Source organism: Malania oleifera, chromosome 6, assembly GCF_029873635.1.
Source record: "Malania oleifera isolate guangnan ecotype guangnan chromosome 6, ASM2987363v1, whole genome shotgun sequence".
Classification (NCBI taxonomy): Eukaryota; Viridiplantae; Streptophyta; class Magnoliopsida; order Santalales; family Ximeniaceae; genus Malania; species Malania oleifera.
Window position 1 is genome coordinate 74,086,945 of NC_080422.1, and position 144,179 is coordinate 74,231,123.

Sequence of the window (144,179 nt, forward strand, 5' to 3'; positions counted from 1 at the left end):
CTCGGGTTTTTGAATAAAGGTTCGAGTGAGCATCGCAGGTATCGTTTCGGGGTTCCTACGGGTATAGTTCAGGAAACCAGGTAAGGGGAATATATTAAATCAGGATTTTTGAGGAATTAACTGGTGAAAAATGGAAACTTTATGTATATATGTATATGATGTTCACGTGGGTTCTGAAAAGCCGATCATTTATATTGTAAATTTCTGAGCCTAGGGTTGTGCTATTAGATATTATTTGTGAAAATGGAAAGTTAAAATGGCATATTTTATAGTTAATTATGTAAGATATTAAATGTATATTTTCAATATATTAATGATGAATGTGGGCTGGCTTATTTTAAAGAAAACGTATGAAATATGTTGTCAAATTGTGTGGCATGAGTAAAATGAAGTTTTTGTGTTAAACTATGATATATGTATGAGATGTAGGAAATACTAGAAATGCATTGAGAATTTAAATGTGATATGATTTATTTTGCATGTGTTTGATAATGTTAAATTACAATGTATGGTTTGAGAATTCCGATGGACCAGAAAAGGGCACAATACTGTTGTGGATATGTATGGTAATGCTAGTGCACCTAGACGTCTTAGATAAAGTGTGGAGACAGGATAGTCAATTGTGCTAAGAAGGATAGGGTCCCCCTGGAGTCTAGACCAGTATGGGAATTTCCATTCGGACCTACAAACTGTAGAATGTGGTTGATTTAATTCTGGATGGCCGATCAGGGTAAAGTCCAGCCTTCGGGTCGTACAACCCGTCATGGGGCGAAAGCATGACTATGATTTTTTACCGATATAGAGAGTTCTAAATGCATAATTGTTATTTTAACCATTGATAATATGAGAACAACAGATATGGAATAGCATATATGGAAACAACAGATATAAGAATAGCAGATGGGAATGATATGAAAACAGAATATAAGAAAGCAAACATGAATATAGAAATAAGAAATGTAGAATATGAATGTAATGAATAACACAGAGATAATAGCATATAGAGTAATGTAGTAAAGTATTATTAGTATTAAATATAGTAGTATTATATGTATTTGGAGCGAGGTATACTCTTCGCTCGAGGGCTTGCTGAGGAAGGTGAGTGTCCTGATAGGTATCAAATGTAACAGTGGGCTACATAACGTATTAGAGCAGAGAGAAGCTACTTGTATAGGCGGGTAAACTTTCTTATTCTCGGGAGCCTTCGCTATTGAACCTTTGTGTGAATGTGTGTGTACAAGATAAACTAACCACCTGAGGGTTTATTAAGTAAGGTAAGTGCCCCGATATGCTTCAGTTGTGACCATAGGTTACTCAAGGTATTAGAGTAGAGGGGTACTACTTGTATGGGTGGGTAATCACCCCAATCCTTGAGAACTCTCGTTGGTAAAATACCTTACATGTGTTTGAGTAGGAATAGAGAATGATTTCATAATTATGGTTTCATTTGAAAATAATGAATAACTATATATTGTACACAAACCTCATGTTAGCCACACACTGATTTAATGTATTCCATCCTTACTAAGATGTGTCTAACCCGATATAAATTCTATCTTTTCAGGACCTTCGCGTGATTGAGCTTAGTGAGCTCGAGGCTGGTATAGCATTTTTGATAGAGAGAGAGGGGGTATAATCCTTGGTTATAATTTTTTGGTGTTGTAATATAATTATGTTTTCAAAGCTGTGAATATTTGTGAATACTGGATGTTGGTTTATACTTTTAAGGTTGTATAGATGTAGAAACTCTGGTATATTATTGAGGAGTTGTTATTATTTCCATTGCATAACTAATATAGAGTCAGGTATAAGGCGTCACAAGGTGGTATCAGAGATATATTTCAAATAACACTCCGGACCCTAGTTTCAGGTTCGGGGTGTTACATTTTTTGTATTAGAGCATTAGGTTTTAGGTTCTACGGAATTAGGGATGATTAGTACGAGAGTATAGGAACAAATGACAATGAGGATAAGAGATGGGTAGACTAGGGATTGAGAAGTATAAGATTTTGTCTTATAACCTGGAGGTGAAAATACGTCGATGATTTCCTGTGATTTTTTTTAAGTAGTCGACGACCTCAAAAAAGCTATGGTAAACCTTAGATGATTTCGTTTCTCAGCTGTGAGACTGGTGCTAAATTGAAAATTTGGGCGTATGTTGAAATGTAGATTAATGATTGTGTTGATAGGGTTATGATAATGGATTTCTTATCTCTTTTCTGTTCTATTTTTCAGGATGGATCCTAGGGATGAGGATGTAGAGGCTGAAGGAAGGGATGATTCAGAGACTTCTAGTGAAGAGGACATTGATACCTCGATGATGCTAAGGGGTATAGCCCGAGGTATAGCCCGACAGGTCAAGGTAGAAATAAGGAAGGATCCTAGAGGGCAGAACTGTGCAGTGGTAGATCAAGAATGTAGCATCAAGGAGTTTATGAGGTTGAATGCTCCTACTTTTGAGGGAGGACTTGATCTAGTGACTGCAGGTTGAATATTGGGCTCGCTAAGAATTTTTCGGCCGAGGCGGTGAGTATGACTTGTTTCTTGGTTAACAGATCACCAAGGTATCACAAGATGGGAAAGTTTCTGAGAAGGTATGGACAAGTAACGAGGTAGACCACTCCGGTTTGAGAGTGAAATGAGGAATAGCTTCCCAAGAGAGGGGGTGAATTGGATTCTTTTTAAATTTTAATGATTTTTAAGCTATTGATTTTAATTACCCATAAAACAAGATATATAAACGATAACTACACTTAAAAATACTAAAATTTAAATTCACAAGTCAACTAATGAAATCAACGTAATTCAATCACTTAACCAAAAATATTAGAGCTTTAGTTGATTTTTCTGTAAACTCTTAGTATGCACTTTACTTGATCAAGATTTCCGCAGATTATACAACGTACTCCCTTTTTGGGTTTCCGCAAATGATTAATCAAAACGTACTTTCTAAATATCAAGTACCTTTGTTTCTTTCTCACTTAAGAATCTGTAACCTGCACATTTAAATCATACCACAATAGCAAGTAAATAATATAAAGTAAAGCAGAGAGAAAGACACAAGATTTTTATGAGATTCAGCTTCAACACAACCTACGTCCTCACTTTTGGCAAAACACCAAAGGATTCCACTATATCAGTTCCGTTACCTGGTGGAACAATACCAATTTACAACTACTCCTTCTGTCAGGCTAGACCCCACCTCTCCAAACAATAACCCCTTGTTTGGTCGAACGATTCAACAACTCTGAATCGTTTAAGAATGATGATAAAGAAATTTGTGTACAAAAAGAGAACTCTCACAATAGAGTAGATTAGTACAATGATCATCTCACTTATACTCCAAAGTAATTCAAATATAATAAATTTGAAGCTCAACGCTTAGTATGAATTACCAAATGATTTTTCAAAGAAAATGAAAGATTCTGATTTTTTAAAGCTTTGCTTCAAAAATATAAATCAATATCAGATTAGAAAGTCTAAGCACAAGAAAATTTTAGATCCTTTGAGAAATTTGAATATTTGAAAATCACTTGATCTAAAAACCTTCGAAAAGTAGCTTGATCTAAAAACCTTGAAGGTTGCTTGATCTTAAACTTTGAAGATTTCTAGATCTTAAACTTTTGAAGATTTCTGGATCTGAAACTTTTGAGAATTTCTTAATTTCAAAAACCTTTCAATATTGCCTCTATGATCATTATTTTAAACCTTTGAAACTTTTGACTATTTATAGATATTTTTAGAAGCCATCCATTACTCCCAAAGATTCCTAAAATTCATTTTCCAATATTTTGAAATAAATATGTTTAAAAACATGGTTTAAAAAATCTTCCCTTCTTAAGCCTTTTTTATTTATTAAAAAAAAAAAAAACTTTTTAGAGTATATATGTTTTTAAAAAATGGTTTAAAAAATCTTCCCTTCTTAAGCCCTTTTTATTTATTAAAAAAAAAAAATACTTTTTAGAGTAACCTTTGAAGTACTTACATTAAGAACATCCTAAAATATAATTCTTTAATCTTCAATCTTGTTCTTCCATCATCTTTGTTGTTTCAATCTTTTATTTGAGCTTTTCACCAGTATAATTTTATTCCTCATGCTCTTTGTAATCCATAAGTCTTTCTTTGTGTTCTTCAAGGATTCTTTGTAATCCATAAACTATACTTGTGTTCTTCAAGAATTCTTTGTAATCCATAGGCTTCTTTATGCACTTGGGCTATGTCACTTTCCTGAAAAAATTTTACTTGAAACATATTAAACATATCATTGATTTGTTATCATAAAAATAAGAATTGTAAGCCTTATTAGGCCAACAATCTCCCCTTTTTTGATGATGACAAATTGAAAGCAAAAATAATAAGATTTTAATATTCATGGCTCCCCCTTTCAATAAGCATGATACAATTCATGTATGTAAGTCCGAAAGATAATCCATGAATAAATCATACATACACGTAAAAGATTCATCCATCCATTTAAAAGGTATTTAAAAGGTTTTACAAACCATTATATATCATATTTTTGCACTCACTTCTCTTAAACATTTCTCTCCCTTTGGACATCAATCAAAAAGGAAAAAAAGAGACAAAAACAAAGAAATGCTGCAAGTCAAAGTACTAGTTTTAGAAAACCAAAGATAGCCTATCCGATAAAACTAGAATTACATAAAAACACATAAAAGTGATAGGTAAAGGAACATCAGTCAGAGGCTTCCATATTTTCACTTTCATCATCTTCTTCTTCTTGTTCTTCAGATTTATGATTTCCTTCCTCTTGTTCACTATCATCTTCTCCTTCTTCTTGTTCACTTTCATCTTCTCCTTCTTCTTGTTCTCCAAATTCATCCTCACTGGATGTAGCAGAACTGATACTCATAGGAGATTTTCCTTTAAAGGAACTGGCCAACTGTTGCTCAATCTTTTCAACTCGCTTATCAATTTGTGAACAATAAGTTTCTATGGATTTAACCTTCTCTTGCACAGTACTGAGGCCAGATTTCATACCATCACTAAATGTCATGTAATGGTTAAAAAATGGAACAAACCATGGCGGAGTATCTAGATCAGGCTGAACTAAAGATGTGTGGATAGATGATGAAGAAGGTGGTGGTGCAGATGAGACATTCCTATGTCCTTTATGGAACCACCCTTGAGGAGAATTTTTATAGCCCATCCGTTTTAGTACGGTGTTAGAAAAGATATCATAGTACGTCTGGCTAGTAAAGTTGAATGATGGAGTTAAAACATTAAAATGAGCGAAAACCATATTCAACATTCCCGCATATGGTAGGACAACACGGGGAGCATCAACTTTCATGATAATCCACTGAATGATCAAACTTGGAAGATCCATCTTCTTCCCTTTGAGGATGCACCACATTACAAAACCATCTAGAAACGAAATGTGATCGTGAGAACCAGATCTTGGTAAAATGTTGTTTGTAATAAGTTTGTGCAAAATGAGGGCTTTCAAACTAAGCTGCTTATAAAGTGGAGGATGACCAAAGTTTACTGGAGTGTCAGTCATAACCAGTGGCAAAAACTCTTGTGGTGTAAAACCTTGAGCCATAATCCATTGCTTCTCAATAATATGAATCTCAAAATCCCCTGGCTTAATTCTAAGAATCTTTCCCAAAGATATGGGATTTAGATGGATGTCTTTCCCAAGCAAATTTGTTTTGATTCCATTATCGCATCGCTCCATGTTTGCATAAAAAATAAGCACAACATTGGGATAATAGCCTTTAGCTTGGTAGGTGATAAATTTATCCCATCCAATGTTCTTGAAAAGTTCCAAGATTTCGGGAAAATCAAAATTGAAGAATGTTACGTCGAGTACCTTACCTAATATCGGTTCAACTGAAGCAATTTGATTTCGGTAAAGGTGCTTGGCGTGTGGAGTGACCAACCATTTCTCCACCTCATCGTTATTTATTCTTGTGGAAGAGAAAGATCCTTTAACACCACGAATTTTGATCTAGGCATGTTTGGATGAAGAATAAAATCAAAGAAACTCTAAGTTAAGCTCGGTGTTTGTGTGGAGGAAGGATTTGATACTAGGTTGCAAGATGATTTAAGCAAGATTTGTGTATGGAAAGTGATGGAGACGAAGGGTTTCAGAGAGAAAAAATGAATGGCCAAGCGCCTAGTGGGTTTTAAAATGACCTAAAATAGGGTTTTAAACCCTACCCACCGCAAGGTAGTCGCCTGCCAGAATATGGCAGGCGCCTGTCTATGTGTAATTTTAAAAGATAGTAGCTTGGCAGTCGCCTGCCAACCAGAACAGTGTTTAAAGTACTTCTCAACTATGAAGCATACCCAATTCTCTTCTTATAAATATGAATCTTTCTTCTAACAAAGGTTTTGTAAAAATATCTGCTAATTGATCATGTGTATTTACAAATTATAGTACTATATCTTCGTTTTGTACATGATCTCTCAAGAAATGATGTCTTATATCAATGTGTTTTGTTCTTGAGTGAGATACTGGATTTTTTGAAATATTAATAGCACTTGTATTATCACATTTGATAGGGATAGTTTGATATTGTATTTGAAAATCTTTTAACTGTTGTTTCATATATAATGTTTGAGCACAACAACTTATTGCAGCAATGTATTCTGCTTCTGCTGTGGATAATGCTACAGAATTTTGTTTCTTTGAAGACCATGAAACTAGAGAATGTCCTAGAAAATGACACATTCCACTTGTGCTTTTTCCATCTATTTTACATCCAGCAAAGTCTGCGTCTGAATAACTAATCATTTCAAATCCAGATTCCTTTGGATACCATAAACCTAGTTCAAGTGTACCTAGGAGATACCTAAGAATTCTTTTGACTGCTGTTTGATGTGATTCCTTTGGGGCTAACTGAAATCTTACACACATATATACACTAAACATAATATCTGGCCTACTTGCTGTTAAATAGAGTAGGCTTCCTATCATTCCTCGATAATGCTTAGTATCAACTTGTTTCCCTTTTTCATCTTTGTCAAGACTAGTTGAAGTACTCATAGGAGTTCCTATGGGTTTACTTTCTTCCATATCAAACTTTTTTAACATGCCTTTAATATATTTAGTTTGATTTATAAAGATTCCATTTTTTGCTTGTTTGATTTGTAATCCAAGAAAGTAATTTAATTCTCTCATCATACTCATCTCAAACTCTTTTTGCATACATGTGGCAAATTCTTTACATAGATCTTTATTTGTAGCTCCAAATATAATATCATCCACATATATTTGAACTAATAACAAATCTTTGTTTTTAGTTTTAATGAATAAGGTACTATCAACTTTTCCTCTTGTAAATTCATTTTTAAGTAAGAATTTACTTAATCTCTCATACCAAGCTCTTGGAGCTTGTTTCAAACCATAAAGAGCTTTTGTCAATTTGAATACATGGTTTGGATTTTTAGAATTTTCAAACCCTGGAGGTTGTTTGACATATACTTCTTCATTTATATATCCATTCAAAAATGCACTCTTCACATCCATTTGATATAGCTTAAAATCCTTATGGGTTGCATAGGCTAAAAGCATCCTAATGGCTTCCATCCTTGCCACAGGTGCAAAAGTTTCATCATAATCAATTCCTTCTTCTTGATTATATCCTTGTGCCACTAACCTAGCTTTATTTCTCACAACAACTCCGTTTTCATCCTTCTTTTTTCTAAACACCCATTTAGTTCCTATAATTGATTTATCTTTGGGTTTTGGTATTAGTTCCCATACTGACTTCTTTTGAATTGATTTAATTCCTCTTGCATAGTTATAATCCAAGAGTCATCATTTAAGGCATCTTCAATATTTTTTGGTTCATGTTGGGATAAGAAAGCATAATGATTGCAAATATTTTTTAGTGAGGCTCTAGTAGTTATTCCTTATGATGTTTCACCAAGAATTTGTTCTTTTGGGTGATTTTTGTCATATTTCTGCTCTTTAGGAAGTTTCAGTTTCTCTGAAAGGTTTTCATTTAATGCATCATTGTTCTTTTCTTCTTTTATTTCAAGAACATCTTCCTTTTGTGAAGTGACTTCTTTTTCATCATTCATATCTTTAATGTTATAATGATTTGATTCATCAAAAGTTATATGAATTGATTCCATAATTGTTGAAATTCTTTTATTATAAATCCTATAAGCTTTACTATTTGTAGAATAACCTAAGAAAATACCTTCATCCAACTTTGCATCAAATTTTCCTAGGTCATCTTTAGTATTTAATATAAAACATTTGCAACCGAATACATGAAAGTAGGATATATTTGGTTTTCTATCTTTCCAAAGTTCATATGGTGTTTTATCTATTTTTGATCTTATTGATACCCTATTTACAATATTACATGTTGTATTTACAGCTTCTGCCCAAAAATATTTAGGTAAACTATTTTCATTGAGCATTGTTCTTGCCATTTCTTGCAAAGTTTTCTTTTTCCTTTCAACAACTTCATTTTGCTGTGGAGTTCTAGGTGCTGAAAAATTGTGAGTTATTCCATGTTCATTACAAAATTTATCCACTTTCTTATTTTTAAACTCTCTTCCTTGGTCACTTCTAAAGCTTGTTATATTATAACCTTTCTCATTTTGTAGTTTCTTGCATAAGGTTATTAATTGATTGCAAGCTTCATTTTGTTTACTAAAAATATTACCCAAGTAAATCTTGAAAAATCATCTACTATTACAAAAGCATATTGTTTTCCACCTAAGCTTAAGGTTCTAGTTGGACCAAATAAGTCTAAGTGTAGGAGTTCTAGGGGTCTTTTGGTGGATATGAATTTTTTCTTTTTAAAACTTGTTTTTACTTGTTTTCCCTTTTGACAAGCATCACATATCTTGTCTTTTACATACTTAATATTTGGTAATCCTTTTACAATATTTTTCTTAGATAATTTAGATAGTAGGTCCATGCTAGCATGTCCTAATTTCCTATGTCATAACCAACTTGCTTCATTCATGGCTGTTAAACAAGTTATGTTTTGATTTGTTATTTTCTCAAGATTTATACAGTAAACATTATTTATTCTATGGGCCATAAACAAGGTTATTTTTGGGATGCTGGATGATACATTTTTCTTTCATGAATATTACTTCGAACCCTTTATCACTTAATTGACTGATACTTAAAAGATTATGTTTTAGTCCTTCTACTAATAGCACATTATCTATAGTGAGTGAAGGTTCTTTACCAATTTTACCTATACCAACAATTTTACCTTTGGCATTGTCGCCGAAGGTGACGTATCCCCCATCTTTTTGTTTTAAGGTAGTGAACTTGTTCTTGTCACCGGTCATATGTCTTGAGCATCCGCTATCCAAGTACTATTTTTCCGTTGTCGTTGTTGTCCTAAGGCAAACCTATAATGAGGGACACTATGTGTTAGTTTTTGGAACCCAAATTCTTTTGACTTTCATTGTTTTACTGTTAGTTCCACTATTTGTTTTCCATTCTCCTTGGACTTTAACATATTTTTTCTTTAATGGACAATTAAACATTATATGACCTTTAGTCTTGCACATATAGCAAGTGGTGTGTTCATGTTTGTTATTTGATGAAGTGCTAGCATAAAACCTAGCTTCCTTATTAAAGTATCCCATGTATAGATTTTTATTCTTTTTATTTGTTTTACCATTGTAGCCTATTCCTTCTTTGTTTCCATGAAGCCTTTGCTATCTAATCATCTTTTCAAAGTTCTCTTTACCTTTAGTAAAGTTATAGATAATCTTTTCCTTATCCTTAACTATCTTTTTGAGTTCATTTATTTCTAAATCTTTCTTATTCAAACCATCTATATGAGTTTTATCTAATTCTTGTTTTATTTCTTCTTCCAGCTTCTTAATATAAGTATTTCTTTCTTCTTCAATAACTTTGAATGATTCTAGTTGCTTTACTAGTTCTTGATTCTGATCTTTTAAAGTTATATTTCTTTTAGACACTTTTATAAATCTTTTATGTAGTGAAAATAATTCAGTTTGTAATTCCTTGTAAGAAGGCAAACTGTCACATGACTCATTACAAGACACATTTTGAGATTCTATTGAAGAGTAATAAGAATTTACCTCTTCATCATTTGCCTTGAAGCATATATTTGTCATCTCTTGTTCACTTGATTCAGTTTCAGTTTCGTTGGAACTTGAATCATCCCAAGTAGCTTTCATTGCTTCCTTCTTTTTCTTCTTATCGTTCTTGAACAATGGACACTCTGGTTTAATATGTCCTGGTTTTTTGCAGTGATAACAGATTGGTAATTCATTCTTACCTTTATTTTCTTTCCTGCTTGTATCTCCTTTTTCAGTTTTCTTTTTTTAGAATTTTCTAGGAAACCTTTTATTTCTTCTATAGAATTTTTCTAGTCTCTTAGTAATGAATGCCAATTCATCTTAATCTAGGTCACTTGTTTCGCTTTCTTCTTCACTAGAGCTATGGCTAGATGCTTTTAGAGTTATGGATTTTTTATGCTTTGGTTCGGGGTTTCTTTCTTTCAGTGTCATTTCATATGTAAGAAGTGAACCTATAAGTTCATCCAAAGACATAGTCTTAAAGTTTCTACCTTCCATGACAGCTGTGGCTTTTGGTTCCCAAATAGAGGGTAGACCTCTTAGAATTTTCCTAATCATTTCATATGTAGTATAGGTTTTTCCTAAGGCACTTAAAGATTTTATTATGTGGGTAAATCTGGTGTACATGCTTGATATTATTTCTTCAGAATTCATTTTGAAGGCTTCGTATTCACTTGTTAGCATATCTATCCTATTATCTCTAACATCGACGGTTCCTTCATAAGTTACTTCTAACTTATCCCAAATTTCCTTAACTGTTTTACAAGTCATGACTCGATTAAACTCATTAGCATCTAATGCACAATATAACGCATTTATAGCACTTGCGTTTATCTGAAGCATTTTATAGTCTAAGTCTGTCATGTCTTTCTTTTCTTTTGGAATGTGTTTTCCATCAACTAACTTAGTGGGAATAAGATTTCCATCCATAACAACTTCCCAAGCTTTCCAATCCATGTGTTGGAGATATATTTCCATTCTCTTTTTCCAAAAAGTGTAATTGTGTCCACAAAAGATTGGTGGACGGGTTGAGGATTATGCTTCACCAAAGGGTGCTACTCCAATGTTTGCCATTAGATCTTTTTATAGTTTCTTGTTAGGAATTTCTATAACTAGTCTCTGATACCAATTGAAATGAGGAATAGCTTCCCAAAAGGGGGAGTGAATTGGATTCTTTTTAAATTTTAATGATTTTTAAGCTATTGATTTTAATTACCCATAAAACAAGATATATAAACGATAACTACACTTAAAAATACGGAAATTTAAATTCACAAGTCAATTATTGAAATCAACGTAATTCAATCACTCAACCAAAAATATTATAACTTTAGTTGATTTTTCTGTAAACTCTTAGTATGCACTTTACTTGATCAGATTTCCGCAAATTAACCAACGTACTCCCTTTTTGGGTTTCCGAAAATGATTAATCAAAACGTACTTTCTAAATATTAAGTACCTTTGTTTCTTTCTCACTTAAGAATTTGCAACCTACACATTTAAATCATACCACAATAGCAAGTAAATAATATAAAGTAAAGCAGAGAGAAAGACACAAGATTTTTACGAGGTTCGGCTTCAACACAACCTACGTCCTCGCCTTTGGCAAAACACCAAAGGATTCCACTATATCAGTTCTGTTACCTAGTGGAACAATACCAATTTACAACCACTCCTTTTGTCAGGCTAGAGCCCGCCTCTCCAAACAATAACCCCTTGTTTGGTCCAACGATTCAATAACTATAAATCATTTAAGAATGATGATAAAGAAATTTGTGTACAAAAAGAGAACTCTCACAATAGAGTAGATTAGTACAATGATCAGCTCACTTATACTCCAAAGTAATTCAAATATAAGAAATTTGAAGCTCAACGCTTAGTATGAATTACCAAATGATTTTTCAAAGATAAATGAAAGATTCTGATTTTTTAAAGCTTTTCTTCAAAAATATAAATCAATATCAGATCAAAAAGTTTAAGCACAAGAAAATTTTAGATCCTTTGAGAAATTTGAATATTTGAAAATCACTTGATCTAAAAACCTTTGAAAAGTAGCTTGATCTAAAAACCTTGAAGGTTGTTTGATCTTAAACTTTGAAGATTGCTGGATCTGAAACTTTGAAGATTTCTGGATCTGGAACTTTTGAAGATTTCTGGATCTGGAACTTTTGAGAATTGCTTAATTTCAAAAACCTTTCAATATTGCTTCTATGATCATTATTTTAAACCTTTGAGGCTTTTGACTATTTATGGATGTTTTTAGAAGCCATCCATTACTCCCAAAGATTCCTAAAATTCATTTCCAAATATTTTGAAATAAATATGTTTAAAAACATGGTTTAAAAAATCTTCCCTTCTTAAGCCCTTTTTATTTATTAAAAAAAAAAAAAAAAACTTTTTAGAGTATATATGTTTTTAAAAAATGGTTTAAAACATCTTCCCTTCTTAAGCCCTTTTTATTTATTAAAAAAAAAATACTTTTTAGAGTATATATGTTTAAAAAAATATTTTTGATTTTCTATGAGCTTCAAACCACTTTATATTTGAGTTTAACCTTTGAAGTACTTACATTAAGAACATCCTAAAATATAATTCTTTAATCTTCAATCTTGTTCTTCCATCATCATTGTTGTTTCAATCTTTTATTTGAGCTTTTTACCAGTATAATTTTATTTCTCATGCTCTTTGTAATCCATAAGCTTTTCTTTGTGTTCTTCAAGGATTCTTTGTAATCCATAAACTATAGTTGTGTTCTTCAAGAATTATTTGTAATCCATAGGTTTCTTTATGCACTTGGCCTTTGTCACTTTCCGGAAAGAATTTTACTTGAAACATATTAAACATATCATTGATTTGTTATCATCAAAATAAGAATTGTAAGCCTTATTAGGCCAACAGAGAGTATTTGGGTGTCCAGCCTATGTGCACATTCCTGGTGAGGAGAGATCAAAGCTTAAGGTGAAGTCTAGATGGTGCATCTTTCTAGGATATCAGAAAGGGATGAAAGAGTTCAAGTTGTGGGATCTAATGGAAAACAAGTTGTTGATGAGTGGAGATGTGGTTTTCGATGAGAAAGTCATCTTGCGGCGTACTTTGGAAGAAGAAGAGAAACAGATGCCAAAAAACTACAGCAGCAACGAGCATGTTGTGCAGGTGGAGTTGGAGACGCAGGGAAGAAATGCAGGGAGTTCTAGCTCGAGAGATCAGTACGCGATGCAGGTGGAGTTGAAAACTCAAGGCAGGGATGAAAGTGCAAGGAGCTTTAGCTCGGGAGACTAGCAGCATCATAGTATAGTTGTAGACAGACCCAGACGCATCGTCAGGTCACCGCCTAGGTACGATTTTGATGATCTAGTGTCTTATACACTTATCACTAGTATTGGGGATCCTACTACATTTTAGGAGGCGGTGCATAGCCAAGAGAAAAATAGTTAGATGGGTGCTATAGTGGAGGAGATGGAATTTACTGCATAAGAACTAGACGTGGGATTTGGTGGAGCTTCCAGTTGAAAAGAGGACGATAGATTGCAAGTGGGTGTATAGGAAGAAAGAAGCGGTTTCAAAAAAATAAAGAGAATTTCAAGGCTCAGTTGGTAGAAAAGGGATACTTGTAGAGGAAAGGATTTGATTATGATGAAATATTCTCCTTTGTGGTCAAACACACTTCCATCAGGGTAGTATTGGGACTGGTGGCGTGATACGACATGCATGTGGATCAGGTGGACATAAAGACAATGTTCCTCCATGGTGATTTGGAGGAGTTGATTTACATGACACAGCCAGATTGCCAACTTGGACAAGAGCACTTGGTTTTTAAACTGAAAAAGTCACTTTACGAGTTGAAGCAATCTCCAAGGTAGTGGTACAAATGGTTTGATGCCTGTATAATCCATATTGGCTATAGGAGGTGTGAGTATGATTGTTGCGTCTATGTGAGGAGTATTGAGGACAATTCACTCATATTTCTGTTGCTTTATGTCGATGACATGCTCATTCTTGCGAAGGAAATGACTAAGGTGAATCAATTGAAGACTCTGCTGAGTAAAGAGTTTGACATGAAAGACTTGGGTGCGGTCAAGAGAATACTTGGGATGAAGATTCATAGGCACAGAGTTGCAAGGAGATTGTGGTTAGCTCAGGGCGGCTATATAAAGAAGGTGTTGGAAAGGTTTAGCATGGCTAATGCTAAACTGGTGAGTACACCATTAGCGAGTTATTTTAGGCTGTCTACCTCCCATTGCTCAAAGACGAATAATGACGTTCGTGACATGTCAAAGGTCCCCTATGCCAGTACAGTGGGTGTCTGATGTATGCTATGGTATGTACAAGGTCGGACCTGGTACAAGCTATTAGTGTGATGAGCAAGTTCTTTTTAAATCTGAGTTGACAACATTGGGATGCAATCAAGTGGATTCTTAGGTACTTGAGGGGTACAACTAGATGTGGCATTATGTTCAGCAGACAATAGAGTGATCCATCAATGGTAGGGTATGTGGACGTTGACTACGCAAGAGACTTGGATGACAAGAGGTCTACTACAGGGTACGTATTCACCCTTGTGGGAGGACCTATTTGTTAAAGGTCTATAATGCACTCGCTCATTGCTTTATCTACTACTAAATCGAAGTACATGGTAGTGGATAAGGCTGCCAAAGAAGCGTTATGGCCTATAGGATTGGTCAAGGAGCTGGGTATCCAGTAAGGTGGAGTTTGGTTGTAGTGTGATAGTAAGAGTGTCTATTCGGCGAAGAATTAGGTGTATCATGTAAGGACAAAGCACATTGATGTGCAGTTTCATAGGATCAGGGAACTAATTGCTTCAGGTGAACTTCTTCTTAAGCAAGTTCACACATCTGACAATGCAGCAAATATGTTGACGAAGTCTGTCACAATGGACAAGTTCAAGCATTGATTCGACTTGATTAATGTCTCCAGATGCTAGACGGCAAGCGGTCCCAGTCTATTGTCCCAAGTGGAGCAACGGGTTATGCTTTCATATTTCTCTTAAATGGTGAATATTCGCCAAGGTGGATATTGTTAGATATGTGGCTCATATTGAGTGGAACGCATGTGCTTGGAAAGCATGGTAAAGCAAAGAACAAGGAAGTTGAGCTACAAGAAGAAACCATTGACTGTTTGGTTGACGGTATGATCGACAGTTTTGGTCTTGGGAGATATCCATTAAAATTTTTAGTCTACAAGGGAACAACTCTCAGTATTAAATCGTCGATGGTTTGCTGAAACTATCAACGGTTTCGTTCGGTGTAGATCACAGATTTTGAATTAGGAGATCAATAGATTGGGAGATTTGGAGGATTTTCCTTCGGGATTTTCTACAAAAGTGTTTTAGATTTATTCTAAGTCTTCTGTATGCATAGGGTTAGAATAAAAAAAATATTTTGTAACCCTTGATATAAGTTTTGACGATTTGATAGTGAAATCAGCCGCTTACTCCCATGGATGTAGACACATTGCCGAACCTCGTAATTTTTTGTTTCATATGTTCTTATTGCTTTATTTTATTCTCTTTGTGATTGATTCTTTCCATATTCATTCATCGTTGGTTGCTACATTGCTCGTTCTAGATTCAATTTGTGTTGCGCATTGGTATACTACCATTCTGCACAACAAAAGGAGAGGATCATAAGTGTTAATTTGTTTGGCATATATTGAGTGAGAGCATAATACATGACAAAGTTTTATCATCATTAAAAGGAGGGGGGGATATTAGATTGAGATTTTAAAGTGTTACAAAACTTATTAGTTGCAAGTGATTGAATATATTCCAATATAGATGCAATCACAGATGCAAGTATAGATGCAATAACAGATGTATTTACAGATGCAAATGTAGATGCACTTATATTAAGAAAGTTAAGCAAAGAGATTATTATTTATTTTGATTATTCATGCATTTATTTAATCATGGTTAATCTTATAAATCCTAGATCAAATTATATGTGCTGGAATGCTTTAACGTCTTATCTTGTCAAATTAATTTTAAGTTTTAGTATATTTGCTTGGAAATCAAATTATCAAAAGAAATTTATTAGGAAGCTTTATGCTTTGATAGCTCATGTCTCAACAAAATTTGACTGTTGGACAAGTATTTCAAAAATAGATGTTGATGACAACTGTTGTTCGAATGTACCTTGCTAAAGTTATATATAATGTCTTCGCCCAACTTGAACAAACAGATTGAAAATACAAACATTCAAAGAGCTTATATTATTATCTTTTTGAAAGAAAAAAATTTATTGTATTTCTTATCAAAGTGAGCTTATTATAAAATCTTTTGACTAGGTTGAAACTTAGTTAAGTTTCTTTAGTTACAATGATCCTAAACAAGAATGTTATTAAGTGAGTTAGAAAAGAACTTGGAGACAATCTTTTCTATGTTTCTATAATTGAGGTATATCCCTATGAGGACTGAGTGTCCCAAATGTTTATACAATTTGGGTCTATTCGGTGGCGGCTGTGTCTCTTGAATGTTGTTGCAACATTATCAACAGTGCAAAGAGAGTGTGTGAGAGAAAGGAACGTAGTCCAGACTAAGTGATATTAGGTGTATTTAGAATCCAATTATAGTGAAAAACTCAAGCTAGTTTGCTTGGGAGAGTGGACGCAAGTCTGGTTATCGAACCACTATAAATCTATTGTTCTTCTCTCTCATTTGTGGTTTGATTATTATCTTATCTTGCGAGTATTGTGTGATTGTGTTTGAATTGTATCTCATTTACTTGTATTGATTGTGTTTGTCTTAATATTCATTTTGATTGAAAAAGAATTCAAACAAGTATTAAATTTTAAAATCACCCAATTCACCCTTCTTTAGGTGCTAAACGGACTAACAACATCAAACTTCGAGGAAGTTAGCGAATGAAAAAATAAAATTTAGATGTCCATGAAAAATAAAAATGTGTTTTTAAAAAGAGTAAGCTAGGATTAAAATGTTTTAAGAGATTGAATAAATGTATAAATTTATTTACAAAATTGTCCCAAACATGGATTTGTTTAACTTACAAATTTCAAAATTTAAGTAGGAAGTAAGAAATGGTATTGTTCCTCATAAAGAGTCGTGCAATTATCATTTGAATTTTGGGTGGCTAAGTGATTGATTAATATTGTTTAATGCTAATGAAATAGTTTTCGCAACTAATATGCATTGTGCATTCATTACGCTAATAATTATATACGCTTCTTGATTCCACAACGGAATGAATTTGGAGGGAGTAATTGTTATTTTTGAGTAACGACTAATTGTTTGAGTACTTATATTAGTGTTAATTTAATGATAATAGTGTCTTGAGTTTTAAAATTGTTTAGTATGGGTTATGATTAAATTGTTTGTCTTATTATTGTGGGGAGAGGGGGTGGGAATTGGGTCTAAATTAAAATTTTAAGGTATGGTTTGTATTTTCTTTTTTCTTTTCTTTTTTTTTGTTTCTCCATAATAAATAATTAAATACATTTTTTTTATGTTACTAATTTTCTTTTTGTGTTATTAGTTTTCAATTGTTTGAAAAAAAGTTAAAAATTAAATTTTATAATTTTTAGTTGCTTTGACAACTTGTTACTAAAATATTTTAATATCTAAAATCAACTTTTTAAAATTAAATCCTTTGTTTTATTCATACTTTTAATTAAAATGAAAACAAATTATCATATGAATTTAAAATATAATAAAAACAAAAATGTCAGTCAAATTTTTTTAAAAAAAATAATAAAACCCATTTACAAAAAATTTACTATTTTTTAATTTCATGCGCACTAAAGTTGTTATTTTACAATGATTTTTAAAATAATAATTAAATAAAATAAATTTCATAAATTTCATTTTTAAACATATTTTTTAAATTATTATTTGATTGAGCGATAAAAATAAGTAATTGTTTAAACAAGTTTTTAATTTGTATAATATTAACCAAATAAGTTACTAATTTTTTTTTTTATTTCTAGTTTTTAATTTTCTTTCCTAATTTTTGTTTTAGGACCCCTTAGCCGTTGATCAAGAATTTGAAGCATACCAACAAAAATGCACACGCACATGCGTGCACACAAGCAAATCCATAAGCATAAAAGCAATTAAAGAGAGGAAGAATAAGACAAACTCTTTTATAATAGTTCAGCCATCCCAAGCCTAATCTTTTGTGTTTTCCAAATCAATAGGTTGATTGTTTCGGTCCTATATCTTCCAAAAGGAAAAAAGATCTCTGAGAGTTGTTTCCTAAATCCGAAAGAGAGTATTTGGATTCTCCCAATAACTAAAAAGTGTATCATGTCTAAATCTAACTGGGGTTTCGCTGTGATGGAGTGACTCTAGTTGTAAGATATCTAATGAAACTGTCGCTGAAATTAAGATCTCATTCAAATAGACGCTCAATTTTAAACATCTTGAGGTTCACTATCATTAATGAGAAATACAATTCCAACACCAAATACAACACCTTATTTTGACGAAGATAAGGACACTAATTGCTTAATGACTAGTTTGAATAAAGGATTTTGCTTGAGAAAATGAAAGGAAAGGAAAATAAGAAAGAATTTTTCACTATATTTTCTCTCTATATTAAATACCATTTTAAATAAATTAATTAAAATTATTGTAATATGACTAAAAATTAAGATAAAAAAACTAGATGTCAAGGATGTGTAAAATTAAAATTTTATTTATTGATTTGGTAATTTTTTTTTCTCATTTTTTGGTAACCAAACATGAAAAAAGTAGAATCTTTCTTATTTTCCTTTCCTTTCCTCAATATTTTCCAAGTTCCAAATGGATCAAAAATGAAACGGAACAAAAATCCTCACAAAGATTGATTTAAAATATAAAGAGCAACTAAAATTACAAAAAATATAGCAAGAATATCAAACTACACCACAAGTTCTTGATTTTTTTCCCTATTTGAATCAAATGAATAGAATTGGACGGGATTGAGAGTAAGATTTTTAGCATATATGGTACCTAAATATTCTATCCTATATTCCTTTGGATATGAAGAGCACATTTACGGAGCATGGGGCCAAATGTGACTCAGCGACTGTTTGTCTATTCACATTAGTATGTGTGACACTCAAAAACAATCAACATATCCATAACAATATGCATAATGTGGAAAACAAACTTCTGAGATAAAAGTAAGCTTTTGGTCAGAACTTTATCTTTCTCAAGAAGAGTTGTGAAATGCTCACTGAAACAGTCTTAATGATTGTTTGGACCACTTGTAAGGAAGTACTTTTCTAGAAATAAAAAAGTACTTATTTTAAAAAGTAATTATCTAAAATAGTCTAAGACTTTATTATTAAATTTTTTTTCCAAATAAGTACTTTCTAAATTTTCAAAAAATACTTATTTTCCTTTAAAAAATATTTTGAAAATACTTTTTTTTAATAAATACTTATTTAAGTGTAAATCAAACACTATTTATTGAAATAAATACTTATAAAAAGCACTTTTTTGAAAAAATACTTATTTGTAAAGTTCCAAATGGAGGCTAAATTGACAAGCACCCAAATAACATGCCCTCAATTATAGATTTTTATTTATCAAAACAATAATAATGGTATCATCTCATTTGCCTCTTACAACTACCTACACACTTGACAAGCACCCAAATAACATAAACTCTATGATGGATTTTATTTATCAAAAACAACATGACCTCGACGAGTTCTATTCCACCCCAGGGGAGAAAGGGTAAGATGCTAGCTGCGTGCTTGCAAGGAAGGATTTCCCCTCTCTCCTCATCTCATCGACGGTTGAAGCAGCCAAGGATTTTCAAAGACCGCCACAACAGAGCCCATTTGTGCAATTTCACTTCACATTTAAGAAAACAAAAATAAACCAAATCAGTAAACAAAATATGTAACCAAATATGAACAGGAATGGGCTATTTCTTTGGCATGCTAAATGGTTAAAAACAGCCAATATTCTGAAACTGAATGCAACAGGAAAAAAATCCTGAGGTGCATGACGTGCATGTGGATATCTAAGTTTAATTAAAATAATCGCATAAAAACTAAACTTTTTTGCATATGGTTTGCATTGCTGGATCCATAAGCAAATAACACGTAGATGTAGTAAATTTGCAAAGGCAAGACACAATCAGATCTGCTGCTTGCTAACGATGAACATGTTGCAGGAACAGATGGTTTTTCCCCCAAAAGAATTTTCATGGAAAAACCCTGAATTTGATGGATGCTTCCTGGATCATAATGATCCATGGATTACATTAGCGCTGTTTTTTTGACAATGACTCATTAGTTTGCATTAAGACCTGGTCCCTGGACCTTGAAAGTGCAGCTAGCAATATAATAGAGGAGGTCCTGAATATCAGCCAGTCTTTTGGAAGGGAGTTTCACTGGATGCTCACATCGTCTACTGAAAGAACTGGTCTTCTGGCAAGAAGGCTTACCAACATTTCAAATATCATTTCTATCCTCCTTGATTTGTTGAATTAGCCACAGGCCCATGGCATCCCCAACCCATTGTTCTACGCAACTATTCCTCAGCTTTGATGATTAAGATGCTTTGCCCTTTTTCTGCCTGTTCTACAGAGTGATACTAAGTTTTCTTCAATGCCTTACAAGAGGCATCTCATCCTACATATCTTTTGCTCCTTCAGCTAAATTAAATTTCTCCTCAGAAATAGGGAAAAATCATTTATTCCTCATTTTCCCTTCTGAAAAATTGGAATCGTGAATCCATGGCATATATACCACAGACACAACTATGGAACAATTTAAACCTTCTGGAAAAATTTAAACCTTCTGACATGGACAAAAGGTGGTGTTGGATGCAGCAACTCCCTTAAGTTAGGAGCCTAGATTCACGAGCAAAAGCATTTTTTATGCTTGTCAAATTTAATAAAACAAAAAAGAATGATTCGATTTACAGTAGAGCCAAAGCAAGTAAATGAAGAAGTCAATGAATATTTAATCAGATGAACTAACATTAACTTGTGTATGTAAATGAATTGAGTGTATGAATAATTAGGTTTAAAGCCTGGCCCAGTTATAAAGCCATAACTTCATAATATAAAATGCAAATCAGCAAGAATATATTTCATTCATGTTTTAAGTAAATAAAGCTGCACTCTAAATTTTGGCATAAATGAACAATTATTTCTGTAATTGTCAATATACCGTCTCTGCAACTATCATGTCCACCAAAGGACAAAATAGCATATATGAACAAGTGATCCACAAATCATAGGTATGATCATTATGGTTTCTAGGACATGCGCCTCTTATTGGGGTGTGCAAGATTTTGAATGCAACTATGGCTGCCAGTGAAGTTGTGAGTGAAGCCAGAAGAGAGAAGATAGGTAATTGTTTGTTTTAAGCTTACAAGAGTCTGAAAAGGCATATGATTGAATTTGTTAGGAGTTTCTTGGTGAGGCATTGGAATTCAAGGGTTTCCAAAGTAGTCACAAGGCGAAGGATGAGGATTAGTGGGTCTCTGAAATGCAGTTTTTGTGATTATTGCGGCAGGGAAACCAAATCTTGTTTTGACGCTAGGCATTTTAAGCAAGATGATTGGCAAAGAGAAGGATAAGAGAAGGGATTAGAGCAAGACCAAAGAATATTTTTGCCCATCACAGTTCGCAGCTAACACTTTTGTGTGTGGATGATGTTACGTATAGTTTTTCAAATGTTTTAACCATTAATAGGATTTCCTACTTAAATATTAATGTCTCTAAGAGTGATTATTTGTGTAAATTATTCGTGAGGATTGAAGATTTTTGTGCTGGTTTTGGACTCTTTGGGTGATTATGCGTGTAAGTTTTCTTTTTTCTTACTTATCAAGTCTGATGTGTCTTTCCCTCTTCATTGGCACAACTTTGGGTGGTTATGCATGTAAACCTTTTTTTTTTCTCACCCTTGTCAACTTTGCTGCATCTCTCTGTCTTCATCAGTGCATTTAGAAGGCTGAAGTCCTTTCCAAAATAAAGGCATTTGTTTGGAGGCAGCCCTTAGTAGAGCAAACACCAACAATCTGTGGCAAAGGAGGCTTTCTGAGGCTCTCTGGATGTGTGCTTTCTGTGTCAGAGTGGTTCAGAGAACATTCCCCATTTGTTTTTGCACTGTACATTTTCTTGGGATTTGTGGCGTAGATAATTTGGAGTATTTGGTGAAGTTTGAATGCATCAGGACTCAGTGGAACAGCTTTTGGGTATTATTTTGTTGCTTTTGGGAAAGCCATGATCATAAATTTCCACACAATTGTCAAAATTTTGATTGAAATTTCTACATTCCATCACCTCAAAATCAAAATGGCAGTTGATTTCTGTCTTATAAAATTTCGATCTAAATTTCAATGGATCATACCAAATTTATCAAAATTTCAAAATTTTAGCGAAATTTGTCAAAATTTTGACTATAAAGTGAAATTTCCTTGGAATTCAAATGTGATTTAAACATAAAGTGAAATTTATGTCTTATTGAAACCAAAGATTATTACAAGGGCTTTTGAGGCTATATGAAAAATTAAAGTTCGATATTAGCAACAACATTTTATTTAGTCATTTAGGTCTAAATTATCTTTGTTTGTATAATAATTAATATTTAACTAATTTATGAAATTCAGTTATATTAACTGAATATATTTAATGCAAATACTTTATTGGAGCACCTCATACAGAAAATAGTTGACATATATGTATTTAATTTTAAATATATGTAGTTCTAAAATTTGCATTATTACGTCTATTGGTCATTTCTAAAGTTTCAAAAAAGGACTTCCGTGCTTTCCTACAAATTTCCATTATTTTTTTAAATCAAAATCGAAATTTCCATTGAAATTTCAGTACTTTTGAAGCTTTGAAATTTTAGTTGAAATCGAAATCTAAGATCTTGGGGAAGGGTAAGGGTGCTGGAAGGTAGGTTGTGGAGGTGTGCTCTTTTGGCTGTTTTGTGGGGGATTTAGTTGGAACAGAATGGTATCTTTTCAGACGAGATTTTCTCCATCTTTACTTTGGGACAGGTGGTATTTGGCATCTCTTTGCACTTTTAGCATGGGTTATTTCAAGGGCTATTGCTTTGAGGATACAAACCATGATTGGTCGCATTATTGAGCTGATTCTATTGTATTTTTTTCTTTCTACATTCAGTTTGAGGATTCCTTGTTCTCTTCTTTGTGTTTTTTTTCTCCTCGCTGTTCTAATAAAGTTTCTTTTTCTACCAAAAAAACATGTCTCTAGGAGGCACAGAGCTTTGTATTCTTTCTTAATTTTTCTATAACAAGGCTTTGTATCGTACATTGGCCCCTCACTTATTTAGCTAGTTCAGGGGTCAAAAGGCCCACACTTGAATATAGATATGGGTGTTGAAATGAGGAAAAGGTTTGAAGAAAAGCAAGTTACTTCTGCTGAGGTAACAATAGAAATTCTGGGAAGAGTTGCAGGATGTACTTTAAGTAAATTGAAAGAATCACTTGTCCAGAAGGGTGGGACTAACAACAGGGTGAATAGCTTGCAAGGTCAAAAAAAATTGGGGGAGATTTTCAAATAATTGACAGCATTGACATCAGTGATTTTGATTTTGATTTTGATGGGGGTCTGCTTATGGACGAGATTCAAGAATAGTATGGGTATGTTTCTGATTCATCTCATATGCTTGGGGATATAAAGGAATATGCCACCTTACCCATTGGAAGGAATGGAGGGAATTTGTTTTTCTGAAAATGATTGTGTGGATGACAAGAAATTGGCTGAGGATGGAATTTGTCCTCCCTGTAGAGGAGTTTTCTGGGAAGAATCTTCAAGCTCAGCATTTGTTGGATGAATTGGGTTTAGACATGTTAGATGTGGAAGGAATGACATTCGGATAGATGGTGGTAAATCTAAGGCTAAGAAGGGTTAGAAGAATTCGGAAATTTAAAGTGCAAGGGTTTAAAGAAGGGTTTTCTTGCTTAATTTTTGTGTAACTCTGTTTTATTTTTATTCTCATTTTTATTTATTATTATTTTTTTGGCATTATTATTCTTATTATTATTTTGAGGATTTTCATCTTCTCGTCTATGTTGCAATTTATCTCTCTTAATATATCTTATTTTATTATTTAAAAAAAAAAAACAAACAAACAGTAGTTCTTCTTTGCGTGCTGCATCACTTGGTTCATGTTTTATTGAATAATACAACAAAACCACTCTTGAAGATCTTACCTTAAAATTGTTTAATCTATAGGCATTCTCTGTGCCAGCTCTGATTAGAACCTATGATATTTCAGACACGTACTCTGCATTGAAAAGAATGCATTGGATGAAGAGATGTCTGATTTCAATTTTGTAAATCCCACTGGGTGGGGCCAAGTATATTAATCGTTTTTTGCTATTTTTTTTACAAACAAAGAAATTTATCAGAAAAAAAAAGAAGAATAAAACAAGAAAAAAGAACAAGGAAAAGAGGGAGTTATAAGATATCCTCACAATATAACAGAAAAAAGAGCCAACTCGAAAACCAGAGCGCAAGGATTACAAAACAGCTCTACTTGAGCACAGCAAACCAGTCCTGTGTAGATCTACCAGAGGTTAATGCTGAAAGAAACCATTCACCACAACCCACAGCAATAATAAAATATACTCTATTCCAAAGCAAGTTAAGAGAGTATCCAAGTTCTTAAAGGTTCTGGCATTTCTCCAACCAAATGCACCAGAAGATAGCCCACTGCTATAAAGCTTCTCTCTCCTTCCCTTTCCAAACCCCCTGGATGACAAAGTTCAAAATGCCTCCAAGGAAGGGCACGCCAAATTCTCTCAAAAAATGCCAAACAATTTACTCTGGGTCCAAGAGAAATGACAATGTAAGAACAATGAACAAGTCTCTCTGCTCTTAAAACAGAGAATACACACATCACGCAATACAAACTTATTAGGATCGTTTGTACCAATTTTTTCCAAGATTTCTGTCTACATAAAGGTCCTAACCTTAAGGAGCTTTGGTTTTCCAAATGAGAGACTTGAGGGGCAATAAGTAGCATTAGGAGCATGAGTTAAATAGGAAAAGAAGGATTTACAAAAAAAAAATTCCCCAAAAGAATCTAAACCCCAAACTGATGTGTTTACTCAGAATGAAGCACATTGAGCAAAGGGGCAAGCCCACTGGTCTCTTTCTCATTAAGGTTCCTTGCAGAATGAAAATCCTAGAATTGTCCACTCTCTTGCAACAGAAAGCAGACATATGGGAATCATGAAAAGAAGATAAATGATAGAGATGAATCAGACAATGATACTCATTAGCCAAAAGAGCCTCACCTAACTAGGATTCTCACCCCATTACCAACACTATACCAAACATGAGGGGGGAAAAATGATAAATATAAACACAAATTCCCAAGGACTCAAATAGGTCATGTTAAACCCAGTTTCAGTGTCCTATCGACTTTGAAGAAGTACAAATTTACTGCAAATGATCCAAAAGTCGGGTTCTAAAGGGAAGCGCCGCAACCACTTCCCCACCAAGGAAATGTCTTTGGACCCCAAATTACCTAGATCTAGACCTCCCTCCCTTCAGATCTAACAAGAGTCCCAGCTAACAAGATGATCTCTGATTCTCTATCATGCTCACCAACTCTTGACTGCAAGAAGAATCCCCTCACCAACTTATCTAATCTATGAGCCACTCTTGCACAAATTTTGAAAAGAAGTAAGTCGTACATGGGGAGAGAGGAAAGACAGGCATGAATAAGAGTAATGCAACACCCCCCCCCCCAAAGGAGTTGCATGGTCGAGCTCCTATTGTCCTTGCTAGATATTCAGCTGGAGCCTCCAAAATTGATCAAGTTGACAAGCAGTTAGATGATCGAGACAAAGTGCCTTAGCTCTGTAAGGGAAATCTTGTTGCAGCTCAAGCTTGTCTGAAACAGCAAGCTGATAAGCATTGTAGTGATAGGGAATTCTCAATGGGAAATTGGGTTTTTCTTAGGCTACAACCCTATAGACAAATATTTCCTACTGTGCTTCAATGAAGTTATCTCTTTGATCCAATGGGCCTTATAAGATCGTGGAACGTATAGGCCCTGTTGCTTATTGTCTTCACTTACCATCAATCTCTAGAGTACATCGAGTTTTCACATCTCTTGCCTTAAAGAAAATAGGGGAGCTAGTTACTCCGCAGCTCCACTTGCCTGATACTGCACCTATTAGTGAGATTTAAGTGCAACCACAAGCAATTTTGGATCACCAAGTGGTCAAATGTAGAAAAGGCATCACAGAAGTTTTAATTTACTGGTATCAGTTACCAGCTGAAAAAGCAACTTGGGAAACTTATCAATCCTGGGAGGATAGGATCCAGGAGTTTATTTGTTGTTCAGCCTTGAGGACAAGGCTGGTTTGAAGGAAGCAAGAATGCTAGGATTCCCAAATCAATTCGGGTTTCTATCTAATGTGCTAGGATTCCAAAAAATCAATTAGGAATTCTATTCAAGTATTAGAATTCTGATGGAGAGCCACCAATGAACTTTAGATGTTTATATTGTAGCTAAGTTTTCTTCTTCTTTTTCTATCTCTGTTATGTTCTATTCTTGCCCTTTTTGTCATCTCTCTCTCTCTCTCTCTCTCTCTCTCTCTCTCTCTCTTGCCTACTTCAATTCTCTCCCCTAACTATTTCAATTCTCTCTCTCTATTTCTGACTTCCATTGTTTGTCCTACATGAAATTGGTATCAGAACCCAACCACAATTACCATGCCATAAGCAAACCACACCTTGTAGCCTTCAAAATCAAAGAACAGAGCACTGCAATTGTCGTCACAGACCAGAAGAGTTTACAATTAAATTGATTCAATTTCAATTGTCGTAAGCATTTCTTGCACAACTACAAGTCCTATAAGCTATAAAGCATTCAAGAATCAAAAATTGCAGGAAGTCCCCAAAAAACCGAAGCACTGTTCATATGGAAACTTCCTCAGAAAATTACAATCCTGCCCCTTATATCAAAACCCTAATTTCAAGGCATTAATTCACAACACCTCCTTCACCATCACACACAAACACCACCGAAGCCCCCCTCCCTGCAATTTCACCTTCACCCACCAAGGGGGTAGCCCCACGCACATCCGAAAGGTGTTTGCGACGCCCTTCTCAACTCTTAAATCTGCCAATATTTTCTTGACACACCACCCCCATCACTGAAACCACCACCCTTCAATATGGCGCTAGCCAAAGAACCATCACAGGAGACACCTTGCTGGTGGTGCACACACCCAACGCACCAGAGACCTGCAAGTGAAAGTTCCAGACTGTTATCCTGCTTCCAAATTCGCAAGAAATTGCCTCCAGCCACGACAAATTGTGTTTTTCCTTGAGATTTTGAAGCAAAATTGAGGAAAATTCAAGTTCTAGTGCAAGTTACATGTTTGGAGGATAATTCAGCAACAACACTGAATTCAGTCTTCATTTGCTGCATTTTGCAGGTTTTTATTTTGTGGGGACTTGAGAAATTTGGAAGTTAGTCTGATCTTGGACTGCCAACTCAAATATCTGAGTTTTGAAGGCCTGCCAGATTTCAGCTTGAGGCCCAAATGCTAAACTTTGAGATTTACAGAGGTGAATTAGTTTTCCTTCATGAGATTTTGAGGTTGGTCTAAAGAAATCCAACTTTGATAGTTTGATAATGTTTTTGGAAGGGAAAATTCCGTGCGCCACCTTCATTGTTCAAGTGGAGCATCAACAAGCATCTAAGGGCCTTTAGTAAGGTTGCATAGACTCACACTTGGACTCCAAAGAAATTGAATTAATGTTCTTTACCTATTTGGTACTTGTTTGAATTTGCATTGGTCTATATTTATTCTCCATTTTTTAAAAAAGAAAAATGAAATTAATTATTACCTAAAATTTAAAGATTTGATTTATCAGTGTGCTCTTAATAAGAAACCTAGAATAGTACTTTTGTTCAAGAAAGAGTTGAGGGATGAAATTAGAAGATATACAAAAGTTTGAAAACGTCCAACTACTCTATCTGATGCTTACCATATGGCTTCAGAAGCAGAGAGATTTCTCCAGCTACCAACCCATAATCCCACTACATATTTTAAAGAGTTTCATCAGTCTACATCAATTCCTCCATGGTCACAAGGTGTTCCTAGATCTTCCCAAAGTGTTCAAGAGAAAACTCAAATTGTCGTGTAATTGAGTATCATGACTACATAAAATATTTGCATATTAATAATGCACAATTTTTTGATTATTCTGCAGGCATAAGTCATGAATTTTCTCAATATGAGATTGTAGAATTGTCTTTAGTGACACAAAATACTGTTGGAGCCTTTAGGCCAGAGATGGACCTTAACTTGTCAACAAACTTGGTTGTTGAGACTTGCAATGAACATCAAGATGAGTTGCCAACTACTAAGACACATATATTTGTCAATGATCTTGCTCTTCACTCAATTTTCCATTTCTAACCAAAAGTGTGAGGAACAATTGGTTGCTGTAGAGTTGTTGAAAATTCTTCAGTCATGGAACCTATTTTTGAAAATCCTCTTGAGATTATTTCTCCCCAATCCAATAAACTTGTGCGTCCATCCCTTTCATCTTCTCCCTCTATATTTTAACTAACCAAACCTAGTTAAACATTGTCCATCATCTTAGAATATGGATGAAATGCATATTTGCTTGATCTGCCAATAGATTTGGATATTAAATTGATTTCTCGTTTGGAGGACTTGGTATTTTATTAGAGGACATTGCAGCCTTCTATGGTACTTGCAGTTGGAGGATCTTCTAGACACTCTCCAATGGTGATTGATGATAAAATGTAGATTGTGCCTCCCCTTGATTTGCCTACATGTTTGACTTTGTTCCCTCACATGGAGTTAAACCTACTATGCCATTACAAAACTAAAGGTCAAGTTTTCTCTAACAAGGGGAGTTTGATGGAAAACTTTAGAAGTTTATATTGTAGCTAGGTTTTTTATATTTTAGTTTGGTTAAACTCTGGTTATTTTAGAAGTTCAGTTAATTTAGGTTTATTTTGTTTATTAAAGTACTTTGGGGTTGTTTTGAAATTTCTTATTTTATTGAGGATTTTATTTGAATGTGTTTTAGATAGTAATGGGTATAAGTGCTGGACATGTAAATTATTGTACAGCTATCATTTTGAAATCAGAATTACTTCAGTTTCCCTCCCTCCCTCCCTCCCTCCCTCTCTCTCTCTCTCTCTCTCTCTCTCTCTCTCTCTCTAACAGATTCTCTTTCTGCCCCTCTCTCTCCTGCAAGTTCTTCTTCTTCTTCTTCTTCTTCTTCTTCTTCTCATCTTCTAATTCTCTACCCTAATTCTTTCGATGCTCTCTCTGTTTATGAATTCCATTGTTTGTCCTACATCAGATTTCCAAATTAATTAGGATTTCTATTTTATCTAGACTTTTCCTTATTTTCCTTGTTATTTGAGGAGTAGTTATTGGACTCCATCAAGGACTTGGATTGGGATTGTAATGTTTTTGCACTCCTACTAGGAATAAGATTCCCTGCCCTATATATATATATATATATATATATATATATATATATATATATATATATATGTATGTATGTATGTATGTATATATAAATATGTATGTATGTATGTATGTATATATAAATATGTATGTATATATATATATATGTATGTAAGTATGTATGTAAGTATGTATGTATGTATGTATGTATGTATGTATCCCTATAGGGCTTTTCCATTCTAGCAACAATACAATTTAGAGCCGTTGGCTAATTTGGAGGCCTCAAAGTGATCAACCCTATTTTCTCTTTCTATTTTCCATCCTTTCAATTTCCCCAATTTTCGTATGACAAAAACCTAGGGTCTTATCAGATGGTAGTAGCATATTTCCTTGTCAAGGGTATCCCTTCATTCAATCAAGATTATGGATTGTCATTGACAATTTTCTCACACAATCTATTTGATTTCTATATCCAGATCCATTAACTTCCAATACTTTTTGCAAGCTCTCACATGCCAGTGAATGCTTTTCTTTAGTGGCTTGGCATGGTGATTCCTGCATTTGAGTTATATTTCCAATATCCATGCACAAAGATTGTAACGCCCCGAACCCGAAAATGGGGTCCGGAGAGTTAATTTAAATAAATCTCTGATACCAAGGAATTATATAGCAAAAGATTTCCATAACAAATACCAGAGTACTAAAAATCATCCTTAATTACAATAAAAATCCCAATATCACAATAATAGATCTAAACTCATTAAAACATAAATAAGATATTAACAACAATATCTTCAATATCAATTTAATACATCCTTAGGAATTTCAGAATAACCCAAAATAACAAGATTAACATTTAATCTAAATCTCTCTATCTAGTCTCACCCACGCTTCCACTACACTACTCTCATTACTGTCATACTCCACAGGGCATCTGAAAAATGATATATAATGATGGGGAATAATCATCAGTGTGTGGCCAATGAGTTCTAGTGTATCATTTATATAAATAACATTCAATGCGTATATCTTATAATTAACTCTGTATACTATAGGTCATGTAGACATATAAAGCAATCTATCCTTTGGTGACCACATCCGATGCATACCCAGGCACACATTGACATTGGGCCCTCTTTTAGCACCCTACCCCGTACGGTAGGCCTACTCAGCAATTCTTCCCAATCCAGCAAGCCCTCAGGCTAAATCCCAAGGATCAGAGCGTTATGTATCGCCGTCCTCCTCTGCCTTGATATCACCAAACATATCCCTCAGATATGCAATTGGACAATACTATAGTACCATACTCATCTAACCTTATTTATCCATTTATTCTCAGGCTGGCCTGCATAAGGGAGGAATAACCCCATGCTGACCTGTATGCCCAATCATACCATTTATCATTTCAATATCCATGGATTATGTTTAACAGTTGTAATCTCAACAGGTTTAATTTAAACAATAACTGAAATATTCTCATGCCACACATTTAAATGATAAATCATACTTTGATAATATTCATATAATCATATACCTCATATTATAATCATACATTCAGATTTGAAACCACGTAATATTCATACACTCATATTTCATACTTTAATCGGTTAATTTTTTAAAAGAGCTGACATAATTTATTCCCCTTACCTGTTCCTGAAGATCTGCCTATCACTTTCCTGAAAAGGTGCCTGCAACTTTGAAGAACCAAAACCCTAGCTTCACTGGACCTTGCCGCGGAGAAAGACAACCGGCAAGTCACAAGAAGAAGGAGAGAAAACCGACCGGAGGCCATGCCAGAGACCCAGGAGGCCCTAGAAGAGTGAGAAACATGAAGGGGTAAGCGAAACACACTGGAGGGTCGAAACCCAAGCAGAGAAAGAAGGGACAGGAAGAAAATGAAATAAAAACGACTTGAAACCTATTTATAGAGATGCTAGCCCGCGGGAAACCGTCGACAGTTTTTTTGAGTTTTACGAAACCGTCAACGGTTTGGCACTTAAATTGCTCTCGGTAGTTGTAATCGTCGACGGTTTTTTTGAGACTTCCTGAACCTGTCGATGGTTTGATCCTATGTCAAACCAATTTCCTTCTTTCCTTTTCTTTTATTTAATTTCTTTTATTTTCCGGGTTCGGGTTCTTACAATCTCCCCCCCTCATAAAAATTTAGTTCTTGAAATTTGTTAAATATGACCTCGAACAACGATATCAATCATGAATCCAACAACTTGAAGCTAAACCCGTAAACAATCCTATCCTCCTCATAAGTCAAACCTATACTCTGGTATTAATCATTCCTAGAGTCCACAAAATCTATATCCTAAGCTCTGATACCACTATACAACACCCTAAACCCGAAAAAGGGGTCAGGAGGGTTATTTTAAATAAATCTCTGATACCAAGTAATTACATAACGGAAGATTTACATAACAAATACTAGAGTACTAAAAACCATCATTTGTTACAATAAAAATCTCAGTATCACAATAATAGATCTGAACTCATTAAAACATAAATAAGATATCAACAACAATATCATCAATATCAATTTAATACATCCTTAGGAATTTCAGAGTAACCCAAAATAACAAGATTAACATTTAATCTAAACCTCTCTATCTAGTCCCACCCACGCTTCCACTGCACTACTCTCATTACTGTCATACTCCACACGGCATCTGAAAAATGATATATAATGATGGGGTGAGACACCTCTCAGTAAGAAGGAATAAATTATCATCAATGTGTGGCCAATGAGTTTTAGTGTATCATTTATATAAATAACATTCAATGCGTATATCTTATAATTAACTCTGTATACTGTAGGTCATGTAGACATATAAAGCAATCTATCCTTTGCTGACCACATCTGATGCATACCGAGGCACTCACTGACATTGGGCCCTCTTCTAGCACCCTACCCCGTACGGTAGGCCTACTCAGCAAGCCTTCCCAATCCAGCAAGCCCTCGGGCTAAATTTCGAGGATCTGAGCGTTACGTATCGCCGTCCTCCTCTGCCTTGATATCACCAAACATATCCTCAGATATGCAATTTGACAATACTATAGTACCATACTCATCTAACCTTATTTATCCATTTATTCTCAGGCTGGCCTATACACGGGAGAAATAATCCCATGCTGACCCATATGCCCATTCATACCATTTATCATTTCAATATCCATGGATTCTTTTTAACAATCGTAATCTCAACAGGTTTAATTTAAACAATAACTGAAATATTCTCATGCCACATATTTAAATGATAAATCATACTTCAATAACATTCATACAATCATATACCTCATATTATAATCATCTATTCAGATTTCGAACCAACATAATATCCATACACTCATATTTCATACTTTAATCGATTAATCTTTTAAAACAATTGCCATAATTTATTCCCCTTACCTGTTCCTAAGGATCTTCCTATCACTTTCCCCAAAAGGTGCCTGCAACTTTGAAGAACCAAAACCCTAGCTTCATTGGACCTTGCTGCGGAGAAAGACAACCAGCAAGTCGCGAGGAGAAGGAGAGAAAACCGACCAGAGACTATGCCGAAGACCCGAGAGGCCCAAGAAGAGTGAGAAACACAAAAAGGTGAGGGAAACACACTGGAGGGTCGAAACCCTAGCTGAGAGAAAGAAGGGAGAGGAAGAAAATGAAATAAAAACTTGAAACCTATTTATAAAGATGCTAGCCCGCAGGAAACTGTCGACGGTTTTTCTAGGCTTTATGAAACCGTCGATGGTTTGGCACTTAAATTGCTCTCAGTGGTTGTAACCGTCGACGGTTTTTCTGAGACTCTCTGAAACAGTCGACGGTTTGATCCTGTGCCAAACCAATTTCCTTCTTTCCTTTTCTTTTATTTATTTTCCGGGTTCGGGTCCTTACAAAGATCACCTCTCTTTTGCTTTGCAGTAACCATCTAGAATACAATATCCAGTAGTAAGATTATGCTTGGAAATTTTGTATCAACTATAAAGTTCATTTGATAGTCCAATGAATTAATTAAATATTTTTTACTGGATGCACATAATTATAAGATTTGTTTTTAAAAAACCTCTTTTTCTCCTATGATGTTTTCATGGCATATACATGAGACATTGAGATTTGTCTGCCATACCCTAAGGTATTTTCAGGTATGCAGACGCATTCAGATGTGCCTTATAATGCTCCTTACCTTCTTAAAATGGAAAGAAAAAAATGACTCTTTTGCCATGCTTTTCTTGCACAAGGAGGCTCCTAATACCAACAAGTAAACTTCCTAGATAGAAGTTCCAGATCCATCTGCAGACACAGAGTTTCCTTCGAGTAAATGGGTTCATGTTGGCTGTGAGGTATGCTATAAACAATTCAAGGTATCACAACTACTGCTGTAAGATAGTTTGTCAGTTTTTTAGTAATTACTTGCTCATTATCAATTTTTTAACATTACAAGATGATCATATTTTACTTGCACTGCAGATTCTAAGAGCATGTTTGATGGGTTCCCTTCTCACATATACTTTAGAATGAGATTTTGTTTTGTTTCTTGTTTTAATTATTTAGAGGTAGTTTTATTTAAAGTCATTCAGATCAAACAAACGCCCACTTATACCACTACTAACACATATTTACATAAAAACCTCGAATAAAAGAAAGAATTACAAAATAACCCCAAAGTTATTAAATACACAAAATAAACCAAACGTCTAACACACAATAAATATCACAACCTAAAGTAAAAGTCCTGGCTACCAAATATACATCTAGAGTTCTCCATTGGTGGTTCTTGATCAATCAGCCAACCACAATCCTGCTCTATCCAAAAGATTTTGGGCAGCAACATCCTGCTGACTAATATTCTCCACATGAATAGGAAGAATCCATCCTAACACTTATTAGTCACAGGCAAATAGGTACATCTTCTAAACCTTCAAGTGGAAAAAGGAGCACATTAGAAATATCCCCAGTGCATCAAAAAAGTCAGAATGCAGAATCATAATCCAAATAGTCGCATATCTCATCCAACAATAGACCACTATCACCAGCAAACTAACTATAAACTTGCTATCTCTTTCCAAGATATCCCTCCAATATTTCTCCTTCTGATTACCTCCTTTGTCTATCTTGACTTTGAGCAATTTTGAAACACCTCAACATAAAAATTCCCAGCATCATTTATTTCTAGAAATTTGCCTCCCTGCAAGCTTGAATTCGTGCAACTGTTCACAAGCATATTTTTCTTATCTCTCCCCTTCTTTGCTGATCAACACTCATACGCCTTCATAAACATAGGAATCACATTTATTTCCATTCTGTCAACTCCCAGAAATACTTACCTCTTCACACAAACCATTGTTAAGAATCTCATCATTCTTTCCTCCATGTGATTGAATTTCCTGCTCCACCTGAGAGAATCTCCCTTTCGCCTTTGACTGGAAATTCCCTTCTCAAACCATTCCCCCCGACAAGCTTGAAGTCATCCAATTGTTCACAAGCATATTTTTCTTATCTTTCCCCTTCTTTTCTGATTGACGCTCATACACCTTCATAACCATAGGTGTCTGACATTTATTTCCATTCTGTCAACTCCCAGAAATACTTACCTCTTGCCATGTACCATTGTTAAGAATCTCATCATTCTTTCCTCCATGTGGTTGAATTCCTGCTCCACCTGAGAGAATCTACCTTTTATGTTTTTGACTCGAAATTCCCCTCTCAAACCATTCCCCCTTTCCAAAATATCCTGCTCATGATTTTCCTTTAATCCTTGATTCTTGCTATAAGAAACTTCTTGGGCCTCATCTCTGCACGAGACCCCAATAAAAGAACAAACCCCCACCCCCTGGCAAACATTAGGAAGTAAATCAGGCCCTTGGGATTTAATATCTTGAAGAACGAGCCTGGTACTTAATGAGTGGCTCATTTCAAAAGTGAATAACCCTCTGTTTTTTTTTTTTTTCAAATAACTATTTAAGTTTTGACCCTATCGCATCATGGACCTTTTCAAGAGCTTGGCCCAGCATAGATAATAAAATGGCTCTTTCTTTAACAAATAACCATGCCAAGTCTAATACAATCAACAAGCTATCCAGCCTAATCTCCATCTCCTCATCCTCCCAAGAGAAAACCAATCTCTACCACCTTCACTACTCCAGCTGAACCAAAGCTGCCTTGACTGTAGGAATCATCGTCCCTGAACGAGAAATGAGCTTCCAGCACTGAATCCTTAGTTGTGACTCACCACCACATGTTCTCTGTGATCACACTAACATCTACTTAATACATGGAAGAAGTAATTGAACAGGGGCAACAACGCGCCACTAGACCACTAGCAAAAAGCTCTCCTGTGTTGTTGAAAATTTAACAAGGACTGAACCAAAAATTGCACAGCTATCACTGGAGGAACACAAGTGTTTTCCTCCCTGATCCAGAGCCATTGGTCGTTTTACACCGACCTCTTCATGGGTCAGCTGCCCAGCTAAAATCCATTTCTACAGTCATATCCAGCTACCCATGGAGATGGGTAGTCAGATAGAAGGAGATTTTATTGGTACATGAGCAACTGCAACATGTAGTTGGCTGATCAATACCCAGTAGCAAAACAACTGAAAAAAAAACTGAAAGTTTCATTAATGTATATTACTGTTTAACTTGATTTAACCAAAAACAGTGATAGCACTCCTACTTCCATTTAGGCTCCATCTGGATCTTGAAAACATGAAGGGAAAGAAAAGAAAATATAAAGGAAATTACTTTATTATTTGATTGTCAAGGAATATAAGAAAGAAAATAAGATGTATATAGCAAAAACGAAACTTTTATTTTACATGTTATTATCATTCAATTTTCTTAATTTTCAATATATTTGAACAAGTCTTCATGGTACTTGAGATAGAGAGAATACAATGAAAAACTGATTTCCTTTTTTTTTTTTTTTCCTTCAAAAACTCATGATCCAAACAGCGCTTCAGCAATATGTAGCTGCAACAACAATGACCGAGTCTTACGTTCCACTAGGTGGGGTTGGCTACATGAATCCTCTTCCCCCGATCTATTGACTCTATCATTAACTAGCTCATTCCTTAGTCCTTACTAGTACATTATTTGACCTACATAACAAGTGCCCAAACCAACTTAACTATCTTCTACAGATAATACACATAACTTAACACAAACGTGTTCATTCCTTAATTATTCATCCATCTTGACATTTTCATTTCGAAACTATTACTTTATGGGTATGCTGCTTCTTAGTTTTCCAATCTTCTGATCCATAAAACATAGCTGATCATACAGTCGTTCTATAGAACTTCTTTCCAATTCTAAGGGTATTAATCATACAACATGCCAAAAGCACTTCTCCATTTTTTTACAGCATACTTTAACTCTGTATTACAGCTTCTTCAATTTGTCTGTCAACTTGCATGATAGATCTAAGTATCAAAATCTACTAGTGCTAGTAATTTCTTCACCATCAAGTTCTATATTCTCCCTTGCATAATAGATCCAAGTATCAAAATCACTAGTGTGATTAATTTCTTCGCCATCGAGTTCAATCTTCTCTCTAATATTTCTCCTAAAATAACTAAAATTACATTTCATATATTATGTCTTATTTTTACTTAGATTAAAATCTTAATATTCTAAAGCTTCTCTCCAAACTATTCTACTTCACCTTTAGTTCCATTTTGGATATTCCTAGTAAGTTCATCTATCGCTAATGTAAAAAGATAAAGACTCAAAGCAGACCCTTGATGTTATTATGATGGAAATTTCCTAAACCCCCCCACCTATGGTCCTAGCACTAGTCATTACTCCATTGTAAATATTCTCAATGGCATCTACATACCTACTTCATACTCCATTTTTATCTAAAACATACCATAGAACTTAATTAATTTCATTATCATGTAGGCACTTCCAAACTTCAATTGAGATGTCTTTTGGTCCTATTGCTTTTCTTTTTTCAACTTCTTTAATGCAAGCTTCACGTCATTGACTCTAATTATGAGGAAATCTCAAATTTTTAGCCTTTTTCTCATTTTTCAATTCGAGGTATAAGATTTCCACCCTGGCTTTCACAAAATAACTTATTTAAACAGTCACACAAATATTTTCCATCATTTTAACTTCAACATTGTTGACACCCTAATTTTTTCAAGGTCCATTTAGGCAAAATTTGCGAAAATATTTAATTAATTGAGCAAATATGGAGTGAAAAGTAAATTAAGAGCAATTAACTAAGGGTCTTTTATCCTTTTTAGTGTTTAGCATGCATATTGTGGGTTCAGCGCATTTTAGAGCTTCAATTCATGTTTCAAGGCCCTTTACTCACACTATCATGGAAATTGGGGGGTTATCCTTAACTCATTTAAGTTTTTACTGACAATAGGGGTTACGTAGTGCCCAACATCCATGTGGAGGATAAGAAAGGAAGCCCTTTATTTTAGGAAAAGGGGGAATTAGGCAACACCTTAGCTCCGGGGGGAAATGTTCAATTGAGAAGGGAGAGAGAGAGGCAAATAGAGTTGAAGAAGGAGGCACATGCTCAAGGTGGGGAGACATTCACATTCAATAGGAGATAGGGAGATTAGTGTAGAGAAAGAGAGGAGAAAGGTGAGAGCATACCTTCAAGCTTGAAGAGGGTATACTATTCTTGGAGTTTGCAGCACCATTGGTTCTTGTTATTCTCAATTTGGTTTTCTTCAGGTATTCTAAGTCAATCATTAGAGGAATGGTGCAAGGTAGTTCTTAAAAATCTTCGGGTTTCCTTCATGTTGATATGTTAAGAAGATACAAATCTTAATCTTTATTATATGATTGAATGTTTTCTTGATAAAAACCCTAGTCAAATAAGTCATCCATCAATTTGTTTATTTGGCACATACAAAGCATAATTTGTATGTGAATTTCAAGTCTGTCAAAGGTATGCTCTGCATTTTTGTTGCCGCTTCTGTCCGTGGTATGCTGTGTTTCTTGTCACCATTTTGATCTCCATGTCACTACAAGTTGAAACTCGAGAAGGAGAGAGAAGGCAGAAGGGATCAGCAAAACATGTTTGCTCCAGTAACCAGGATTACCAGAGGTGGCAAGGGAGTCGCACAATGGATCCAGACGAAAATAGGGTGATGGGAAACTCAAACATGCAGGACTGCAGCAGGTATTGTAGAGGAGAGAGAGAGAGAGAGAGAGAGAGAGAGAGAGAGAGAAGAGATAGAAGGGAGGGAGATATGGTCTCTGGCCCTTTCCCAGCAATGGCTGCAGCAGCAACCTTGCACAAAATCAGAGGGAAACTGTTTTCAAGCGGCAATGGAGATTTGCCAGCAATGGCAATGCCAACGATGAGCTATAGCAGCGGCAGATCTGGTGGTGGCACTGGGATGCCAGTAGAGGTGGCGAACATGGCTGCAACAGGCATGGTGGCTGAGAACTTCGTGAAATCCTAACCAGTGTAAGACAAAGAACAGAAGCTTCCCCCATTTTTAAATGGGACCAGTCAACCAGTTCAGTCAGATCAGTCGATTGGTGTGTATTTATTTTATTTAATTATTTTTTTCCTTTTCTTTTTTTCTTTCTAAAAGTCATTTAAAATAGTTTTAGATACATAAAATTATTTATAAAAAAAAAAAACATGAAAGTCATAAACATTCAAATTTTATTTAGGAATAATTTCACGTTATTTTTGTTATCATTATTATTATTTTTATTAGCATTACTATTGTTAATTTCATAACTATATTTCTCTAAATAATCCAAAAAAAAAAGTTGAAAACAGAAAATTAAAAAGGGGATATTTTATTTTGCTTCCAAATTATGTAGGTTTGAATTTATTTATTATTTTCAATAGGGCTATTATTTTATTTATTAACTTCAATTTTTTTCATAAAATGATGAAAATACATAAAATTTCACAAAAATGATAGAATTTTTTTTTAAAAAAGAATCCTAGTTATTTTCGTAGGTTTCTAGGGTTCTTAGGATGTCTTGTAGTGTGTTTTCGTCAATAATTGAAGTTTTAGATATGTTCAAAAAAACCAAAAAAATAAAAAAAGTAAAAATAGAAGATAGGGGATCTCTCATGTACATAAAATCTTACTGTCATTTATCTTTATAATTCTAAGGAACTTAGGGCTTCTTGCATATTTGAAATTGTTCACTTTAATGTTGTGATTGAATATGGATTGCTATATAGAATGTTGATTCCTGTGCGTGGCTTGTTGTCACGGTCCGCCTTTTTCACACCGTTGTGAAGGGCCGTGCGGCGCTAGTTAAAACACTCTTGCTTAACTAGCCAGCCTTTTGTTTACCAACATTCATCCACGGAACACTTTCATTAACATTCAATCAGATAGCAGCGGAAATAATAATCAATTCATGAAAGCCGTGGCAACCAAGCAGTAAATATTGAAGCAAACGTAATTCATTAATAAATCCTCCGTTGACATGTTGTACTTAGCGAGGGAGGCAAGTAGGCTAAGCACGTTGACAATTGCTAGTGAGTTTTACAATGATTGATGAACACTCACCCTCCCCTAAAGAGCTTTCTAGGCCATTCTCACTCTAGCACTAGGAAACATCAAAGTGACCGAGGAGTCATACTGCCTTATTTGGCTTACAATGAAAGAAATACTAGAAAATAACCCTACACTAGTATTTACATGATGGAAACCCATCCCAAACACACGAGATAAGCGGTCATAGGCAAGCATAATGCCCTAAACAAGCTTAGCCCGTGACATTCTCCCCCACTTATGCGGTCGACGGCCTCGTAGACTTTTGGCGATAGGTACACTTCAACTTTGTCCACGAATGGCTTCAAATCTCCCACTGAAATCCAGCTGATTTCTTTGTCATTAAGGCATTTCCACTCCACTAGGAACTTCTGCCGCTTCTTCCTTGAGGATATGAACATTCTGTCTGCAAGGATCTCTTCAACATCGTGTCTGTCAGGTTGCACTGTCTTCAACTCTGCACTGTTTAACTGACTTCTGCTCAAGTCGTTGGTGTTGGCGTTGAATGGCTTGAGGCAATTGACATGAAATTGCGGTTTTCTCTGCTGATCTGCCCACTTCTTCATCTGTTTAGAAGCATTCTCCAGATAGGCTTGGGCAAACTCTACATTCTGTCCTCCTTCACTGGTGAAGATGTACGCCCTAGGGCTCTTTCGTCTGTACGGCTCGCCCACTGTGTGAGGTAACAGCGGCAGCTGGTCTGTAACAAGCTCAATAGGGCACTTGTTGATAGTTGAGCGCCTTTGGGCGTTGCCACAGAATGGAGCCACATCAAGTAGTTGCACGCCATTCTTCTGGTTGTCGTTGACAAAATGGCACAAGTACTCATCTAGTAGCTCTCTGAATCTCTTCATCGGTTCGTCTGTTTGTCGATGATAACTCGAAGAGATGTCAAGGTGTGACCTGAATATCCTGAAAAACTCTATCAAGAAGTTGTCAGTGAGCATTAAATCTTGGTCACAAAGAATAACTTGGGGAAAACCCCAAAGTTTCACAATAGTCACAAGGAACAATTGTGTCGTCCCCTCTGCCAAACAGTACTTTGGTGCGGCCATGAAAGTACCACACTTCTTCCGCTCCCCCTTGTCTTGTTGGCAAGTGAGACAAGTTTTGGTATAATTAACCACATCATCCCGCGTGTGCGGCCAATAATACCTCCCCAGTAGTCCTGTCATTGGAGTCATTCTCCGCGAATACCCCTTAACGAACTTCCTGTAGAAACTAGTAAGGCCAAGAAAGGAACGCAGCTCCTTCACTGTTGTGGGAATCTTCCATTCTTGAATCAACCTTACCTTCTCCATACCCCTCCGGATACGAACTTGTTCAACGACTTGACCAAGGAATTTGTTGCCCCGCCGAGCGAAAGAGAAATTCTCCTTCTTCAAATTCAGACTGTTTCCCTTCAGCCTGTCGAACACCTTCCGTAGATGCTCTTCATGTTTCCTCTGAAACGACACCGATACTCCCAACGGTGTTTTGGAAGGGCGAACACATCCCGCTTCCACTTCATCAAGCTGTTTTCCCAACTCTACTATCTCTCGAGGCGCAATCCAACATGGCCTTTTAGCAGGTGGTTTCACTCCTGATAACAACTCGATCTCTTGCTCCACAGTCCGTCGTGAAGGCAAATTGTGAGGCAGCTTATCCGGCAACACCTCCTTATCCTCATCCAACACCGCTTGGATGGTCGTAGGCTCCAGCTCTTGGCCTACTTCTTTGTCTACCACCACCGTGGCTAGACATGTCTGCTCACCCTGACCCAATCCTTCATTGAGTTGTATGGCTGAAAGGGACTTCCCTTCGTCTCCTTTCGTTGCAACGACTTGCACCATGCACGAGTGATCTCCCATCAGACACAGGGAACCAGCCGAAGGCATCAGCACTGCCCTCGTCCCCATTAGGAACTCCATTCCTAGAATGACTGGATAGTCATCCAATGGCACCGCTGTGAAATTCGCATGACCTTCCCACTGTCCAAGCTTTATCACCACTTGCTTGGCTACTCCCAGAGTAGGCTGGGCTACAGAGTTAACTGCTTTCACGCGTCCTGTATCCTTCTCTAAGGATAAGTTGAGTCTTCCTGCTTCCAACTGCGAAACAAAATTATGAGTAGCTCCCGTATCCACCATAGCGCGAGTACTCTTCCCATTTATCCTCAAGTCCACAAACATTAACCCTTTTGCTTGTGTAACTTTCGGTGTTTTTGCCTGCTTTTCCAATGCGTTCACTAACCGCACTGAACCCACCCTCGGGGCGTCATCCTCTTCCCCATCGTCTTCCACTGCCTGTTCTGCAATAGAAGCCTGTAAGGCATTAAGTGATGCTTTGTGAGGGCACTCAAAAACTCGATGAGGACCTCGACACAAGAAACACTCAATTTTACTCTTCCCCTTTCCATTGGGTGTGTTGAACCCTCGAGACGACGAAGCTTCCTGTGAGGTTCATGAATTAGGGTCGGCTCCCCCACTCTTGGGTTTGCCATTCTTGAAAGACTTTCCACCGTTTCCCTCTCCGCCAAACCGTTTGGACGAAGTGGTCTCATCACCAGCGTAGTCTGTCAAGCGTTCTGCAGCCGCTTGTGCAGTTGACAAGTCTTGAACCCTTTGTCTATGAAGTTCAGTTCTTGCCCATGGTTTCATCCCCTCTAGAAAATAGAACAACTTGTCCTTCTCCGACATATCCCGAATATCCAACATTAAAGCAGAAAATTGTTTCACATATTCACTGATTGAACCCGTATGCTTGAGATCTCTCAGTTTTCTCCTTGCATTATACTCAACATTTTCAGGAAAGAATTGGGCCTTGAGCTCTCTCCTCAAGTCTGCCCAACTATCAATCACACAGCTTCCATTTTCAATTTCTCTGTACTTGGTACGCCACCACAGTTTGGCATCACCAACCAAGTACATGGTCGCAGTATCCACCTTTGCCTGTTCTGAGGCCATCCTCACAACGCGAAAGTACTGCTCCACATCAAACAAGAAGTTCTCTAACTCCTTGGCATCTCGGGCACCCCCATACGTCCTGGGTTCTGGCACCTTGGTCTTGCTAACTCCCGGAGTGTTGGAGTTCCCCATAGCAAGAACCATCACATTTACCTTTGCATCCAGATCTGCCATCCGGGCTTGCAAAGTTTCCACAGTGTGGCGAAAGTCCTCTGACATGTCGCCTATCAAACCTGCTTGATGTTTTTGTGATCCCCTCACTTCATCAACAAGTTCTTTCATCTGGGCCACCTCCGCGGCCATAGTGTTGGTTGACTCTTCAACCTATGCTTCCAGCACGCTGATCCTCTCAGCATTGTTTGGTGCCATGGTCACTTACCAAAGCTTTCCAAACCCAACAACGAAGGCAATCGAATTCACGTAGCAACTCAACCTTGGGCTCTCACCAAGTGTCACCGACTTGGGCTCTGATACCAAATGTCACGGTCCGCCTTTTTCACACCGTTGTGAAGGGCCGTGCGGCGCTAGTTAAAGCACTCTTGCTTAACTAGCCAGCCTTTTGTTTACCAACATTCATCCACGGAACACTTTCATTAACATTCAATCAGATAGCAGCGGAAATAATAATCAATTCATGAAAGCCGTGGCAACCAAGCAGTAAATATTGAAGCAAACGTAATTCATTAATAAATCCTCCGTTGACATGTTGTACTTAGCGAGGGAGGCAAGTAGGCTAAGCACGTTGACAATTGCTAGTGAGTTTTACAATGATTGATGAACACTCACCCTCCCCTAAAGAGCTTTCTAGGCCATTCTCACTCTAGCACTAGGAAACATCAAAGTGACCGAGGAGTCATACTGCCTTATTTGGCTTACAATGAAAGAAATACTAGAAAATAACCCTACACTAGTATTTACATGATGGAAACCCATCCCAAACACACGAGATAAGCGGTCATAGGCAAGCATAATGCCCTGAACAAGCTTAGCCCGTGACACTTGTCATAGCATCTTAAGTTGGTATGTTTGTTTTGTGTCAACATTGACATGAAATTTTTTGATGTTTCCTTGAATTCATGATGGTATGAATGAATCACCTTGTTAAACACTAAAAGAACCCTATTTTAATCAACCCAACAACGGATGCCATACAGGGACGCAATAACAACCTCTATCGATTTTCTTGAGGTAAGGGAAGCTTTGTGCGCCATATCATGAGGAATGCAAGGTGGAACAATATTAAATGGAAGTAAAATAAGAATTAAATAAAGGACAATTAATGGGTATTGGTAATTATACATGGCACAGTAGGTACCATACTCCCGAACTTGGCTATGGCATGTAGACTTTTGACAATCAGTTCCTTGGAACCTAGGTTTAACTTAGAGAACAATTGGTAGCATTTAGGAGAACTTAACCACACCTAGGTAAATAAAAAAGTTAGTGAGGACTCCGTAGAACTACAAAGAGCAAGTCAAGACCAACAAATCATATTTGGATCGCCATCCTCATTGAGGCGTCAGATCCCCAATCCACACATGTTGACAAACATCATCTACATTTTTATACATTGATATTGCCTAAGACTCTCCTTTTTCTTTCTCTAGAAATAGGAATTCAAATATGTCTTTTTCCCCTTTTGTAACTAATTTAGCTCTATGTTTAACTTCATTAACAACTTTCTTTTGCATCTTTTCTAACCTCTTTCTACTATTCAAACTTTTCATTGTTATACATTCTTGAAATGTCTTAAAACACATTCTTTTTCTCTTAACAGCTTTTTGGACATGTTGATCCCCCCACCAACTACTTACTAGTCAACCATCTTCCTCTAGATTCACTTTAAGTCTCTTTTACCATCTCATTAACATAACTAGCAATCAAAGTGTTGGTGTCTACATTATCTAATTTATCTTCTCTACCCAATCACTATCTTTTATTATTTTATCCTTTAAATTCTATTTTTTCCCTTTAAGTTCAACCACCTAATTCTCTTACATTGATCTATGTTTTTTTAAGATCATAGAAGAAGATATATTGAGAGAGAGAGAGAGGGAGAGAGAGAATACAAACAAGAGAGGGCAAGAAATCCTCAAAGAAAATAAACAAAAGATTACAGACAACAGAAACCACAATTCAGCACAGCCCAAATGAAAATTGCCCACCACCCAAAACACTACCTAGGAAAACCTCTTTTCAATCCCTTTCCATAGTAATTGATGGAGGACTGCAAATTAGCCAACTCCCATTGTCCTTCCTAGCCTTAATTTTACCAGCATCCAAGTGGACTTCCTTTCCCTTTAAATCAGCAAATACTATACCCTTTTTATCCAGCGAAATGTTGAAAACGAGACATAAAGGCCAGTGAAATACCTATCTCATTCTGCTTAATCTTGTCTTGTACCTTATCTATATCAGCATTCCTTGAACCAAGAACTCTCTCCAAATCATCCATTGGAGATGAAGACTGCAAGGAAGGAACACCCATACAATTAGGATAATCTAATCCATAACCAAGTAGTTCACTAACCTCATCTAAAAGTAGCCCTTTGTCACAATCAAAAACATTATCTGGATCACCATCCTCATCTAACTCATCACCCTATTTTTTTTCTTCATAGGAATTTCCTCATTAATCTTTATTAAATCTATTTTTGACCCATTCAAATCCTCAATGTAAAATCATCACTATGTCTTTTCAATAACTTAACTAGCTTCCCATTGGAGAGCCTCTCAATTGAATCATCCCTTTTTTCCCTATTTTTTTGCCACCAACAAGCGTAGACTTGTAGTATCACTGGCTTTTCGACAACCTAAGGATTTTTTGCCCCATCCATCCTACTCTTGTCACTACTAGAACTTGCATCATCTGGATTCCCGATTTTGGAAGTTGTACCATTATCCTCTATATGTACCTCCTAACAACCATTCTCCATAGAAACCCCCTCTAGTAAGCTAATTAATATTTAAGATACCGTTTACCCTATCTTCATGTGGAAAAAATCTCATGTTGCTTATAACCACTCTTGTTAGAGAGAAGGTAGCATAAATCATCCTCCACCTCCCCGCTTTGGCCAAGACCAAGTCCATTGTGCCCTTTTTGTTTACAAGCCTCTCCCATGCTTTGGGCTTGTTTGCAAGGATATTTACCTAAACACATGGCTGCCTATTGGAATTATTTAGTTACCTTTGAGATTGATTTCTAAAGAGAGAAACTTGTAGAGCTTGAGATGTGTATTAGGCTTGCTCCAAAGAAGATAAATTTGTTGAAATGGGCTGCCCATTAAAACCAGTTGGATGTAGCGCAATAGCACCATCATCTGACCCAAGTTCAAACTAATGTGCATACTTCTGAACCCACCCAACTCCAATCCCACTCCATACTTCTTGAGCTCCCAGATTTTTGGCCACCTCCCAGTCACGAAGTCTAGCTGAAGCAATATCCTCGAACCAGCTGCCACCACATCCAAAGGAGATCACACCATACCCATACAAGTACCACAACGTCACCCACCCTCAACCTTTTTGCAACAAATTTCCACTCCAAGCATCCTTCCAACTCCATTGATCATTTGGTTGTGCAAAGTGCAAACTCATTCCCAACCTTTCTCTTGGAATTAGCAACATTGTGCATACCTCCCACCAACTCCAAAGCTTCAAAACACTATGCTAACTTTCCCCTCTCAACCCCCTTAGAATGAAGAAGGAGACCCTTAAGTAGTTTGGTTGCACTCCCAATTCCAAACTTGCCTTTGTAATTTGATCTACTCATCACCCAATAATGCATTTTTTCAAATGTTTTATGAAGAGAGGAGTGCTCCAAACTATAGAAGATGGAATATAAATTGCACACCCATCTTGTGGGTGAGAGAGTGATCCTAATCCACTGACTCCAAAGTCAAGACCTCACCTACGTATGAACGAAACCTCCTTTCCTAAAATTTTCTAATCCGCAACGACTTGAGGAAATTCTCCTTTGTACCTTCCTTGAATCAAACCCATAGAAAGAGAAGAGGAAGGAACACACAAGAGAGCGAGAGAGACCTAGCCCCATTTTCTAGTCTTTTTCTTCCATTTTCTTATGCATATATGTAAAACCAGTTATTTAAAAGGCATTCTTGAGGTGCGCCTCTTGATGCATTTTGAGGGTAAAACACCCCAAGGCATAATGTAAAAGGTGAAGGTCCCAAGAGGCGCATGCGTTTTGGAGTTGGGCATATGTCTGGCATAGAAAAACTAGCATTCATGCCTCAACAGACAAGGTGTAAGCATTTCAGACCCCATTTTTTGTGCAAATTATGAAGCAGAAAAAGCTTCCACGACATCAATGAATACTCTCTTTCCATCAGTTGATGTTCCACGACTGGGATGTCTCTCTTCAGCCAATCAAGCACCACGAATCTCTCTCTCTCTCTCTCTCTCTCTCCTTCAACAGTCGACCAACCTCAAATCTTCTGCAGACATGTACCCTTGTCTACTCAGGCAATCTCTTACCCACATCAAGGACCTAATTCCAATATTCGACACTCTTTGACCCTCAACTGCTTCAATCGATACTCAGCCGCTTCGGATCTTCATGCAGAAGTCTCTCTTCTTGACACTTAACTGCTTCATGAAAAAGCAGCTCTATTCGCAAACTTATCTCACTTCAAAGAGAGCAAGAGGAGAGAGAGACTTGTGACCGAGTCGAACTATTTTAACCAAGAAAGGCAATGGGTTTGGAGTTAAATATTAAAGCTTGGATGGACACGTGACAATGGCCTAGTGATTCATGGCTGATACCCCCACTGCTAGCTTGAACTTAGACTCTTCGAGCTATTTTTAGGGGTAAATTTTAAAGAAAATTTTTTATTTTAATTAATAAATAAAATTCATAAGATTTTTAGTATGCATAATTTATTTTTATATATTTTTTAAATAAAAAATTAAATTCCCATAAGGCTTACGCAAAACACATCGCCTTACGCCTTTGCCTTTTAAAACATTGTGTAATACTAACACTCTATTGTATAGTTAAACTTTCACTCGGAATTAGTTTACAATCCTTACATGATAAAACAATTTACCCTCCAAGTTAAGAAAAAATCTATTCGACTTTCATTTTGTCCACTCTTGAACGTTATCAAATGTTCTTCTCTCTTCTTAAAGTTCATGTGCATTTTTATAAGATCATAGGAAAGTCAAAGATCATATCATCAGACTCACTTTTATTTCCATATTCAAGTCCATGTATCCTACACAACACATTGCAATTTCCAATAATCCATTCCTATAAATATTCCCATTCCTTGATGTCCCTTGTATAATAATATCCATATCTTCCCAACATTGCCTTTTAAGTTTTTCAACTAAACCTATTTGAGGAGCATAATTACTAGTGACATTTATTACCTCTTATCCTAAGACCATCTTGATTTTTATGATTCTATCTCCTACTCTTTTAACATCTACAACACTTATCTTTTAGGTCTTTTTCTACAATGATTCCCACCACATGCTCATGCTTATGTGTTTCTTTCCAAATGTACCCAGAGTTTAAATCCTGACTTTTCAACTTCTCAAGCTTTTTTCTCCAAGCCACTTAGTTTCTTTTAGGCAAGTTAATGTTAATTTTTCTTGTAATCATAGTGTCAACTTCCATTCCAAGTAACTTAAAATGAATATTAATGGTAAGAAGCTTCCATAATTGTCATGTCATAAACAGTCAATAAAATAATGGGCTTGGTTTGGTTTCGCTCTTTTGTCCCATTTTCCACAGAAAATATGCAAGAAAATTACATACCCACATACTTGCAGCATCAATTAAGGAGCTCAGGTAGCGGACTGCATCTACTTGTAAGGAGCAAACAAAATTGAAGAGTTGTGGCCACCAAACCCAAATGAATTCGATAATGCCACCTTAATGTCCAGTTTCTCTTTCTTTGGGCCCACCAGTACGTTTGTGTCCTGCTTAGTGTTTGGCAGCATTAATCACATGAAACAAATTGAAAAAGATTGAACCTAATCTTTGTTGTTGAACTGCGCCATAAAAATCAATTGATATATCATGACAGAAAAATTGACAAAGACAGACATAGAGAAGAAAACATACTACGCCCTCATGTGGGTTCTCAAGATTGATGTTTGGGTGAACCCATCCTGTCCGTATAGCCTACATGAGAAATATAATAAGAAATCAAATAGAAATCAAATATTTCCACAGAAAAGCCATCTAAGTGCCAGTTTCAGCATTTATCAGTAAATGATTGGAAACACAAAGGGCTTGAAAAAAAAATGACAAGTGTTCAGTTTGCATCAAATCAATATCAGCAATGCTTCCATCAAGCAAAACCGCTCTATTCACATAACCCTGTGTATAAGCATATGCAACCTCCTAGAAATACTGAATGCAATTGCTGGTTTCATCGAAAAAACAAAAATGAATGACAAAATGGAAAGTTCAAGCCCAAACCAGATCAAACCATCTCATGCCCTTGGAAAGTCATCTTGAAGGCACAAAGGCAGCTCAAAAAAAACAGACCAAGGAAAACAATGTATCCCTCTTGGTAATGAGAAGTACGTATTACAGAGAAACAGAAAAAGTGACTCGAAAACAAAGAATATCTGATATTAACTTTTTGCACAAAATTTCTCAAAATTTGACTATGAAAGCATCATCATTGTCCAAGAAGCTCAAGTCAAATAGAATTGTATCTGGGGTGGCAATGATGAATGCAACTTTTAAGAAACCCCATTCATGTTTTTGGTTGAAAGGCCTTTAAGATGACTGGCCCAATTCTAATAGACTAAGAAAATGTGAAATAAAGGAAATGCACCTGCCGTTTCTGGCACATAGCTAGGATTTTTGAAAGAGAGGGCCAAAAAAATCAAAATAGGAGAGATCACAACTGAATTAAGTATGATTTCTGTTGGGGTTGGGGACATGCACGCATGTGTACACCAGACACATTATTTTTATGAAATGTCTTTAATTGCCATTCAAGAAGCACTGACATGGACATGATGACAGCAAAATTTAAAAAAAAAAAACATGTAAAGGAGATGAAAACATACATTTTAAAAATTATGCAATTATAAAAATTAAAGGTAATTAAAATATGCAGAAATACATAAATATAACATGTCAAATCAATGTGAAAATAAGTAATTAACGGAAAAAAAAAAATCATGTCAATCTTCCCTAGATGAGCAGTGCAAGTTTCATGCGAAGAGAAAGGAGGAGCACTGTCGCATGCTGCTAGAGTGGAGAAGTTTCCTGAGAAGCCTCCTCCATCTAATCAATTAAATTTTAACACATCGTTTCCTATACATATTTTGAACTACTACTATAGTTGCCCCCAGCTATGTGGAAGCTGTGCCACTCATGTCCAAGCCATGTCAGACAGGTGTTGAGCCAAAATTTGTATAGTTTATTATTCAACATATGTGGACACTTGTCAAAAGTGTCAAGTGAGATATCAGTGCTTCATATGCTTTATGAGAGTGAACAGCTGAAAAAGCAAAAGTTTCCACCACTCCAAACCACACATAGTGGCTCTCATGGGACCTCCCAAAAAGATTTTGAAATTTCCAATATTTTTTTATAAATAAGTGATTTCCTAAAAGTTTAAACTAGTTTCTCCCTTGAAAAAAATAATAATAATTTTTTTTTACTCCAGCCCCACAAATTTCTAGCTCTGCCACCACTCATACATGCCTCTGCCCCAAGAAATATATATTGAAGTGGGAGGCAAACCAGATAAATTTAAACTAATCTTGTTTTAGAACAAATAATATATATATATATATATATATATATATATATATATATATTCTACCATTTATTTGATGTCCAAAAAAGTAGCTGGAATTGCTCTAACAACATCCAGCTATCAAATCCTATGATAACATTCCTCTTGTATCAATATATTGATAAAGAAACTTCAAAATTGAAGATGTAAAACAGAGTCATAGCAGAGTTTTGCACTACTTGATCATTCCAGTGACTCCTATGGTGTAACAGACCAATGACCTTCCAACATGCTAAAGCTGTCTCATCAGGCTAATATAATGCCACCTGAACATTAGAATGATAATTTTAATTTCTTCTCCTACTTGGCTTTCCCCTTGGCCCTGTTCTTCTGACACTATCATTAATATTGTCATAAATTACATAAAACAATTGCATTTATTATCATTTAAAAGTTCTCCTTCAAATTGGCAATTATTGTTCATTACAAAAAAATCCAAACTAACCCATTTACTTCAGTGGCTCATGATTTACACTGCTGACAGCATACCCAAATACCAAACCAAGATAATAAAATTGTTTAAGCAATTTTCCGAAATCAATGAAGCTAATACAAATTTAAAAAGGTTGAAGAATGATTCTGCATTCAAAATTTCATGTCAACTGACTAATACCACACATAGGTCACTGCAATTATGCTCATAGTTTTTGTTAAATGTGTTTGTTTCCATCTCTATGTGCATCTAATACGAATATCATACTTGGGCATTTCTTTCACATATAGACGAAAGATGTCATATTAGCCATCAAAGCATTGTGAGTCCTCAGTCCTGGTATTACTGGAAATTATTTTCCAAATCATAAGACCTCAGTAACATCCACCATGAGCTACACCAGAGAGTTAAGGGAAAGTTATAAGTGATTTTATACAGAAAATTTCAGATGTTTGATGCCAGTATAAAAGACAAACCATAAGGGTATGTGCAAGGGTCATAGATGATCATGATCCGAAATGCCATGATCTGCAGTCTTTCTGTTTCAGATGTAGTGCAATATGAACAGACCTTTCATTACAATTATCAATTCAAGATTTTCTAATATTTACTGGTACAAATTCCAAAAGATTGGTACCTGTACTGTAGCAACAGCTTCCACGGCTCCAGCTGCCCCAAGTAGGTGACCAATCATTGATTTCGTGGAGTTCACTTTTAACTGTACAAATTAGAAATCTCGTCATCCATGACATACAGTAATTTTTTAAAAACTTTTGGTAAAAGGGAAATATAATACACTATTGTCACCTCAGAATTCTGGCCAAAACAACGAACGAGAGCCTCATACTCTTTAATATCTCCAGCTGGTGTGGATGTAGCATGTGCATTTATGTAATTTACATCTTCCCTGCATACCCCAGATTGAGCCAAGGCCTTCTCTATGCAAAGACTGACACCAGCCCCTGTTTTAAAATGAAAACAAGGGGCATTAGCTCAATGACCCACATGTGCAGCATGTGACACATTGAAAGCAAAGAGCATGAGTACACATTTGGGATTTATAAATTACAAATTACTGGAAGTAATTTACAAGGAAAGAATACATGGGAAATCTACTGGCAATAAACTTGGAAAAGCTCTTAATTCATATAGTTGATAATTTATTGACTTCATGGCACAGGTGCAGATTCTAAAAAACTAATAATAAAATATGGGACATTCTCAAATGCTAAAAAATTTAATAACAATGTTGCAAGTCCTTGAAAACCAAAAACCATCATGTGATATGAGAAGCTCAACTAAAGATCATTTCCTTCTTATGCCCTCCCATAATGAGTAAATTCATTTAGTTATCTTTTAATTTTTTTATTGCAAAAAGAAGAGATTTCATTAATAGAACAAGAATTCATGAAGAGGAGAATAAGAAACCTCCCGTCAAAATTCTGGAACAAATCAGAAGAAAGAAAAAACTAAAAATCACTTCAAAAGATTCGTCCAGAACTTCCGTAAAGCTAACTCCCTTATGACACCCAAAACCAACACACCATGAAGAACCAAGTAGTGAATCTTTTCCCAAACCAGCTGCCAGTCCAATTTTTTCCCCGAAAAGATCCGTGCATTGTCCTCCAACCATAATCCCCACAACACAACAAAAACACAACATTTCCATAGAACAGCCCTATCCTCTCCCAAAACCCTCAAATGAAGTAGCCAATAGTTCCTCCACTGATGCCAGGAAAACCCAATTTTTCTCCCAAAACACCAATTAACTTATTCCAAATCCTCCAAGAAAAATAAGTGACACAAACATCTAGAGGTATAGCCTTCAAAGGTCTCCTGATCTACAACAAGTTATTAGTATTAATCTCATTAACCACAATCAGCCAAATAAAAGCCATAATTTTTTGGGGTACTTTGGCCTTCCAAATAAATGAATATAGAAGGTAAAAAATCAGAACAAATCAAGAACTCAAAAAAAGCATTTACAAGAATAAACCCTTGAATTATCCAAAGACCAAGACCGAACATCCCTATCTGAAGAAAGATAACAATAATTCAATAAAGACAACAAGGAAGGTAGTTCCCCTAGTTTTCTATCGTTAAGAGATATTCTAAATGAAAGTTCCAAGGGACCAAAGAGCTAACCAAATCAACTACAAAGAAGGAAATCCCATTATTCTTCCTTGAGCTCAACTGGGGGAGACGAGAAAAAGATGTAGATAAAACATCATTCCCCAACCACGGGTCTTTCCAAAAATGAAACCAAGAACACCCCCCCCCCCCCCCCCAAACCACAAATTTAGGGCAAGGAGTGAATTAAGGGATTAATCTAGGAGATAGATCTCCATATGAACTCCCCAAAGAACATCACAAACTAAAATGGGTATCCAACCATTCTAACCCAACCCAAACTTACTTCTAAGGACTTTATGCCAAAGTGAATAATCTTCTAGGGCAAAATGCCATAACCATTTAGCTAAGAGACCGATGTTTTTAACCAACTTTCCGAGACCCAGTCCTCCCTCCAATTTAGACCTGCAAACCTCCCCAACTTACTAAATGATCCCTATGACCCCCAACTCTAGATTAGAAGAAATCTCTTGAAATTTTCTCTATTTTATTAGAAATCCCCACTGGAATCTTAAAAATAGACAAATAATACAACGGGATACAAGACAAGCAAGCCTAAATAAGAGTGATTCTACCCCCAAGGGAAAAAAAGCCTTCTTCCAACCATCTAGTTGCTTGGCCACCCATTCCACTAATAGATTCCAAAACTCCGCAGATCTAGGATTAACCCCCAAAGGGCTTGCTAAATAAGTCAAAGGCCAATCCAAAAGACCACGCCCCACATCTGAAAACCACTAACTAGCTCACTAAACAAGCATATTTATATCTGCTAAACCACTTTTCCCCATGTTAATTTTAAGCCATGACATTCTCTCAAAAACTTGGAGGTTACCCAAAATCCATCTGAATGAAGAGCTACAATCATCTAAAAAGATAGTGTCATCTACAAACCAAAGATGAGAACTCACCACTCCCTTCATCCACACTGGCAACCCTTTCACCAATCCCGATCCATAGCTCTATCCATCATCCTCCTCAAAACATCAGCTATTAGGACAAACAATAAGGGGAAAAATGGATCTCCTTGTTTAATGCCTCTTGAAGCACTAAACTTAGACTGAGGTTCTCCGTTCACAATTATTGTGAGCCATGCATTAGATAAACAATGCCTTAACTATTGGCACCAATGATCACCAAAACCCCATCTCGCAAAGATTTTATCCAAGAAACTCCAAGTAACTCTATCACAGGCTTTCTCCAAACCCAATTTAAAGATGAACCCCCTTTTCTTTCTCCTACAAATATTTTCCACCACCTCAATAGCCACCAAAATGGCAGCCACTATTTATCCCCCCCCCCCCCCCTCCAATCACACTTTGAGCAGTAGATATAGTCTAATCAAGCACCATACTCAACCTATTAGCTAATAATTTAGTGATAATCTTATAGACACTAGAGATTAAATCTGGGAAAGCAACGCGCAGATTTTATTTGGAATTAAGTTGAATTAGTATTTGGTGTGGGAAAAGATCCATCTTTTGACTTCTTTATGGTGTGTCGGATTTGGAATTTTCAGGGAACCTAGCTTTCAGGATTTAAATAGGGATTGGAAGAACCAGTTGGCTTGATTTCTGATTTTTGGTTTTTTAGTTTTTTATTTTCGTTTGTTCCAGATTTTTTTGGGAGATGTCTTATTCTCCCTCCTTGTAAATTCTTTCCTTATTAATGAAATTTTTTATGCTAAAAAAAATAAAAAATATAAAAACACACTATAGATTGGACTAATAGGTCTAAGTCCTCTACCTTAATGGACCTAGATTTCTTAGGCACCAAAGTAATAAAACTGGAATAAATACTCTTGCTCAAGACCCCATTCCGATAAATTTCAGCAAAGACTTTAAGCAATTCCTCCTTCATAACATCCAAAAAGTCTTGAAAGAAAAGCTAAATTAGAAAAATCCAGATCCGGAGCTTCATCGCTCTCCATCCCAAAAACTACCCCCCTCACCTCCTCCTCATCAAAAAGCTCTGTAATTATCACATCTGCTCTCTATGAATGGGGTCCCACTCTAATCCCTCAATCATCATTCTACAAACACCATCCCCATAATATACATTATCAAAGAAATTAGTGATCTCAGAGACAATCCAACTAAGGTCATTGATAATTCTCCCTCCCCCAACATCCAACTCCCCAATCATATTCTTTCTCATCTTCCTATTAGGTAGCCTATAAAAGAAACCAGTATTACAATCACCTTATCAGACCCATTTTAGTTTTGTCTTTAGCCTCCAACTCCTCATTCCTTAACAATCACATCTTCCAATCCATTCTTTAGAGATATCCTTTTTGCTTCCTCACTCTTCAAGAGATTAATCTCCTCTTCCTATCCAAAAAATCCAACTCACCTAAGATGTTGGATAACATCACCAAACACCTCCTTATCCCAAATTTTCAATTTCTTTGTAAGAAGTTTCAACTTCCTCATAAACCTAAAACCTTCCCAACCCCTCTCCAAGTCATCTTCCCAAAAAATCCTCACTAGTGGCTTAAAAGAAGCATGATTCAGCCACATATACTCAAACCTAAAGGGACTATGACCACAAGAAACCCTAATTGATTCCAAAAAATAGGAAATGATCAAAAGTAGGTCTCGATAGAATAATTTGAGAGAGGTTAGAGAATTTGTACTCACTCACTGCAGCACAGGAATCTTCAAGTCTACTAGTCACAGCGCCCCCCCCCCCCCCCCCCCCCCCCTCCCCAAAAAAATAAAGTAAATATAAAGAGAGGTCTCTCATATCACACTCCCTAATAAGAAGATCAAAATGTTGCACACTAGCAGTTACTCCCCCACCCTTCTCCCAAAAATCTCACCACATTGAAGTCTCTGCCCACCATCCACCTAAGGGAACAAAATCGATAGACATAATAAAGCTCATCTTAGAAAGAACTCCTAAGGGTTAGTCTAGAAGGACCATACATAGAGGAGACCCACCATTAACCCCTCCCTTTCACTTCAACTAAAATAGAAAGGAAAAAAACCACCGACAAGATTATCCACTTTAGAAATAGAATGAGAATCCCACATAACTAGAACACCACTGGAAGCACCCTGAAAGAGTAAGAAATGAAAGAGTAAGAAATGCCATTCCCTACACCGTTCATGCCATTTGCTTTGGACAATCCCCCCCACCAATCATCTCCAATTTGGATCTTGAATCAGAACAATGTCCGAGCAATACCTAGACAAAACTTCCAATCAAGCTCATCTTCCTTGCCACCCCCGTAGATCTCAAACATTCCAACTGATAATCTTCATAACTAAACATGCTTACCACCCTTTCCAAACCCCTTACCACCCTTATAATTAATCGATGAGACCAAATTTCTTAATTATTTTTGGACTTTCTTCTTCTTTCTCTCATATGCACTATGGCTCATACCCAACCTCACCTCCTTGCCTAAGGAGTCTAGTAATTTCAGGTCCATGTCTTCTAGGAATTTATGCAGGTATTTATACTCTCTCACCTCCCTAAAAGCTAAACCCACAACCCTCTATCCTACAACAATCCTCCCTTTGGCATAAAGTATTAGAAACAAGAAGAGGCTGACAAGGAAGGGGAAGGATACCACTGCTAGTTATAGAAGAACACGAATTCCCGAAAGGGAAATCTATCTTACCAGACTTAACACATAACCCCCCCACCCCACCCCACCCCACCCCAAAAATACCCAAGGAAGATATAGCCAAATTGTCCACAGGGAAGAGATTAAGCTTAGGATCAAAAGACAAAGACCCCTTATCATGTAAGGCTATCAATTGTTCTACTACACTGTGATTAATAAAATTTGACCTGCCTGCGCATAATCAGAGTCCTGATGTTGACATTCTTTCTCCATTTGCTTCGAGTTTTTTACAATATATGCATTCTAACCCGAACCTATCTCATTATCATCTCCATTGATTCCTTCAAATAGCTGTATCAAACCACTCTCTTCTGCATGTTCAAACTCGACTCTCAGCTGATCGACTAGTAGTTCCTCAAACTAACAAAAGTTACTCATACTGTCCTCCAAATCGAAAGAAGACTCATAATCTGGTTCCCCTTCCAGTATAACCATGTAAGTCTCCTAGGGACTGCCAGTTAAAGAGACTCAAAATGGCCTTCTAAGTCTCCTTCTGGCTAGCTTATTAAGATCACTTAGAGAGATTGCCATCTCACTTGCTCAAAGGCCAGCTCGTGGTGACTTAACCCGTGAAATATTCCCCTAGGCAAATGGCTTTATCACATATATTTTAGACTATACAAGAAGTTTCTTTTTAGCGTTTTTCAAAATTTTAGATAAAGGAAAGCTTATTGAGGTTAGAAGCCAATCCATTTTCTAATAAGTGAAATTATTACTTGACTTTACAAGAAGCTACTTGTTAGCATTTTTTGACATTTTAGATGAAGGAAAGCTTACAAAGGCTAGAACTCAATCCATTTGCTGATAAGTGATATTAGACATTTTAGATTAAGGCAATAGAACCCAATCCATTTTTTGATAGCGAAATTACTACTTCCAAGCCTCCGACAAGATGGATGTCACAAGGATGAACAACGCGGTTGAATGGATGTCATGGGAATAACAACTCAGTTGAACCATTTCCATCCTAAACCAAACTCTATCCTTTTCAACCTTGTTTTTCTAGACTCTTATCCTTTTTGACCTTGTGTTTCTTCATCGAACTCAGCCCATCTTAAACCAATTCTTATCCCTCTCAATCTCATGTAGATTCTTTATAAACCCAGCATACTAACTATGCTTTCTCCACCTCTTAATAAATCCACGGTCAGAAGTCATCATTAACACTCCTTTAAACCATACCTTAGATCCAATAGACAATTTTGATCCTTTTCTGTCCCTTAACTTTGCTGAAGTTCACACCTCCGGCCATTTGATACATTTTCTATCAACCACGAACAATAAGATGAGCCCTTTTCATCTTGGCATTTTCCAGATCGAAAATGTAATTCCTGGTTTTGACCTTTGAAGATTTACTTTGCTTCCTGCAATTATTGGTCTCGTTTTGGTATTGACCATGTGGACTAAATAAGGGCTCAAGGGCTATGCTCTTGAGAGTGGCAGAAGGATTTTTGCAGTTAAAACTTCTAGTGAATAAATGAAGTCACTTTCTGTGCTTGGAAAGATTTATAGAAAAAAAAAAAAGCAATCCCTTTGTTTGCCAGAAGGATAAGAGGCTTTTGGGTGGTAGCAACTTTTTCTGATTGTGAAAACATGTCTAACTTCAAAGATGAGAGCAAACAGATGGCAATTGGAATGATGTTGCTAAGTGGAGAGTGTGGGTCGACTAATGTTCAAAGGATCAAAGAGGAGAAAGCCAGTGGGACTCAGTGATGCCCACAAGGATCAAGCACTGATGTTCTTCACAAAAATTCCTGGCAAAAAGAGTTACCGTTTTCCAGTGAAGTGAGGCTCCAGAACTGCAAGAATTTGTTCCGGGACAAAAAAAGGTTTCCAGTTGTCTCCAAATACAGAAAGAAAGAGGAGAATCACATCAGGTTTTGTAAGATATGGACATATTTTAAATTTCAAACAATTTGGGCAAAAGTTGTTGGGACTCGCGTGATTACTGATGAGCCTAAGGCTAATGGGCCGAAAATTCAGCAGCTACACAATCAGGCTGGCAATAAGCCTTCTCGAATGGACCTATTGATAAACAGAACTGTTAGTAGGTTGTTAAGAAGCCTTTTTTGGCTGGGTTGCTTAGAAGGAGAAGAGCACTATACAGGTTATTAGAAAAATGGCCAATGTGAGGTGGGCTCATCATCAGCAGATTCTGAAGGAGTTGCCCCTTTTCTTGACGCAACTACTGGAAGAAGGATACAGAAATTTGTTCCTCAAGCAAAATGGATAACAGGGGAACCGTTGAGCATCTCACTTGACAGAGACAAAAGATGTCTCTCTATCAAACCAACTAGCAGTTGCAAAGCACAAGGCTATTCTAGTAACTGCCTAGTCAGGAAGGAATGGGTACTCAAGTTCAGAATTGGTAGAGAACAGGTAGACTGCTATTGCCAAGGTTGATGAAGAATCAAGTCCCAAGACCAAATGATGCACCCTGAAGAATACTCAGGTCGAATTGTGATAGAGTCACAAAAAGAGATTATCTTGAGTTCTTTTTCAAGTATGGAAGAAGATACATTAGAGAATTTATATATGAAACACAGGAATAATACTTTTGATCATGACCAGGAGTTGGATAAAATATCACCCCCTTTGATAGGCTTGGCAGGATCAGAGCTCCTTGTGGATGATGTGACATGTTTAGCTAATATTGGAATGGGAAAATCAAAGCAAGAAGATCCACAACAGGGTGCAGGCTCTTAATATTTCTTCTCCCTCTGAACATCATGGCACATATTTACTAGGGATTCCAACAGATTCAGATGGCCTTGAGGTTTAAAGAACTGTAGCTGGTGGTATCCTTTTGAGTAATTCTTCTCTAATTTTGCCCTTCCTTCTATGCATGATTTCCCATGTACTCGTAGTTTATTAATTCTGAAAGAGCTTCTGCCTTTTCCTGTGAAAGTTTTTTTTTTGAAAAGCATGATTTGTTTTGCCAAAGAGAATTACGTTCTGAACTTAGACCCTAAAACCACTGAGGATGGGAGGGACAGCAGAGACCCACAGAAGATGCTAGATAAACTGGGCTGCAATTAGTTAATCCCCTAGGGCAGGAATTGAAGGTTTGCATTTCCCCTAAGAGCTATGAGCAAGAAAGGAACAGAAAAGGAATTGCAAAACTTGGTTTCTTCTATCAACTATAGGGAGAAAGGGGGGAAGAAATGTAGGGGTATTGAGGTTTATGATGAAGATGTTGAGATGGACTATTAGGGAATTAGGTCATTTTGCTACACGTTTGCAAGACTAAGAAGATTTTGGGTCAGAACTCCTAGTACGAATGCCTGCTCAATACCTTTGGGATGAGGTTCAGTCATGTGATAAGCATCGCTTGTGAAACTTCCACCCAGAAATTCTGCATAGATAGTTGCACCTCTTTTCTGCAAAATTAAAAAAAAAAAGTAAAAGAAATTATCAGTCTTCAATATAAATTTATCACAATCAAGTATGAAATAATTTAGGACCAGTACAATTCGGCATGAGAAGGTGAAGATGATAGCAATATGGTTGTAGAATCACTGAAATGTTCAATGGTGTTGATAAAGATCCCAAAAAAAGGAAAAATAAAAAACAAGTTTCTTTAATGAGCTTCAATGCAAATCAAAGATGCTACAAAGACAAGAGGAATGCTTGATATAATGTGGGGAAATACAGTAGCGAAGGTTATTTAACTGAAACATGGTGAAAAATAGAGATGAAAGTTGAATATCTGACATGTAATGAACACCAAGTAGTTGGATGGGTGAAGTATACCTTCGCATGCTCTAATTCTTCTAAAAGTAGAACACCAGCCCCTTCTCCCATAACAAATCCATCACGATTCTGTTCAAAACAAAAGCACATTTCACTATTGTAGTAGACAGAGAGCAGAACAAGAAACATAGCAGCAGTGAGTTCCAAGTGCTTGTCTTCAGTCAATATATTCACAAAAATAAATGTAATAACTTAGATAAAAGTTTGAAAATTTATGACAGCACCAAAACTCAAACCCAAACTTCTCAATTTGGAGTTGAGTACAGCACATTAAAAAAAATAAATTAGTTTTCCTCAAGTTACCTAAAATATACTGCAAGTAACACATCTACTTAACCACAAAAGAAGTCGCAAATCACACTGGGTCATTGCTATTATTTGTCAACTAAACTCTACTTTCATTGTGGCAATGCCATCTAAGATGCTAAGAAATGGTGTTAATCAGCCTATCCCGCTCGAATGGCCAGCCTTGTAGAAGAGCTTGGAGCAAGAGCTTCTTACACCATCCCTACCAGATCATTTCTGTGTTGTTTCTCTTGTTTGCGGAATGATTTGTCAATCTCTCTGTTAATTAATAAGCCAGCAAGAGAATAATCATCGACACCCACTTGTGTGTGGAATGGGAAAGGGTGCAGGATGGCAGATGAGCAACCCCTGTTCTGCAGTCCAGGCCCCCTGGGTCTCCCAATAGACATAAAAAAGCTAACTAGTAGACACAGTGATCTCTGGTGCATGGGAAATGGGACTGCCTGGCCCATTTACTAGTTTATTTTTTTCCAAAATTCTAGAAAGCATTGATATCCTAGAGACTGGAATTACAGAAGTCATGATTTGAAACCTCGTGTACATGGTATATGAAACACTCCAAAGATTTTTTGCATTTATTATTTTTTTTTCCTTTTCTTGGACAAAGCACGGGAAAAAATGTATAAAAATTTATTAAAATTAGGAGTCTAGGATGCAGTGAGTAGAAGAAAAAAGGGTCGGATAGTCATAAGCCTAATGCATATTAGAAATGCCTAGTGCCACATCATTAATCAATTAGTTTTATTGCCAGATTCAAAAAAGTAGAAAAATAACTCATTGATTCATAATTAAGTTCCAATTTTTTTATCAGGCAGGGACCGCCATCATTGCCAGGTACCCAGGATACATATTGTATAGGCATGGATTTAGGACCTTAGGCTCCATGTGATAGATCTTTTCGTTGTGTGTTTTTCTCTGTTATGTGGGTGTTAACTTGTAATTATGTGTTCTAGTTAACTGTAGAATATAAATACATTTGGTGGTTCTATGTTGTGGAGTTGGCTATCGATTTGAATTCAGAATCTGTGTTTCTGTTTTCTCTCCCTCTGCCAACAGCACTTCCATTCTTCTGCCCCTTTCGTCTTCTTCTTCCTCCCCCCACCCCCCACCTCTTCCTTTCCTCTTCCTCCTCCTCGTCTTCCTTTTCTTATTTTCTTTTTATGTTCTACATCATTATTGAATAATAAAAATCAAGTTTCAAATGATAATCTAATAGTAACTAAAAAACAAGCATTTCATGCTGGCTTAAACTTTTTACAATTAAATGATCTAAATAGGCCAATACCACTCATAAGAAAATGTGACATAGCCTGCCCTAGTTCTGCATGCAAAGCAATCTATGTGATTCCATGTAACATTGTTTTCAGAAAATTGTTACCTAATATAGAAAAAATGACCAAAAAAAAGGGCAATGGACACTAACCTCTCCTGAGATTTGATAAAAAGACAATGATCTCCCCTAAGGTTTCAAAATTTCTAGGGACCTCCCTTGATGTTTCAAAATTCCCAGGAACCTCCCCTGAGATTTGTCAAAAAGACAAAAACCTCCCCTTGTATTTTGTAAAAAGATAAGTGTTTTTAGGGGAGGTCTGTATTTTTTGGTAAACCTCAAGGGAGGTCTGTGACATTTTTGAAACCTCAGGGGAAGGTTTGTGGCATTTTTGAAACCTCCGGGGAGGTCTCTATCTTTTTGCCAAACGTCAAGGGAGGTGAATGTCTTTTACCCAAAAAAAAAAAAACAGAGGAAATTGAAGTACAAATCATAATGAAATTATTACAATATCCCAGGGGCGGGAGGCTTTGGTGGGATCACTATTTCTCTGTGACAATGCTCGGCATGCTACAAAACCACCCAAGCCTGCACCAACAGTTATCATACATAGAACATTAGAACTTCCTATTCTGTCAAATGAATGCCTGCTGTAAATAAATAAATAATTCTGAAGCAAGAAACAAATACCGATGGGTATGATTGCTGCATCCGAACCACCAGAAAGCATCACGTCCTGGAAATTTCAAAAAAAAAAATGCAGTTAACTAGCTTCACTCATTCTCTGCATCAGTAAATTAATTACTAAACAACCTAATATGACATTAACAAGAATGTAATGCACTTACAGCTTCACCTCTAATGATATGATTTGCTGCATTCAATATGCAGAAATTACTTGTAGCACAGGCAGTAGAGATTGAATAGTTAGGACCCATCCATCCCTGCAATTGCAAAGCAAATAACCTATTAACAGGTTGCCTTCAAAATTTCAATACCCATCAGGGAGCTGTATCGTAATTTTGCAGCAACATTAAATTCAGCAGACCAGATCCATTGCAAGCACCGCAGAGCCCATATTGGTAGTAGCAAAAGGCACACAGAAAGGGTTCATCTTCCTATAGGAGACCCTTAAAGCTTCTAATGCATCATTGAAAACCTGTTCATTTTACAAAACACCCCATAAAAAAGTAATCAAACTACTATACGATGCAGTATTATGCAATGCAGAATAACTACTTCCTTGTCCCATCTGCAGATCACATTCACCTTCGCACACTTGAGCCCATAATTTCTTTACTGTCAAAAATTTTCCATTATGTAGATAAGGCCATAAAAAGCCGGCACTGCCACCAGTCAGCATATAAAAAACTAGACTTTGTGCATAACATATATTGTGAGCATTGGAGGCTATTATATTGCCTTTTTTTCAACTGCACATGCAAACCACATAGCCAGCAAACAAGACAGAGCAATGCACATCTTTGTAAACATGCAATTTAAGAGCAGAATATTAAAACCACTTGTAAAGTCAATTTTTTTTTCTCTGTTCTCCACTTCATAACATATGAATTTAGAACTGCAGCAAACTTAGACGTTACCTTCATGCCACCCATTGCAGAGCCAATCAAAACACCGCATTTAGTTTTATCGAACTCATCCATCATGTTTTCTTGGAGGCCACCATCTGTCAAAGCTTTTTTGCCAGCAATGAGCATATAAAGCATAAATTTATCCATTCTTCTAGAAAGTTTTGGTGCAACCAATCCATCAGTTGAGAAAGACTTGATCTCTCCAGCAATTCTCTGCAAAATGAAAATAATAAGCAAAACCCAGGCCACGCGATTTATGACAGTTAAAAGGATCTGGAGTACTACCGTTGGGAAGTGAGAACAGTCAAAAGCCTCAATCTCACTTATGCCACTAACACCCTCAAGTAGATTGTTGTAGAAAATGTTCGGATCATCACCAATTGGTGTCACCACACCCATCCCAGTCACAACTACCCGTCTCTGGTTTGTAGGTTTCTTCTTAGTTGTGACATCATTTCCAGGTTGGACAGCTATAGCCATGGCTTCCCCTAAAATTTTTTAGTATGCATGTAAGGAGGTTAGTAGCAACTAATTGTGCAGTTATGTTTGCAAATTGCTTTGAAGATGAAAGAAACTTTGTTTTGTCAAAATCATGAATAGTGGAGCAAGAAGCCCATCGTCTGAGCATTTGAACAGGCAAAGAACAATCTATTACCAAAACAAAATAAAATAAAAATTTCTCTTCAAAGCCAAAGAAAATAGGAAGCACAGAGATACATGTCAGAGTATTTAGGGGAGAATGGAAGATTATTTATTCTATTTATTGAAAAAATATGAAAAACATGAGATTAGTTTGAAAATGAGTGGAATTTCACAAGCCAAAAATAATCATAACCAAGATAAAGATGACAATGATGGCCGTAGCTACCAGCACCACCGCAGTTGAGATAAAAAAAAAAAAAACCTATGCTTAACCAACCTGCAGCTGCCTGAGAGAGAGAGAGAGAGAGAGAGAGAATATATTGATATTGCATAACTGAAACTTTTATTTCACTGTATAGATAAAATCATAAATTAAAATATTGCATCACTCAAATTTTCTCCTCAATAATTATTCATATATGCTTAACCTAAACCATAGATGAATAAAATGGTCAAAACACAGCCATTTGTGCAACTGAAAACATCCTAGTGCGGGCTGCCTTTGCAAAGTTCAACCATATCTCACAGACTCACTCCATGTGTCTCTCAAGTCTCTAACAGAATCATACAGTGGTATTGAATAGCAGACGTCTGAGATTGTGCTGATTAGATACCTATACCCAAAAAACAAAAGAAAACACATATGACTGGAAACCAATCTCCAGCTACATAGTTTTGACTACTACTACTCACAATAATAATAATAATAATAATAATAATAATAATAATAATAATTTAGAATGAATTACCAGAAGTCCAACCACAATTCAACTGCATGCGTTTCGCAAAAGAATCACACTGCTGGCAAACATTTGAGCTTATGCTGATGAGAGTAATTTTACCTCAAAAGAAATGATCTAACTGAATAAAAATTTCCAGCTAAATAGTCTTGAATTAATAACAATGACAAAGAGCTACCACATTAACATTTAAGATACAATGAATTATCAGGAAATAAGAAGTTTCGTGTAGAAAGAAACCTAGACTACCAGTGCAATAAAGCAGAAAATCATTAAATGCAGAAAGATACCCTGATTCATAAATAAATAAAAACAGTTAACAGTAACCAAAAATCCACAACAACAACAACAACGTCATTAGTAATTACCCGACAGTACAGCTCGAATGGGGCGTCTCTGTCTGCAAGCCATTGGAGCAGAGTCGGATCCACCCAATGACGAGGAAGAAAAAGAAATCAAACCCTCCCTTAGGAATCGGAACTGTTTGCTGTATTGGTGATACGATGAAGAGCCCTTCCGCCTGCCTAATATCTTGGGAGACGAGGGCCTGATCGGCCGGTCGTTGTGGCACGAGCAGAAGGGAGAAGCAGCAACAGAAGAAGACGTCGCCATGCGAGTGAGTGAATGCTGGTGCTGTGGCGCGCGGGTTTCGTCAATCTAGGAAGAGGAAGACGCCAGCATTGAAGAGTGGGGAGGGAGAGCAACGGAGCATTTGAGATTGGAGAATTGCAGAGGGGGAAGGGAGCGGAGAAAACGAAGCAGTCTCAGAAAAGAGAAATCTGTTGAAAGCAGAGACGGTTTTCCATGGGGGGTGGATGTGGACCATGTGGTGACGACGGAGGGGCGCCAGGCTCAGGGCAATGGGAGTCGCCGCCGAGGGAAGACCGCCAAGTGCTTCCCACTCGTGCATTATTGCGACAACAATTACAATAATACAAAACCATATGCCAAGGGTCTGACATCTTCCCCCATACTAAATTTTATAAAAACTAGTCACCAGGTCGTGACCAAGCTCGACTTAAAATATTTCACACAATAAAATAAATTTTAACATTTTTCTTTTAGTGAATATGTAGGAAAAAAAAATAAAATATACAAGTTTGAGGCCAAGAGAATATTCGAGAGAGCTTTTTTTTTTTTATAACTTTTGGTGTTTAAATTATCCATTTGTATCAATTAGATCATAAAATATCATCTATTTATTAATTTTGTTAATTTTTTTTGTCTATTTTTTTCGCTTTTTATGTTTAGTTAAGAAAGAAAATAAAAAATATACCAAATCAAACGAGTAAAAAATATGATTTTATAAATTATTTATATTTTATTTTTTTTAATATTTAATCATTTTAAGAAAAATTTTCTTTTTTTATAATATTTGATGTAAAAGAAAAATATAGCAAAAATGAATTTTCTATTCTCCTTTTCCTTTTCGGCCTAAATTATTCAAACAAGTTATGCTAGTTGATTAAAAATTTAATAATTTTATTAAATTAAACGCCAACCATACTATTGTTCCATAGGGCACATGACCAAAAAACCAGAACATATTCTGCCATATAAAAGTCTGTACATCAACTTTGATGCATATTTCTAACGCGTTCTCTTAAAAGCAATTAAAAGAAACTCAACAACAATTTTTTTTCATTTGTATAGTATAATATTTATTAAGATAGAATAAATATGTAGCCAAAAAAAGTTTTGTTTTGGTTTCTAAAAATAATAGTCAGATTTTATTATGTACACTTTCAGAAAAAAAAAAAAAAAAAGGTATAAACTGGGAAGCAATGTATCTTAACACACATGTATTAGGAGATTTTGACCAAGAAAAACAAAATTAATCCTGACCTTGCAAATATAAACTACTTTAATTTTAATGGGTTACATCATCAGTCTAATATTCTACTATACTTATTTGATAAATATTATTATGAACATCATGCGCGAATGACCAAAATAAACAATTAGAGGTAACAAGGTCTTAATCAAAACTTAAGATACTTACCCTGCATTTGAAAATAAGAAATTGAAATTGAAAACTTAGAAACGTGAACAAATTTTAGAAAGTTCTATGTACTCCCTTTGGGTTCGAGCTCAGGTGATTCCCAGGTGGGATCCCTTCCTCTTTCCAGAGCGGCCTTGTTTAAAACCTGTATTGAAGAAATCCAGGAATGAACTAACTAAACTGGTGTTTCATTGGAAAAGAGTTGGAACACAAGGGGATGTTGAGCCTCCAATCCAGAGAGGATCTGAAATGGTGCTGATTTAGAGAAAACATTGAAAACAATTGCACTTTCTTCCACCACTGCCCAAATTCAAATTTAAATCCAAACACTCAAAATTATATTAATCTAAATTAGTAATGGGCACGTGTTATGTGTGTAGTCCACTACACTCTATTTTTCTAAACCTTCAAAAAAAATCAAAAAATAAACAAAAAATAAATAATATGAGTGCATTTTGAGATTTTAGAATAATTATTAGTTGTAGGAACAAATTTGATATAATTATAATGGTATTTTAGAATAGTTGCGAGTATTTAAAAGAGTATTTTGGAATAATCATTAGCAGTTGTAGGGATAAATTTAACATTTTTTAAAGAAGATATCAAAGGGAGAAGTATTAGAGATTATACAAAAAAGATAAACTTTGGCCCTTGAATTTAGATTTATATAGATTTGTACAAAAATCAATATAGAATTATATTAAATTTTACACAAATTTGTATCTAAGGCACGAAAACCATGCTCCAAAGCGCTGCCTATAGATATATGTTTTCATGGCATATCCCCAACAAATATAAGTAGACCAGTAAATCATTCATATTTTGTGCATAACTTTCTGACTCTTTGATGATCTTGTCTCGATGCCCTGCAGTCTTCATGATAAATGACCCCACTCCCCCTTCACTCCACCCACCCCATTGCTAGAAGGTAAAACAACTGTGTCATTAAAATTGCAGCTTTCATAAAACAGTGAACATAACTCATGCAGAAATCAGAAAGCTCAATGCATAGAATATATAAAGAATTCAAAAACCGTGTGTACATATACAATCATCTACCATAGACCAAAAAAAGGGATCATCAAGCTAGACAAGAGATATGGGAAGGATATTTACTTTTATCTGTGAATCGTATGAAAAAAACAAACTAATGGAAATGGAGGTGACTAATGAACCTTCACCATTTGGCAGGACTAGCAGCAGCCATGAAATATTAAGGCACAGGAGGTAGGAAGAAAACTCATGAAGGCTCCACGAAGCAACGTCTGTACAGATAGAAAATCATTCCTCCCACAGCAGCAGCACTAGAAAATCACTCCTCCCACAGCGGCAGCTCTAACAGTGATCAAATCAGTTACCACAAAAGCAGCTAAAAAGTCTAAATCTGATAACTGCTGTCTGCATCACGAAGAACATATGTACCATTTCTATTTTCATTTCATTAACTTACATATCAACCAATTATATTACATATACAAGTACAAATATTAAGTCATTTTGTGGACAGAAATAAGATAAACATACTTCAAAGATTTAAATTCTACCAAAATTAGTTAAAATTAAATTCACTATGTGCTTGTAAGCATATTTTTGGACTTTGTATTTGGATATGAATGGATTTGGTCAAATTTAAATACAATTTTATATTACATCTTATCTAAATCAAATACAAATCCAAATTCAAAGTCTCTCCCAAACATAGAGTTAGAATATTTATTTTCATGGTTTTAAATCGCGGTCACAGGCAGCATCGCGTAATGGTCGCAAGCAACATCGCATAACAGTCGCGAGCATTGCAAGACACGGGAAAAGTGGATGTTACATAATGGGAAGCGGTCGTAGCATCCATTAATTATTTTCATGCATGCACAGTCATGCCAAAATTGAAGAATAAGCATGAAATCTTTTAAAACATGACTTTTAATGAATTTTGACCACTTTTATTGAACGAACAAACACTTTTTAAAATGCAACATGATTTTTATGCTAATTTTAGTGCGCTGTTTATAGGAAGTCATTTTTTTTATACTTTCCACTATGCTAATGATTAAAAAATTTAAAAATGTAATTGATAATGAAAACCAATTAATTAGAGACATAAAAAGAGTCAATATACAATTACACATACACAATAAATTCATTAGTATCAATATGTGAAATAGTTGCATTTAATAGTTCCATATAATTTTATCATTTTCTAGAAATTTAATTTTAAATTTTACCATCCAAAATAACAATACGTCAATAACGAAGCAAGCATAAAAATTTGGGACATTAGGGGTTAGGCAGTTTAGACCCATTAAGCAATTTAAGACTAAATAGATAGTAGTTTCATTGTATTTAATACTTAATAATTAATAGTTGCATATTCTTTTGTATTTTCTAAAAATTTTAATTTTTAAATTCTAACATTCAATATATCAATAACTAAGCATAACAATTTAGGCCATTAAGGATTAGGCAATTTTGGCCCGTTAAGCAAATTAATTAGTTAAGCTATAAGCGTAGCAAATTAGCATTTAAAAGTAACCAAGTACTAAGTAATAAGTGGAAATAGTTAAGTTATAAACATTGCATATGCTTAAGCTATAAGCATTGATCAAGCTTAAGTCATAAGTAGCAAATTAACTAGTTAAGCTAACACGTTGCCCAACTAGTTTTAGCAAAAAAAAAGTGGGGTGGAATAAATTGTACATGCTGGCAATAGGCAAACCCACGAACGCAAAGTCAGGACTCAGGAACTCACGAACACAAAGCATCTCTCATTCCCAAACCCTGTTCAAAGCTCAAAGCCTTAAATCCTCTTCAGATCTACACAAATCCCAAGTTTTTCTTTGATTTCTTACTCAAATCTACCCAAATCACTTCCAAACAGCAACAAGTTTCTTCCCAAATGGATAAAATTTCACAGGGAAGGGCATGCAGTAGATCAAATTCATATGGCGATTTCAAGCACAAATTTCTGTTTTCGCAGCCATGGATCACTGGATCTAAGCTGGATGACTTTGGGGAGAGGGAGAATTGCAGCAAAACTCAAAAAAATCAAGGAACAAATGGCATATTTCAGTATATAGAGCTGTCGGTGGGGAACAATGGTGTAACGGGGTGTAACGCCCGTTATGGCCCATTACCAAAGCGTAACAGCCGTTACAGCCGTGAATTTTTTCCTCACTGCTATAGTGGCCCACATCAATATCGGGCCTTGAAATTCCACTACGAAACGGCCGTTATTTAAAACCATGTTTATTTTAGATAGATAGCTACCCCACATCAATATCGGGCCTTGAAATTCCACTACGAAACGGCCGTTATTTAAAACCATGTTTATTTTAGATAGATAGCTACACAACACAACACAAGTGGGTTCATCCTCCTCCACCATTCCAAGCAATCTAGGGAAACATCTTCCGAAAGTGTTATTAGATCCTTATTCACCTTTCCAGTTAAAGTTATTCTAGGTCTAGTCCTCCTCTTAAATCACTAACTAACTTACCCCGTGCATTATTTTGCTTATGTTGCAAGCACTCGAACCATCTCAATTGTCCTTCTAACTCATCTATCTCATATCTTGTACAAGTGTCACACCAAAGTTATCACAAGTGTTCATTCTTTAATTTTACACCACTCATCCATCTTAGCATTTTCATTTTTGCAACCTTTACCCTCTTGATATGCTGATTTTAGTTGTCAAACAATATGTATTGATAGTCTTAGACCCATCCTATAGAACTTCCCTTTATAACTTTTGAGGCTATTCTACTCACAACATGCCTGATGCACTTTCTCATTTTAATTTTTACCCAACCTCCATTTTTAAATCCATGTACTACATCTCCTCCACTTTCTCCTCCAACTTACATAATAAATCCAAGATAGTGAAATTGACCAGTGCTAAGGATTTCTTGACAATCACATTAAATATTCCCTATAATATTCCTAATAAATTCACTAAAATGCATTTCATATATTTTATGTTGCTTATATTTATCAAATTGGTGCTAGTCTGTGTTGAATAATTGGGTAAAATGGAAGACCTTACTTCAATGATAGGTCTCTCCCTCTATTTATAATATATGTCAAGTACAATACCAATGACCATAATATCCTTACTAACTCACACTAACATAACTCTTAACACATCATAATGTTAAATGACTAAATAACCATTAACACTCCCCCGTCAGTCCGAAGCACATATATCATAAGCTCCAAGCTTGTTACAAATGAATCTCACATGAGCACCTCCCAAAGCTTTAGTAAGCAAATCAACAAGCTAAAACTCAAACTTCACATGAGTGGTTGTAACGAGCTTCTACACAAGTTTCTCCCAAATAAAGTAGTAATCAACTTCAATGTACTTTTTCTACTCATGGAAGACCAGGTTGGAGGCAATATGAATAGCAACTCAATTAACACACATCAACTTCATCAACTGAGAATGTGGAAACCCTAGTTCTTTCAACATGTTCTTCAACCTAATAAGTGCATGTAGGGTGTGCCATAGGCCTATACTCTGACTCGGCACTTGATCTAGCCACCACAGTTTGTTTCTTACTTTTCCAAGACACCAAATCACCACCAACAAAGATGCAGTGCCCCGTTGTGCATTTGTATATCCCTAAACATAAGTGTGACTCCAATTCTAATATAAGAAACCTCTCCTTGGTGCACCTCTACGATATCTCAAAATGCGAATAGCTAACTCGCAACACTTGTTGTGAAGAATATATCTGGTCGAGTGATTGTGAGATAATTTAACTTTCCAACAAGTCTCCACTACCATCCTAGGTTAGGCAACAAATCACTCATATCTGACACTAACTTACCATTGGGATCCATGGGTGTATCAATAGGTTTGGATCCCAATAGCCTCGTCTGATCTAAAAGATCAAGAACATAAGACCTAGAACATACTTCCTCTATGACAAGACAGCTCCCGTACAAGATCTTGATACATCTATACCCAAGAAGTACTTCAATGGTCCCAAGCCCTTCGTCTAAAAGTTACTCTGCAAGAAAAGTTTTAGGTCCTGGATGCCTTGATCATTGTCACCAGTGATTACAATGTCATCCACATACACAATAAGCAAATCCTACCAGATGAAGTATGATGATAAAATATAGTGTGATCTACTGCACACTGTCAAAGGCCCAACTCAAGTACTACAACACTAAATCGGCCAAACCATGTTTTAGGACACTGTTTTAATCCATAATAATCCAAATCATACACTTTCGTATATCCCTTAACAACAAGGCGAACGTTCAAACAAGCCATAGAACCATCAGGATTGACTTTCATATTATATACCCAACGACAACCAACCACATACTTTCCAAGAGGAAGAAGCACCGAATCCCAAGTATCATTATCATGCAACACACGCATCCTTTCAGCCACTGCAGCCCACCCAGAATGGGATAAGGAGGGCTTTAGAAATAGATTTTGAAAGAGCAACAGAAGATAAAGTACTAACGAAACAATAATACAAGGGTGACAAGAAATCATAACAAACAAAATTAAAATTGGATGTTGCGTACAACTATACAAGTGTGTTTACCATTCCGAATAGCTATAGGTGGCTTAACATCATGGGCAATAAGATCATCTGACAAGGGAACTAGAGACACAGTAATAAAATTTGGAGGACACTCACCTCCCTTGAGTCTCCATGTGTATGCTTGCAAATTGGGATGATCCAAGCAATGAGACAATATAGGAGGATTGGGCACAAAGAGTAGGTTGAGATCTAGAAGGCAAGACAGAGGAAGAGACTCGTCAAGGTCCACAAAACTCAAGGAATCAGAGTAATATGATGTAGACTCAAAAAAGGTTACATACAAAGAATCGATGTAAAGTATGGCTATAACACCAATATCCCATTTATAGCCCAAAAAAATACATTTGATAGCACGAGGATCCAACTTATCCATTCCTGGAGTTAACTAATGGACAAAGAACACACAATTGAATACATGAGGAGGAAGGGAGAAGTAAGGAGCCTTAGGGAAGATAACTAAATATGGGATTTTATCACGAAGAACAAAGGATGGCATTTTATTGATGAGGAGCAAGCTGTAAGCACATCATTACTCAAAAAAACTTTGGGGACATTCATTTGATACAATAGGGTGCGAGTGATTTCAAGAATATATCTATTTTTTCGCTTCGTGGAGTGGGGCACGAAAGGACTAATGGATCATACTAGAATTAGTCATATAGGTAGTGAATTGAGTATTGAAGTACTCCTTAGCATTATCACTACAAACTATCCTAACTCAAATATCAAATTGAGTCTTTATTTGAGAACAAAATGCAAAAAAGATATTAAACAACTCAAAACAATCTTTCATTAAATGTAACCAAGTCATTTTGGAGTACTCATCAACAAATGTAACAAAGTACCGAAACCCTAACTTCAATGTGACATGACTAGGACCCTAAATATCATAATGAACTAGCATGAAAGGACTAACCACCCATTTGTCGACCCTGGAAGCAAAGGGGACACGATGATGTTTTCCCAATTGACAAAAGACGCACACTCAAGATTGGACAAAGAACTCAATGTAAGAACAAGTTGTTTCAATTTGTCCAAGGATGGATGACCAAGGCGACAATGGACTTGAAGTCGTGTAGCTGCAGCAGTGCAAGCAATGGGAGGAGAAAGTGGCTCAAAAGTAGTTAAGCTCATGAGACTCACGTCCTATGACAATTGTCTACCTCGTCTTTAGATCCTGAATAACCACAGAATCAGGAAAGAAAGTGAGAGAACAATTTCAAGACTTCGTAAGTTTACTAAGTGACATGAGATTGAAAGGAGATTTAGGAATGTATAAAACAAAAGGAAGAGAGATGGAAGAAGTAGGATTTACTGTTCCTATCCCCTTAACAACAATAGTGGACCCATCAGCAAAGGTAACTTGAGGTAGATTTTTAGGATACTGGAGGGCAGAAAAGAAAGTGGTTGCACCTATTATGTGATCAATGGAAGCAAAATCGATAACCCAAGGACTAGTGGGAGAGATACCAGATGCAATGTGATGAGATGCTTGTTGGGATGTTTGATATTGTAGGAAATGCTCTTCCTCCGCGATAGTAATAGACTAATAGTACGACGTTCACCTAAACAAATTCCTGACGATGGAAACACATTTTGGGATTGGAGGACACCATCCCAATACACACAAAACCTCGATACAGCAGCAAATCAGAAATACACAGCCAACAAATTTTTTCTTGGGACTCCAAAGGTGAACTTCTAGACCAGCCGAAACAACCACAAGTGAACTTCCAAACCAACCGAACCAAACACAATCGATTCAACTGCCGATTCAACCACGAATGAGTCACCAACAAATGGACATAGCACAGCCACAAACCTACAAAATCAATGTATAAATGCTGCCACTGCTCCAAGAGACTTGGACACAGCCCCAAGAAAACACCACACATATCTACCAATACCAAACAGCCTCTATACAGTAGAAAATCTGAAGTGCACAGAGAACAACATCCTCCTGAAATTCATGGACACCATCCCAAAACATTCAACAACCAGAGCAAACCACAAGCACACAATGAACAAGAAAGATAAAAATGAATCAAGAACACAGCAATACCACTGTTTCAGCCTCAATGAACTCTATAAGCATTGACCAACAGCTTCAGGCATTAGCAAGCAATCATTCCCGGAATGCCGCACGTGAGCAACTAAAAAAGGTGATCTCTTTGGACAAAAAAAATGACAAGCAACTTGGTATTATGGTGCGAGGAAGGATTCAAGACATTTGGGAGGAAATCAGAGCAAAATGGCTGCTCAAAAGTGTCACACGTGCCGGCGCGTGGGGTCGGCACTGCCGGCTTTTAGCTGGCATGTGGCAACGTGTGAAGGCTCCTCTAGCTGTGAAATTTTGAGGGCTGGCAAATCGGAAGGTTCTGAGGCTTTCTATGTGGTTAGTTTTGCAAAATATGAGGTATTTCTTGAGGTGTTGAAGAGGGCAGCAACGTCCAGGATTTTTCCAGCGACTGCAGCTTTTTCCAGCAACTGCTGAACCTGCTCCTGTTGATGATGCTATGACCCTTCTACAGCAGCAGGTTGCGTGGTATTGTGATGTTTAGAGCTTGATTTAGCGGCGGTCATGCAATTAGAGTTTAGGTCGGATCTTGCTCTAATACCATGTTGAATAATTGGGTAAAATGAAAGACTTTATTTCAATTTTAGGTTTTCCCTCTATTTATAATATATGTCAAGTACAATACCATTGACCATAACGGCCTTACTAACTCACACTTAGTAACATAACTCTTAACAAATAATAGTAATGTTAAATGACTAAATAACCATTAACAGTCTGGATACAACAAAATCATTCTATTAGATCTAAGGTACTCATGCAACCTAATAAGTACCTTGTGTCAAAATTTAGAAATTCTATGGATTGAATATTTAGTATTCTCTTATTTATTACATGTGTCTCCTATTTAAGCAGAATATCTTCACCTATCCTTAGTAAGAAAAGAAAAAATTAAGAAAATCATTTATTCAAAAGCTAGTTCTAGTTGGCCTCTAATTCGCCAATCAAGACAAATTTCATATGCAAATGACAGAAACTGGAGAAATGAATGACTGTGATGTTCTCCTCTTGGCTCCCTCGAGTCCTTGAGCATGGCGAAGATCTCCCCGACACTCTTTTCTCCTCTTCCTAGTTTTCTTCACCACCAAGAAGATCGTATACATGCAATTTCTACTCTCGAATCCGAACCCTAGCCGACTATTCTCTTATCAAAGTTGAATCTTCCTCACGAGACACCCTTCTTGTAGCTCTCTATAATCAAAGCCAAAACCAAGTCAACTGATTCAAAGTCGACTCTTCTTCGACAATCATCTTTCTTTGAGTTGTATTGCTTGACCATCAGGATTCCTGAAATCATTCATAGAGGCTTCTGCTCGACCCAGTGTTCTTTTTTATATTCCAACCATCCAAATCTGTCTTGCTCGTACTTGACACATGGATGAGTGAGTTTGCTACATTCAAAACTGAGAGAAATGTGATCTTAGTCATCTATTTGGGCTTGACAACCTACGGTATCATGGAATACATAGGAAGACACGTCTCATACATTGTGTTGGACAAGGAGGAATCTCGTATGGGTCCTTAAGATTCTAGGTGCACTTTGTGAGGCCAAACAATGAGACTACTGCTAGTTTCCATGGTGCCAAATTGACAAAGGATGGAAATAGGGCGAGTTTGAAGGTTTTTGAAAATGGCAGAGGCAGGTTTGTGTGCATGGAGAAGGACAATAGCAAGTGCCTCCTTGATGTTCGTACTCCTGAGGGTGATCAACAAATGGGTAGAGGGCCTTACTACATTGTTGGAATTCTCATCGCCCAGAGACAAGGCCTCCAAAACCTACAAGGGCCACTAGAGATGCTCAGACTCTGGATCTCTGAATGTCAGGCCATAGGAGAAAAGTAAGAGTGCTCCACAGACTTTCCTTCGCCGACATTACCAGAGGATTTTCAATGACTAGGCCTAATCCAGAAATGGCTTTCATACACAGCCAAAGGGATAAGGGGTTCTGTCCTAACAAGTATCCCAACATCATATGAGAAACTGAACAAGTCACAGGGGAAGCTTCTAAAGTTATCGAAAGGTCCTTTTTGAGGAAGAAAGGATGTGATAAGGTTGGGTTAGACACCTTAAGCCCCAAAACACATGGGAATAAAATATCAAAGTCAGTGTGGGTTATCAAAGACAAAGCTATTGTACTAACAAGGGATGGCAAGAAGAGCTCAGTATAAGATACACAGCAACTTAGACCTGTGGAAGAAGTGGCAGGGGGTAGAGTAGAGTGCGCAGGTCCGTCAGCCCTGCAGAGGGCAACAGTTTTTTGGGGAAATCAAAGGCACAGAGACAATTTGCAGCATAGCAGTGAGCCCTATGATCAGCAAGGAGCAAGAAAAAAGAAGCAATAAGTTTCTTCCTTTGTTATCAATTACAATATAGGATAATGAAGAAGAGGAGCTGAACTATTACTCAAAAGAATAGTTGAACTGACTCAGAAGAAAGAGATAGGTAACACAGCTGAGTCTGAGAAGGAACTATTGTGCCAATTAGATGAGAGCAGATCTCGAAGCTGCAAAATAGGAGGGGTTAAATCAGTTTTTTGCTGAAATTAACAGAGATTTTGTGAAGGGGGGGGGATCCTTAACTGTAAAAGTATAGTTAAGACCCCAAAAGAGTCGGAGACTGTATTCAGCTGGATCCTAAGAATGCACAAGAAATTTTATTAAACATTATTTTGATCATTTGTTAACTTTAAATAATGAGAGGCCTTGGTCTTCCTATCCCAGCCCTGGGCCAAATATTTCTCATGTGGTTAAGTCGGTTATTCCTTCTAGAGGTGTTTGGGGGGATGAGTCTGTGAAGGGTGATATTTACAAGGAGGATCCTGGTCCATCTAGAACTAGTAAAGGTATCCTCCTCCCTTCTAAACACTTTCTTTCTTCAGATACTTATGCCAAAGGGGGGTTTCTAATAGAAGAGATGACTGTGGGGTTTGCATTGAGAGTGGTCAGACAAACAACCTAGACCCACAAAACTCCTTGGGGATTTGGGTTTGCAACTATTTGACAATGCTAGAAAATTGGTGAGGGAAGGTTTAAGCCCTAGGACTTATGATAGGAGGAAAAAGAAAGTCCAGAAAGAGCTTAAAAACCTTGTTTCTTTGATTAACTATCGGGGAGGTACCGGGTTGGGGACGGGGGGTAAGCGTGTTCAGTTATGAAGATTGTTGGTTGGAATGTTAAAGGCCTATTGGGGGGGGGGGGGGGGGGGGGGAAGAGACTAGGAAAAGGAATTTGATTAAGTGTTGGTCAAGTACTCCCCAAAAATTGTCCTTGTCCAGGAAACCAAATTGGAAACCATAGACAAGGAGGAAATTAGGAGTATCTGGGATGGTCATGGTAACGATTGGATATATCTACCCTCGCGCAGTGCCTCTGGTGGTATCCTTATCATGTGGGATTCTCGGAATGTATCTAAAGTGGACACATTAGAGGGGTTTTTTTCCCTTTTAGTGTTGTTTGAAGTGAGAAGGAGGGGTCAATGGTGGGTTGCATTAGTGTATGGGCCTTTTATACCAACTCTTAGGAGGGTTTTTTGGGATGAAATTTACTTTGTTTATGGGATCTGCACTCCTAGGTGGATAGTGGAAGGGGACTTCGATGTGGTAAAATTTCCCATAGAGAAGAAAGCAGGGGCAAGGTTTCTGCAAGTATGCAGAACTTTGACTCGTTAATTAAGGCCTATGATTTGAGAGACTTCCCCTTGGGTAATGTTTCTTTTACATAGTCCATAGGGGGGACTAGAGCAGTTTCTAGTAGATTAGAAAGATTCCTATTTCTCAGGAATGGGATGACGAGTTTCAGAATCTCACTCAATGTACTCTCCCTAGACCACATCTAATCATTTTCCTCTCTTGTTAGAATTCAATAGGGGCGGCATCCCCCCCCCCCCCTCCTCCTCAGGAACTCCCTTTAGGTTCATGAACATGTGGTTGGACCATGTTACTTTCAAGCCTTTGGTCAGTGAGTCTTGGGGGAGGATATGGAAAGGGGATGGAAATATTTTAGATTCATGAAAAACAAATTGAAACGTTTGAAGGAGAAGCTAAAAGCTTGGAATAAGGAGGTTTTGGTGATGTTAGAATTAGAAAATCAAGACTATTGAGAGTGTTGGTCTTCTTGGATAGGAAGGAGAAGGAGTCTATTATCTTGAATAGAGACGAGACTAGAAGAGTTTCTTTAAAGAGAGAGTTAGAAGAGGTGATTTTTCAAGAATTAAGGAGTTGGAGGCAGAAGACTAAATTCAAATGGATTATAGAGGGTGACTGTAACTTTTCTTTTTTCACAGGTTTGCTAATGTCAAGAGGAGTAAAATTTTGACTAGAGAGTTAGATGTGGGGGGAGGGGTAGTCACCAGTGATCAAGGTCAAATTGCCTCCGCTATTACCAACTTCTTTTAGAACTTGTACTCAAAGGAGGAATATTGTAGATTGGTGTTAGAGGGTTTGGATTGGAATCCTTTTTCTATTAATCAAAAGAGTTGGTTAGAGAGGCCCTTTGAAGAGGAGGAAGTAAAGGGCGTGGCTTTTGGTATGGATAGGAATAAGGCCCAAGGCCTAGATGGATTTAACATAGATTTTTTCCAAGATTGTTGAGAAGTTGTTAAGGGTGATTTGCTGAAAGTTTTACTGAATTATTTGGGAATTGGATTTTGAGCAAAAGCATCAACTCCTCTTTTACTGCCCTGGTGCCTAAAAAGCGTATCTATTAACATTGAGGGTTTTAGGCCTGTTCGCCTTGTTCCTAATGTACATAAAATCATCACTGAAGTCTTAGCTAATAGGATGAGTGAGGTGCTTGTTGATACCATTTCTACTACCCAGAGTGTGTTTGTTGGGGGGAGGCAAATAGTGGACGCTATAATTGTGGCCAATGAGATGGTGCAGGATGTTCGTATGAAAAAGAAGAGCGGTATTGTCTTTAAATTACATTTTGAGAAAATCTATGATAGAGTGAGTAAGCTTCTCGAATAAAGTCCTTGAGAAAAAGGATTTCATCAAGCATTGGCATCCATAGATTAAGGGATGTTCATCTAAGTGTGACTAAGTGGTTAGATGGCTGGAAGGGGGCTTTTCTCTCTTTATGGAGCTTGTATTTCTAGTATTCCGTTAAATTTCTTGTCTATGTTTAAGATTCTAATGGGGACTACTAGCAAGCTTAAGAAAATCATGAGACTCTTTTTAGGGTCTGGTGGGGGTTGGGGGGTGGATCATAGGGACCACTTAGTTAGCTGGGTGAGGTTTGCAGGTCAAAAAATGAGGGAGGGTTGGGTCTAGGGACGTTGGTGTCTAAAAACATGACTCTTTTAGCTAAGTAGCTGTGGGGCTTCCCTTTAGAAGAATTGTCCCTTTGACATAGAGTAATTAGAAGTAAGTTCGAGTTAGATGAGAATGGGTGGAATACCAATGCTAGTCTAAGATGCTCTTTGGGTAGTTCATGGAGGTCCATTTCTTATATTTATCCATATTTCATCCCTCACACCAAACTTGAGGCAAGGAGGGGCTCTCAGATTCGTTTTTTGAAATACCCTTGGTTGGGTAATGCATCCTTACTCGCTTCATTACCTCGTCCTTTTCAACTGAGCTCCGAGCAAAATAGAGCCACATCTTTCTTCATTAGGGATTTGAGTAGCCCATTTGTTTCCTAGAATCTCCATTTTAGGAGACCTCTTAATGACAAGGAGTTGGTGAGCTGTTTTTTTTGTTATCTCTATTGAATGGGAGTAATCTTTCTTCGGAAAGGGATGTTCGGTCTTGGTCTTTGGATCAGTCGGGAGTGTTTTCTTGTAATCTTTTTTCGAATTCTTGACTCACTCCAATTCATCTTTCCGACTCTATCGTTTCATTTGAAAGCTAAGGCTCCTCTAAAATTAAGGCTTTCACTTGGTTGGTTGTGCTCAATAAAATTAATACGGATAACTCGTTGCAAATTAGGAGACCTTTGAAGGCTCTCTCTCTATGTATGTGCGCTCTGCTACAAAAATTCTGAGACGGATTCTCATCTTCCTTTGCACTGTAAATTTTCTTGGAGGATTAGGAATAGGCTTTTTGGTATTTCTGGAGAGAGATGGGTTAGCCCATCTTCGGTTGGTGAATTGTTAGCTATTCCTTTCACAGGATCTGGTAGGAGAAAGGATAAGGCAGTCCTATGGAAGAGTGGAATACTTGCAGTTTTATGAGGGTTATGGTTGGAGCATAATGCAAGGATATTCAATGGGAAGAAATTAAATTGGGTGCTGGCATTATATAACATTCAGAATTTGGCCTCACCGTAGTGTGCTGGCTTGGATTTTTTCAAAAGAATTAGTTTCCACAAGTTACATAGAGATTGGAGGAACATTTTGGCATGTTGATCTTTTATATTTTAGCTTTTATTTGTTGTTTTCTCTGGATTTTTCCAGGCCTTTTTTGGGAGATGTCTGATTCTCCCTTGTGTAAATTCTCTTCCAATTAATGACATATTCTTTTGCTATCAACAAAAAAAAAAAGACATATAATGAAAGTTCATTTTAGATATGCCTAGTAACTTCATCCATTACTAAAGCAAAAAGGTTAAGTAGAAAATTGGTGTACACCTATTATGACTAAAAATTTATTGAAATCTACATACCTATTACCTACTCACCCCCCCCCCCCATCTTTTTTTCTAGCACCCTCGAAGTCCCCCCATGTATCCCATCACAAGCTTTGTCTAGGTCAATAAAAAACAATGTGCAAGTTCCTCTTCTTTTTTCTAAGAATTCCTTATCTTCTTAATAGAAACATAAATTTTTGTAGTTGATCTCCCAGGCACAAAACCAAATAGATTTTCTAAAACCCTCATTTCTAGCCTTAATTTTTCTTCAATTATCCTCTCCCAAAGTTTTACCATAGGACTCATAAGTTTAATTCCGTGATAGTTATAACAATTTTGAGGATCACCTTTATTTTTATGCATGGGTATTAAAAAGTTTTTCTCAGCACATCTCACATTTTCTTAGTCCATATAATTTGGTTAAAAAACTTGTTAACAATTAAATCCTCCTAATTGCTTCCAAACTTTAATTGGGACCATTCAATCAGATTTTTTCCATTTTTCATCTTCTTTAATACACACTTAATTTTATTGGCTCTAATTCTTCATGTAGATGTCAACTTTTTAGCCTTTTCCTCATTTGTCAATTCTAAGTTTAACCCTTGTATTTAATACTTACATTAAAAACAACTTAATAAGTTGGTCATTATTCTTTCAGATCTTCTTATCTAGTTAAAACTTTATCATTCTCATTTTTTTATATATATATTTGATATTACCTAGGCCTCCACTTTTTTCTTCTCTAGCTGTAGGAAGTTTAATATGTCTTTTTTTTTTCCCTTCTTTAGAAACTTAGTTTAGTTATAAATTATTGCATGCTCTAAGTTTAACTTCATAGACAACTTTTTTGAATCATTTCTATACTTCTCAAAATTTTACATATTTCTACATCACTATACACTAAATCGTGTTCTCTTTGTCGCAAGCGCAACTACTTTTTTGACATATTAACCCCACCACCAACTCTCTCTTACTAGCCATGCATTCACATAAAACCTCTTTCACTCTAGCTTTAATCGAACTAGTAGCGATATTCCAACAAGTGTTTGTATCTTCATTATCTCCTATTATCTAATCGCCTTTTTTATATTATCTCCCATTAGGTTTAACCACAGGTTTCTTAGATTCATCTTTTACCCCTTCTCTTCCATTATTTAATGCATCTTACATTAATATACTTTATATATTTATACTTTCAACTTAAATAACTTTACAATCCTTACATTATAAATGATCTACCTCTTAGTTCAGAACAGTCCATTAGGTTTTTAATTTTATATAGGTGGCTATAAAGTGAAATTTTCATATAACAAATCATAACTTAAAAAAATGTTAAACTGTGGATTTTGCCAATGATTTTTTTTTACATTATTTAAAATATAAATGCTTGATAATCAAAGACAACTGAACAAGACATAAATGAAATTTGAATGGTTAAAATAATTAACTTCAAAGTAGAATGCCCACACAGACATGAGCAAATTTTTACATTAATATAGCAATCAAATAATTTGATTCGAGCCCATGCCATTTTGTTATGCAATTCAAACATTATTTCAATATTTTGTAGATCAAAAAGTCAAAATGTTATAGCCTGAGTTAACAAAGGAGACATAACAACACTTGCTGTGCAAAATATGCTGGAAAAGACCAAATAACAATAACACTTGTATGCAATGGAGACCAAATATAGGCAGAAAAAACATATACTACATGTTTGGTACATAGGAATGGAATGAATTGGGGGGAATTGAATCGAACTTATCACTTGATTTTGTCATGCTTCCCATTCAAATTTTTATTCCATTCCTTTCCTATTCCCATTCCATCCGCAAACCAAACACGACGTATAGCTATTGCAACAAGGATCAGACTCCAGCAACTTAACAAAGCTTAAAAACCATAACTTACACCTTTTTTGTGCAAACTTAAGCTACAATCTATAGCAAAACAGGTAGAGGCCCTCTTCTTTCAATCCAATTCTATCAAATTTCCTTAGATGAGGAAATAATATGAATTAACTAATTGCAAAATTCTTCATGGTAAAAAATAAGATCTAAAATAATAGTCAGCCCTTATTTGGCACCTACTTATAAAACTTACGGCAGAGTTGCAATACAATTTTATTTTATTATGCAACATAATAATATAATAAATCAAACCAACCAAAAATAGGAATATTCGTTCTCAGTTGGATGTGATGTGAATGGCATAGTATTTAACCTCAACCGCAAAACAAACAAAACATGTACACAAGCGAAAAAAAACCAAACTCAAACCATGTAACGGTCAGCTGTATTTCCACCTATACTATATTTGGACAAAAACACTGTCAAAGTATTTATTCTAAGAAGGTTCTTAAATTTATAATTTGTCTGGTTCTCAAGTAAATTAAAAACAAATAACAACATTTTTTTCTTGGAAAGAAAGACGCTGTATTGAAAAGTATACGAAGAAAGTACAGAAAAGTAGAACCAGAAATCCTCAAACATAACAAAAAGGAAAAACAATATTCTAAATAAGGCATTCCATTCTCTGACAACATCTTGAAAACAGAAACCCTTAACAGCCAGGCCTGTAAGCCCAAAGAGAAGCCAGGTATCAGACCCTCCCAGATAAATCCGAATGATAATCTCTTCCCTTTAAAAACTCTTAACATTTCTTTCCAACCAAATTCCCCACAAAACAGCCCCATCAGCACATTCCACAGCCTTTTAGCATCCTGAATTTTCCCAAAACCAGCAAAAGTAATAGTCAAATGACCTTTTCCACATAATTTGGACAAACACATAATTCTCCAAACACCCCAAAAGAAGAGTTCCACAAGTTCCAAGAAAAAAAAAATGAATAAACAAGTGAGGCACACCCTGCCATGAAAACAAAGCTTCAGAAGGTCTCCTACTATGCAACAGATTGTTGGTGTTAAATGCTGGTGAAACAAAAGCCTTAATCTTATGAGAACTTTAGCCTCCAAAACGCCAAGGAAAAATCGCATTAACCTTAGGAAGATGAGAAAAGAAATATTTACAAGAATACTTCCCCCAAGAATCCAAAGACCAAAACTCTACCATCACTCCAACTGGAGATATGGCAACTCTCCAGTAAAATGAGTAAAGAAAACTCCACCACTGCTTTATCATTCAAACCCCTTCTAAGGTGAAAATCCCAAGAAAATGAATCCCTCTCAAAAATAAGAAGAGAGGAAGCCACATCATTATGACGGGAAGAGAGGTCATATAACTAAGCAAAGGAAGAAGATAAAGTGGACCACCCCACCCCCTTTCGAAAAAAAAAGCCCAAAGATCTTCCCAAATTGTAATATGATTACCGTTCCCCAATTGAAATTTTGTGAATGGAAGAAAAGAAGGATAAAACTGAGAAATGAACCTCCAAGGACTCTCATAAGAATTTCTAACACCCCAATTAGCATCCCACCCAGTATTATGTAAACCTCATTTACTTTTTATTACTACGTGCCGAAAGAGAATTCACCTCTACAGAAAACCTCCACAAACACATGGCCAAAAGGGAGGTGCTTTTAGACACCACATTACCAAGACTCAACCCTCCTCTTCTTTAGACCGAAAAACCACTTTCCACCAAACCAAATTATGTCTCCCCTCCCGTATACCTGACCAAAGAAAATGCCTCATAAGCCTCTCCAACTTATTGGCTACCCTTCCCAAAATAATAAAAAGAGAAAAAAAATAAAAATAAAATATAAATAAATAAATAAATAAAATACTGCGAGATATGGCTGCTCCGAAAAATATTCATTCTACCAACCAAGGAATACAAAGTGCCTTTCCACCCATCCAACCACTTAGCTACCTTAGAGACCACCAGATCCCAAAGGCTGACAAGCAAGGCTTAGCTCCCAAAGGAACTCATAATAGACCAAATGCCACTCCGAAACCCCACACCTAGCTATGGAAGTCAACTCCAAAACCCTCGCAGGACTAACCAGACCAAGACCACACTTCCCCAGATTGATTCTAAGTCGAAATATTCTTAAAAAATCTGTTGGATAGTAACAATGTCAAGCGAAAGAATCCACATGATCATCTGAAAAAATAACAGTATCATCTGCTAATTGCGAATGAGACAGAATAACCACCTCCTTACCCACCTTTATACCTCCCACCATCCCGTACCAATAGTCCTATCTATCATTCCAGTCAACACATCCACCACAGGAATTAAAAAAAAGGGGGATAACGAACCCCTCACATAGCTCTCCTAGAAGAAAACCAATCTTTAGCTTGCCCATTAATAACCTAATCCAACTTCCCCACATAACTCAAATGTCCTTACTCCCAAGTCCCAAGGACCATAGACTGTATCCCAAAAAAATCCCAACAAATGCTATCATAAGCCTTCTCAAAGTCTAATTTAAACACAATTCCACTCTTTTTAATTATAACAAACATCCTCCACAACTTCATCAGCAACCAACACAGCACCTACAATCTGCATCACTATGCCATATCTCCATTGGAATATCTTTAAGTTTCAGAAGTCCCCCAGAAAAATAAAAAATCTTCTAATTTCTCTATAAGTTGCATAAATCAATCTTCAAGCTTTTTTTTTTTTTTTTTTTTTTTGCGTGGGGGCGTTGGAGGTGTTGCATATCTTCCAAAACTTAAAAGACATTTCAAAGGACAAGCTTTAATTTGGTGTTTTTTTTTTTTTTTTTTCTAAACTTTGTCTTGGGCCATTATTTCAAAAAATACAATAGTTTTATTATTCTCTTGATGAGAAAAATGAATCATTATTGTAAAGGTATGACAAGGATAAAACAAAGTAACTATGAGAATTATATAGAAGTTAAAATAGAAATAATGTCATCTTGACCATTAGGACTATAAATGCATCGAGCTTTGTATTGCAGCTATTCAAGCTTAGCATGATCACTCTTAAATAAAGTTTAAACAATCATGAGCTTGACCCAGCTGATTGAATCTCATTAATGAGTTTATACATGCCATCTCATTTAACTATCATGAAAATGCTTACTAAAATCCAACACTTACAGCACATAAATGGAAGAGCTTCCCTCCATTAGTAATTGTGATAAAAAAGCCAAAAATGAAATCAATTCCACATGATACCACATTTGCTTTATTATCAGAAAACCTTTCATTGGTGCTTTATATCTTAAATTAAAAAATATGTAACTATAGCCACACAATACCTACCTTAAAGATTGTACTTATTAAGCCAAGCCCTTTGTTGCCAAAGTTTTGACCTTTTTTGGAAGAAAAATAGAAAACATGCTCAAATAAGCTAAGTAATCAATAGGGATTAGGCATCATTTGGCATTACTTAATGATAATCGATAAGTACTTGTTAAAGCATGATATACATTGTTGCCCTACAACCTAATAGCTTAAGCTTTTAGGTGAAGTGGTAATCTAACATGGAATCAGAGCTATGGTTGCCAAGAGGTCCTAGGTTCTAGTCTTGTTGCCCTATTCATTATGCAGTATTGAAAAATTATTGTACTCCTTGTAATGGGTGTTATTTATTGTTGTTTCTCCAAGTGCTATCGTCAGCACATGTGGAAGTGTTAGAGGTTGATATGCATTGTTGGCTCACAACCTAATAGAGTAAGCTTTTAGGAAATGCAATAATCTAACAATAGTGACTTTGAAATGATAATTAATTTAGATGTATTAAGCCCACATTTGGAACCACTTAAAACAAGTACCTATGGTTCTTATCACTTAAAACAATTGTGAATTTGAAACCGTGATTAATTTAGAAGTACTAAGCCCATTTGAACCACCTAAAACAAGTACCTATGGTTCTTATCACTTAAAACAAGGGTGAATTTGAAACGGTAATTAATTTAGAAGTACTAAGCCCATTGGAACCACTTAAAACAAGTACCTATAGTTCTTATCACTTAAAATAAGTACTTGTGCAAAAAAGTATTGTTTGACTCGCATGAAAACAGGTACTTGCTGCAAAAAGTACTTTTTCAAAACAACTTTTTTTAGGGAAAAATAAGTACTTTTCAAGAAGTAACGGGGGATTGCTTTTTCATCCCTTATAAGTGGTTGGTATTCATAATCAGTGGCATTTTCATAATTTCTGAAGACATTGTAGCAATTTCGTAAGTTACAAAAACTTCCCTCCCCAACTCTCACTCCTGTCTCTATCGGGACTATGTGCACTGCACAAAGAGCTCTTTCTGTCAAACGCCCAATCTGCCACCTCATACCTGTTGAATGCCTCTCTTTATCTCTCCCTCAGGCCTGTGCAAGCCATTGCCAACCTCCTCCTTGCGCCATTGTCGCTGCCGCTGCTGCCGCCACCATCTTCACTGCCCTCACCAGCCTACTACTCCTAGTCGCCTCCAAAACTAGATCTAGAATGAGAAGCACATTATTTTCACATAATATTTTTTAACAATTCATCATTATTTTCTCCTCAATAATAAAGATGATGAATAATATTAATTAAATAATTAAAAAATTTTAATGAAAAATTTTAATTTAATTAATAATATTATTACTAACATGAATTAATAAATATATTATCATATCATAATATAGGAATCATATAAAAAAATTTACAATAATAGTAGTTTATTACTTTCAAATTAATGATAAATTATAAAAAATATCATAAAACTAATAATATTGCAACACAAATTAATAATATTATTAATTAAAAAAATAATCATATATTATTTTATTTTATAGAAAATATTAAAAATGGTTCACTTCAATATTTTTTTTTCCTAGTAAGAATTAAGACACTTTATTAAACAAGCTGGAAATGGAAAAAACATACAACAAGAAAAGCGAACAGCAAATAACACAAAAGCCTGCTATACAAGGAACAACTCAAATAACTGCAGAAAGCAAACAGCTACTGATTAGCTTAGAGGTCCAGGTTAATCTTCTTACCACAGGCAGCTAAGGAGCAGTAGAATCAACATTAATCTTCTTTTGCTCAAAAAATTAGCTGGTTCCTGGCACTCCATGTATGATACATAACTACAGTCCAAAAGATTTTCAAGATAATTTCCTTCTTTGCATCTCCCATGGCAGTGAGCTGATTAAAATTGACTTCCCATTTTAGAGGAGGATTCTGGAGGCCAAGATAAGTGTGGGCTTTTTGGTAGATTAAGAAAGTCACAGCGCATTCAAAAAATAAATGATTCCAGGATTCAGGGTGAGCCTTGCAAGCTTTATATGTGGGATCAGCATTTACACCACATTTAGCCACTCTGTCCATGGTGTTGAGTCTGTCATGCCAGGCGACAAAGGAATGTCTTGGTACATGAAGTTTGGTCTAAATGACTTTATGGTATGTGATGTTTGGTCCAAATGATTTTAGTCCAAGTAGCCAACGAGTAATTCTCCCTAATGTCATTCCAAGCTGTGTGGAAGGAGAAGATACCTGTTCTAGTGAGTTTCCATTTTACTTCATCTTCAGCTTCACTATACTTCAACATTTATTATCAGCACTTATTCAAGTACATTTTCAGAAAAGTACTTCCCCATAAGTGGTACCAAATGATGCCATATAAGTACCATTCACTACAAGTACGGGAAAAATATATATATACTGCCTAGTTGTGTCAAAATAAGTACTAATTTTTAAGTACTAATCAAACAGATGGTGTTCGGCTACTCATAATTATTAAATTCAACTAAATGATATCTCCTTAAAATAGGTTGACTAACAAGGGTCAAACAGGGCAAATAATATTTTTTATAAGGTAGCCAGAGCTCATAAAACTCAAACACCAACACACAATGGCCCTGCTCACATACACAGTGATATGCCACCTAGAAATTCATCCTTCTCTTTTAATTTTTTTTCTCTATTTATTTAATTACTTCCTTGCCTGCTTTGTTCTTTTATTTTCTGACCCTTCCCCATTATTCTGTCCAGAAACTTCGTTGTTTCCCCACCCCTTTCCTTAAGTTTTGTTGGCCTTACAAGGCTTAACATCTTGTTTTGATGCTAACAAACAAGAGAAACTTAACATATGTTGTTGAGTAATGATATTTCATGACTCACACGGATCAAGCATGTAAATGCAAGGCCAAGGATCCATTGCAAGCTTACACTTCAAAGAAGGATTTGAGAATGAGAATTTTAAAGATGAGTCACAAAGATGAGTCAAAGCATGGATACAAAGATGATATCTATTAAAGCTTGAAGATCATGAGAGTGTGGATGTTAAAGAGAACGTGCTAAAAGCTTAAAGCTTGAAGACAAGAGAGCCAAAGAAAAGCAAAGCAAGAGAACCAAAAAAAAAAACAAAGCAAGAAAGCTCAAAAGACAAGCATGAAGACTCAAGCGCCAAGAATGTCCAAAGTCCTAGAAGTCTTTATGTAAGTGCTTCATATTTTAAATATCTTTTGAAATATTTTTGAAGCACTTTAGGATACAAAGACTGAGAAACCAGTTCTTGAAAAAACCCTTGAAAATGATTTTAAAAAGTTATATTTGAGTCTTTCAAATAACTAGAGTTTAAAAATCAAAAATATAAATATTTGGAAAAAGAATGGACTGGTCAGCCGACTGACCATAACACACTAAGATTGGCCAGCCGACTGACAAACACCAAGAATGAATAAACCGGCTCAACTGACTGACAGTTTGAACTAGAATTAGTCAGCCGACAGACAACCTGGTCTGTCCAGCCGACTGACCATTTTGAACGTGGTTGAGTCAGCCGACTGACATTTTATAGAATTTAATTTTTGGCAAACAGAAAGGTCTCAGCCACCTGTCCAGCCGACTGACTTTACGGGAATTTGAATTTTAAAAATTAGTTTTTCAAATGAAAACGTTATAAAAACTTGGTGGACACTCCAAGTAACTTGGGAAACAAGGAAACTCATTCTTAAAATTCTATAAATAAGCCGAACCTTGTACAAAACCCGGTCTCACTCTCTTTCCCTTACTCTCTTTAATTTCAGCAAACATATAAACTGTATGGATTTTTTAAATTCCTTAATCATAAAAACTACGTGGATTGGAAATTAAATAAACCAAAGTTTAATTTTGATTTGGGATTGCAGAAACCAAAAAGGGAGTACGTTGGTTGATCAATACTTTGCGGAAACCTCAAAGAGAGTACGTTGATTGGTTAACACCCAAAGACAAATTAACTAAAAGTTTATTTAAATTCTGAGTTGTTGGGAATTTGAGTTGTGGTTTGCATTGAAGAATCAATTTCATTATCTATAGGGCTTGCATAAAATTTCATATACACAGGGCTGTTAACAAAAGCTGAAATTGCCAAAAGATTATCTTGATTGGGTAATTGTGGATTGAACACTTTGATTGTTGAATGGTTGGTTGATTGTTTAAGTTTTATTTACTTGTGTTGTATTGATTACTTTGTTGGTATATGGTTGCGGATTGAATATTGTTTTAAGTATTTAAGGATTCTTGAAAAGAATTAAAAGAAATTTTTTAAACCCAATTCACCCCCCTCTTGAGACTACACCTTAGTTTTCAATTGGTATCAGAGAGGAGTTATAACAAATCCTAACAAGTAGTTATATAAAGATCTAAATGGCACACTTAGGCGTAGCTCCCTTTGGAGAGGGACAATCCTCAACTAGGCCTCCTATATTTTGTGGTTTAAACTACACATTTTGAAAACAACGCAAGAATCTATCTACAAACCATGGATTGGAAAGCTTAGAAGGTTGTCACACATGGTGACTTAATTCCTACTAAAATCGTAGATGGCATAGAAGTACCCAAAGAAGAAAAAGAATGGACCGACCAAGACCATAAGATGTTACAAATAAATTCCAGTGCTATGAATGTTTTATATTGTACTCTAGACATAAATGAATTTAATACGGTCATGGCTTACAAATCAGCTAAGGAAATATGGGATAAATTAGAAGTAACCTGTGAGGGTACTATTGATATAAGGGAAAATCGAATCGATATGCTCACTAGAGAGTATGAAACTTTTAGAATGAACTCGGATGAATCCATCACTAGTATGTACACTAGGTTCACCCACATAATAAACTCCCTAAATGCATTAGGAAAAACATACACCACTTATGAAATGATTAGAAAAATTCTTAGAGGGCTGCCACCTATATGGGAACCAAAAGCCACTGCAATAACCGAAGGAAGAAATTTGAAAAACACCTCTCTAAATGAATTAATAGGTTCTCTCCTCACATATGAAATGGCAATGAATGAAAGAAGTAGAAAAACAAAAGCTCAAGAATCTATAGCCTTCAAAGCTTCAAAAGAAAACTCTAGTAGTGAAAATGAAGAGGATGAACTAGCCTTCATATCTAAGAAACTTGCAAGAATACTAAGAAGAAAAAATAAATTCAAAAGAAGAATCCAAAACTCCGAATCAGATGAAGAAGAAACCAATACAAAGAAGTCAAAGAATAAAATCCCCACATGTTATAATTGCAAGAAGGATGGACCCATAAAACCGGAATGTTCACTATTTAAGAAAGATTCTAAAACGAAAAAGAAAAAAGCAATGAAAGCCACTACTTGGGATAATCTAAGTAATTCAGAAAGTGAATCAAGTGACCAAGAGGTTGCTTATACTTGCTATATGGCTTGGGACGATAAAGAAAGCTCCTCATCCAAATCCTTAAATAGTTCTTGTAATGATTCAGCAGAAGAATCCAATGATGAGTGTATGTCATCTTATGAAGAACTTCAAAATGATTTATTCAAGGTGCATAAGATGTTAGTTAATGTGACTAAACGATACACATCATTGAAATACAAAAATGAATGAGTTATGAAAGAGTTAGAGTCCCTCAAACTTGCTGCAAATGAAAAAGATTCAAAAATCAAGAAAATAGAAAATAAGAATGATGCAGTGATAAAAGAGTTAGAATCTAAAATCTTACTGAAAAAGATAAAGAATTGAAAATCAAGAAATTAGAGGGCAAGAATGAAAAATTGATGAAGGAAGTAGAAGACTTGAGATCCCAATCCTCTATGGAAAATGAGAAAGATCAATATATCCCTGACTTAGAAAATAAAATCACAAAAATGTCTCAAAATCAAGAAAAGGGTAAAACATACAAAATTCAGAAATTTATGATCTCAAGAAAGAAATTGAGGATCAAGCCAAAATCATCTATAACTTCACAAAAGGAAAAGAAAATCTTGATAAAATGATTGGCTCACAAAGAATGTCCTTTAAATAAAGAAGGCATAGGATTTAATGGGGTTAAAAATAAAAAGAAAAAGAATCCCTACATGGGATATTTTACAAAAGCATCCAAAGATTACACTAGCACTTCTTCAAATGCTTACACTCACACAACATGCTACCTATGTAAGAAAAAGGGACATATAAAGTTTGAATGTCCATTAAAAAGAAAGGGTGTGAAAACTAAACAAGTATGGAAAGTAAAAAAACCATCCCCTATGAAACCATCCGGACCCAAGAAAGTATGGGTACCAAGATGAAATATTATGACTAAATCCTTCAATTGATATCAAATCTATGGAAAATCATACAAGGATACTGAACAAAATTGAAATAGACAATAAGGATAAAATTATTATTAATGCTTATCTTATTGAAACTAATTAAAATTGTTGGTCTCAATCAATGAATGAATCATACAAGGCTTAAATTAGAAAGCATTAAGATATATGAAGTTTGAATGTTTATATGAAATCAAAAGAAAAGAATATCTTAAGCAAATTGAGCTTATTGCATGAGTATTTTGATAAAGAAGAGAGCTTGGCAGAAAAATTGTGAAAGAAATAAACTTTAAAAGAAAACAAAGGTCAGCCGACTGACCATAAGCTCAGCCGATTGACTGAACAAACACTTTTAAGGAGAAAGGATAGGTCAGCCGACTGATCATAAGCTCAGCCGACTGACTAAAGGTAAAATTTTTAAAAACAAGTTTAATATAAAATACTTGAGCAACATAAGAACAATCTAAGCAAAAGTGTAGTATGACACACATGATAATGATATACTCCATGTTTATATGATATGCAATATGCTACATGTGTATATCTTGAAATTGGTATCTTGAAATCTTTAAAGACAATGAAAATATTGATGATTTATGGCTCATTATATTTTTAAATTAAAGCATAAATTTTGGTATGATATTGATATATGAATGTGAAATTAATTCTTGACCATGCATGCTAATAATAGATCACATGGATAAATTGAAAAATTTGCATCTAAATAATTTAAGTATCCATAAGTAGTGCATAATGTGACATTAGCATTAGTATCTATAAAGTATATTGGTATCCATGAATATATCAATTAATATTTGAGCATGACAAAATCCATGAGCATGTTATGATGATAATGATATGATATTGGTATTTGATATTAGTATCCATGAGCACATACATGATATGAATCAAATGTTTGAAACATGGATTTAGAAAGCATAATTGGTATCAAAACTAAATGCATTAAATTCAGGGGGAGTATTATCACTTATTGTTTGTATTATGATTTTTCCCTAATTTTTCAATTAATATCATATGAATTTTTTTTTAATTGGTATCATGAATTAATGAAATGTCCAATTAGTATTATTCTTTAATATTTTAATTGAAATCACAAATTCAAAAGTTCAATTGGTATCATGAATTAATGAAATTTTTAATTGGTATCATGACTATTTGACTATTGAAGCAAACTACACATGCCATATTGAAAAATAATAAATCGAGTGTGTACATAAGCATGATATGCATGTTTGATATTCACATGCTCAAAATATGATTCTATTTGAACTTACTCATTTTTGGTATCTTACTCTTTTTGATTGATATCAAAAGGGGAAGAAGTTTTGAGTATTTAAGGATTCTTGAAAAGAATTAAAAGAAATTTTTTAAACCCAATTCACCCCCCCTCTTGGGACTACACCTTAGTTTTCAAGTTTGGATCAGGGACTTCATCCTTCCTTTCTTCTGCCTACCACACCTTTTTTTTATTTTTCTTTTGTTCTTGTTTTGTGCCCATAATAACCTCTTCCTCTACACAACCCTTTCTCTCTTTAAGTTTTTTTTTTCTTATAAGTGAAATTTTATTGAAGAGGTATCATGGGGATGCCAGCCCATGGTACAGTAAGTCAAGCACCCTGAAGGGTGTTACACAAATCAAAGATTACATCATAATCATTATTAATAGTCCCACCATGCCAGCCCTTTCTCTCTTCAAGTTGTCTCTTAAAACTATTAGTTCACAATATTCTCACATCAAAAAGGGAACTCATTATTTCAGGCTCAATCCCCAAATCCACCATACAATTCACAATTCACAAGTGACCAAATCTAGAAATGTATCTCCACCAATTTGCTTCATTAAATCTTTTGCTAGCAGTGAAGATGGTAGCCACTACACCAAGAATATTTCGTGCAACTTTTCAATATGTGGCTGAGCAAAATAAAGCTATGTTTGGTGGGTTGCCGTAGACGACGGGCAACAGTTATTGCTAATGATGGGACAGAGGTTCAATAGCTTAGCATGTGTGGGAGGGTGTATTCTAGCCATTGCAGATTTGGGTTATTTCCACAACTTTCTACCATCAAGCTACAGTGTCCATTTCATTATGGTAGCCATAACACTTAAAATTACAAGTAGCAAAAGCAAGCTTGAATTACTTCTGAAAAAAATCTCTTAAATGAAAGAGTTCTTACAAGCACCTAACATTGCAAGTACTCTTTAGGAATTCAACCGAACTTCTTTTTTTATCACAAGTACTTATTATAAGTGATAATGCAAAAAGTACTTTTTCATAAGTGGTACCAAACAGGTACGAAATCTGTTTTCACAAGTAGATTTCACTTACCACTTGTACATTCTTTCCTAAATCATTAGCAATATAATAGCCACTCAACCATCTTGAAGGCACAATAATAAAAACTAGCATATTTTACTGATTGATTATTGGTGTAAGAATATCTGAAAGTTTTAATGTTAATATCATGAAAAATCCATGTGATGAAGAATCACCAATGGAGAACTTTAGGTGTATATTTGGTAGCTAGGACTTTCATTTTAGGTTGGGATATTTCTGTTTATTTTAGAAGTTTGGCTAATAGTTTATTTTGCATATCTAAGTACTTTGGGTTTATTTCGTAATTCCTTGTCTTATTGGGGTTTTTATGTATGTGTTAGTAGTAGTAGTGGTACCAGTGCTGGACATCAGATTGCAGTTTCCTTCCATCTCTCTCTCTCTCACCCGCAGGTTCCTGCTGTTCTTCTTCAATTCTCACTCTTATCTCTGAATTCTAATACTCTCCTAAATCAAATTGGTATCAGAGCAAGCCACAATCACCACACAGCCATTCAAAATTGCAGAAAATTGAGCAACTACTACCTGCAACAAAATTACAGTTTTTCCACTGGTTCGAAACCCCAACTTCCAGCAAGAATTTCTCAACGCCTCCAACACTACCACACACAGGCACCACTGAAAAACACCTCCCTGCAATTTTAACTCCACCCAATGAGGGATTTGAGCCCACATACCACTTGCAGGTGTTCCAGCTTACCCTTTCTGAAAGCTCAGATCTGCCAGTATTCTCTCGACCTGTGACCACCACTATTCAACTCCCCAACTCTTGATCTGCCACCAGCCAGACTTTCATTGCTGGAGGAGCTTCTCCAGCAATGCTGCCAGCGCACACACCCCACACACCTACAACCTGCGACTCAGAAACTGCCAGGGTCTTCTCCTTGTTTCATATTTGCAGGAAATTGTTTCCAATGCAATAGATTGGGTTTCCTTGAGATTTCGAAACACAATTTAGGAGAAATTCATGTGGTAGCCTGTGATACATGTTTGGAGGATAATTTCAGCACCAACACTGGATTCAGACTTCATTTGTTGCATTTTGTGAGCTTTAAATTTCTCAGAAATTTAAGAAATTGGGAAGTTATCTTGAGATATTGGACTGCCAACACAAATTTTTCAGAGTTTTGACGACTTGCCAGCATTTCAGATTGAGGCCCAACCGCTGTGTTTCGAGATTTACTGCAACAATTTGGGTGTCCTTGGCAAGATTTTGATGTTGGTTTGAAGAAATCCATCTTCCATATTAATACATAGTTTTGGAGGCTAAGTTCAGCGTGCCAGCACACTCATCCATGTTTACAAGTGGAGTTTTCATGGAGCATCAGTGAGCAATTAAAGTGAAATATTTTAAGAATATCTCGAAACTACAAAGTTAGAGCAAGAACCTTTTGGTAACATTGTAAGAACCTACACTACTTGGGCTCCATAGAAATTGATTTAATGTTGCTTATCTATTTGATGGGCTTATCTGAATTTGCATCTGTCCATATTTAATCTCCAGTTGAATTAAAAAAGAGTTAGTTCCGCATATGTGGTTTAGTTCCGCATATGAGGTTCCTACCTAGCTGGCAATTTTCAACAGTTACCAGACCGACTGTGTAGTCTTAGACAACTTTCTTCTAATGTCACCGATTATTACCTTAAAATTAGAGACCTCATTTACCAGTGTGCTCTTAATAAGGAACCTAGAGTGTTAATTTTGTCCAAGGGTTGAGAGATAAAATAGTACACACATGATACACAACGCCCCACTACTCTATCTGAGTCTCACCATATGGCTTTTGAAGCTGAGATATTTCTCCAGCTACCAACCCATAACCCCATTTCCTATTTTGAAGAATTTCATCAGTCTAAATCAGTTTCTCCATGGTTACAAGGTATTCCTAGATCCTCCCAAGATGTTCAGGAGAAAAATTGTTGAGGATAAACAATCATATATTAGAAGTGCTAATGCAAATTGTTGTGTAATTGAGTATCACGAATACATAAATGATTTGCGTATTACTAGTGCACAATTTTTTATTCTTTTGTGGACAAGAGTCACAAATCATCGCAATGGTCACAAGGTAGTCCTAGGCCCACCCAAGATGTTCAAGAGAAAGCTCAACTTGTTGAGGATATCAAAAGTTCCCATCCAAATTGTTGCATAATAGAATATCATGACTACATAAATGATTTGCATAAAACTGGTACATAATGTTTTGATTATTCTGGTGGTCGTGTGTCATAAATCTACTCAAAATGAGAACTTAGACTTGTCTTTAATGATCCTAAACATTGTTTGAGCCTCTAAGCCAGAGATGGACCTTGATTTGTCACCAAACTTGGTTGTTGAGACTTGCAATGAACAGCAAGCTGAGTTGCCAACTACTACAACAAGTATATCTGTCAATTACCTTGCTCTTCAACCTAAATTTTCCATTTCTCATCCAAAGAGTGAGGAACAACTGGCTGCTCTAAAGATTGTTAAAAACTCTTTAATGATGGAACCAATTGTTGAAAGTCCCCTAGAGATTATTTCTCCTCAATTCAGTAAAAACTTGTGCCTCCATCCTTCTCATCTTCTCCCTCTGCATTGATCAAATCTAGTGAAACATTGTCCATCATCCTAGAATGTGGCCAAATGCATATTTGTTTGAGCTGCCAATAGATCTGGTTATTAAATTATTTTTTGTTTGGTATACTTGTTACTTTATCAAAGGACATTGCAGCCTTCTATGCTACTTGCAATAGGAGGATCTTCTAGATACTCCCCAATGGTGATTGATGATGCAATGCAGATTGTGTCTCCTCAGGATTTGCCAACATGTTGTTCCCAAGCATGGAGTTAAACTGATTACGCCATTGCAAAACTTGAGGTCAAGTTTTCTCTAACAAGGGGAGTTCGATGGAGAACCACTAATGGAGAACTTTCGACATTCATTTGGTAGCCAGGACTTTTATTTTTCTGTTTACTCTCTCTCTCTCTCTCTCTCTCTCTCTCTCTTCTTCTTCTTCTTCTTCTTCTTCCACCTTTGCTCTGTTCCTTCCCCATCTCTGTTCTTCTTCTGTCCTGCTGCTGCCTCTCTTCTTCTTCTAATTCTTGCTCTTATCTCTGAATTCTAATACTTTCCTACATCATCAAGCCAAAGTGAACTCTTGAAATAAAGGTTCAATAGGCCACATGTCTTGAAGATCTAGAATTATTAGATAAACAAGTGATCAAGAAGCAGGGATTTTCAACATAGTGACACATTAAGAAGTTTCACACCAATGTTTCTGTAAAACAAAATCAATGTCTGTGTTGCTTACATCCTCAATAAATGTAAAAGTTGACAATGCAGCCAGCTTATGAAAGAAATATATAAAAATGAAAAAATAATAATAATAATTTTACAAAAAAAAAAGCAGATGCAAAGAATTAGCAAGAAAAGGTATACATCACACAATTCATGTACAAGTACCTCAATCTACAGGTTCTGATGTTTTAGAGTGTTGCTCCTCTATTAAAGTCTGAACCCTCTGCCAGTAAATATCACATATTCATCTTATAAATAAGAGAGAATACATACTCGAGCAATGTAGGAGTAGGAAGATTGAGGGGGTTAACACAGAAATAAAGAAAGAAATATTGATTTGGTCTTCTACCTTAACAGAACTTCCAACTTCCTCTAATTTTTGTAATATCATTAACTCCCCAGAGTGAGGAAGAGAATCAGTCCTCAAGGACTTTGAAGGGGACATCTGCATTAAAAAAATAAAGAAAAATAAACTCCTAGAGTCTGACTATGTCTGTGTGCATATGGGGGTGGGGGGGTGTCTGTGTCGTGTGTGCGTGTGGAGAGAGAGAGAGAGAGAAGATTCCCTTTTAAACAACACGATATAGAAGGAACCAATTCTTTATTATATGTGATACCTAGTTTGCAAGGTTTCAAAACTAAAAGAATTATTCATGCCCATCATGGAAAGAAGAAAAGTAACAGAATTCAATTTATTATAAATAAAAAGAATCATAATCAGCTGCAATGTGATGCTTTTATTAATGTTTGGGCATACCAAAGAACTTGATGAATGGCCTATCCTCCAATTAACATCATTAATTGCAGAAGCTTGCCTAGAGATGACCTCGCTTTTCACATTAGCAAGGTGTGTTAGAACAACCTGAAAAGGCATCAATGAGCATATATAAACTAACTTCATTTTGCAAATTCATGATCAAAGGGAATAATTTCATAATTGAGAGAACCTTTCTAAAAGCATGTGGATTCACAATGCCTTGGATTTGGACATCATCGCTTGGTGGTCTTCTTACACCAACATTCTCAATTCTAACAGAGTAGACACCAAAGAGAGACTGCAAATATCCTGCGAACAGCAATGTGAATTTTTATAACACATCAATAAAAAGGAGACAATAGCCAGCCTTGGATTGAAGATAGAATTTGATAGAGGGAGGAAAATATGGAGCAACGTTAGTTACATAGAGAGCAAGCAGCACCTTTTGAAAGTAGGGGGGGAAAAAAGAAGCCAAAGCTACTCTTTTCAAGTATCGATTCTAATTGTTTCTAGCAGAGCAGGACTATAGTTTGCAGGATAATTCTGAAATTGGTTTAGATGCAGTGGATTTCAACTTGAAAAAAAAAAAAATCTAAAATGTTTCACATAAGTATATCATTGTCAATTTATTGAATCAATAAAGACAGCAAATTGCATCAAATTTAATGCATAAGTTCAAGTATATCAAAGTCAAATATCTTTTTGCGTGCTTTGCACAGGTTTGTCATCTTCTTTTTCTTCCTTTTTTGTGACTTTACTCTTCTTTGTGCATAAATTCAAGCTCAAAAGCCTCAAAACAGGAAAGCGGGAAGGAGTTAAAACTTAAATCTTAATATAAGGGTCAGCTCCAACTAAAGATTCAATGCTGTAGCTAATGATTGTGAACCATGATTTGAATAATGCAAAAGAATCGTGCCAACACAGTTACCTTGTTCAACCACAATGTCAGCAACTAAAGGCAATAAAACATGCTTCTCCTTCTTCAGCACTCCAAAACAAGGGAATGGTACTGGCTTCTTAACCTGAACTAAAAAGACAAGTCATCAACTAATGCTATAAATTTGTAAATTTTGCAGGGCATTTAAAATACTATTTGCGATGCAACAAAGAAAACAATGCAAGAGATACAAAAAAGAAGTATTTAATATCATACAATTGCTGACATACAATACGCTCCCAACATTTCATAAATTAAAACAGTGTCCGGTCCAATTTGCCCAGTGCAAATATAAACAAGGTGGGGAAAAATAGGGCTTGCTGATTTGATTTACTTTGTAAACGATAGCATTTTGTGTAACGTATAGCTTTCTAGACTGAATGTCTCTGCGCAAGATATATCTCCGCACTGGCACGTAAAGCAACATAAACAGCCCAATTCCCCAAGCCAAAATCAGAAGCAACGAATAAAGAATCCACCGAGCCGTTTGGAACTTGACGTAATTATCCTCCATCTCTTTGAACGATGCGGTGTATAGAACCGTTTCATCTTCAGCTCCGTTGTCTACATAAGTACCGTCATTCGCCAAAAGCCCTCTCTCCAAGTGATCAATCTCTACAACCGCATCTTCGGACACCATCTGAAACATGCACGGAATTCAAAGACACAACAGATCAGCAAAGTTTCAGCAGAATCGTTCTAAGCCCTAAATTGCAGACAAAATCAAGTGAATTTCCGAATTCTCTAAAGCTTGGAGATTGATTGAATCTCAATGGAAAAACACGATACCTGGATCCGAGATGGTACGATTGAATTTATCAAAAAGGTAATTGAATGAATTGAGGAGAAGAAGAGCAAAGCTATTGTTCAATGAAGGGTGTTGTGGGGTCAGCGAGCTAACTGCAGCACTTGGGGAACGTCGAAGTAACAGTGGAAAATGGAGGCGGAGGTGTGGGACATTCAATTTTACGACTTGCGATTTATATGTTGCCTGTTAATTAAATTTATGTGTTAGGTACACTCCACCCGTGTGTTAAATGTCAAATTTACCCTGATCCATTTGCCTTGCAAAATAAAACTGTTGTCCATATCCCAACACCAATAAGTTCATCAATACTCCTACCTTCTTCGGTTGATTCTCCTAGCTATATTCTCTGTGATTGATTATCCTAATTGCCACTTCACCTTCCAACATTCATTGCACGCTGCTTGTCTTCTCATCGGAATCGTACCATCAAGAACTTAATCGACCGTAAAGTATTGCCAATAGCCTCGAATCGACAACTTTGCTATTGCTTCTTTCTCTTTAGATCTCCTCCATTCAATTCATATTTCTCATTGATATACCCCAAATATATCACTTATCATAAGTCTAGAGGAGACTAGAGCCCGGCATTGATGAGGGCAGTTCCCACCTAAGTCAACTACTCAGTCAGAGCAATTGACGTCAGCTCCATGATGACCAGAACAATCTATGGCAATGTTATAATAATGGGAACGATTTACACTTACGCCATAATTCGCCAATAAAAGGCACATCACTCTTGGATCAAATTTCATCATTATAAATGGGGATTTAGAGAAGAGGTTAAGGTATCTCATTCTAAACTCTATTTTACTATTGTATAAAAAATATCTCAAGTCAATCCTTGATTAGGCATTGGAGAGATCCCCCGGAGTATATCCTGGGTCCTCAAAGCCTTGCTTATTTATCTATTTTCAAGTGGTCGTGATCAGGAATCATGAAGATCATTCAATTTTTGGTTGTAACAGTTGGCGCCGTTTGTAGGAACTTCTTGAGAGGTTTTCTCTTTCAATCCTTTATCATGACTACATCAAATAATTAAACGTAGATGCATTGGCTCAATTGAGGTCGTCCGAAATGCCGCCATCCGACACCTAGATGTACTCAACGCCATCTGATCCATCGCCAATCAGGACCCTACCCAGCACAAACTCTTCATTCGCGGCCTTGGATGGGACACTACAGTCAAGAACCTCCGCAATCTCTTCTCTACCTACGGTGACCTCGAAGAAGCCGTCGCTATCCATGGCAAGGTCATTGGGAAAAGTAAAGGGTACGGGTTTATTACGTTCAAGCACGTCAATGGCTGTTTGCTCGCGTTGAAGAAGCCAAGTAAGAAAATTGACGGATGAATAACCGGGACCTAGCTTGCGATATTGGGAAATTCTAGATCTAATGCGAATCCGACTACAATTGATGTTTCTATGCACAAGATTTATATAGCAAACATGCATATTCTCAAGATATGATTTTTTCTCTATCATACAATAATAGTTCTAAAAAAAGAATAACAAATAGAGGCTATAGATTCAACGCTTAAAGAGCTTCACCTCAATGGCTAATAACAATTATTAGGATGTTCAAGTTATTTAATTGATTGAACAATGACCTATGCACCAAATGTATAGTGGGGTCATGACAGCTGCACTGCCAGTCAAATAAACAAAGTCAAACTTTGAAATTCTAATGGGTTGGTCAAATGCACCATAGGGTCGGCAATAATGACTCTTGCACATTTATGTGCACTAAACAGTGCTATGAACAGTGAATTTGAAATTGCAATTAAAAATTTGAGTTGAAATTGCAACGCACATTGAAATTGCACAATTGTAGCAACTGTAATCGGCAAAACTCCAATTAATAAAACCGAGCTCCTTAGTGATATTATGTTGAGCACCTGGAGTCCAATCAACTGAAAAATTCACACCATAATCAAAACAAATAGTAAAAAAATCACTGTCGTCAATGGTAGATTTCTTACAGATCTCAATCTCAAACTTCAATCTGCCACTACACTCATAACCCCATGCGCAAAAAATCCAACATGGGACTCACGGATTGTGATGACCCAAAAATATATATACGATTAAAGCACAATAATAATAAAATAATAAAAATGATTATTAAGTTAATATCAATACAGAAGTATTTTTCTGTAGGATCCTTGATTCCACATTTGATGCCTAAGAAAGACCTTATCTTAGCGAGTGCTCAGAGACCATTGCGGCTCAGTCACTCCCTAGAGGTCGGACTGGTCAAAATGAAATTTCATAAGATAAACAGGATAGACACTATTTGTACACGTAAATAAATACATATACATAAAATAATGTTTTGATAGACATAATTTGTAAAAATACATAGTAAGATAATAATAATATAGGTATCATATGTGGGGCCCACAAGACTATGTGGGCTCACATAAGTCCCAAAAGTCGTGTGGGATTCACATGAATCTCGGAGTTATGTAGGGCTCATAAAACCATATAAGGACTATTGGAGTTACGTATGATCCACTTGAGTCTCGAAGTTGTGTAGGGCCCACAAGATCATGTGGGGCTCATATGAGTTTTCGAAATTCAAATTTAATTTTTTAAAAAAAAATAAATAAATACTAAAACATAGCTTAAAAATAATAATAATGATAATAATGATTTTTTAAAAAATAAAAAAATAAAATAATTAATTAACTAATTAATTAAAATTTTATTTAATGGGAATGGTAGCAAGCACTCCCACATAGCCTCCATCCCCATCCCATACTCAACACATACCTAACCCATCCCATGCCTATTCTTTAATTTTAAAAAAATTATAATTTCACCCATCTCCCCACACTTTTACAAATTCCACTTCTTCCCCAAAATTTTCCTATAAATAGGAAGCTCTCAACCTTCATTTTTTACAACAATTTTTTCAAGGAAGAAAAAGATTAGTGAGTGAAAGAATTAGTAAGGGAGAGAAAATTTTCGAGTAAGTTCTCACTCACCCACTCTTTTCGATCTAATTTCTTAGAAATAGTTGTTGTGTTTGTATCACAAGATAAAAGAAAAGGTAAGTAAATTTAATTATGTTAGTTTTTTTTTATTTAAAATTCATACCCGAATTTATTTTGTAAGTAAATTTCAATTATATTAGTTAGTTCCATAAAATTTTCATAAATTTATTTTTACGCATATTTAATTATATCAATTCTATCTTTAATATACTTGCATTTATTTTTAGGTTAAAAAATGTTCTAATCCGCTTGGGTAAATTTTCAGCATTTTTTTCTATTAAAAAAAATTATATATATTTTTAACACAAAAATTGTGTGGCATGAGTTTATTTTTGCGTTGCATTTTTCATGAAAATATAAGTAAAGATGAGATTTTCACGAGATTATTTTAAATTGCATAAATTATAATAAGATGGTTTTAAAACCCCTTATGACAAAGCAAGTTCAAAGTTACAGATATTTAGTACCGCAACTTAAAGTTTAAATGGATCAGAGTGCACCCACACTGTTTATAGAGTGATTATTTATGTTAGTGGATTTCTCCTGAGTGCACACCTGGTTCCAGACCAGGACTTAATAAGGAAAATCTCACTTAATGTTTACGTACGTTGATTTAGTTTGGTCGGCCAGCCAGTTAAGTCTAGTCTTCGGACCGCACAATCCAGTCATAGGGATAAACATAACTTACGGCAAACAGGCCTAAGGGTGGTTTTTATAATATATGTTTATACATATTTAATTATGTGTACGTAGTTATTAATGATTTGAAGGAAAAATATAAGTTTATATGAAAATGGTCATTTTTGTGCCTAAATGACGATTTAAAGAAAACGTATAAGAAAAAGTATATGTATGTATATAATTAAATTTTTTTTTTTATAGTTTTAAAGTTAAAAATTTAATTTAATGATCGTAGTATACGGTTATTAAATTTTACTGTTATAGTTGATGGTAAAAGTTTTATGCAAAAATTTTTAGATTTACATTTATTTTAGAAACAGTTTTGAAGTTATAATATTAAATATTGTTTTACGAAATTTTTAAAAGCTTATTTTGGACACACACTAATAATAATCTTATTTACTTACGGAGTGTCGTCTCGCCATAATCATATTTTTACATTTAAGATAACTCTGAAGGACATATCGGAAATCAGGCATAGCAAGCATGCGGGTGGGAATAGAATAGAAAAAAATGAAGTTTGATTATAGATATTAGTATGATGTCAGATATTTAGGTTTATGTAATATTTCTTCTTTTGAAATAAATGATTGAAATATGGATAATTAGCGCTCTGATTTAATAATAATTGAGTTTATTTACTTCCACTGTAAATCAATGGTAAAAAGTAAATATCCCAGACACTTCGGGGTTGGGATATTACATTTGGTATCAGAGCAATAGGTTATAAGTTCTGTAAACTTTAAGAAATAATCTTACCAGAGCATAGGATATAGGTTCTGCATACTCTAATATATAGATTTTACCAGAACTTAGGCATAAAACATGATTTGAGTAGGATTGGGTAGTTTAAAATATTTATTTTAGTTTGTCATATTATTATATGTTAATAATAGATTTATGATTTTAAAATAATATTTGATTATTGTTTAAGAATGGATCATAAAGATAGTAGCATTTGAAGAAATGAGATTAATGTGAAGGCTCCCAAGGACAAGTAATAATCATAAATTCTCTAAGAAAATGGTAGTATTATTGAAGACACGTTAATTAATTTAAATATGTTATTTATGTTTATAGAAACACGTACCCATATTGATGATTCATAATTAATTGTTAGATGCATTAATAATTTAAAATTTTTATATATATAAATATAATAATATAATAATATCTGAGATTTATTTATTTTCACTGTTATTATTTTCACTAAATATATAAGAAATAACACATTAGACCCCACTGAGTTTAGAAGTGTTACACATACAAATAGATAAAAACAAACGGTCTATTATGAAATCTGAATTTACCCAAAATTTCTTTACATGTATAAGTTGGATATGAATATGTATTTTTACATTACATATTCAGTTATCAACAAAACATTCATACTTAATTTAGGAATATATATTTTGACAAAATATTTAATTTTAATTTTGTATTAGTTTATAAGAAATTAAATATAATTTAAATATTACTTATTATATTTAAATTCAAAAAAAAAATATAATCCCTTAGCATGTGCAAGTTAAATATGTATATCTATTTTTTTCCCATTGCATATTCAATTTCCATCAAGTATCCAAGTTTGATTTAGGAGTACAAATTTTGACGAAATCTTTAATTTTGTATAAATTTATAAAACTTAATACAACTTAAATTTTTCTATATTAAAAAAAAACTTTATATAGTAAAAATTCCATTAATGAAAGCAATATAAAAATTAACTAATTTCCTTCAAATAACTAACCAATGTCAAATCATCAATTGGCCAAACATGCTCAACATATATTTAATCTAATATAATAATAATAATAATAATAATAATAATAATAATAATGGAATATATATATATAAAAGGGGTACTCTTGCAGTTTAAAAAAAAAAAAGTCTCATAGGTGGAAATCATCGGTTATAGCTCACTTACCCCCGAAGTAAGGCCAGGGCATGAAACCACTTGGGTATAGTGGGGACTCGAACCCGCGATCACATGGATGCACAGCTGGTTCCTTACCACTAGGCCACCTACCCAAGTGGTGACATAGGATGAAATTAATTATAATTAAAGCATTAATAAAGATGTAGAAATATAAAAAGAACCTTGAGTCCGCAAATTTTGCAATACGTGTCGCTCGCTCGATTTCCGCGAGACATATCGCTCTCCCTCGATTTTTTGAAAAATGCGTCACTCCAGGCACGCATCACTCTCTCACGATTTTTGCGACACACATCGTTCTCCCTCGATTTTTGCAAAATGTGTTGCTCGATATCCGTGACACACGTCGCTCTCTTTCGATTTTCGCGACACACATCGTTCTCCCTTAATTTGTGCAAAACGCGTGCTCGATATCCATGACACGCGTCACTTTCTCTCGATTCTCGTGGCACATGTCGCTCTCGCTCGATTTGTGCAAAATGCGTGCTCGATATCCGTGACACGCGTCACTCTCTCAATTCTTGCGACACACGTCGTTCTCCCTCGATTTGTGCAAAACGCGTTGCTCGACATCCGTGACACGCGTCGATCTCCCTCGATTCTTGTAGCACACGTCGTTCTCTTTAGATTTCCACAACACGCGGCCATTCCCTTATAAAAAGGGTCTACCCTTCTCGAACTCTAAGTATCACAGCTTTCTATCATCTTGAACAATCACATTTCGGTTTGCAGTGATTAGTTCTTCCTAACTTGTCTCTTAGTTGTCTCATTACTCGAAAATGTTGTCAAATCACCTAACTCCCCAAGTTGTTGAGAGCAGCATTAGATCATCGATCCAAAGATGGAAACCCAGTAAGCCACAGTTGGAGATTTTAGAGGAGGCCTTCCACAGTAGTCAAGGGGAGCTCCCTTTTGTAGAGCGGACTATCTTGCTTGCAGCATAACTCCGACGGTATGGTCCAATCGAGCTGAGAAATATATGCTTTTGGTTTGAGAATCGTAGGCATAGCCGAGGATCAATTGAAGAAGCCACTATCTCAACTACTGCCCCATCAATTCTCCATCTTACCTCCTCCGCCACTACTACCCCGAGCAGTGCCCCTGCTATTCTTCCAACCACTTGTACCCTCATCCCTATCGACAATATTCCGCCTATGAAACTTACAACTAATATCACACCAATGAGTCATATCCCTTATAATGACAAAATCGCAGTCACCACACTAAAGGTTTCGAATAATGCTGGCCTACTCCACCATTGTAAAGAGATCCAATACGCATCGAGACTCATATACGGGCCACCAATGACTCGTTATGATCATCCCCACCAAATGCCACAAAGGGAAAAGGGCAGCACTTCCTCCTTCGCCGAACAAACGGGCGTTCTCTCTTTTTTTTTGACCCAAGTCGGCGACATTACAAGAGGTCAACTCTACCAAGAAAGAACCCAGGCGGTTAGCAGTGACACCGCTAGCACTTCAATAGATGTTGACGTTGGTCTAAGGCTTTAAATGTAACGACCTCAAAATTCATACCATTTATATATATATATATATATATATCCATATCCAAACCTAAGCAGCGGAAACACATATCCTGCAACCATTTACATATTTACAATGCAATACTAGAATTCTATATATATACAGACCATGGTCACATAAAAAAATACCCCTCCAGCATCATCTACTCAAAATACTCAACTTTGACAAAAACTCACCCTATAACCACGGTGATCAAACAACTTTCTATCAGCGAGCCTGATCTGCTCGCCTAGCTGGCTCACCTGAAAAATGGTAAAGTAATGGGGTGAGTCGACGCTCAGTAAGTGGAAATATGTTATTACTAGTGTGTGGCAACTAAGTTAAAAATACTTAAAAATAGTACTGAACTGTAATACAATAAAACATCTGTAAAGCATATTTTCCTTTCACAATTTAAGATATACTGTATTGTCTGTATTTTCTACCTTTCATACTGATAATATCATACTATACTCATCATATACTGTAAAATTGTATACATTTACATATCTGTACTTTAGCCCTGGGACTCTGTACGTCATGATTTGACCCCTCATGACAGGGTTGTGCAACCCGTAGGCGGGACTCCATCTAGTCGGCCCTCCAGATAAGTCAATATACTCTACACTACCTCAGCCCGGCCAAACTGCATCCTCTCCTAGGCGCGAGACTGGCTGCTCCCTCGTCTAACTAGCCCCCTCTACCAAGCGTACTGGGGAGCTGCATCCTCTCCGAGCACAGTTAGACGGTACCCACACACTATCTGAGATATGTGGTTGCACTCTATCTGTATATAGCAACAGTACCGTGCTCTGTAAACTGTATTTGTACTGTATCTTTCTGTAATCTTTCCACAGGGATCTGATACTATATACATATATATTCTTTTATTGTATTCGCCATGTTTCCAAAGCTACCATAATGCTGTCTTTCTGTACTGTAAATACTGTAATCTCTGTATACTATATCGGTAGCATCTTGATGCTACCCCCATATCTCTGTCTATACACTCTGTTTTTATGTTCTGCATGTTATGGTAATAGGAACATGGCATACTATAACTCTGTATATACTGTTCTGAATAAAGCTGTGATATAAATACTGATCTGAACATAACTGTACACATGTACACACACACACACACACAATATATATATATATATATATATATCTGTTTCATGAAACTATTCATATAAAAGCTGTATATGCAGGTACATTTTTCTGTGAATATATATATATATATATATATATCTGTATATCTAGTATAGTATGATTCATCATGAAAGTTGTATACATTTCTTCATTACATAAAAATCTACTCAGGCCACACATGTATTTAAACTCATATTCTATAAGTACTGTATAATGAACTGGTATAAATATGTGTTCATGAAATCTTTAATAGCATTATGAAATCTCCTAGCATAGCATATTTCCCTTACCTTAACTTTGAAAAGCCCCCATAAAATTCTGGCTCTATACCCGCTGGGTTCCTAGCTCAACATCCTGAAAACACAATCCCCAGAAAAAAACATCGGTATTTTTTTACCTACAACATTTCTCATAATTGAGGGATAGGCAAGTATTGAATAAAATGCCTTACCCTGAGATTCAGACGAAATACAACCCAACTTTTCCAGTGATCAGCATCGGCAGACTTGCAGATAATCTCGCTAGGAGCGTTGTGGTAGCCTCAGATCTTCGATCCGACGAGAAACAAGCCCGAAAATGAAGAGAGAAGTGAGAGAGAGTCGTAGAGAGAGAGAGAGGCACAGATAAATGATAAAAATCCAAGTTTTTCCACTTTTATACCACGGCCTTCGTCGACGAGACACGTCATCTCGTCGACGAATCTTTCAATAAATTCGTTGACAAGTCCCTGTATTCGTCGACGAAATTTAGGCTGCCCCATAACCCCTTTTGGTATTTTTTCGTCGACGAGGCCTTGTATTCGTCGACGAATTTCCTTATATACTCGTCAACGAAGCCCTGTATTCGTTGAGGAATTCTGGAAATTCCTTGAAATTATTATTATCGTTATTATCTCCAAAATGCCATGTCGTCGACGAAGTCTACTGCCTCCTTCTGTTCCTGTTTCCATTTTTCTTCTCTATTTAATATTTAAATATCAGTGTTTTCTAGGTCGTTACATTCTCCCCTCCTTATAAAATTTCGTCCTCGAAATTTACTAGCTGTATCCCATCAATGTACTCCATCATTCTATAGAAGAAAAAGGGTCTCCTTATTTTATTTCCTGCCCTCACTTGTGGCGGAGGAATACCATGGTTACATTTATGTCCTAGGAGATTACATATATAAACTAAAAAGTATCTACTAAATAAAATCAGTACATGTACCTGCAAAAGAAACCTATCTAACTATTATACTTTACCTGAGTACCTCTATACCTCTTGGAACAACTGCGGGTATCTCTGTCTAATCTGCTCTTCGAGTTCCCAAGAGGCTTCCTCTATAGCATTATTCCTCCACAAAACTTTAACTAACTGTATTTCTTTAGTACGTAAAGTCTAAACCTTCCTGTCCAAAATTTGTATTGGTACTTCTTCGTATGCCAAGGAATCCCTAAGCTCTATCTCTGCATAGCTGATGATGTGGGATGGGTCTGGGACGTATTTTCTTAACATGGCAGCATGAAACACATCATGAATACGAGCCAAAGCTGGCAGCAAAGCTAGCCTGTAGGCAACTGACCCTATTATTTCAAGTATCTCAAAAGGGCCAATAAACCTAGGGCTCAACTTGCCCTTTCTTCCAAATCTCATAACTCCTTTCAGAGGAGCTATCTTCAAAAATACTCGATCTCCCATATCAAGTTCTAATTTCCGATGGCGAGTGTTTGCATAACTTTTCTGCCGACTCTATGCTGTATTAATTCTTTCTCTAATTAATCAAACTTTGTCGAACGCCTGCTGTATTATCTCAGGACCCAAAACTCGCCTTTCACCTACTTCATCCCAGAAAAGAGGAGATCGACATCTCCTACTATATAACGCTTCGTATGGAGCCATGCCGATACTAGCCTGATAGCTATTATTGTAAGCAAATTCCACTAATGGCATATACTGGATCCAACTGCCCCCAAAATCAAGCACACAGGCACGAAGCATATCCTCTAATATCTGAATTGTCCTCTCAGTCTGACCATCTGTCTGGGGATGAAAAGCAGTGCTAAAAGCTAACTGCGTACCCATAGCCTCCTGAAAACTTTTCCAGAATCATGAAGTAAACCGAGGATCTCGGTCTGAGACTATGGATACTGGTACTCCATGAACACGAACTATCTCCTGAACATATATCTCTGCCAATCTGTCCATGGAATAACCAATTTTAATAGGGATGAAATGGGCAGTCTTCATCAAACAATCAACAACTACCCAAATTGTATTCAATCCCTACCGCAACGATGGTAATCCTGTAACAAAATCCATCGAAACGTGGTCCCACTTCCACTCCGGAATAAACAATGGTTGCAACTGTCTTGCTGGTCTCTATTGTTCAGCTTTAACCTGCTGACATGTCAAGCACCGTTGAACAAATTCGGCTATCTCTCTCTTCATTCCACTCCACCAAAAATACTCTCGTAGGTCCTTATACATCTTAGTACTGCCGGGATGGACCGTGTATAGGGATCTGTGAGCCTCCTCCAGTATAGTCCTCCTGATCTTAGCTTTTGCAGGAATACATAGCCTAGTACGGAATCGCAGAGCTCCGTCATCTAATATGCTGAACTCCTCACCCTGACCATCACGTACTCTAGCCATCACCGTTGCCAACTCTACATCGTCACCCTGAGCTGTTTTGATCCTCTCGTAAAGCGTGGGCTACACTACTAGACTCGCAATAACTGCCTGAGGACTCTCCTCCACTAATTCTATACGGAGCCTCTCCAAATCCACCAGAATTGAGTGCTAAATCTCCATGGTTGCCAGTACAGATCCCCCTGATTTTCTGCTTAGAGCATCTGCCACTACGTTTGCTTTTCTTAGGTGGTAACTAATCGTGTAATCATAGTCTTTTATAAGTTCTAGCCACCTTCTTTGCCACATATTCAACTCTTTTTGAGTGAAGAAATATTTCAAGCTCTTGTGATCCGTGAAAATCTTGCACTTTCCACCATATAAATAATGCCTCCAGAATTTAAGAGCATACACCACTGCAGCAAGCTCTAAATCATGGATAGGATAATTTTTCTCATATTCTTTAAGTTGTCTGGATGCATAAGCAATGACCCTACCGTGCTGCATCAATACGCATCCAAAACCCTTCAAAGAGGTATCACTGTATATCATGAAACCATCCTCCCCTGATGGAATAGCCAGTACTGGAGCTGAAACTAACCGTTGCTTTAACTCTTCAAAGCTCTGCTCACAGTCATCAGTCCATTCAAATTTTACATTTTTCCTCGTAAGTCGTGTTAATGAACCTAATAGCCTGGGAAACCATCCACAAAACGTCGGTAATAACCTGCTAACCCCAGAAAACTCCTGACTTCCTGAACATTTCCCGGCCTCTCCCAATTCACCACTGCCTCTATTTTACTCGGATCAACTGATACTCCTGCTTCTGAGATCACGTCACCAAGAAATGTGACCTTCCTTAACCAAAACTCACATTTCTTGAATTTTGCATATAATTTCCTTTCCCTTAATACCTGCAACACCAGCCTCAAATGATGCTCATGCTCCTCCCAACTCCTCGAGTAGACCAATATATCATCAATAAACACCACCACAGATTGGTCAAAATACTGGTGGAATACCCGATTCATCAAATCCATGAAAATCGCTGGTGCATTAGTCAACCCAAATGGCATCGCTAAGAACTCGTAATGCCCATACCTGGTACGAAATGCGATCTTCGAAATGTCCTCTGCTTTAACTTTCACCTGATGGTAACCTGACCGCAGATCAATCTTAGAGTAAACCTGGGTCCCCTGGAGCTGATCAAATAAATCATCGACCCTAGGGAGAGGATATTTATTCTTGACTGTCAATTTATTTATCTCCCTATAATTGATGCACAATCTCATGGTTCCATCTTTCGTTTTCACGAACAAAACTAGCGCTCCCCAGGGCGACACACTAGGCCTGAGGAAACCTTTATCCAGTAACTCTTGTAACTGATCTTTCAATTCTTTTAACTCAACTGGGGTCATACGGTACGATGCTTTAGATACTGGTGCAGATCCCGGTAACAAGTCTATAGTGAACTCAATCTCATGATCTGGTGGCAAACCAGGCAATTCTTCTGGAAATACATCTAGGAATTCCCTCACTACTGGTATGTCAGCTTGTCTCAATTCTTCTTTTGGCAATTTTTTTATGTATGCGACATACCCTTGGCAACCACCCTGTAACAATCTCCTCACCTGAATAGTCGACACTAGCTGTAGTGAGGCACGTACATGTGAACCCGCAAATCTAAACTTTGACTCGCCCGGGGGTCTAAAAATCACTTCCTTCAGATGACAATCAATACTTGCGTGATAAGTTGCTAACCAATCCATGCCCAGTATCATATCAAACCCCTGCATATCTAGAACCACAAGATCAGCTAGCAGCACTTTCTCCTGAATATTTATTGGAAAATTTTGAAGTACCCTCCTGCATCTAATCACAGATCCCATCGGCGTACCCACAGACAATTCTATATCTAATGGTTGTGTCTCTATCCCAGCTATCTTCACATACCCCGCCGATATAAAAGAATGGGTGACACCTATATCAAACAAGATAATTATTCTATATGGTAAAGCAGTAAAAGTACCTATGACAATGTCTCCAGCAGTCTTAGCGTCTCCTGGTGTCAACGCATAGACCCTTGCTGGCGTAGTGTTCCTCTGCTGACCACCGCGGGGCGCCTGATATCCACCTCGAAATGGCCTGGGAGCCTGTGCATAATTCGACGGCATCTGACATGATCGAGCCATATGACCAGTTCTCTTGTAGCGGTAGCAAACATTCTCCCCAAATTTACATTCACCTGTGTGTCTCTGTCCACATCTGGCAAGAGTGGTGGGAGGCTGACTGCTCTGGAATCCTCTGTGCTCCATCTGTCTCTGGCCTCCACCAGATCTACCTCCTCTCCAAGGGCCTCAGCTGGGACCTGCCTGATAACTCGAGGGCGCAGCCCTCTTCTTCTGACTCTATGTCTCCGTCTCTTCAGATAAACTCTCCTCCGCTATAAAGGCCCTGTCAACCAATTCTAAAAAATCTTGGATCCTCAGTACCGCCACCTACCTGTAAATATCATGCCTCAAATTTCTCTCAAACATCCTAGTATTCTTTGCTTCATCTGGGACAATATAGGGGCAGAAGCGGGAGAGCTCAATAAATTTTGCCGCATACTGTGGGACAGTCAACGTCCCCTAGGATAGACTCAGAAACTCATGTACTCAAGCCTCTCTAACTGAAGTCGGATAATATCTATCAAAGAACATGTCCTTGAATCGAGCCCAAGTCATCTGTAATGGTATAGCTCTCTGTTCCTCCAACAACCTGGGGGCTGTCCACCATCTCTCAGCCTCCCCCGCTAGCCCATATGTAGCATATAAAACTCTCTGCTTGTCGGTGCAATGGAGTACTGTCAAAATCTTCTCCACCTTTTGCACCCAGTTTTCTACAACTGTAGGATCAGTCGCTCCAGAGAAAATTGGTGGATTCATCTTCATAAATTTCTCTATGATACATCCCTAAGCTGAGGATGGACCTCCGTGCTCTCTAGAGCTCCGCGCTATCTCAGCCATAACTTGCTGAGCCACACTGCATAGCACAACATCTGAATCCCCACTTGCTGCGCCAGAAGGACCCACTCCATCATCCCCACTGGTGTGAGCACCATTGCCTCCTGGGTCCATTTTGAAAACACATAGAACACCATTTCAAAATTCTATCCTCCTACAGACCCAACTTATTTAACTAAAACTCCAAATCCTCTATTAACTATCCCTCCTGATTCTAGCCCCAAAATCCACTCCTGCAACCCAAACACATGACTCGTCGACAATTTACTATGGTTTTCCTGAAATCGTCACCCCATGAAAAACACAAAAACGATCACGAAATCCCGTTTCTGGATCCCATAACAAAACCTCAAATCTCTTTCCTATATTATGGTATTATTTTTCGCTGCACTCTAGAGTCTACAGAACCTAGCAACCTAGGCTCTGATACCAAATTGTAACGACCTCAAAATTCATACTATATATATATATATATATATATATCCATATCCAAACCTAAGCAGCGGAAACACATATCATGCAACCATTTACATATTTACAATGCAATACCAGAATTCTATATATATATACAGACCATGGTCACATAAAAAAAAAACCCCTCCAGCATCATCTACTCAAAAATACTCAACTCTGACAAAAACTCACCCTATAACCAGGGTGATCAAACAACTTTCTATCCCCAAGCCTGATCTGCTCGCTTAACTGGCTCACTTGAAAAATGGTAAAGTAATAGGGTGAGTCGACGCTTAGTAAGTGGAAATATGCTATTACTAGTGTGTGGCAACTAAGTTAAAAATACTTAAAAATAGTACTGAACTGTAATGCAAAAAAACATCTGTAAAACATATTTTCCTTTCACAATTTAAGATATACTGTATTGTCTGTATTTTCTACCTTTCATACAGATAATATCATACTATACTCATCATATACTATAAAACTGTATACATTTACATATCTATACTTTATCTCTGGGACTCTGTACGTCATGATTTGACCCCTCATGATAGGGTTGTGCGGCTCGTAGGCGGGACTCCATCTAGTCGGCCCTCCAGATAAGTCAATATACTCTACACTACCTCAGCCCGGCCAAACTGCATCCTCTCCTAGGCGCGAAACTAGCTGCTACCTCGTCTAACTAGCCCCCTCTACCCAGCGTACCGGGGAGCTGCAAAGTCTCCGAGCACAGTTAGACGGTACCCACACACTATCTGAGATATGTGGTTGCACTCTATCTGTATATAGCAATGGTACCGTGCTCTATAAACTGTATTTGTACTATATCTGTCTGTAATCTTTCCACGGGGATCTGATATTATATACATATATATTCTTTTACTGTATTCGTCATGTTTCCAAAGTTACCATAATGCTATCTTTCTGTACTGTAAATACTGTAATCTCTGTATACTATATCGATAGCATCATGATGCTACCCCCGTATCTCTGTTTATACACTTTGTTTTTATGCTTTGTATGTTATGGTAATAGGAACATGGCATACTATAACTTTGTATATACTGTTCTGAATAAAGCTGTGATATAAATACTGATCTGAACATAACTGTACACATGTACATATATATATATATATGTATATATATATATATATATCTGTTTCATGAAACTATTCATATAAAAGCTGTATATGCAGGTACATTTTTTTGTGAATATATATGTATATATATATATATATATATGTATATATATATATATATATATGTATATCTAGTATAGTATGATTCATCATGAAAGCTGTATACATTTCTTCATTACATAAAAATCTACTCAGGCCACACATGTATTTAAACTCATATTCTATAAGTATTGTATAATGAACTGGTATAAATATGTGTTCATGAAATCTCTAATAGCATTATGAAATCTCCTAGCATAGCATATTTCCCTTACCTTAGCTTTGAAAAGCCCTTATAAAATTCTGGCTTTATACCTGCTGGGTTCCTAACTTAACATCCTGAAAACACAATCCCCAGAACAAAACATCAATATTTTCTTACCTACAACATTTCTCATAACTGAGGGATAGGAAAATATTGAATAAAATGTCTTATCCTGAGATTGGGATGAAATTCAACTTAACTTTTCCAGCGATTAGCTCCGATAAACTTGCAGAGAATCTCACCAGGAGCATCGTGGTAGCCTCAGATCTTCGATCAGGTGAGAAACATGCCCAGAAACAAAGAGAGGAGTGAGAGAGAGTCGTAGAGAGAGAGAGAGGAGAGAGGCGCGGATAAATGATAAAAATATGAGTTTTTCCACTTTTATATTGCAGCCTTCGTCGACGAGACACGTCATCTCGTCGACAAATCTTTCAATAAATTCATCGACGAGTCCCTGTATTCGTTGATGAAATTTAGGCTGCCCCATAACCCCTCTCGGTATTTTCTCGTCGACGAGGCCCTGTATTTGTCGACGAATTTCCTTATGTACTCGTCGACGAAGCCCTGTATTCGTCGACGAATTCTAGCAATTCCTTGAAATTATTATTATTATTATTATCTTCGAAATGCGATGTCGTCGACGAACGCGGAGTGTTCGTCGACGAAGTCTACTGCCTCCTTCTGTTCCTGTTTCCATTTTTCCCATCTCTTTAATATTTAAATATCAGTATTTTCTGGGTCGTTACATTAAAGGCCAGATTTCGTTTCATTTTTATACATATATTTTTAATTTATAGGACATGTATAATATATATATATATATATATAATTATCCTTTTCCACATGTTTTGAATTTATTTTCCATTTCAACCCATATTAGACTGACGATTCACACTTCAATTCCCAAAATAAAATACTTCGCCAAATTGACCCTTAATCTATTGTGAGACTTAGTTAAATTGTTAATCATTTTACTCTTTTAAATAGTGCAACCAATTATATAGTACTCATTTTAAATTAGCAAATTTCGAGAACGAAATTTTTATAAGGAGGGGAGAATGTGATGACCCAAAAATATATGTACGATTAAAGCACAATAATAATAAAAAATAATAAAAATGGTTATTAAGTTAATATCATTACAGAAGTGTTTTTTTGTAGGATCCTTGATTCCATGTTTGATGCCTAAGAAAGACCTTGTCTTAGCGAGTGCTCAGAGACCATTGCAGCTCAGTCGTTCCCTGGAGGTCGGCCTGGTCAAAATGAAATTTCATAGGATAAATAGGATAGACACTGTTTGTACTCGTAAATAAGTACATATGCATAAAATAGTGTTTTGATAGACATAATTTTTAAGAATACATAATAAGATAATAATAATATAGGTATCATATGTGGGGCCCACATGACTATGTGAGGCCCACATGAGTCCCGAAGTCGTGTGGGATTCACATGAGTCCCGGAGTTATGTAGGGCTCATAAAACCGTATAAGGACTATTGGGGTTACTAGGACCCACTTAGGTCTCGAAGTTGTGTGGGGCCCACATGAGTTTTTTAAATTCAAATTTAATTTTTTTAAAAAATAAATAAATAAATACTAAAACATAGCTTAAAAGTAATAATAATGATAATAGTGATTTTAAAAAAAATAAGAAAAATAAAAAAATAAAAAAATTAATTAACTAATTAATTAATTAATTAATTAATTAAAAATTTATTTAATGAGAATGGTGGCAAGCACTCCCACATGGCCTCCATCCCCATCTCATACTCAACTCATACCTAACTCATTCCATGCCCATTCTTTAATTTTTAAAAAATTATAATTTCACCCCTCTTCCCACACTTTTACAAATTTCACTTCTTCCCCAAAATTTTCCAACAAATGGGAAGCTCTCATCATTTTTTATAACAATTTTTCCAAGGAAGAGAAAGATTAGTGAGTAAAAGAATTAGTGGTGGAGAGAGAATTTTAGAGCAAGTTCTCACTCACCCACATTTCCGATCTCATTTCTTAGAGATAGTTATTGTGTTTGTAGCACAAGATAAAAGAATAGGTAAGTAAATTTAATTATCTTAGTTTTTTTTTTTATTTAAAATTCATACCCGAGTTTATTTTGTAAGTAAATTTCAATTATGTTAGTTAGTTCCATAAAATTTTCATAAATTTATTTTTACGCATATTTAATTATATCAGTTCTATCTTTAATATACTTGCATTTATTTGTGGGTTAAGAAATGTTCTAATCCCCTCGGGTAAATTTTCAACATTTTTTTCTATTAAAAAAATTATATATATTTTTAACACAAAAATTATGTGGCATGAGTTTATTTTTACGTTGCATTTTTCATGAAAATATAAGTAAAGATGAGATTTTCACGATATTATTTTAAAATGCATAAATTATAATAAGATGGTTTTAAAACCCCTTATGGTAAAGCAAGTCCAAAGTTATAGATGCTCAGTACCGCAGCTTAAAGTTTAAAAGGATTAGAGTGCACCCACACTGTTTACGGAGTGGTTATTTATGTTAGTGGATTTCTTCTGAGTGCACCCCTGGTTTCGGACCAAGACTTAATAAGGAAAATCTCACTTAATGTTTACGTACGTTGATTTAGTTTGGTCGGCCCGTCAGTTAAGTCCAATCTTCAGACCGCACAACCCAGTCATAGGGGTAAACATGACTTATGGCAAACAGGCCTAAGGGTGGTTTTTACAATATATGTTTATACATATTTAATTACGTGTACATAGTTATTAATGATTTAAAGGAAAAGTATAAGTTTATATGAAAATGGTCATTCTTGTGCCTAAATGACGATTTAAAGGAAACGTATAAAGAAAAGTATATGTATGTATATAATTAAATATTTTTTTTTATAGTTTCAAAGTTAAAAGTTTAATTTAACGGTCATAGTATATGGTTATTAAATTTTACTGTTATAGTTGATGGTAAAAGTTTTATGCAGAAATTTTTAGATTTACATTTATTTTAGAAGCAGTTTTGAAGTTATAGTATTAAATATTATTTTACGAAATTTATAAAAGCTCATTTTGGCCACACTAATAATAATCTTATTTACTTATTGAGCGTCGTCTCACCCTAATCATATTTTTACATGTTAGATAACTCTGAAGGACATATCGAAAATCAGGCACAACAAGCATGCAGATGGGAATAGAATAGAAAAAAATGAAGCTTGATTATAGATATTAGTATGATGTCAGATATTTAGGCTTATGTAATTTTTCTTCTTTTGAAATAAATGATTGAAATATGGATAATTAGCGCTGTTGTTTAACAATAATTGAGTTTATTTACTTCCGCTGTAAATCAATGATAAAAAGTAAATATCAGAGACCCTTCGGGGTTGGAATATTACACGGAATAACCGGGATACGATCGAATAATCTAAGTTTATAGACCCCACAAATGACACAGACGATACGAAAATAGTCTGCGAAATCTATAACACTGCACGCTCATCTGCAGTTCCCTTTGCCGCAAATGACCAAACACTTGGTGCATACATATCCAAACCCTTTGAAACAAATCCATCTCGAATCGATTTTGAATCCTAATTGTAACGACCTGCTTAATTTCTATATTATATATTTTTTTTCAATATAATAAAAACTAATATAACAAATCCAGCAGATCAAATCAACCTGAACCCATGGGTACCAGGGATACATCAGAGATACAATACGGAAGCCTAAGTAGCAGGAAACATAAAATTATAAACACCTCATATAACCATACAACACAACACCATTCATCACAATACCAGAGTTACTATATCCATTGTAATTATGTACACAACCCAAAAGAAGTCCAAGGGTCATTTCCCACAAAATCCATCTGACCCTACCAAAACACTTACCCTTCAGAAAGGGCAGACCAGCTGTAACTACCTCAGCGAAGCTTTATCCGCTCTCCTATCAGGGGCTCCTAAAATATTTATATAATTCGGGGCGAGACACCTCTCAGTAAGGGAAAATAAACTAATACCAGTGTGTGACAACATGAGTTTTTTCGTGTTATACATAAATCATACATAAACATATTTAGTAAACTGTTTGTATCATATCTGGGAAAACATACATAATCATCACATGGTAGAAAATACTGGATTTATATAAACATATTTCATCTCATATATCAATAATACGAAAATACCATGGAAGGTTAGCTGGCTGGTGTCATGTATTACCCCCACATGTCTAGGTTGTGTTGCCCCGAAGGCCGTACTTGACAATGGCTGGCTGACCCCCTCCAAGTCAAAAGTACAGTCTGTAAGTATGATGGGTTTGCCAGACTTGGTTCATACACCAAAGGCGCCAACACTTCAATAACCACATCGACTATCCATCCTCACGCTGCCCCGTAAGACAGTGATAACACTAATATCATGATAATCATGAACACATAGCTACGGTACCGTGCAAGTGCAAGCCTAAACCAAGCTAATCAATTTCTGATAGCATATAACATATTCCAAATTGTGATACATTGTTATTCCATAATAATAATTTTCAATTCAATATCATCATACCACATTTCATATATAACGTGAAAATCATCGACTCGTATGCTAGCATTTCATATTTTATCAATCACGGCCCGTACGCCGTATCACATCTCAATAAGGAGCTTGGCTCGTACGCTGGCATATTATATAAATGGCTCGGCCCATACATCGACATAACATGTAACAAGCTCGGCCCATATGCCGGCATATCATGTAAGTACATCCTCGGCCCGTACATCGGTATATCATATAAATCTCTCAGCCCGTACACCGGTTTTCCATATTAAAACTCTGTATCATTTAGCATTTTCCCAGAAAACAGCAATGCATTATAAATTCTACTCATGCCACAGAGATTGGGTATCACGTATAATCAAAACATATCGTCATTTACAGCAGCATTTCCTAACATAATGCATATAGATATACATTTATTTTCTTGAAATCAAATGCTATAAGAATATACATATGTTTTCATAAAACAACTAGTTTAGTTTATCCCCTTACCTGATTCCTGGAAAAAGCCCCTAAAACAATCAATCCAACACCTGTTGGGTTCCTTGTTCAACACCCTGAAACATCATCTCCCAAAACTAAACTTTGGTATTTCTTCGTATATAATATTTCCTATAACTATGGTAAATCCAAATTCTAAATAAAAAGTCTTACCTTGAGTCTGGGATGAATTTCAAACTCGTCCCACCGATGATCCACTCCAGTAGATATGCAGAGAACTTCCCCAAGAGTGTCGTGGTGGGCTCGGATCATCGATCCGACGAAGAATGGACCCAAAAATTAAGAGAGAAGAGGTGGAAACTGAAAAGGGACAAAGAGAAGGGTTTGGTGTGTCGAATTTTAGCTTAAAAATGAAGTTTAGGCTATTTATACACTAGCCTTCGTTGACGAGTCACATCACCTCGTCGACGAGGTCTATAAGGCAATTCGTCGACGAACTCTCTCCTCATCGACGAAATTCAGAATCACTAAAACATCCTCTCCGTATTTTCTCATCGACGACACACATCCCCGTCGATGAGACTCTCATGTGCTCTCGTCGACAAATCCCCTGTGTTCGTCGATGAGGCCCTGATTCATTTTTCTTTTCTTTATTATTTAAATACTATAATTTCTCTAGGTCACTACATTCTCCCCTCTTTGTAAAATTTCATCCTCGAAATTTGCTATTCATGTGATTCATCATCCCTTAGGAGCAAAACGGTCTACTTATTTTATTACTTACCCTCACTTATGATGAAAGAATACCGTGGTTACATTCCAAGTCCTGAGAGATTACATATACAAAAGGAAAATTTCCCCCAAAACCAAAATACTACTAACTAATTAAACTATTACATGTACCTGCAAAAGAATTATTACCTAACTACTTACATTTTACACAGTTAAACTCCTTGGAATAATTGCGGATACTTTTGCCTTGTCTGTTCCTCGGACTCCCAAGAAACCTCTTCTATCATGTGATTTATCCAAAAAACTTTTACCAGATGAATCTTCTTATTACATAACTCCTGTACTTTCCTATCTAGAATCTGTATTGGTGCCTCCTCATAAATTAATGAATCGCTGAGCTCTAATTCACCATAACTGATAATATGAGAAGGGTCTAGAACATATTTCCTCAATATAGAAACGTGGAATACGTCGTGCATCCTGGATAGCATAGGTGGTAAAGCTGACCTGTAGGCAACCGACTCCACTTTATCTATAATCTCAAATGGACCAATAAACCTAGGGCTAACCTTACCCTTCCTCCCAAACCTCATAACTCCTTTTAACGAAGCTATTTTCAAAAATACATGATCACCAATATCGAACTCCAATTTCCTATAGCGGTTATCGGCATAACTCTTCTGTCGGCTCTGAGCTACACTGATTCTATCTTTGATGAGTCGAACCTTATCATACGGTGTAATAACCCAAGGAATTTTTCAGCATCTCGTCGACGAACACAAGGGTTTCGTCGATGAGGGTTCTTGAGTGTCTCATCGATGAGAGGATATCGAGAGGGAGTTTTAGGATGTATGAAATTTATCGACGAGGAGAGAAGGTTCGTCGACAAACTTTCTTTAGGACTCATCGACAAGATGACGTGTCTCGTGATGAATCCAGCTCTATAAATAGTGAAAACTTGGATTTTAAACATAATTCCAATGCAAATTACCCTCTCTCTCTCTCTCTAAAACGCACCCTCCCCTTCTCTTTTTATTCCCGGCTCCGTTTCTTGTTGGATCAACGATCTGAAGCCACCACGACGCTCCTGACAAAGTTCTCTCCAAGTCTGCTGGAGCTGATCGTTGGTGGAGTTAGTTTGGAATTCATCCCAAACTCAGGGTAAGGTGTTTTATTCAGAATATACTTTCCCTGCAGTTATAGGAAATGTTGTATGTAGGAAAATATAAATGTTTTGTTCTGGGGGATGTCGTTTTCAGGGTGTCAAGTGGAGAACCCTGCGGGTGTAGGGCCAGATTATTGTAGGGGCTTTTCAAGAACTAGGTAAGGGAAATATGCTATGCTAGGAGTTTTACAATATTAGCAGAGATTTTAAATATACCAGTTTATTATCCAGTATTTATAGAATAAGAGTTTTAAAAGCTTGTGTGGCCTGAATAGATATTTAGTTGATATAGATCCTATATAGTTCTTACAACATATCATACTATACAATATTTATAGAAAAAGATTGATGTATATCACAGTATATCTCAGAATAGTTTATTATAGATATTTATCCAGATCAGTATACATATACAGAAGTTTATTCAGATTAATATATTACAGTTTATTCAGAATCAGTACGTTACAGTTTTTATACATATAAGTTTATATAGTATTTATAGTATGCCATGTTTTCCTAAATGCCATAACACTTAAAGTATATAGACAGATGATATAGATAGATTATATAGACAACTTATACAGAGTAGCATCAAGATGCTACAGTTATACATATGTGAAGGTATTTACAGTACACAGTTATAGTGTTATGGTTATTTTGGAAACAATATGAAAACAGTAAAAGAGTATATATGTGTATATATATATATATATAGTCAGATCCTTGTGAAAAGATTAAAGATAGATACAGATACAGAATATAGAGCACGGTACCATTGCTAATACAGATAGAGTGCAATCACATATCTCAGATAGTGTGTGGGTATCGTCAAACTGTGCTCAGAGAGGATGCAACTCCCCAGTTCGCTGGGTTGAGGGGGCCAGTTTGACGAGGTAGCAACCAGTCCCGCACCTAGGAGTGGATGCAGCTTGGCCGGGTTGAGGTAGAGTAGAGTATAGTGACTTATCGCAGGTAAAGGGTTTTCTTGGTTACCCTGATTATAGGGTAATTAAGTTTGTATAGGGTTTTGTGTTTTTGGGATGGATATTTATGAAGAGAGATCTATTATGTAGCTATGGTTTAGAAATATAGATTTCTGGTCTTGTATGGTATTTACGATTTTATGACTTATGTTTCCTCTGCGTAGGTGTGATTATTGTATACAGGATTACCCTAGGGCCTTCCGAGGCCCGAGTTTTATAGTAGGGGATAACTAAATAGTTTATTTGTATTTTTTTTTAAAATATGTCATAAATTTTTAGGTTATTACAATACGCTTGCTGTACCAGCTCTGGCCCCACAACTCGCCGCTCACCTATCTTATCCGAAAATAAAGGAGAATGACATATCCTACCATACAGTACTTCAAACCGTGTCATGCCAATGCTGGTTTGATAACTGTTATTATACGCAAATTACACCAGCGGCATGAACTGAGTCCAACTACCCCCAAAATCTAACACACATGCTCGAAGCATATCTTTTAGTATCTGTATCGTCCTCTTAGTCTGCCCGTCTGACTGAGGATGGAATGTCGTGCTAAACTATAACTGAGACCCTAAGGCTTCCTGCAAACTCTTCCAAAAATGTGACGTGAAATGTGGATCTCAATCTGACACAATAAATACTGGCACCCCATGAGAACGAACTATCTCCTGAATGTAAATCTCTGTCAAACGGTTGAGGGAGTAACTAATCTTGATAGGTAAGAAATGGGTGGTCTTAGTCAAATGGTCAACAATCACCCAAATGGCATTCTAGCTGAGCAATACCATCGGCAGTCCTGATACAAAATCCATAGATATATGATTCCACTTCCACTCTCGGATAAATAAAGGCTACAACTGCCCTATCGGCATCTGGTGCTTAGTTTTTACCTGCTGGCATGTCAAACACTAGGCTACATACTGAGCAATCTCTTTCTTCAGACTACTCCATCAATACGACTCTCGCAGATCCCTACACATTTTAGTACTATCGGGATGAACTGTATATGAAGATCTGTGAGCCCCCTCTAAAATAGTCTTCTTGATATCAACAACGGCAGGAACACATAATCTGGAAAGGAACCGCAAAGCTCCGTCATATGCAATACTGAATTCCTCCCCTTGACCACTCTGCACTCTAACTAATACCTCTGCTAATTCTGGATCATCTTTCTAAGAAGCTTTAATCCTTTCCTGCAGAGCAGGCTGCACCACTAAACTAGCAATACAAACTTGAGAACCACTTTTGACCAACTCTATACCGAATCTTTCCAGATCTATCATGATCAGATGTTGAATCTCCATAGCTGCCAACGCTAGTCCCACAGACTTCCTGCTCAAAGCATCAGCTACCACGTTTGCCTTCTCTAGGTGATAACTGATAGTGCAGTCAAAATCTTTAATAAGCTCCAACCATTTTCCCTGCCTCATATTCAGTTCCTTCTTAGTGAAAAAGTACTTTAAACTCTTATGGTCGGAGAAAATTTCGCACCGTTCACCATACAGATAAAGCCTCCAAATTTTCAATGCTTGTATCACTATAGCCAATTCAAGATCATGGATAGGGTAGTTCTTTTCATATTCTTTCAACTACCTGGAAGCATACGCTACCACCCTGCCATGTTGCATCAATACATAGCCAAGTCCCTTCAAGGACGCATCACCGTAGATAACATAACCTTCACCCCCTAAGGGGATAACTAGAACTGGTGCCGTAACAAGCCTCTACTTCAATCCCTGAAAACTTTGCTCACAACTATTGTCCCACTCAAATCTGACATTCTTCCTAGTCAGTCGTGTTAGAGGCCTTGATAATGTTGAGAATACCTTAACGAAAGGACGGTAATACCCAGCTAACCCCAAGAAACTCCTAATCTCCTGGACGTTCCTATGTCTAGCCCAATTCACAACCGCCTCAATCTTATTATGATCCACAGAAATGCCATCTCCTGAAATAACATGTCCCAAAAACACGACCTTCTCAAGCCATAATTCACACTTACTGAACTTAGCGTACAACTTCTTTTCCCTGAGCATCTGTAGAACCTGCCTCAAGTGCGTCTCACGCTCCTCATAACTCCTCGAATAGACTAGTACATCATCAATGAAAACAACAACAAACTGGTCTAAGTATTGATGGAAGACTCAATTCATCAAGCCCATAAAATATTGCAGAAGCATTCGTCAAACCAAACGGCATAACAAGAAATTTGTAATGCCTATGCCCGGTCCTAAAGGCCGTATTCGATAAATCTTCTACTTTCACTTTGACCTGATGATAGACTTATCTGAGGTCGATCTTAGAATACACCCATGTACCCTGGAGATGGTCAAACAAATCATCTATGCGGGATAGAGGATACTTGTTCTAGATTGTCACCTTATTAATCTCCCTATAATTTATGCACATCCTCATAAACCCGTCCTTCTTCTTCAAAAATAGTATTGGAGCTCCCCATGGGGATACACTAGGTCGTATGAAACCCTTATCAAGTAAATCCTGCAACTGATTCTTCAATTCTGCTAACTCTACTAGGGCCATTCGGTAAGGTACTTTAGAAATCGGTAATGTACTTGAAAGCAGATCAATAGAAAAATCTATCTCACAATCAGGTGGCAAGCCTGGTAACTCATCTGCGAAAATATCCGTGAACTCCATTACCACTAGCGTACTAGCAAGCTTTAGTTCATTCCCTGACATTTCCTTCACAAATGCCACAAATCCCTGACAACCACTCAGTAGTAGTCTCCTCGCCTGAATAGCTAAAACTAACTAAGGCGGGGATTGCACTCGCGATCCTACAAATTTGAATTCCACTTTTGCTGGAGGTTTGAATATCACTTCTCATGAATGACAATCTATACTAGCAAAATTAGCCGCTAGCCAATCCATGCCGAAGATTACATCAAACTCATGTATCTCTAGCACTATCAGATCGGCAGACAGAATTTCCCCTTGAATATCAACTGGGCAATCCCGGAGTACCCTACTACACCTCATTACTGACCCAGTCGGTGTAGATACTAAAAATTTGGTATTTAGCAACTGTGTTTTTGCCCCACACAATTTAACACACCGTACAGATACAAATGAATGCGTAGCTCCTAAATCAAACAGTGTAATAACTTTAAAAGAAAATATACTAACCATACCTGTCACCACATCACCGTCTGTCTCAGCATCACCCGACGTCAGATCGAATACTCTGACTGGAGCCATATTCCTCTGCTGGCCCCCACGTGGCGCCTGATAGCCTCCCTGGTACGGTCTGGGAGCATGAGGTGCATCTGGTGGTGTAGGGCAATCTCGCATCATATGTCCCTATCTACCACAGCGATAGCTGACAGCTCCACTTGACACTCTCCCAAGTGTCAACTCCCACAAATTTGACAGACAGGAGGACTCTACACTACCTGAACCTCACGACCTCCAGTCTCCAGCCTCCGTCCTTTGCCATAATTTCCTCTCCTCCACTGACTCTATCTAGGACCCTGCTGGTAGCCTGAAGATGCAGATCTCTTCTTCTGTCCTGATGCTCTGCATCCACACGCTCACTAGTCTCTACCAAGGCTGCTCTATCGGCTAACTCAGCAAAATCTTGGATCTTCAGCACCATAACCTGTATGAATATGCTTCGCCTCAAACCTCTTTCAAATCATCTCACATTTTTCACCTCATCAAAAACAATATACGGAGCGAAGCGAGAGAGCTCTATAAATCGTGCCGTATACTGCTGGACCGATAACTGTCCCTGCTTTAGACTCAGGAACTCTTCCACTTTAGTCTCCTTGACAGTGGTTGGGGAATATCTGTCAAAGAATAGCTATTTAAATCGATCCCACGTCATCACTATCGACGTCGTCCTCTGCCGCTCGAGAAGTCTCACAGCTGTCCACCACCTCAGGGCCTCCCCCGTCAGTTTATAAGTGGCGCAGAGGACCTCTATTCCTCCGTACACTGCAATACAACTAAGACTTTCTCAATCTCCTGCATCCAATTCTCAGCGACTATAGGATCAACTCCCCCTGAGAATGCTGGAAGATTCATCTTAGTAAACTTCTCTATAGTGCACCCATGGCTTGCAGATGGATCTCCTTGCTCTCTAGAGCTCTTAGCGATCTCAGCCACAACCCACTGAGCCACGCTATGTAATACTGCGTCAGAGTTAGTCCCGCCTGCACCAGAGGACGCTGCCCCATTACTGCCACTTGCATGGACACTACCTCCTTCTGGATCCATCCTGAAAGACAACAAATGTAACTTAGAAATCCTATCCTTATCATTTACCCGCCTAACTTGACCTCTTATCTTAACAGTCTCAGCTTATTTCTAACCCTAGTCCCATATTCTAGGAGCAAAACCCGACAATAGTTTACTATAGTTTTCTTGAAATCGTCACCCCAGGAAAAACACATAAACCACCATGGAAGTCCTGCTTCTAGATTGTAGAACAAAACCTTAAATCCTTTTCCTATACTCTGGTATTGTTTCCGCTGCACACTAAAATCTACAAAATCTAGCAACCTAAGCTCTGATACCAAACTGTAACGACCTGCTTAATTTCCATATTATATTTTTTTTCAACATAATAAAAACTAACATAACAAATCTAGCAGATCAAATCAACTTGAACCCGTGGGTACCAGGGATACATTAGAGATACAATACGAAAGCCTAAGCAGTAGAAAACATAAAATTATAAACACCTCATATAACCATACAACACAACACCATTCATCACAATACCAGAGTTACTACATTCATTGTAATTATGCACACAACCCAAAAGAAGTCCTGTGGTCATTTCCCACAAAATCCATATGACCTTACCAAAACAATTACCCTTCAGAAAGGGCAGACCAGCTGTAACTACCTCAGTGGAGCTTTATCCGCTCTTCTATCAGGGGCTCTTGAAATATTCATATAATTCGGGGTGAGACACCTCTCAATTAGGGAAAATAAATTAATACCAGTGTGTGGCAACATGAGTTTTTCCGTGTTATACATAAATCATACATAAACATATTTAGTAAACTATTTGTATCATATCTGGAAAAACATATACAATCATCACATGGTAGAACATACTGGAATTCCACAAACATATTTCATCTCATATATTAATAATATGAAAATACCCTGAAAGGTTAGCTAGCTGGTGTCATGTATTACCCCCACATGTCTGGGTTGTGTGACCCGAAGGCGGGACCTGACAATGGCTGGCCGACTACCGCTAAGTCAAAAGTACAGTCTGTAAGTACGATGGGTCTGTCAGACCTGGTCCGTACACTAGAGGTGTCAACACTTCAATAACCACATCAACTATCCATCCTCACGCTGCCCCGTACGATAGCGATAACACTAATATCATGATGATCATGAACACATAGTTACGGTACCGTGCAAGTGCAAGCCTAAACCAAGCCAACTAGGTTCTGATAGCATATAACATATTCCAAATTGTGATACATTGCTATTCCATAATAATAATTGTCAATTTAATATCATTATATCAGATTTCATATATAACGTGAAAATCATCGGCTCGTACACTGGCATTTCATATTTTATCAATCATGGCTCGTATGCCATATCAGATCTCAATAAGGAGCTCAGCTCGTACGCCGGCATATTATATAAATGACTCGGCCCGTATGCCGGCATAACATGTAACAAGCTCGGTCCATACGCCGGCATATCATGTAAGTACATCCTCAGCTCGTACGCTGGTATATCATATAAAACTCTTGGCCCGTACGCCGGTTTTCCATATTAAAACTCTGTATCATTTAGCATTTTCCCAGAAAATAGTAATGCATTATAAATTCTACTTATGCCACACAAATTGGGTATCACGTATTATCAGAACATATCGTCATTTATAGCAGTATTTCCTAACATAATGCATATAGATATACATTTATTTTCCTGAAATCAAATGCTATAAGAATATACATATATTTTCATAAAACAACTAGTTTAGTTTATCCCCTTACTTGATTCCTGGAAAAAGCCCCTAAAACAATCAATCCAACACCTGTTGGGTTCCCTGTTCAACACCCTGAAAACATCATCTCCCAAAACTAAACTTCGGTATTTCTTCGTATATAACATTTCCCATAACTATGGTAAAGCCAAATTCTAAATAAAAAGCCTTACATCCCTAGGAAGTGTCGTGGTGGTCTCGGATCATCGATCCGGTGAAGAACAGACCCAGAAATTAAGAGAGAAGGTGTGGAATCTGATGACCCAAAAATATATATATATACGATTACAGCATAATAATAAGAATAATAATAAAATAATAAAAATGGTCATTAAGTTATTATCAATACAGAAGTGCTTTCTGTAGGATCCTTGATTCCATGTTTGATGCCTAAGAAAGACCCTGTCTTAACGAGTGTTCAGAGACCATTGCGGCTCAGTTGCTCCCTGGAGGTCGGTCTAATCAAAATGAAATTTCATAGGATAAACAAGATAGACACTGTTTGCACACGTAAATAACTACATATACATAAAATAGTATTTTGAGAGACATAATTTGTAGAAATACATGGTAAAATAATAATAATAATGTAAGTATCCTATGTGGGGCCCACAAGACTATGTGAGGCCCATATGAGTCCCGAAGTCGTGTGGGGTCCACATGAGTTCCAAAACTATGTAGGGTTCATAAAACCGTGTGAAGACTATTGGAATTATGTATAACCAATTAAGGTCTCGAAGTTGTGTGGGGCCCACAAAACCAAATAGGGCCCACCTGAGTTTTCGAAATTCAAAATTAGTTCTTTTAAAAAATAATATTAAAACATGGCTTAAAAATAATAACAGTGATAGTTATAATAATAATGATTTAAAAAAATTAAAATAAAATAAAATAATTAATTAATAAAAAATAATTAATTAAGTAATTAATTAAAAATGAATTAAAGGGGAGTGGTGGCAAGCACTCCTACATGACCTCCATTCCTATCCCATACCTAACCCATCCCATGCTCATTCTTTAATTTTAAAAAATTATAATTTCATCATTCTCCTTACACTTTTACAAATTCTATTTTCTTTCCCAAAATTTTCCTATAAATATGAAGCTTTCAACCTTCATTTTTAATAAAAATTTGCAAAGGAAAAGAAGGATTAGTGGTGGAGAGAGAATTTTTGAGTAAGTTCTCACTCATCTACTCTTTTCGATCTCATTTCTTAGAGATAATTATTGTGTTCGTAACACAGGGTAAAAAAAAGAGGTAAGTAAGTTTGATTATGTTAGATTTTTATTTAAAATTCATACCCGAGTTTATTTGTGAGTAAATTTTGATTATATTAGTTAGTTTCATAAAATTCTCTTGAGTTTATTTTTACGCATATTTAATTATACTAGTTTTATCTTTAATATACTTACATTTATTTTTGAGTTAAGAAATGTTCTAAACCCCTTGGGTATTTTACATCATTAATTTTTATTCAAGAAAATATTTTTAACACGAAAATTGTGTGACATGAGTTTATTTATACGTTATATATTTCACGAAAATATGAGTAAAGATTACATGAGTTGATTTTTTACGTTGCGTATTTCACGAAAATATGAATAAAAATGATATTTTCATGATATTATTTTAATTGTACAAATTACATAATAAAAATATTTTTAAAACCCCTTATGGCAAAAAAAGTTCAAAGTTACATATGTTCGGTATTGCAGCTTAAAGTTTAAACGGATCAGAGTGCACCCACGTTATTTACATAGTGGTTTTATATGGTAGTGGATTTCTCCTGAGTGCACACCTGGGTCGGATCAAGGTTTAATAAGGAAAATCTCACTTAATGATGATGTACGTTGATTTAGTTTGGCCGGCCAGCTAGTTAAGTTTAGTTTTTGGACCGCACAACCCAGTCATGGAGGTAAACTTGACTTGTGATTAACAGGTCTAAGGGTGGTTTTTATAATATATGTATATACATATTTAATTATGTGTACAAAGTTATTGATGATTTGAAGGTAAAATATAAGTATATGAACATGACCATTATTGTGCCTAAATGATGATCTAAAGGAAACGTATAAGGAAAATTATATATATGAATATAATTAAAAATTATAATTACAGTTTTTAAAGTTAAAAGTTAAATTAAGAGTTATAGTATATGATTATAAATTTTTACTATTCTAGTTGATGGCAAAAGTTTTTATGTACAAATTTTTAAATTTACATTTATTTTAAAAGCATTTTTGAAATTATAGTATTAAATATTATTTTATGAAATTATGAAAGCTCATTTTGGCCACGCTAATAATAATATTATTTATTTACTAAGCGTCGTTTCATCCCAATCATTATTTTACATTTCAGGTCCTTTTGAAGAGTACCAAAAATCTAGTATAGCAAGTGCATGAACGAGAATAGAAAGAGCTGCGTAGAATAAAAAAATTAGCATAGTATAATTTAAAATATATTTGTATATTTTAGAATTTTAGAAATTTGCATTTTAATAGTTGAGACATATATTTGTAATAAAGCTAATTAGTGCTCTGATAATAAAAATAATTTAGATTTATTTGCGTTCGCTGAAAAATTTTTATGTAGGAACCCATTCGGGTTCGGGTCCTTACAATTGGTATCAGAGAATAGGATATAGATTCTACATATTCTAACATATAGATTTACTAGAGTTTAGGCATAAAGCATGATTTGGGTAGGATTGAGTAGTTTAGGATATTTCTTTTAGTTTATTATATTATTATACGTTAATAATATATTTATGATTTTAAAATAACATTTGATCATTGTTTAAGAATGGATCCTAAAGATAGTAACATTGGAGGAAATAAGATTAACGTGAAGGCTCCCAGGTAACAATCTTATATTCTCTAAGAAAAACTGTAGTATTATTGAAGACACGTTAATTAATTTAAATATGTTATTTATGTTTGTAAAAACACGTACCCATATTGATGATTCCTAATTAATTGTTAGATGCATTAATAATTAAAATTTTTCATATATATAAATATAATAATATAATAATATCTGAGATTATTTATTTTCGCTATTATTATTTTCACTAAAAATATAAAAAAGAGCACATTAGACACTACTGAGTTTGGAGGTGCTACACATACAAATAGATATGAACAAACGGTCTATTCTAAAATCTAGATTTATCCAAAATTCCTTTGCATGTACAAGTTGGATATGAATATATATTTTTACATTGCATATTCTGTTCTCATAAAAACATTCAAGCTTAATTTAGAAAAATATATATATATATATTGACAAAATATTTAATTTTAATTTTGTATTAGTTTATAAGGAATTAAATATAATTTAAATGTTACTATATTATATTTAAATTCAAAAAAAAAAAATCCCTTAGCATGTGCAAGTTAAATATGAATGTGTATTTTTTTCATTGCATATTCAATTCCCATCAAGTATCCAAGTTTGATTTAGGAGTACAAATTTTAATGGAATCTTTAATTTTGTATAAATTTATAAAAGTTAATACAACTTAAATCTTACTATATTATATATATATATATATATATATGTATATAAAACATTTATATAAAAATAAATTCCACTAATGAAAGTAATATAAAAATTAACTAATCTTCTTCAAATAACTAACCAATGCCAAATCATTGATCGGTCAAACATACACAACATATATTTGATCTAATAATAATAAAAATAAAATAATAATAAATATACTAATAATAATGGAATATAAATATATATATATATATATAAGGGGTATACTCTCGTAGTAAAAATAAAATAAAAATAGCCACATGGGTGGAAATCATTAACTATAGCTCACTTACCCCCGAAGCAAGGTCAATGCATGATACGACTTGGGCATAGTGGGGACTTGAACCCGCAATCACTTGGATGCACGACTAGTTCCTTACCACTAGGCCACCCACCCAAGTGGTGACTTAAGGATGGGATTAATTATAGTTAAAGTATTAGTAAAGATGTAGAAACATAAACAGAACCTTGAGTCCACAAATTTTACAATACGCGTCGCTCGCTCGATTTTCGCAACACGCGTCACTTTCTCGATTTCCGCAACACATATCGCTCTCCCTCGATTTTTGAAAAATGCATCACTCGAGGCACGTGTCGCTCTCTTTCGATTTTCGCGACACACATCGTTCTCCCTCGATTTTTGCAAAACGCATTGCTCGGTATCCATGATATGTGTCGCTCTCTCTCTCGATTCTCACGGCACACGTCGCTCTTCCTCAATTTGTGTAAAATGCGTGTTCGATATTCGTGACACCCGTTGCTTTCCCTCAATTTGTGTGTAAAACGTGTGCTCGATATCTGTGACACGCGTCGCCTTCTCTCGATTCTCGCGGCACACGTCGATCTCCCTTGATTTGTGCAAAACGCATCACTTGATATCCGTGACAAGCGTTGCTCTCTCTTGATTCTCGTAGCTAGGGGTGAGCAAACGGTCGGTTCGGTTAAATTCGAGTAATTAATCGAAAAATTCGGTTAAATAAAACCATTAACCGAACCGACTGAATTGACGATGGAAATCGAACCGACCCCGACCGAATTGCCCATTCGGGTAATTCGGTTAACCGATTTTAACCGAAATCATTTAAAATTAATTGTTAGAAATATAATACAATAATAAATTTTTTTTAAAACCAAATCTAACTTAATTAAATATCTTATTTATTCATTTTATTAATGAAAATAATATTTTACCGTAAAACAAAGAATCGAAATATGTTAATTAAACTCCTTCATGCACTTGCATAAGCAAAATTTATATTCATAAATTATATTTAAAATCTAATTAATTAGTAATTCGGTTAATTCGGTTAACCGAAATTTTTTTACCCTTAACCGAAGCGAAACCGATTAACCGAAATTTTAATGGAATTATAACCGAACCGACCGAACCGGGATTTTCGGTTTTCACCGAATTTTGCTCACCCCTACTCGTAGCACACGTCATTCTCTCTCGATTTCCACAACATGCGGCCATTCCCCTATAAAAAGGGCTTGCCCTCCTTGAACTCTAGGCATCACAACTTTCTATCATCTTGAATAATCATATTTTGGTTTGCAGAGATTAGCTCTTCCCAACTTGTCTCTTAGTTGTCTCATTACTCGAAAATGTTGCCAAATCACCCAACTCCCCAAGTTGCTGAGAGCAGCACTAGATCGTCGATCCAAAGATGGAAACCGAGTAAGGCACAACTAGAAATTTTAGAAGAGGCCTTCCACAGCAGTCAAGTGGAACTCCCTTCTGTGGAGCGGGCTATCTTGCTTGCAGCACAACTCCGACGATATGGTCCAATCGAGCCGAGAAATATACGCTTTTGGTTTGAGAACCGTAGGCGTAGGCGAGGATTAGTTGAAGAAGTCACTATCTCAACTACTGGCCCACCAATTATCCATCTTACCTCCTCCGCCACTACTTCCTGGAGTAGTGCCCCTACCATTTTTCCAACCACTTGTACCCTTATCCTTATCGATAATATTCCGCCTATGAAACTTACAACTAACATCACACCAATGAGGCATACCCCTTACAACAGCAGTATCGCAGTCACCACATTAAGGGTTTCGGATAATGTTGGTCTACTCCACCTTTGCAAAGAGATCTAACACGTGTTAAGACTCATGTACAAGCCACCGATAACTTGTTATGATCATCCCCACCAAAGGCCATAAGGGGAAGAGGGCAGTTCTTCCTCCTTTGCCGAAAAAACAGGCATTCTCTCCCTTTTTTCGACCCAAGCCGACGACATTACAAGAGGTCAACTCTGCCAAGAAATAACCCAGGCAGTTAGCAGTGACACTGTTAACACTTCGATAGATGTTGACGTTGAGCTAAGGCTCTAAAGGCCAGATTTTGTTTCATTTTGTTTATATATATATATATATATAATTATCCTTTTCCACATCTTTTGAAATTATTTTCCATTTCAACCCCTATTAGATCGACGATTCACACTTTAGTTCCTAAAATAAAATATTTCACCAAATTGACCATTGATTTATTCTAAGACTTAGTCAAATCGTTCATCAATTTGCTCTTTCAAAATAGCGCAACCAATTATACAGTACTTATTTTAAATTAGCAAATTTCAAGGATGAAATTTTTATAAAGAGGGGAGAATGTGATGACCCAAAAATATATATACGATTAAAGTATAATAATAATAATAATAATGGTCATTAAGTTAATATCAATACAGAAGTGCTTTCTATAGGATCCTTGATTTCATGTTTGATACCTAAGAAAGACCTTGTCTTAACGAGTGTTCAAAGACCATTGCGGTTCAGTCGCTCCCTAGAGGTCGGCTTGATCAAAATGGAATTTCATAGGATAAACAGGATAGACACAGTTCGTACACGTAAAAAGTACATATACATAAAATAGTGTTTTGATAGACATAATTTGTAGAAATACATGGTAAAATAATAATAATAACGTAGGTATAATATGTGGGGCCCACAAGACTGTGTGAGGCCCATATGAGTTCCGAAGTCGTGTGGGGTCCACATGAGTCCCAAAACTATGTAGGGTTCATAAAACCATGTAAGGACTATTGGAATTACGTATGACCTACTTAGGTCTCGAAGTTGTGTGGCGCCCACAAGACCAAATAGCCACATGAGTTTTCAAAATTCAAAATTAATTCTTTAAAAAAAATAATATTAAAACATGACTTAAAAATAATAACAATGATAGTTATAATAATAATGATTTAAAAAAATTTAAAATAAAATAAAATAAACAAATAAATAATTAATTAATTAAGTAATGAATTAAAAATAAATTAAAGGGGAGTGGTGGCAAGCACTCCTACATGGCCTCCATCCCTATCCCATGTCTAACCCATCCCATGCCCATTCTTTAATTTTAAAAAATTATAATTTCACCCTTCTCCTTACACTTTTACAAATTCTATTTTCTTTCCCAAAATTTTCCTATAAATATGAAACTTTCAACCTTCATTTTTCATAAAAATTTTCAAAGGAAGAGAAGGATTAGTGGTGGAGAGAGAATTTTTAAGTAAGTTCTCACTCACCCACTCTTTCCGATCTCATTTCTTAGAGATAGTTATTGTATTCGTAACACAAGGTAAAAAAAAGAGGTAAGTAAATTTGATTATGTTAGATTTTTATTTAAAATTCATACCCGAGTTTATTTTTAAGTAAATTTCGATTATATTAGTTAGTTTCAGAAAATTCTCTTGAGTTTATTTTTACGCATATTTAATTATACTAGTTTTATCTTTAATATACTTACATTTATTTTTGAGTTAAGAAATGTTCTAAACCCCTCGAGTATTTTATATCATTAATTTTTATTCAAGAAAATATTTTTAACACGAAAATTGTGTGACATGAGTTTATTTATACGTTACATATTTCACGAACATATGAGTAAATATTACATGATTTGATTTTTTTAAGTTACGTATTTCACGAAAATATGAGTAAAAATGAGATTTTCATGATATTATTTTAATTGTACAAATTATATAATAAAAATATTTTTAAAACCCCTTATGGCAAAAAAAGTTCAAAGTTACATATGTTCGGTATCGCAGCTTAAAGTTTAAACGGATCAGAGTGCACCCACGTTGTTTACAGAGTGGTTTTATATGGTAGTGGATTTCTCCTGATTGCACACCTGAGTCGAACCAGGGTTTAATAGGGAAAATCTCACTTAATGATGATGTTGATTTAATTTAGCCAGCCAGCCATCTAAGTCTAATTTTCGGTCCGCACAACCCTGTCGTGGGGGTAAACATGACTTACGATTAAGAGACCTAAGGGTGGTTTTTACAGTATATGTATATACATATTTAATTACGTGTACAAAGTTATTGATGATTTGAAGGTAAAGTATAAGTTTATATGAACATGACCATTATATGTATATACATATTTTTTACTGTTCTAGTTGATGGCAAAAGTTTTTATGTAGAAAATTTTAAATTTACATTTATTTTAAAAGTATTTTTGAAGTTATAGTATTAAATATTATTTTACAAAATTATGAAAGCTCATTTTGGCCACACACTAATAATAATCTTATTTACTTATTGAGCGTCGTCTCATCCCAATCATTATTTTACATTTCAGATCCTTTTGAAGAGTGTACCACAAATCTAGCATAACAAATGCATAAGCGGGAATAGAAAGAGCTGAGTAAAATAAAAAAATTAGCAGAGTACAATTTAGAATATATTTGTATATTTTAGAATTTTAGAAATTTGCATTTTAATAGTTGAGACATATATTTGTAATAAAGCTAATTAGTGCCCTGGTAATAAAAACAATTTAGATTTATTTGCATCTGTTGAAAAATTTATATGTAAGAACCCACTCGAGTTCGGGTCCTTACATGGAAACCGAAAAGGGAGAGAGAGAAGGGTTTGGTGCATCGAATTTCAGCCTAAAAATGGAATTTGGGCTATTTATAGACTGATCTTCGTCAATGAGCCATGACACCTCATCGGCGAGGTCTAGAAGGCAATTCATCGATGAACTCTCTCCTTGTCGACAAAATTCAGAATCGCCGAAACATCCTCTCCATATTTTCTCATCGACGAGACACGTCCCTGTAGACGAGACCCTCATGTGCTCTCATCGATGAATCCCCTGTGTTCGTCGACAAAACCCTAATTCATTTTTCTTTTCTTTATTATTTAAATACTATAATTTCTCTCGGGTACTACATTCTCTCCTCTTTATAAAAAATCGTTCACGAAATTAGCTATTCATATGATTCATCATCCCTTAAGAGCAAAACGATCTACTTATTTTATTACTTACCCTCACTTATGGCAGAGGAATACCATAGTTACATTCCAAGTCCTGAGAGATTACATATACAAAAGAAAATTTTCTCCAAAACCAAAATACTACTAACTAATTAAACTATTACATGTACCTGCAAAAGAATTATTACCTAACTACTTACATTTTTCCCAATTAAACTTTTTGGAATAGTTGCGGATACTTTTGCCTTATCTATTCCTCAGACTCCCAAGAAGCATCTTCTATCACTTGATTTCTCCATAAAACTTTTACCAGGGGAATCTTCTTATTACGTAACTCTTGTACTTTCCTATCCAGAATCTGTATTGGTACCTCCTCATAAACTAATGAATCGCTGAGCTCTAATTCACCATAACTAATAATATGAGAAGGGTCTAGAACATATTTCCTTAACATAGAAACGTGGAATAAGTTGTGCATCCTAGATAGCATAGCTGGTAAAGCTGACCTATAGGCAACCGACCCCACTTTATCTAGAATCTCAAATGGGCCAATGAACCTAGGGCTAAGCTTACCCTTCCTTCTGAACCTCATAACTCCTTTTAACGGAGCTATTTTTAAAAATATATGATCACCAATATCGAACTCCAATTTCCTACGGCGGTTATCGGCATAACTCTTCTGTTGGTTCTGAGCTGCACTGATTCTATCTCTGATGAGTTGAACCTTATCATACGTGTAATAACCCAAGGAATTTTTCAACATCTCGTTGATGAACACAGGGGTTTCATTGACGAGGGTTCTTGAGTGTCTCGTCAACGAAGGCACGTCTCGTCGATGAGAGGATACCGAGAGGGGGTTTTGGGATGTCTGAAATTCGTCGACGAGGAGAGAAGGTTCGTCGACAAACTTTCTTCAGGACTCGTCGACGAGGTGACGTGTCTCGTTGATGAATTCGACCCTATAAATAGTGAAAACTTGAATTTTTAACCGAATTTTAGCGCAAATTACCCTCTCTCTCTCTCTCTAAAACGCACCCCTCCCCTTCTCTCTTAGATCCAAACTCTGTTTCTTATCGGATCGACGATCTGAAGCCACCACAACGCTCCTGACAAAGTTCTTTGCAAGTCTGCTGGAGCTGATCATTGGTGGAGTTAGTTTGGAATTCATCCCAAACTCAGGGTAAGGTGTTTTATTCAAAATATGCTTTCCCTGCAGTTATAGGAAATGTTATATGCTGGAAAATACTGATGTTTTGTTCAGGGGGATGTCATTTTCAGGGTGTCGAGTGGAGAACCCTACGGGTGTAGGGTTAGATCATTGTAAGGGCTTTTCAAAAACTTGGTAAGGGAAATATGTTATGCTAGGAGTTTTACAATATTAGCAGAGATTTTAAATATACCAATTTATTATCCAGTATTTATAGAATAAGAGTTTTCAAAGCTTGTGTGGCCTAAGTAGATATTTATTTGATATAGAACCTATATAGTTTTTAGAGCATATCATACTATACAGTATTTGCTGATAAAGATTGATGTATATCATAGTATATCTCAAAATAGTTTATTATAGATATTTATCCAGATCGGTATACATGTACAAAAGTTTATTCAGATTAGTATATTACCAGTATGCCATGTTTTCCTAAATGCTATAACACTCAGAGTATACAGATAGACTATACAGACAGATGATACAGATAGATCATATAGACAGTTTATACAGAGTAGCATCAAGATGCTATAGTTATACAGATATGACAGTATTTACAGTACAGAGTTATAGTGTTATGGTTATTTTGGAAATATAATGAAAATAGTAAAATAGTATATACGTATATATATATATATATATATATATATATATATAGTATCAGATCCCTGTGAAAAAGATTATAAATAGATATAAATATAGAATATAGAGCACGGTACCATTGCTAATACAGATAGAGTGCAATCACACATCTCAGATAGTGTGTGGGTACCGTCAAACTGTGCTCGGAGAGGATGCAGCTCCCCAGTTCGTTGGGTTAAGGGGGCCAGTTTGACTAGGTAACAGCCAGTCCCGCGCCTAAGAGTGGATGCAGTTTGGCCGGACTGAAGTAGAGTAGAGTATAGTGACTTATCTGGAGGGCTGACTAGATAAAGTCCCACCTACAAGCCGCACAACCCTGTCATAAAAGGTCAAATCATGTCATGTAGAATTCTAGGAATAGAGCCCAATTATGTGTATATGTATACAGTTTTACAGTATTTGATAAATATAGTATGATATTAGCAGTATGAAAGGTAGAAAACTCAGATGATACAGTTATATTTTAAACTGTGAAAAATGTAAGTTATGCTTTATAGATTTATCCTTTATTATAGATCAGATATTATTTAAAGTATATGTAACTTAGTCACTACACATTAGTAATAGCATATTTCCATTTACAGAGCGTCGACTCACCTCATGACTTTAACATTTTTCAGGTGAGCCAGCTAGTCGAGTAGACCAGGTTCGCAGATAAAGGGTTTTCTTGGTTACCCTGACTATAGGGTTAGTTTGTACAGGGTTTTGTGTTTTTGGAATGGATTTTTTTGGAGAGATATGTATTATATAGCTATGGTTTAGAGATATAGATTTCTGGTATTGTATGGTATTTACGGTTGTATGACTTATGTTTCCACTGCGTAGGTGTGATTATTGTATACAGGATTACCCTGGTGCCTTCCGAGGCTTGAGTTTTATAGCAGGGGATAACAGAATAGTTTATTTGTATTTTAAAAAAATGTGTCATAAATTTTGGGGTCATTACAATACGCTTGCTGTACTAGCTCTGCCCCCACAACTCGCCGCTTACCCATAGCTAAATTCCTCCCCTTGACCACTCTGCACTCTGACTAATATCTCTGCTAATTCTGGATCATCTTTTTAAGCAGCTTTAATCCTTTCTTGCAGTGCAGGCTATACCACTAAACCAGTAATACAAGCTTGAGAACCACTTTCGGCCAACTCTAAACTGAATCTTTCCAGATCCATCATGATTGGATGCTAAATCTCCACAGCTGCCAATGCTGGTCCAACAAACTTCCTGCTTAAAGCATTAGCTACCATGTTCGCCTTCCCTAGGTGATAACTAATAGTGTAGTCAAAATCTTTAATAAACTCCAAGCATCTTCTCTGCCTCATATTCAGTTCCTTCTGAGTGAAAAAGTACTTTAAACTCTTATGGTGGGAGAAAATTTTGCACCGTTCACTATATAGATAATGCCTCTAAATTTTCAATGGTGTACCACTGCAGCCAATTCAAGATTATGGGTAGGGTAGTTCTTTTCATATTCTTTCAACTGCCTGGAAGCATACGCTACCACCCTGCCATGCTGTATCAATACATAACTAAGTCCCTTCAAGGACACATCACTGTAGATAACATAACCTTCACCCCCTAATGGGATAACTAGAACTGGTGCTGTAACAAGCCTCTGCTTTAATCCTTGAAAACTCTGCTCATAATTGTCGTCCCACTCAAAAATGACATTCTTCCTAGTCAGTCGTGTCAGAGGCCCTGATAATGTTGAGAATCCCTCAACGAAAGGGCGGTAATACCCAGCTAACCGCAAGAAACTCCTGATCTCTTGGACGTTCCTCAGTCTAACCCAATTCACTACCACCTCAATCTTATTAGGATGCACAGAAATACCATCTCTTGAAATAACATGTCCTAGAAACACGACATTCTCAAGCTATAATTCACACATACTAAACTTAGCGTACAACTTCTTTTCCCTGAGCGTCTGTAGAACCTACCTCAAGTGTGTCTTATGCTCCTCATAACTCCTTGAATAGACCACTACATCATCAATGAAAACAATAATGAACTGGTCTAAGTATTGATGGAAGACTCTATTCATCAAGCCCATAAATACTGCAGAAGCATTCGTCAAACCAAACGACATAACAAGAAATTCGTAATGCCCATGCCTGGTCCTAAAGGCCGTCTTTGATACATCTTCTACTTTCACTTTGACATGATGATAGCCTTATCTAAGGTCGATCTTAGAATACACCCGTGTACCCTGGAACTGGTCAAACAAATAATCTATGCGGGGTAGAGGATACTTGTCCTTGATTGTCACCTTATTAATCTCCTCATAATCTATGCACATCCGCATAAACATGTCATTCTTCTTCACAAATAGTATTGGAGCTCCCCATGAGGATACACTAGGTCATATAAAACCCTTATCAAGTAAATCCTGTAGCTGATTCTTCAATTCTGCTAACTCTGCTGGCGCCATTCGGTAAGGTACTTTAGAAATCGTCGATGTACCTGAAAGCAGATCAATAGAAAAATCTACCTCATGATTAGGTGGCAAGCCTGGTAACTCATCTGGGAAAATATCCGTGAACTCCTTTACCACTAGTGTAGTAGCAAGCTTTAATTCATTCCCTAAAATTTCCTTCACAAATGCTGCAAATCCCTAACAACCACTCAGTAGAAGTCTCCTCGCTTGAATAGCATAAACTAACTAAAGCGGGGATTGCGCGATCCTACTATTATGAATTCCACTTCTCCTGGAGGTCTGAATATCACTTCTCGTGAATGGCAATCTATACTGGCAAAATTAGCTGCTAGCCAATCCATGCCAAAGATTACATTGAGCCCATGCATGCCTTACACTATTAGATCGGCAGATAGAATTTCCCCTTGA

The 144,179-nt window shown here is 36.1% G+C and overlaps 2 protein-coding genes across 15 annotated transcripts; both read right to left on the bottom strand.

Annotated features, from left to right (window-relative positions):
* Positions 1 to 19,579: 19,579 nt before the first annotated feature.
* Positions 19,580 to 66,226, bottom strand: LOC131157367 (3-oxoacyl-[acyl-carrier-protein] synthase II, chloroplastic-like). 4 transcript variants are annotated; one of them, XR_009137254.1, is made up of 15 exons: positions 65,595 to 66,226; positions 64,130 to 64,332; positions 63,854 to 64,057; positions 63,301 to 63,411; positions 63,101 to 63,196; positions 62,943 to 62,988; positions 62,761 to 62,840; positions 60,677 to 60,745; positions 60,219 to 60,303; positions 51,970 to 52,124; positions 51,800 to 51,880; positions 49,031 to 49,090; positions 48,722 to 48,885; positions 31,139 to 31,302; positions 19,580 to 19,876 (listed from the first exon to the last, which is right to left on the bottom strand). XR_009137254.1 is itself a non-coding variant. In XM_058111452.1 (14 exons), the coding sequence occupies exons 1-13, from the start codon at positions 65,836 to 65,838 to the stop codon at positions 48,769 to 48,771; spliced, it is 1,551 nt and encodes a 516-aa protein (XP_057967435.1). In that variant the 5' UTR covers positions 65,839 to 66,226; the 3' UTR covers positions 19,580 to 19,876; positions 48,722 to 48,768. The 4 variants fall into 4 exon arrangements, 2 of the variants coding, with proteins under 2 accessions (XP_057967435.1, XP_057967437.1); XR_009137253.1 differs by lacking the exon at positions 31,139 to 31,302 and adding an exon at positions 24,224 to 24,297 and having other exon boundaries at positions 65,595 to 66,173; XM_058111452.1 differs by lacking the exon at positions 31,139 to 31,302.
* A 1,626-nt stretch (positions 66,227 to 67,852) lies between these two features.
* On the bottom strand, positions 67,853 to 101,222 carry LOC131157368 (uncharacterized). 11 transcript variants are annotated; one of them, XR_009137258.1, is made up of 9 exons: positions 101,023 to 101,222; positions 100,568 to 100,873; positions 100,225 to 100,318; positions 99,487 to 99,605; positions 99,297 to 99,401; positions 98,889 to 98,984; positions 98,705 to 98,762; positions 68,410 to 68,563; positions 67,853 to 68,149 (listed from the first exon to the last, which is right to left on the bottom strand). XR_009137258.1 is itself a non-coding variant. In XM_058111459.1 (8 exons), the coding sequence occupies exons 2-7, from the start codon at positions 100,871 to 100,873 to the stop codon at positions 98,706 to 98,708; spliced, it is 777 nt and encodes a 258-aa protein (XP_057967442.1). In that variant the 5' UTR covers positions 101,023 to 101,222; the 3' UTR covers positions 67,853 to 68,149; position 98,705. The 11 variants fall into 11 exon arrangements, 6 of the variants coding, with proteins under 6 accessions (XP_057967442.1, XP_057967441.1, XP_057967439.1 ...); XR_009137259.1 differs by having other exon boundaries at positions 67,853 to 68,165; positions 68,410 to 68,655; positions 101,023 to 101,189; XR_009137256.1 differs by having other exon boundaries at positions 68,410 to 68,626; positions 101,023 to 101,187.
* Between the last annotated feature and the right edge of the window lie 42,957 nt (positions 101,223 to 144,179).

Excerpts from the sequence above, each read along its gene's own strand:
- LOC131157367 (XM_058111452.1), bottom strand. The coding sequence starts at position 65,838 with ATGGCGACGTCTTCTTCTGTTGCTGCTTCTCCCTTCTGCTCGTGCCAC. Across the intron at positions 64,333-65,594 it reads CATTCGAGCTGTACTGTCGG|GGGAAGCCATGGCTATAGCT; the intron begins GTAATTACTAAT and ends AAAAAATTTTAG. Across the intron at positions 63,197-63,300 it reads CGGTGCTTGCAATGGATCTG|GGATGGATGGGTCCTAACTA; the intron begins GTCTGCTGAATT and ends TTGCAATTGCAG.
- LOC131157368 (XM_058111459.1), bottom strand. The coding sequence starts at position 100,873 with ATGGTGTCCGAAGATGCGGTTGTAGAGATTGATCACTTGGAGAGAGGG. Across the intron at positions 99,402-99,486 it reads ATCCACATGCTTTTAGAAAG|GTTGTTCTAACACACCTTGC; the intron begins GTTCTCTCAATT and ends ATGCCTTTTCAG. Across the intron at positions 98,763-98,888 it reads AAGTTGGAAGTTCTGTTAAG|AGGGTTCAGACTTTAATAGA; the intron begins GTAGAAGACCAA and ends ATTTACTGGCAG.